We start from the raw sequence: 141,526 nt of genomic DNA, 5'->3' as shown, positions 1-141,526 counted from the left end.
CTTCCAAACCTGTATAAATGTATTTGTTTGGTTAAACACAAAGATAGATATTTGGAAGAATATTAGCAACTGAGATTTCTGGGGCACCATTAACTTACACTATTTTAATGGTAGTCAGTGGTGCCCCAGAAATCTCAGTGGCTGACATTCTTTCAAATATCTTCCTTTGTGTTGAACAGAACAAAGGCATTTATACACATACAAGTAATTCATGATAGAATTTTCATTTTTTTAGTTTTAGTGAACTGTCCAGTTTGGATATTAATTGTAAATACTATGCCTGTTGATTATTTTGATTTAATTATTTTGTTTTTGATATCTGACAAATGTAGTTTTTTTAAAGTCTATTTTTATTTTCACATTTGTATTTTCCAAACCATTGTATGATCTTCAAGGTAGAGAGCCAGCCTCAAGTCGACATTATGTAGATTGCAATAGTCATTTTGATGTACAGTACAATGCAGGTACTAAATTTGTTCTACACACGAGTCAACATGAGGTGAAACATATTAGTCATAGTCTGGACTATCTATGCCATCAAAACTTTTTATAGTTTTATATTTTATATTACAAGTCAGATTATTTTAAGCACAATCACAGCTGTATTAACTTAAATAATCAAGAAAACATCACAGTTATGTTAGTAATGAGTTTGTTAATTGAAACACAATGCTGTTAGAGTTTTCCCTATAGTAGACAAAATTGACGAAGGAATGCCGTCTCTGGGCTTAAGGTCTTGTTGAATGCAAATGTAAATCTATATTATTTTAAAGAAATGTTTTCTTTATTAATAAGTGCAAGGAATAACTTCACAAACCCTTTTGAGGTGCTTTCTAATGATCTTTCTCTGCTCCAGGAACTTTGCTTTCTCCTCTGCCGTCCACTGTTGGTCGGTCTCTTCTGCGTATCTCTCACTGGGTATTGTACGCTCTGCTGCGTTGGCTTTAGTTTTTTATTTTCCGTTTGTAGTTTTGTAGGCCCAGCTTGAGATGAATGCGCAAGCAGAGACAGAACATTGGCCTGGAGTGACTCTGAGAACAGTTAGCCCATTACGGATGCTCCGCATTAGAGAGATTACTGTTTATTTCTCTTCTATCCTTGTGACAACTGCCCTCTTGTGAGATTATGAACGCTGCGCGCTTTCCCCCCAGGTTGGTTCTCTGGTTTGTGAGGTGAGAACAGAGCGTGAGTGGAGGATAAAATATGCTCTTCGTTAACCTCATTAGATAAGCCGTGACCTGGGTGGGCAGATCTGACCCTTGGGGCACAAACAATAACACACAATGACTGCTTATCTTATAGGTAGGGTGTAGCATAAAATCGAAAATGATGTATTTAAATGGATATAATATTTATGTCATTTTTGGAGGATTGCATGGATAGGCCACCATTTGCTAAAATCTGACCTTATTTTAAGTTCGCTAATAAAACGGATTAAAAAGCTACAATGATGAATCGCTAAGACATCGCTGTCATCTAGTCAAATCAAGTCAATTATCGTGATGAGACGCAGGTTGTAATGCTGGTTAAAGTTGGTTCGGTTGCACACGCTGACTCCTACTTTAATAAGCACCCTTGAGGAATGCGTAATTGAATTTCCAATTATCGTAACAAAAATATTCTTGCATAAAAACGGACAGCAGCAGAGAATATTCTGTTTTATTCTGCCTGATTTGGTAATTTAAGGAGGTCAGGACGTATATTTGCGTAGCCTTGAGCTATTGTACTAAGTCTGCATGAAAGCAGAAAGGGTTATGAATTCTTTTTTTCTCACACAAGGGATGCACGTATTCTGCTGTGTCCTGGCAATAATCTCCCTTCAGGTAACACAAGCGCATGGCCTTTTGAATACCTCGGGAATTGTCTAATTTTTAGAAGACTGTCTTTATTAGTGCATTTGGTGCCAGAACAAATTTAGGAAATAAGCTGTCATTAAATCATGCATGTTTCAAAGAGCACACAAGGAGGTATGCGAACAATATGTTGAGCAGCCATTTCAGTTTGCACTTTGTTTTGAAAAATCGGCAAGATTAAAATGTGTATACATAGTTGACATTGACTTTCTTAGTGCTGAATGCAAGAAGAGAGCAGGAGAAAAGAGTTTCAGGCATATTGAGTTTGTAATTGAGTTTAATATTTTTTCCTTGCATTTAATTGCGTTTATCTAATTCATCAATGGATTTAAGAGAAAGTCAATTGCAGGAGGAGATGTAGTGGTTTTATCAAAACGTATTATAGTCTGTTATTTTGACATTTTAATGTTTGCGCTTAAAGCGGCAGTCCGTAGGATTGGCCTCTTTGTCGCCATCTCAGTTTGTAATTGCTACTGCAGGTGATGTGCAAAGCACAGATAATACTAATCCCGGGCGAATAGGGCTTAAATTACATTTATCATAATGAACATGAGAGAAAGAACAACCGATGAAACTGTACCCGTCTATATTAACACAACAAGTGCGCTACGGTTTTTGTGTTATCTATTGAAATATTAAAAATTTGTCTTACCTGTTCAGAAGAAATAAAGCGATGTCTGCATCCATTTACAATCCTTTCAGATCGCCACCTTTGAAATGCCTTGCCAATATTAATTTTCGCACGAGTCTGATCACATTCCCTGTTTCTTTGTCAACCGTCTTCAGTTCGTTCTTTCTTGTTTTTCACAAATGATGAATCCCCATATGTCAACACTGTTTGGCGTTTAACAGTAAAAGTACTAAACGCCACCATAAATAATACTAAACGTTGTATGAAATCCTACCCAACAGTTGTGAGTACACGCTACAAACCGCCTGTCACTCTGTCACGACTGTGGCAGAAGAGAAGAACCCAAGCGCAGGCAGGCAGAGAAGGGGTTAAACACAAGACTTTATTATAAAAAAACAGAAACAAATACCCTCGATGGGGGAAAAACGAAACTAAGAAATCTGTATAATCAAAACAAAGACTTCCCACGTGGGGGCAAAATGAAAAGACAGAAACAACAAAAACCTAACTAGAAAACCACGACCAAAAACATATTAGGGGAAAAACACGGGCAAGGCAAAGTACTCACGTAACATGACAAACAAACCGGGTAAACAGCACATCCACATGTAATCCACCAACACAAGACAAAGAAACAAGAGGGTACAAACGAGGGATAATTAAAACAGGGCAGGTGTGGAACATCAAACACTCAGGGAAGGATAACAAGGAAACGAGATGGCGGGAAACAGAGACGAGACACTGGAGAGAACGTATATTATTGTCAAAAGGACAACAATATGTTTCTCTCCACACATAACCAAAGGCTTTGCCATGGCTCTGCTACAGGACCAAGAAAAACATGACTTAAATGAAGCAGAGCCATGACACACTCGCAGCATACACGCGCTGGCTAGCAGCCGGATCCTCTTCGTTCTGTGTACGAATGTGACGAAATGACACACAGACGAAAGACACCAAATAAGGATCTCCGGAAAAGTCGACCCGACAGGGCAAATTACAAACCATCATTACAAGCTTTCCGTGGTGAATCTAGCAAGGGTAGTGACACAGTTTTAAACACCGTGCTTTCATGTACTTGCTCAATAATTGTTTCTAGCTCATTTTTACTCCAAAAAACTTGCGGATTGCCGCTTTAAGTATAAAAAACTATTTTGAAGAACTTTGGCTGTGGACAAATATGAATATGAAATGAATATTACATTTTAACCTATTCATAGGTTGTTTTAACAATGCATCTTTATAGACGGTTTCATACAACAATATAAACAAATGTTGCTACTTATGCGCACCTTTGTGACCCCAACTTCCGGTAAACATTCACAATCAATATAGTGCCTGTAGATCTTTTCTGATAACAATCAAAAGAAACCGAGGAGAACAGTTACTTGGCTAAACTTGTATCTTCAATATTTTGAATTAAGACTCCGGGTCACACTTTATATTAAGGTCCAATTCTCTGTATTAATAAACCATTAACTAGAACATTTGCCTCTGTAAACTCCTAATTTGTTGCTTATTAGTAGTTAGTAAGGTAGTTGTTAGGTTTAGGTATTGGGTAGGATTGAGGAAGTAGAATATGGTCATGTTGAATATGTGCTTTATAAGTACTAATAAACAGCCAATATGCTAATAATATAGGTATGCTAATAAGCAACTAGTTAATAGTGAGAATTGGTCCCGTATACTAAAGTGTTACCAGACTCCGATACCAAGCTAAACCGCTAGAAGTCAATGTACCATACGGTTTGTTTAAATGCATCAAAACTACAGGACCCATTCAACAAATTGTTTATTTAATAAAATGAACATACAACAAAATTCAACAAATCGTTCATTCAATACATTTATTATGCAGTAAAAAATCATATAAATTAATATTAACATAAATTAAATAAAATATAAGTAGTTATATTATTAGACTCTAGCCAAACACAAAACCAGAAGTTAACTGGGGGTCAGGCACTCGTGTCCGATGAAACGGGCTATTATTGCAGCGTATGAAGTGCTTGAAGAGGATTTGTAGTTATCCGTGTAAACAATCAGATTAATTCATTAGAGCCTGGACTTAGTAAACGTAATGCGCACGATGTAAGAACTAGAAAGAACAAGCCAGATTGCCTGCACCCTGTCTTCACAGATCCTGTCACTGCCAATAGATCCAAAGCTTCTCGCCCTAAGAAGCAGCCCAGCCAAGAGGGCGAAAGTGTGCACAAATCCGCCCACCAAACCGCAGGCTTTTCTTTCGGATTCGACGTGTTACCCCGCCCTCTCACCTTAGGCCATGTGTCCAGGCTGTACATGACAGTTTCCAACATCCCCTGCCAAAAACGGTTCCCGAATGCATCCTGATCTTTATGGCTATCAGCCTCCTGACCTCTAAATTCTGTGTCTGCCGCTTTTTTAATCCCAGCATGTCAACAGTTTTTTTTACTGCGCTCAATTTTTGAGGTTCGTTTGTGTATCTGCATGTGTCTGTTCGTTTCCACTCGGTGAACATGCTTGTACAGATGCATTCGGTCCCCTTGATAAAATAAAACGAAGAATAGGGTCTTGTCATTCCACCGTAGCGTAATCAAGAGTTACATAGAGAAGAGTAACACGGCGGCACGGACCTCCCTGATCATTCTAATGAGGACCCCTGGCGATGCAGTCAGCGAAGTATAATTGACTTGTTCGTCTCTTATTTTCATAACTAGACACTCCCTGACCCAGAGCACATTTAGTTTGCTATGAGAGATGTCAGAAAGCATTGGAAGTTTCCTCCGCACGGCCATTAAATCTGAAGGCATGCCACCCTGTCTCCGGCCAGGCTGCGCCGTCATTGGCTGGCCATCTCATAATGCAGATGCAAAATGTAAATAAATGATTTCCAGATTGGCTCCCTTGCTCATACACAGCCTTCCTGTGTTCCAACCAGAGACTGTAAAAAACAAAACAGAACCCAGTCGGCCTATTGCTTTGGGAAAAAATTTGATATATAAATAATAAAATGGCAGCTATGCCCCCCGACGTGAAAACCTGGTGAAGCGCGTGGATGTCATTGTTGTTACAACAAGGCCTGCCGTCTATCTTTCAGGACCAATTGAAATCAAATTACATTAGCCGCAGATTTTCGTGGAGGTAAGGGTTAGCCAGTGAGGGTAAGTCCTGGATCTCTGTCCCTGCTAGCAGATATGAAACAGAACAGCTGTAGATATCAATGCCCCTGCGCAATTCTCCACTGGCCGTGTCTGCTGCGATTTCAGGCGCTGTCGCATTCATTGCTATGAAGGCCGGTAATAGGATGCATCTGGTATTGAGAAGATTGAATCAGATCATTATGGCTTAGATAATCCTACCATTGGCACTTTTTAAAATATCCCAAAGTAATTTACTGCTTTGCAAGTATTCTACATCATGTTCTGTCTCATGGAACACACAGAGTCCCAGAAAATATTACCTGTAATAGGCTTTTGCATCCTATGTGTGAGAAACAGCCTGTTTTCTCGCTTTTCTTATCGCTTTCTTCCACTCTGCTTCTTTTAATGAGATGATTTTGTCCTTCATGTGCTTCCATTGAACTTTTATTTTGTGGTCAGCCTTTTTTTTTTGCTCATGGCACGGCGACTGAGCTGCAGGGACGTCATTAAAGTAACGCCTACAGGCTCTAGTAGTTGCAGGGATATAATATGGTGGGTTTATAGTCTTTATTCCACAAAAGAAAAATAATAATAATTTACAAGTTCTATTATTTGGAACCATCCCTTTAAGAAATTGTTAAAAATGGGTGATGATAATGTGCTGCCATAATCAGTTAAAGGACCAATGTGGAGATTTTAGCTGCATCTAGCTGTGAGGTTCCAACCAACGGCTCACTCCACCACCCGCCCCTCCTTTTCGGTGCACTACGGCGGCTGACACAGGACAAAGATGCTGTCACATTTTCGCTTCTTTTCCGAAGGAGATAACGTATTTATGAAACGCGTTCTGTAGAGCAGTTTGTCCATTTAGGGCTACTGTAGAAACAACATGGCAAATTCCATGCGGTGTATGTAGATATAAATAGCTCGTTCTATGTTAATAAAAACATAATGTTTCATTATGTAAGTCAGTGGTTCTCAACTCTTGCCTGTGAGATCCATTTTCCTGCCGAGTTTAGTCCCAACTATGATATAAAACACCTGAACAAGCTAATCAGCGTCTTTAGGAATAGTTCAACTTAATGCGGTGCTGCGCAAATCTATCAGCGCATGACATTTAAGTACCGCGATATCGATTCAAGTGCAGATTGTTCGATACGCATTTGAATCGCTCTTGCGGTACTTTAATGCGATATGTCAAACAATCTGCGCAGCCCAACATTAAGTTGAACGCGTCTGTTCCTGAAGTCACTGATTAACCTCTTCAGGTGTTTTATCAGAGTTGGGGCTAAACTCGGCAGGAAAATGGATCTCGCAGACCAGAGTTGAGAACCACTGATGTAAGGTCTTTATACACCTCTGAAGACCTAGTTATATATATTATATTGCATTTCTCTCAATAGATCCTTCTAAATGTTATACACTGCACCTTTAATTCTCCCCTAAATATCATTAGCTGGCATGTGTAAGGCATTTTCTCAATTCTCTTCTCTCAAGGTTTTGGCCTTGACACAGACTAGCAGTACAGGTCACTCCCTGCCTTGTTTCACCAGCACTTCTCGGTGGCTCATTTATGATGTCCTTGAAACTGAGTAATACGAGTTGGTATTAACTGGGAATTTAGAGCAGTTCGCTATTGCAAATCAAGAATGCTTCTTTCAGTGTTAAATTTGCATGTGATATGTTCTCGGGAAATAGTTACAATTTTACTTTTCAGTTCTCCTGAAAGAGCGTGACATTTGTAAAGGTATGATTTCGGGAAAGGGGTTTGCATAATTGAAAAATAAATACAATATTAACATGTTGATAAATGACTCAAAATCTATAAGATAACTTAAAGGTCCAGTGTATGAAAGTTAGCGGAATCTAGCGGTGAGGTTGTGAATTGCAACCAACGGCTCACTCCACCCCTTCCTTTCGAAGTACTACGGTGGCTGACACAGAACTAAGTGGGCAATCACACAGAACGCGCTTTTTCTGTTTGAAAACGCTGCACACTGCACTGCCTTTTTTGTTGACTTTTGATAAGAGCAGCATGCAACCACCGAAACAGCTGCCCTGCTAGTCAAGGATTATCTCTAGTTGCTGTTAAAGGCGGGGTGTCCAATTTCTCTTAGCCGTTGTTGATGTTCAAATCACCAAAACAAACACAAATCACCCCTAACCCCCTCCTTTCGCTTTCGTCAGCGCTCTGCTCGGCTAATGTCCGTCCTGTGCACTGTGCGCCTTACTGCTGATTGGCTACAAGGTTGTTTTGGTACTCGGCCCGACTCAGTTGTCTAAAGCATAATTCGGAAATCGGTTACCCCGCCTTAAACTGTTATATTAGCAGAAACTAAAACGGGTACAAGCTAACGGCGCTTGCTCTGACCTTGCTTGGTTAACTTGCGTCAGCCAGCACAAGTTTCTCCCTCTTTATTGCACTCTCTGGACATTTCAAGCCATTGTATAGTGCTGTCACCACAACGAAAGGCACGCCTCTCCTTTCATTAGATTGGACAATGGGAAAAAAGGAGTCAACCACTTTTCTGCTCCGAGTTGACTTTCTTCAACTTCCGGTGCTCAGCGCTCTCCGCCAAAAACACGAGGCGCCCGGCGCGCATAAGCCGCGATCAAAACACTTTCTGCCAACTGAAAACAATTTTAAAAAGGCGCGTCTAACAGCAAAAAAATGCGTTCTGTCTAATCGGCCCCTAAGATGTTATCACGTTTTTGCTTCTTTGAGCTAACATATACTGTATGAAACGTGCTCTGTAGAGCAGTTTGTCCGTTTAGGGCTACTGTAGAAACAACATGGCGAATTCTATGCAAGGGCACCCGCTGTTTATGTAGATAGAAATAGCTCATTCTAAGGTAATAAAAACATAACGTTTCATTGTGTGAACTCTTTATATACCTCTGAAGACATAGTTCTGTATTTTATATTGCATTTCTCTCACTAGATCCTCCAAAAAATTACAAGTAGTTCACCGGACAAATGTGCACAGATTTAGTGTAAATATTTTGCATGAAATATAATTAATTACAATATTATAATTAATTACAAAAATATATCGTATAGGTTACATATCTTGGTTATTTAAAAAAAAAATTTTTAGAAATGTGAAATGGGATGCAAAAACATAACAATAAACATGCATTACACATAGGCCTACATTATTTGACGTCTGAATACCTGTTCTGGTAACTTCAAAAATTTAGTAGCCAAACTGGCAAGACAGTGAAAAACCCTGCTGGCATACAAAGGGACGGATAATCAAGACTCAGTTATTGAGAAAACAGACAAACGTATGAGAACCTTTGAAAGGGCTACACTGGAAAGCAGGGAGGTGTCATTTTCAACAGTATGAATCCCATTGCATGCTCACGAGGGCCCGGCACACAAAGGAGATGGCTGACAAAGGCAGCTCCTCGCTATGTAAGCCCAACCAAAAAGCATGCAGCTAATAGGATAGTCATTCACATGCTGAGAATAATAGGGATTTCTCTTCTCTGGCCAGGTTAAAACACAGGCTCATGCTCTAACAATCATTGTCTACTTGCAGGGATTATAGAGGCCGGCCCACCTATTATTAAGGGGTGTGGTCCAGTTATAATCATCCCTAATTTTCCTCTTGTTCCATTGGTTTGTCCTCGCTCATTTTAGTCGGTCGTCTCTCTCGCTGCTGTGCTAACACGCTCTAAATGGGTGTCGCTAACATGTGCTGTCAATCAATGGCCCTTGAGGGTGAAGCGGTTTGAGTTGTCGAGGGCACTCAGTGGTTCACTTTTGTTCAGGCCTGCCAGTCACTGCTTACATCCCATTGCAGGTGGATGATGCGACGCAGCTCTGGGAAGCTAGCAGACGCATGTGTTTCTCATGCAGATTTAAGCAGGACGGTTCAGATGAGGTTTAAGAAGGAAAAGCTTCTTTTTTTTGACCCTGGTGTTGACCCAAGGTTGTTTTGTTTTGTTTGTGTAATTGTGTGTGGGTGTACAGGCTTGGCTTATAAATAGGGTTAGGCTCATAAATGAAACATGTAAAGAAAGCTTTAGGATATTTAAGTAAAACAATTATCAAATCTATTAAATCAGCTAAAACCTTTATTTTCTTCATAGGAATATAATTCATCTAATATAGAAATATATTAGGGATGCACCAAAATGTACATTTTGGCTGATAACAATAACTGATCATTCTTTAACATTGGAAGCTAACCACCGATATGTTGGCAGATATACAGTATCTCAATATTAATGTATGTTTTTTGGAGCCTGAAACAAAAGGCAAACGTGGACATGCTTTTATTTTAAAACATAGACTACGTAGAACAAGGTAACAATGAGTTCTCTTTTTCCCTGAAAAATCAAACCTACTTTACAAGCCTACTTTACATTAGTTAAAGATTCTTAACCTTTTAAACTTCAGGTATGGTGTTTATTTAATCTACTGTACATCAACAATGTTTTGCTAATAACAGTAAGTGAATGATCACGACAGAAAGACAGTACTGTACTGGAATTTAACTGTGAGCAGTGTTCACCAGAAGTTGTTTAACCAGAGGAAATGATTCCTAATTTATTGGTTTTATTATATCGGCCTGATTTTATTATCGGCCGATACCGATATGGCCGATGATATATCATGCATCTCTAATATTATGACTTCTTGTCCTAAACTGGACACAAAATGAATGGTTTTATATTAAAATACTTAACTTTTAAAGCTTCACAAAGCACATATATCCGTCATTAAAGTAAATATGTGAAAATGCAAATATGTGTTCTTCTTCCTTGTATGTTTCTTGTATGTCTCAAGAATAGTTGTCAAGTCACCGTATTTGAAATTGATATCGTTTTTTTATTTAATAGTATTGCTAAATAAACTCAAAATATGATGAATTTTTAGAATATCATTTTCAGAATATCATTCAAGAAATCTGAGAAATGTGCCCTCCAATATAGTAAAACAAACATGCGTGTTTTGTAGAGCTAGACAGGGAATCAGGTGCGTTTCTGTAGATGCTGTTCTGCCTCCTGAGTGAAAATGCCTTTTTTAAGTCTTCTGTTTGTTTCTTTTATGTTTTGTTAAAAACAACTTTACATACACAGTCATACAAACGCGGCATGTAACACAAGGCCATGATTTTAGCTCTTCCAGATCTTTCTGAAAGATGTGTGTGTGTGTGTGGAAGGTCATCAGTTTGATTTAAGAAACGCATAAAAAACATTTGCTTTTCTACAGACTAGCCTGTTGTCCACGATTGTGCTCAACATTTCAGAATTTTCTACTGCGCATTCTCTCTGAATTCTTAAGACGTTTTCAATTCGCACTAGAAACCACATTACCCGTCACCTCTCATCAAACTATTCACAAGACCAGTCTAAGCATGTGGCCGAATAAGAAAAACCCGTTTCGCCCGTTTGCTCGTAGGTTTTTAAGGGTTATATAAATTCGGCTTATTTTACCATTCATTAAAGCATTCACGTTTGAATACGTCTTAAGATGAAGAGATGACTAGAAGTGAATTGGATGGAAGAGCTGAAAGGCTCTGTGCACTGGTGTCCCCGAGCTGAAGAAACATTTATCTCCTAATAATCGTGTTTGCATACCTCACGCAATCAAATTCACCGTGCATGAGCTCCAGCTTTATCTTCTTTACAATTATTCACCAACAGCAATTACATCGATGGCCGTCTGTTGAATAGATCCATCTGAAGCGGGGTTTTGAACCCGAGCCATGGTGTGTACACTTTCTCATGGTGTGCAATGGTTGGTGCGGAGCTCCTGCGAGGCAGGATCACCTTGTGTTTATATGGAGATGTAGGCGACGCTAGGCCAACACAATAGAGCCTTTTCTGGTGGAGTGTGTGAGCACGATTGAGCGCTCGGTGTGTGAAATTCTCTTTGGTTCGACCGTTTGCGCCGGCGTGTGTGCGGGCGAGAGCGGGCGCGTGTGGAACATGTGGTGGTGTTCTCAGCCGAACAGCGGGGCCTTAATGAGGACTAGCCCTAGATGGCAGCTGGTAAAGTCCAGCCGCAGAATAGGTGGCTCTCCGTGCCCCTTTATGCACGCACAAAGGAATGCTAATGAACCGCCCTGCTGAGTGGGGAATGGGAACCGGCCCACATGTCGCACACACACACACACGCATATACACACTTTTTCTTAGAGGCCTTTTCACCGTAACTTTCCACCATTTACAATACACGAGGGAGACAAGTCTTATTGCAGATTCACTCAAGTGTGTATGTGTTTAAAAGCTACCTGCTTCTGGGATGGGTTGTGCTGTGTGTGGTCATACATGAACTCTCAGGTGTGGTCTGGTCTCTTGAACGTTATAGTGTGGGAGGAGTGGCTTGAGTTTGAGGACCTCTCTCCTGTAGAGACATAAAGCCGTGCTTTCTAGAGCCCACCTGAGACCTGACCAAACAGACCCTATAGTCTCCCTGCAAAGGCAATCATGCTTCAATTACAAAATTATTCATCTTTTCATTACCCACTGTAATGCACTTCAGAACGCTGCATTTTTAGGAAAAATGGAGCAGCTTTTCATCCCTGCAGTTGTTCAAGTGTGCTTTTGTGTTTCACCTCTTCCTCACTCTTAGGTGTACACATGATGCTTAGATTGCATGTGTATCCGCAGAAAATGCTGTGTGTGCTTGTGCACCATTTACTTTTATTTGATTCAAAGAAATATTTAATCCAAATGTGTATTGGTTAGCCCAGTTAAGATGATAAGGTTTTGACAGTTTGTATTCAATGTTTTGGTAAACTTTACACGTTGTTTTAATTTGTTAACATTACTTATTGCAGTAATGAAATAACAACGAGCGATACTTTAACTGCGTTCATTCATCTTGGTTGATGTTTTGACCTGTACTAATACAGTAAGACTTTACAATAAGGTTGTACTTGTTAGTTAACTAACATAAAATAACAATGAGTAATACTTCTACAGCATTTATTCATCTCAGTTCTTGTTCATTTTAACTTTGCTAAAGTTCTAAAATAACTGTTGACAATAATTAATGCACAATGAACTAACGTGAACAATTGTCTTGTCACAGCATAACTCAATTTAGACCTTTTATCTCTGTATTACGTGATTTAAAAAAAAACATTTTGTCATAAATCAGTAGTCAGCCTTTGTTAGTCACTGGATTATGCAAGTATCTAACAAAAAAGTATTAAGAAGTGCTTGTCAACTTTGACAACACAGTATTTAATCGTTTTAAAAAGTACAGAGTTTTTTGGACATCCAAGGTTTCGGAAAAACAGTGACGATATGCTGAAAAATGATTAATTCATGTTAGCTAATGCATTTATTAATGTTTAAAAAACACTTCCCTATTGTTAAAGTTTGCTATTTGATTTACCAAAAATAATCAATACTTACAAATCTGTAAATTAACATTGGCTAATGAATTAACAATGGACACTAGTGAATATACTGTATGTATAAGAAAACGTTGAAGGAGAGCTTTGCTGACTGTCACAAGGCTGCTGTGAAGGACCGGGTCTCTGAACCTGCCAATTACGTCCTTCTAAATACATTTTTAAAGTGTTTTTGCATGTAGTCATCCTTGCATGTGCTTATTTTGTGCTTCATGGAATGCATGAAACTGTGATATTGTGTACAAAGATCACAAATTTGTGACCCAGCCTGTGAAAACCCAGCTAAAGTCATTTTTTTGTGATTTACAGGTTTCTACATAAAATCATGCTAAATAATGTTAAGAACTCTCTGTGAAAATATAATCTTGATATCTTTAATATTGACTGATTAATGGCATGTTTAAGATTGAAATCATAGTACAATTTGTTGTTGAAATCAAACTTTAATGTTTGTTTTCCAAAAATTTGATTTTGAAACTTTAGCCTGGTTTTCACAGACTGGGGCACAATGTTTGTGACCTAAAAAGTGCAGAATCCTAAAAATAGTTTTTGTTTTATATCATTGTATGACCATGAACTTTACCTTTTAGCTTTAGGGGGAGTCATGGCCTAATGGTTCGAGAGTTGGACTCGTGACCAGAAGGTTGCCTGTTTGATTCTCAGGGCAGGCGGGTAACGACTGAGCAAGGCACCTCATGCCCACTTGCTCCCCGGGCGCTGCAGTGATAGCTGCCCACTGGTCCTGGTGTATGTGTTCACTATTCACGGGATGGTTTAAATGCAGAGGTCACATTTGGCGTATGGGTCACCATATCTGACAAATAGGACACCATGAAGAGTTACAGCTTTTCAATGCCGCCTGTGACTTGTGTGCCCCATGCCCCCTCTAGAATTCGCCTGTCCAGAGAGCTCAACTGGCTATGGCAAGTTCTTCTAAAGCAAACGTCAAAGAGGAAATAGTGTCACTCCAATCTTTCATTCTTCTCAGTCTCAGTTCAGGGCAGTTGTCACGGTAACCCATTAAGTGAAACGATGGTTAAAAATATCAAAGTGTTGCAGCTGTTTTCTTGAGCGTGGAGAGTTTCGTGGGCAGCTCAGAGGGGCACTTTGTGGAAGGAGCCGGAGGGGCTTATTCTCCGAGCGGAAAGTGAGACTTCAATAGTAATTACGCCAAGCACAAATCATAATCGAAAAGGGTCCCGGGGGCCCGTATGGTGCCACTTCTTTCAATCAGCCAGGGTGACTTCAAGAATATCTCCATAATACTTCAAAACAAAAGTCTCATTACAGGTAATTATGGTTTGCCAGTCTCAGAGCAGTGCCTATTGACCCCCCTCCCCACTACTACCCTACCTCTTCCTCCCTTTCTTAGTACTTTCATCCCCTCCATTCTGTACAAGAGGCCAACAGGGTCTGGAGAAGTGAGGCTATTACCTGAGTGTGGTGCATCCAACATCACGGACACCGATGTTCCTCTTCCATTCATCTGGAGTGGCTCACTTTCCTGCAGCAATTACCGGCCATGAGATCAAAACTGGACCATCATGGGGAATTGCGAGCCCTCCGCCAGATAGTTGCGAGCATGTGAATGGACACGCCGGCCGTACTTGGTCATTGAGTGCATTGCCGAAGTGACTCTTGGAGGAAATTGGTAAACTGACTGGCTACACGTGATGAAGCGTCTGTTGGCGATAACTTTCTGGCTATATCTTTATAAGAATGTTTTAAAAACATGTAAAATATACAAAATAGAAATATATTATACAAAATACAATCCCTGTAGACAGTAGGCTAGTATGCATGTTGTGTTTGGTACACACTCTGAGGCTGGTGCAACAGGCAGCCCTGTCATCCGCAGACCATGTCACAATGGAGGCCAGCGGGGCTCGCTGTCATATTACTTAAGACATGTTTAATCATTAGCCTCTTGTCACTATCAGCTGTTTCCTCCGCAACAATTGAGACAAACAACATCGAATGGGACGGGAAAATAAAAGAGGAATGTGAGGGAGAAATAAGAGCGGAGCTTGTGTGCATTGAGGACTTCTTTAGGAGGTAGTAGAAGCTCATTGGCTGGACAGGTGTCTTCTGTTTGGAGACATATGTGGCCTTTTTTGTAGATGTTGCTTATCAGTTTTTAAAAGGATTGTCCTTTGTGTGTTATCCAGGTGACTTCAGGCTCCAGAATTTCTTGATTCTGGATAAATCTTGTTTTTTTTGCATCACATATGTGACCCTAGACCACAAAGCAGTCTTAAGTAGAACGGGAACATTTTTAGTAATAGCCAAAAATACATTGTATGGTCAAAATTATAGATTTTTCTTTTATGCCAAAAATCATTAGCATATTAAGTAAAGATCATGTTCCATAAAGATACTTTGTAAATTTCCTACCGTAAATATACAAAAACTTTGTGAGTGGATGCAGCAAAATCGCGAACAAAAATGGCCGGAGACAAACTTCACACGCTGCTGCCCGCTCTTTGAGAATTATCCACTCAAGTTTGGTTTCTATGTAAAGCTTAAAATTTCTGATTTCGGGTTCATCGCTCCACAACATCGTTACAGCGGTAAGCCAATAGAGAGGGTTAAAATAAAATAAAAAACCTGTTTCTTAGCAACGGCCTGCTAGCGTCTCTGATGGACAACTTTAAAGGCGATTTTCCTAAGATCTTGATTTTTTGCACCCTCAGGTTCCTCAGTTTTAAATAGTTGTATCTCGGCCAGATATTGTCCTATCCTAACAAACCATACATCAATGGAAAGCGTATTTACTGTCAAATGATGTAAAATTCTCAATTTCAAAAAATTCACCTTAAAGACTGGTTTTGTTGTCCAGGGTCACATATATGAGTGTAGAGTGAGGTTTGTTCATTGTCTTATCAGATTTATTTTCACTGAGTGGGATCTTTTTTTTTTCATTCATCACTGCCAAATGCGTTACTGCAAAAAAACTCCTACTCATTTTAATCCAAACTATGTTCATATTTTAGTGGAAAAAAAACCCACGATGTCACACACAGCCTTGAACAGGTCTGTTGTCGTGCGATAAGTGTCATCACATAATGTCATAACGCCTACTCTCAAGTTTTTAAAGTGGTCAAGTATGCCAGAATAGTGAAGCACGTCTATTTTTAGCAAGAACAAATAAGAAAAACATCCCAATAGATGTCTGTTTGCTGTTGTTTATCGTTGAAAAAGAATGTTTGGTTTCACTTATTGGAATAATTGTAGTCTCGATCAACAGATGTCCTTGGGGCACAAAGACGGGTCTCAGAACCATCTGAGAGAGGGTTGTTGTTTTTCTGAAACCTTTGGGTTTGGTAATTAGTTATTATATCGATCAGGTAGTTTTTGTATAATGACAGTGAAGTTTGTTCAGGGTAGAAATTGTACAGTCCATTAGCTGAGAACTAGATATATAAATGATAGACATGCTTTTTGCGTCTCAATTGTTAACTTACACCTGTACTGCAATGCTACAGCCGTACGTTTTGTACCCGGCTCGTCTTGCGCGTCGCAATATATTTCCAGAAAATTACACTGATATACTTTCCTATTCATCATATCAGTTTTATGTGGCATTCTGGTTATCCTATTATAATGGGGGTTTCTTCCACTATTGTAAAATAGGCGGGTGTATCATTCATAGAGCAGCTCTTTTCTTCTTTTTGTGAAAGGAGAGCTGCCTTTAAATTACTTCCTCTGAAGTTAAAAGGCTTGGCGGCTAATCAGCCTATTATTCTCCACTAATAGATGACCAGTAATTGCAACTAATAAGTTATTACTCGCCTATACACATATTCTAATGGCATGTATTTAGGGAACAATTTCTTCAATAGAATGAAACAGAATAATAAAGGAGAGGAAAAGAGTCTATTCACTGGTCAGAAAAGAGGTGCAAATAAGGCCTCTTACAAAAGGTGCTTAAAAGGCTACCTGTAGCATGTTCCTTTTCCATCGCTAGGATTAATATGTAATCTCATTCATCATCTCGCTGAAACCGTCGTCTTCATTTTAAGAACGGACTCCAGCGCTTTGTTTGCTTCTCTCACTTGAGGAGTCTGAGCAATTAAATGTGTGCCATTGTAATGCTGGACATTGAGCTGTGGCCGTGAGACGCCCACTTCTACCATTTGGCAGGTCGACACCGAGTGTGTATGTGTGGTTAGGTGAGCTTGGATGAATGGTAATATGTTCCTTCAGGTCTTTGTATTTACCTTGTGACAAAACAACTTCTGGATAGGCTGCTTTATAGAAAGCCTTCATTGCCGCAGGAGGAGTGGAGATGTGGATGAATCTGCTTCTTGGCCTTGTGCGTGCAAGTTACGTCAAGTTTGATTCGTTTTATTGTAACATGATTGAAAAGTCCTGTTCCTTGATCCGGTCGGAAATAAAAATCAAAGGTTTCTTGATAACCTACAAACAGTTACGAATGATGAACCTACGAAGCGATTCCGTTATAAATTTAGGAAAGTCTAAAAAAGTCAGCCCCGCAAATTTAGCCTGTTGAAATGAGCGCGAGGATTTCAAAGGCGGTTGGTCCAAAGGATCGTTTGGCCTTTTCAAACCAGCAATAACAAACCCAGCACCAGACATGCAATAAAAAGACTTCCACTTCATTTAAAGGTAATTAATATTCTCGGTCACCCTGCCCGGTTTCTTTGGAGTGGCAGGTTTGGGCACGCCCCCAGCACTGTAATGGAGTTGACTGGTTAACTTTGTGTTTGTGGTGTATGCAGCGCTGCCCGGGTGAGTGCGCTCAAGCACAGCCTGACACTCGGCTTAGATGTGTGTGAATAGACCTGTCTCATAGCTCACTGCACTCCAATAGATCTCTCTGTCTGTCACTCTCTTTCTTCACTGCCTCATGTTTCTAGATTTGGTCTTTTCGTATGTTTTCTTGTGTAGGAACCTACAAAACACAAGACACTCTTAAAATCTGTTAGTAACCTGTAACTTTGTATTCCCAAATTAATTAGCGGTCGACATAGCCGGTAGTGAATTTAAAGGGGCAGTCCACCCCAAAATGAAAATTTTGTCATGACTTACTCAACCTCAAGTTGTTCCAAACCTGTATAAATGTCTTTGTTGTGTTGAACACAAAGAAAGAAATTTGTAAGAATGTTAGCAACTGAGATTTCCGGGGCATCATTGAATACCATATAGAAAAAAATTAAATGGTAGTCAATTGTGCCCCAGAAATGTCAGTTGCTAACATTCTTACAAATAACTTTTTTTTTATCTTCAACCCAAAAGATAAATTTGTTGAAACTACTTTTTATTTTTGAGTGGACTATCCCTTTAAAATCATATTGCAACATGAAAAAAGTAAAAGCAGATTTTTTTACTTATAAGTAGTCTTTGTGACAAGACTGTCTTTTTAATATTTCTGAGGATAAAAGAATTCTGAGGTGAATCATTTCAAACATATTGCATTTGTACGTCATTTTGCTGAGAATGTTTTTTTTTTTCAATTTAAAAATTTACATTTTTATACTCTTTCTTTCTTATTTTTATACACTTTTTTTTTAGGTATTTCCCTTTTCCAGTCTAATCTTTGGATAAAAGCTTTGCCAATGCATAAATGTAATCTAACTTAATTGTAGTCATCAAAACTTAAAAGAACCTTTTACTGAATGGTTCTTTGTGGAACCAAAAGTGGTTCTTCTATGACATCGCTGTGAAGAACCTTTTAAACGCCTTTATTTTTAAGGGTGAATGAAGCGTGACTTAAGTTTTCACTCAGGTGTATCACACTGCACTATTTCAAATCTAAAATTATAAGCACCATTATGTGTGGAGCGTGTCACTTTCCCGAGCTAACTTCAGACGTAGTTAAATAGTATTGGGGATTGTTGTAATTGCTGGTACATTAGCAGCCTAGTTTGCTCGTCTGTTTAGTAGGCTGAAGATAATGAGAAAATCAATGGGTCACATTTAACCCAGCTTTCGTAGTACTTGGACAGAAAGCATGGCCACAAGTAAACAAATTTCCATTAATCACTCCCGCGTTCATGGCTCGCTGCCTGGATGTGATTTACATCAGCAGAGCAGAGACGGGTCCCTAGAAGCTGGAAATCAGAACTGGGTTTTAGGTGAAATATCAGTGTGCATTGAAAATTCCATCAGAACGCTTTTAATGGACAGCTTGTGTATCATAGTTAGCATCGCAGGTTTTTATGTACTTTGTATTGAGATCGTATTGCGTGCAGCTTTAATCACTTAGTATTGTGTTGACTATGCTCTAGTATATTACGTGTACATCCCTCATAGCATATTCTCTCCGTCACAGAGATTATCTATATGCAGTATCATTTGGCCACACAATACCTGCTAGGGTTTCATGTTTGTGGCCCAGAGGACCCTCTCATTGTGGCCCACATCAAACAGGGGGTGTAGGGGAATAGGCCTCCGTCTGACCTCATTTGCAGCTGAATGTGAGAGCTGGGTCTTTGAGAGGGAGCTGTCATTAGCATGTTTTTATTTGTGTAGGCCAGAGAATGTAGGAGAGGATACCAGCAGAACACAGCTGCAGGTACTGTGGACTCATGACCACGATAAGGTTGGCATGGAGGGACCGTATATAAACTCCGTTAATTTCAGAATATTGTGCCACTTGAGATATACAGTAGTGTCTGATTAGAGCCGTCGCGACATGGGATTTTCACCACACGACTATCGTGGCCAAAAGACACTGACGCATTATCACGGTATATATTGAAAAGGTTTTATTAATGATACGATCAATCAAATTTATCTTTAGTTTATTTTCGTGTTATTTTGTAACCATTGTGGCTCTTAAGGCAAAATTTGAAAGGGGTGCTGAATTATTTATGATATTACGATATGTGTCGAATTAACGCAATCGTGGGTTTTTTGTATCACGGTTATTGTCAATACCGGTACAGTATATTGTGACACCCCTATTTCAGATCAGTGATGTGATAGCAAGATGACACAGCTGTGCCGTTCTGCGTGTGACGATGTATTGTATTGTTCTCCACCATAACAGATTTACAGTAATTAAAGCGCAATGTCTATATTGTAAGGCTATATAAATAAGTGTTTCTTTCATTAGGCAAGTCTTTCTAGCAGTTTCTTGAAAGTCATCTACACCTACTGTATGAATTTATTGTTCATCTCAAACATTGCCTCAGATGCTAATCTCCCAGATTTCCATCAAATTGTGACATGCAACATTTGTAAATGTACGGGGCCTTCCTTTCTCCTGGCCCAAGGCAACATTCCCAAGTGCGCTGCTTTCCCCGGTTATAACACCTATTGGGTGTTTTTATTGTAAAAGATGAGATATGGGTGTTTCAGTGCTGTGACGGTGACATCACAGACTGGACCTCAGTAACTGGCAGTGCATCAGAGCAAAGGCTAAATTGGGTCTCTATTGATGTGAATGGGAGGAATAAGGTCAGTGACCTCTAAGGACAAGAACTGTGGGTTACTGACCACTACCACTGAAACACAATGAGCCGTGGTTAATGATGTGGTACAAGACAACCCAAAGGGGAGCTTCATTGTGCGTGTGTGTGAGCCTATCGTTAAACCCCTCATGTCCTTGTACTTCACTTGGATGTTGTGACCAGCTGTGTGTGTGTTCAACCTGTGTTCCTCCTCTGGTTTACCTGCTCCAGGAGTACAGGCTATCAACTTAAACCTCTGAAAGCTGTCACATCCACTCACGGCAACATACACACACACACACATGCACCGCAAACAATACCCTCAATTCAAGAGAGATGTCAGGAGAGGAAAAAGATTTGGCCTGCTATACTGACGTGGTTCATTTTTCTCGCAGCCATTGAGGTTGTTATGTAGTACTTAAAAAATACACAATACACAAATAAAATTGTACTGTTTTTTCATGTATAATTTAACTGTTTTTTATTTTTCATGTATTTTTTAAAATACAGTTAAAAAAATGTAAAATTACAGGAAAAGACCACATATTAAGCAGAAATACGGCGAAAACATGTAATTTTACAGGGAAAAATATTATGTTACAGTTTATTTCTGGCGCCTCTGTTTTTTTACAGTGATATATTTGTTAATATGTAATATTTGCTTAATTTTCTTCTATTAGGAATTGAGCAAATTAGTTTGAGGCATGGAGCATTATGCTGATACAATATTGTGAGAGCTATTATGAGAGTCATTGAAATAAATAGTGCAATACGGTTGTCTATACACAATATGCCATGATATGAAAAAGTAGTTTATCTTCAAAAAATTACATTAACTTAAAGCGATATGGATAAAGGCTTAAAGGTATAATAAGGGTCAGAATAGGTGAGGTTGCATAAAATGTATTGTGAAAATTCATAGCAACATTCATAGTGGGATGTGGAGATGCTTTGCAGAAGACACTCGTCCTTGCAGGTGACAGGGCGCCAAGGTGATGTTGGTGGTTTTATGCAGTACCTAGCTCGGATGTGTATCTGTTGTAAGAATGTCCTTGCATCTGTATGCTGTGATTTTAATAAGCTGCTGGAAATACAGTACAACCCTGATGGCTATACCAAGATACAGACAAGAGAACATAATTGTTAGGAGACAGGATGACAGCGATAGAAAGGTGGAAAACAGAGCATGGTAGAAAAAAAGGGTTGTAAATAATGTAAGTGGCTGTGTCTGAAACCTGTCAGATACAGTACTGCTTTTAAAGGGAGTATAAAAGTCATCATGTCCAGGTTTAAAGGGATAGTTCACTCAAAAACGAAAATTCTGTCATCATTTACTCACCTTCTTATCATTTCAAACCCGTTTAAAGGTCCAGTCAGTGAAATCTAGCGGCAAGGTTGCGAATTGCAACCAACCGCTTACTCCACCCCTCCCGTTCGAAACACCATGGCTGACAGAACATGGCGAATTAAATGCAAGGGGACCCGCGGTGTATTTAGATAGGTAATAAAAACATAACGTTTCATTGTGTAAACTCTTTATACACCTCTGAAGACAGTTATGTATATTATAATATTAATAATATTATCATTTTTTACATTTACGCTTTTATCCAAAGCGACTTGCATTGCATTGTACTACTCATTTGTTTCTGACTATGTGCCATCCCCTGAGATCAAACCCATGACCTTGGCGTTGTAGGCCATGCTCTAACCACTGAGCTACAGGAAAGCATTATGTAAATAGATCCTCCAAAAATGACACACTGCACCTTTAACTTTATTTCTTCTGTAGAACTCAACAGAAGATTTTCTGAAGAATGTGGTAATCAAAAAACGGCGGTACCCATTCACTTGCATTGGTTTTGTGTCCATACAATAAAAGTTAGGAACCCCCGTTGTTGGGTTACCAACATTCTTCAAAATATCTGCTTTTGTGTTCTGCAGAAGAAAGAAGGTCATACAGGTTTAAAATGACAAGAAGGTGACTAAATGATGACAGAATTTTAATTTTTGGGTGAATTATCCCTTTAAAATGAGTATGACATGCCGTGTACTAGGGGTGGGACAATATAGGCTACCGGTGTTGACAATAACCGTGATATTAAAAACAGACAATATTGATATTGTGTTAATATCCTATTTAGAATTTTGCTTTGAGTCACAAACTCTCTCCCTTCATCTATATACACTCATATTTTGAATGTGATTCATTGTCCAAAAAAGAGAAAACACAAAATAAGCTAAATTAAAGCTAAATTTGACTGAAAGCATTATTCATTAAATAAATCCGTAGATGAATTGTTTTGGACACAAGAACAGTAAAATGGAAATGGTAATGCTTGTCATATCCCAGAATTCTGTTCTTGGTTTGACAGTTGGCGGAAAGGTAGAATTGTTGAACAATGTAAATTAATACATCTATATTTTTTCTTTTTCCATCATTTTTACTAAATACTTCAGTAGATTTATAAGATTAGATAAGAAATTCAAGGGTGTCTGTCAATTCATTGCTTTACTTTCAGGCTAGTTGCACAGTCTATTTGTGCTTGTAAAGACGTATATAGACCCAGGAAGTGAGCCGAAAAGGGCATAAGGTAAAGATTGTCGGCTCTCATTTCACTCAAGCATACCATCAGTTTAGCCAGAGCAAAACAGCTCCACACCCATCACTTTCACCCACTGGCACAGAATGGCTTTACTCATTACTCCCTTTAGGGAGCCTATTCTAATCCTGATAGGCACTGACATCCGGGTTGCCTTAGAAACGAGTGGATGGTCTGATCCCAAACTAGATCTGTCTCCAGCATCCCAGCACATCACGCACAGAAAGCGTGGCATGTGCCTGGAACCCACAGATGTTTCACCAGCACACAGACTCTTTTGTGGACAAAGCCACACTATCAAACAAAAGCTTTAGAAACATGACCAAGGCTCTGCGCTCTTAAGCTTCAAAACGTGTCCAACTGCGTTTTCGTCAATTGCCTTTAAACATTCAGTCCGACTCAGAAAAGGCAAACTGTTTTCTCTGTTTTATCTAGACTCAAGGTTGTCTCTTAAGTGCAATCCTTCGTTTTCACATCAGGTCTGTTGGGTACTTTTGTTTTCTTAGTAATAGTGAAATTTAATCAAAACTTCAAACATCATCTTTAATAGGCATAACATAATACTTAGTACTCATACTTAAACTCTGAGAGCTTTTCTTCGCTATGTTATGGACGTTCATTCAATAAAGCCATTCAGAAAGCCGTGCTTGTCGAAACAAATACACGCATGCTAAACGCACTAAACCATCTAACCTGCTTACGTTCCTCCTCTGCCTCTTACTTGTCTTTAAGCACATGTAGCGCATTGACTTGTCCGTGTTTCAAGGATATACAGGAGTTTAAGGGAACTCTATTATGCACAAACGGTGTTTATTTGGTGCTGTCGATTTGCTCAAGAATTCTTTCTTTTTTACACCGCACTCTGGTATTATGATAAAGCAACCACGTGGAATGAGAACGCGTTGAAAAGTGGTTGAAGAATGTTTCAAAGATGAATCCAAAGTGGTTACAGATGAGATGTTGTTAACTAGAATCGCAGCTAATCGCCACTGTCAACCCAGAACGTTTCAAGTGTTGGCACTTGGCACCTTGCAATAGAAACATATGAAGTGTCTCTGCTGTAGGGGTAAGTCATGGGCAGTGTTGGGTAAGTTACTCTGAAAAAGTAATTAATTACTAGTTACTAATTATATATTCAATAGTGTAATTAGATTACTGTACAAATTACTCTCTCCAAAAAGTATTTAGTTACTTATTACTAATTACTTTCTATATCCTACATCTACCTTGATTAGTTAAGTGATTCAAGGATAGACATGAAACGGCTTATTTAATTCATTCAATCAAATAATATTAAACTACATAAAGTAGTATTATTAACTGACCAAAGTATTACAAATGTGAGGATGATACATTAAAGCAAGGATTTTAAAGTTAGACTTTGAATTTTGATGTCAATTCCACTATTGCACACACATATATTACACAAAGTATTTAGTTTAATTACATCAGAAGTAACTGTAATTAAATTACAGAAAAAATAATAGTAATCCCATACTTTACTTTTTCAAGGGAAAAGTAATTAAACTACAGTAACTAATTACTTAGTAACTATACACCCAACACTGGTCATGGGGATGCAATGAAATGTTTCTCTGGCTGGCTCTGTGTTTTCTTTGTTTTCTGTGTTTTATGCACAGCTCTTCCGTGAACTACGGCTCTTTGATCAGTAGGAAGTATTGCTCGATCTAAAATCACTACGAGATTAAGTTGTTTATAACGTGCATTTGAAAAAGCAACACTCGTCAAACATCATCGCAATAAATATACTTTATTATCATGAAAATACCTGAAAAGGTTTGAAGAACAGCGATAGAATATGACTAATACCCTGCGGTCCAATTCGCCCTACTTATACTATCCCTAATAGTAGGTACTGTTTTTGTGTTGGAATAGTAGGTACTTTTGAGTGCATGGCAAAATAGATTGCACAAACTGGGACATACTAACAGGAAGCGGAAGTGCCCGTTGTTGCCTAGACAACATTGTGGCCGGTAACTGTCACACACATCAAAATACAGCTCTTCTTCCCATTAAGGTATTAATTCATTCATTATTTCATATGTAATATTTACTGTAACAATAGGAATAGGAAGAAGGAGGCGGGAACCGGCGAACGTTCAAAAAACGTTTAATAAAATAAACAAACAACCAAAACGAAAGTAAAGTGCCGACAGCAACCTCACGGTCGACTGCCAGCCACACAAACATAATAAAACATAACATAAAATCCAGGCCTGGTTCTCTCTCGTCCTTCACTGTTGTCGCTCCTCCTCTTATGCTTGTGAGAGATGCGAGACCAGTGCAACCGTTGTCACTCGCGTCACCGGCCTCGCGCCGTTTTCTCACGGCCCTCGTCCCGCTCTGCTTGTCACATTTACTGTATACTTACATTTGTTAATTTAGGGACGCATCAGTTATATAATTTATTAATGCAGTGGAGGATCACTAAACTCCGCCTACTAGTGGTGAGTGGTGGGTAATATCAGCCGTCAGAGTGTGCATCATTCTGCACTTCGAATTTCTACCGGAAGTAGTAGACCATCCGGGAATCTTTGGAACACTATTTTCAACATACTACGATTTGGGACATACTAATTCTACTTTCGAATACTATTAGGATGGATAGAATGCGGATTGGACGCAGTGTTGGCATATCCTGAAACTAATCGTTCTTCTTCTGTTTCCCATATTCGGAGTTTCTGCGCAAGAGCGCCTTCTGGCTTTCGGATATGGCGGTATTTAACCGTAATTCATTACGAAACTGAGAGCATAAGAATCGCAGGATATATCGCCTTACATGACATTATAATAAGCAAATAATGAATTCCAAGACTGTACTTTTTCAATGATTACTACTTTGTTGTCAAGTTGACAAGCACTTTTTAATACATTTTTTATTGGCAAAATGTTTGCAAAACCTAGTTACAAACATAAATGGTGATTAATATTAATGATTAATGGCAAAACAAAAAAATCACAAAATATGGAGATACAAGGTTTCAGAAGAACAGCAGCCATACACGCACACACACACACATAATATATATATATATATGAAGAGTTTGGTTCCAAAATGAGAACTTTTTTTATTGTGCATTCCTATTAATATCAATCAAACTGCAGTTGGTTTGTTTTGATTTAAGCCATCATAACTAACACAATAAAACACTATAAAAACATGATAACATAATAAAAACTCTTCATATGTATGCGTGTGTGTGTGTGTGTGTGTATATATATATATATATATATATATATATATATATATATATATGGGTCAAGCACATTAAATGTAAGTAGAATGTCTACTTTATGGTTGATTTTAATTACAAAAGTTAATTTGTACATAAATAATAATTACACATGAGTGAAAACCCTTTCAGATAAAAACGCAAAAGATAAAAACATCAGTTGGTCATATAGACTGCTGCCATAACTTTTCCTGTTTTGTGTTGTCGGTACCTTGAAAACACAGCAGCAGCAACTGGTAACGGCCTAGAACTGAAAGAGAAAGTCACATTTGTTTGGGCCACAGTGTGAAGAGAGCCAAGCCGTTTCCACAGAGAACATGATGAATGCACCATATCAAGGACACGCCAACGTGCAAAGACCCAAAGAACGAAACAGAAAATATTGTGTGGCTATAGAGACTGCTGTTTTTTGTGTCATCCACCAAATCCTGATATCTCAACTGTAAAGCTGTATTTCTAGAATTAGAATTGGTTTAAATCTACTGCTTTGTGTTATACAGACTGTACACTCTTAAAAATATAGGTGCTTCACGATGCCATAGAATAACTATTTTTGTCTAAATGGTTCCATAAAGAACCTTTATCATCTGAAGAACCTTTCTGTCTCACAAAAGGTTCTTTGTGGCAAAAAAAGGTTCTTCAGATTATAAAAAGGTAAGAAAGAGAACCTTTGACTGGTTCTTTGTGGAACCAAAAATTGTTCTTCTAGCATCGCTGTGAAGAACCTTTTAAGCACCTTTATTTTTAAGAGTGTATTATAACTTTTAAAAATCACAATTTGTTGATCTGTTGGACCAAATATAGTTCTTTACATAGACAAGCTGTCATAATGAAGTTATTTGAACTTGAAGTAAGAGGTTTGGTAGCAACATCTGTATTTTGGGTTTTATTCCCATGGACATACAGCTCAAGTCTTCACATTTTACTTAAGCTGATTTGGAAAACGTGTCTGTCAAATGTATAAATGTAGGTTTAGAATCGTCAAACATGAACATCTATATAATTTTATATCTTTCAGGTTGTTGAGAACTGCCCTAACTGCCAGTAAAATGTAGATTTCTGTGTTGTTTCTTTCCTTTCTGTCTTTTTAATTAGTAAATATGTTCAACCATCAGTTCATTCCATGTTTTATTAACTTCTCAAATTGTAAATGCCAATTTTTAAATGTTATTCAAATGTGTGCGTATTCACCAGTTATTCCCATATACCCACGTTGTATCTTATTTTTTACAACCACCTTTTAACAGCGTTCTTGAGTTAAATTAAAAATGTCGATGCTTTGTATCAAATGCCAGGTTTTCTAGCTATTTAGTCTTCTCGGGTGGCACCGCCGAGACTAAAGCGCGTGCAGGTGAGGCATTCAGCTGTGCCAGGATAACATCAACCCAGAATCCTCTGATAACATCCTTCAAATGTAACTTAAATTTCACTCGGATTAACATATCAATCACCAAACCCTCGATTCTTTTATTTCCATTTTATTTCAAAAGGACAATGAAAGGAATTTGGGTTTGTTAAGGAAAATAAAAATCATATACAATATTTATTCATTAATTAACAATACAATCCACAGCTTTCACTTAACAGTTAAACATGTAGTAATTACATTTGTACAAGAGTTTTTCTACTAAATGGAGACACCAAGATTTCTTTAAAACACCAGTTTTTTATTGATGACAGGTGCCCGCTGTTCTGCAAATACCATTTTTACAGAATGACTTAAATGCTTTTGGCAATAAAAAGTGCGAATTTGACAGGTAATTCCAAAGTTGTATTTTAGGGGAATGGTCACACAACATTAAAATAAAAAATAAAAACAGTGAAGCGAAGTTGGCATGCGTGTTATTAACCCGTCTTTATAAAGTGCAGCTCCACATTGGGGATGCTGAGATGTACTCGATATCGAAACGTAAATAAAATTAATTTGGGGTTTCATTTACCAGTTCTTGGTCTTTCTGCAATTGTTTCTTTTAATCATTTTATAAAATAAACACAATTTTAACAAAAGGGAGAAATTCATAAAATTAATATGTACATGCATAATTTATTTACTTGAGAACAATATCTAATATAATTAGTCCATTAATCATTATTTTTACTCGATTCCTGGTCGCTCTGATCATCTGTGAAACAAACGTCAACGTCGCTGTCGTTGTCGCTTTTTTGTTCAGCATCTTCGAAGATATCTTCCATTTTGTCATCTGTTTTTTTGATAGATTGACCTGGATGCCTGGATTTGACGTGCCTCTCCAAATCTCGCCTGCGCACTAGCACTTTACCACAGAACTCGCACCTGTACGGAGTGTTTCCCTCCGCGTGCAGTCGGATGTGTTTGTTGAGATTGCTGGGATCACCAAAAGGCCTAAAACAGACTTTACATTTGAGTGGTTTGTAACCCGTATGCGTCCTCATGTGAATCTTCAGGCCGTATTTTCGAGAGTACAATTTGCCACAGTAAAGACACAGGTGTCCCTTTTTCGGTTTCCCCGAGTTTGGGTTGGATGTGGGAATAGACTCGAGCCTAGAACGGTTTTTCTCTACGGAAATGTCTGACAGCTGTTGCGTGTGCATCGCTATCTCCCTGTCGATGTTCGTAATTGAATTTAGGTCTGGATTAAGAGCAGGTGCACCGAAGTAGGAGACGGTGTCGGGATATTTAAGCAGGTTGCCGAAGTGAAATTTTAGTGGGTAGTATGGCGAACTGTACAGGAGCTCTCCGTTGTAAACAGTGAATGGCATGAGGGGTATGTTGCAGTCTCCGTTGTATGATTTTCCCCCATCAAACTGCGATAGAGGGAACCTCTCGAAATGAAACGCGCTGGGTATTTGTGAGTATCGCGAAGGGGATAGCGCAGAGTGCATGCGGCTGTCCACGTGTTTGAACGCAGAGGTCTCCTCAAAGTGTGGCAGTAAAGGAAACCCACGGATAGTGTTTGCGCAGGGAATCACAGGTGGCGTGGTATCCATAGGGTGCGCGCATTTGGACGGATGGACGTTAGGCAAAGGTGACTTGATGCTTCCTAACAGTTTACTAAAACCGATGCTATTTGATTTTGCGTTGGACTCAACTCTTGTCACTTCAGCCGGGGAGATCTTTGAAAGTCCCATTGGTTTAAAGGCAGAACGTACGCCAGGGTGAAAGCCCATACTATTAATTACAGATGGCGTTCCACCAAGGCCCATGATGTGTCCGGGGTTCCGGCCAGATGTTACGCTCATGTCAAGGGCTCTGTCCTGCTCCTCCGAGCTTGTTTTTTTCAATAGTCCCGCTTTGGTGGCGGGCGAGGTGGACACTGTCCTTTTCGCAGAATCTGACAGCAAGGTGTTGTGGCCGTTCCTTGGAGAAGACGAAGTGTTCGGGATATCCCCAGATTTTGGAGACCTGCTGAAGTTGTCCGTGCCTCTCGCTTGCTCGTTGCTCAAGAAGCTTTTGCCATTGCTTAAAGCGCAGTGGAAATGCACGTGGGCTTTGAGCGTGTTCGGGTATTTAAATATTCTCCAGCAATACCAGCAAATGTAGCGCTCCTCACCTGAAAGATTGAAAAGAAAAATGCATTAAACGCCGTTACACTTTATAGCTTTTTCACCATGTTATAAATGTCTTCTTCACGTTGGCATGACACCACTTGGGCAGTCTGGGGTCAATTATATAGATGTAATGATTTTGTAATCCGCAAAACCCCGTTGTTTATTGTCACCATCAAAAGAGCAAGCGCCGGGACAATCTGGCGCTTACAAACCAATACATTGAATAGACTTTCCCTGTTCGCTTTCCCGTGGAATTGACGGCAGCTGTTGCTTGAAATCGCAAGTCGCGTAAAACAATGAGGCTGGCCCATCTGTTGACGCTAGAGAATTGGAAGCGTATGTCAAGGACAGCACCGTGTATTGGCCAGGGAGCAGCTCTCACAGTTCACCGTCGCAAATCAGGGCAATATACATCCCACATAAAAGTTAGCATTCACTAGCCAACAATACCTTACGCACCCAGCTAATTTACCGTAAACCACCTTTTTGAATTGATTTGCTTTTGAATACATTAATATTAATGACTAGGCTATGACATTTGTTAACCTCTTCCCCTGGCTGAGCTGTATAGCACGCATCGCCCCTATAGAGATGGTTCTCGAGTTGTAATTTATTGATGAATGAATGAAATAAAAAGAGAGATTATACAGAGAGGACGGCATCAATCATTCGTTAATGTAACAAATACATGTGTGTGTACAAATATACGTGTGTACTCTTAAACGCAGCTCAATAATTCTGGACCAATCGATGTGTGTTGCTACTATACAGACCTTTCGATTTACTAAGTAAAAGAGGATAACCTGAATCATTCTCAGATACTAAATCTTTTAAATCGGATTTAAATAGGTTTAGCCTCGATTCAGCTGGTGGCAGAGTAGCTTCAAAATCCGCGTCTAATATTTCCTCTGCTCTGTCATTATTCGTTTACCGTTTGATAATATTATTGTTTTACTGGAAATAACAGCTTTAAAATTTAATTTCAATTAATCTATTCAGCTATTTTTTATTCTTTTGTACATATGTACAAAAGTGAATTCTGTAATGAGAAATATTAAGCCGAATTATTAATAAGCATTATATTTTCACGTTGCTTAAGTGAACGAAATTGCGCGTCTCACCTTTTTCGTCATGTGTTGGAGTGGCAGTCGTGGAAATGTCAAACCATTGGGCGAGTGCGCTGGAGTACCAAACACTCAGTTCTTCCCCAGCTTGGATTTCTCTCAACACACGATAGAATATCTTTAAAAAAAACATTAGGAAAATGTTAAAACTTAATAAATATATCGAAACTGACTATAAAAACAGGATTAGATTCATTCAATATTTTTGTCGTGGCTCACCTGTCCTCCAGGTAAATCCGACACCGCTTCGAGGTTTTGTTCTTGACTGTTTCTGGCCGCACGTATTAACCCAATCCACTCATGAACTGCACTGCCAGACTCGTCCACGAACTCCCCTCTTACCAGACGAATCTGCAAATACACACATAACCATTAAAACATGCTTAACGCTGTTTACCTCGTAACGGAAAGTAAATTGTTGCGATTTAAAAATGCAAAAAAAGTTGCGATTTAAAAATGATATCTTGCTTTTCCTTTTTTATGGTTTAGGCCTCATTCAAAGCTATTAAAATTATATTTTAATAACATATTTATTCTAAACAAAATGTTTAAAATGTAGTTGTGTAAAATAAAAATTTATTCATCATTATTAAATTCGTCACCCCACGATATTTAACCGTTAATGTGGTTTTATTCGGTCTATTAGACAATGGCGATATTTTCTAAAGAAAAGGACTCATAATTGAGTAGATATGAGAAACGAATTTGAAGAGTGTCAAAGCATTTCTATTCTGTTCAAACAAATTAAAGATTAAAGCGTGACATTTGACACGGAGATTGCACCTGATGATCGCCCGTGGCCCGGGGCGTTGCATTTAGGCGCATCAATCACAGAAGCAGACAGCGTAAAGAGCTTCGGTCTGTTTACAATTTATTTATGAAAGTTAATACCATTATTTACATGACGTCTATTACATATCTGAGATTTATAGATGTTCTAAATTTAAAAAGCTTTTTTATATGTTTTATTCAGTTTTCAATATTAAAATATTTGGCATAAAATTACCTAAAAACAGTTAAAAATCAATTGACTTGAATACGAAACAAATTGAATTCGCAATAAATATATTTTTTTATAGCGTTGTCTTTTTATTTATTTTAGCAACATTTTATTGTCATTAATGACAGTTATTGTATAATAAATATTTTTATTAAAATTAAGTGGTACATCGGAATTACCAGACTGCAAGCCTATGAAATTTGATGGGTAGAGGGCATGAAATCTCGCGCAAAAACTCAGGTCACCCTATTAAGGCGGTTAAGTTAAGACATAGGATGACAAGTTGTCCTGCTAACATAACTCAATTATTTCCAACCTGACAGCCCAAACTAATTAATAGGAGGACGCTTTATGAAGAGTGACATGTCAACATGAAGACTTGCTTTGAAAATTTTTTGAACCTGCTTCAAAAATTGTGTTATAAAAAATAAATGGTGATGTTTGTAGTTTAAAATATTACATTGTGCGTGGTTATATAAATATTAAAAAATAGGCCTAAATAATGGAATAAAAAAATAAAAGGCATATTTTCAGATTATAAATATTATTATTTATAATTACACGTCATGGTTGTGTGTTTATTATTTGATTAATTAATTTAAAAACGAAAACAGGCATATCTGTATTATTAATGTAAATTGAATAACATTTCCTTAATGTTTAAAAAATAAATAAAACGTGTTGCATATTGCAAAACTTAGTGTACATAATTAAACTGTTATCAAACAATGAAACTTTATTCACGGGCAAAGTAAATCAAAGTAACTTGCCATCTTTTTGACTCCAGCGTCCTTTCGGTCCGAAACGTACTTTCCAAGTTTAAAGATGCCCGGCACTGGTCCTATACGCAGCCCTGCTGGGATGCTGCAGTCGGCAAACACGCTGGGTGTCCGAGTCGCTTGCATGGCTGGTTCTGCGTGTGCAGCGGTATCAGAACCAGGAAGACCAAGCAGACACTGATTGAGATGAGCAGAGAGTCTGAGATGAGGACGGACTAATATCCGCCCGCAAAGTGATGTCGTGGCGTGTGTGATCCGGCTTTTCTTATGTCGCGGTAAACTACCCCTCTGCACATTAATGCGCAAGGGCGAGCAGAGCGCGATGAGAGAGTTGCGCTCTTTTAGCAGCTGTAGAACCCTCCGAAATGGTCACATGGAGACTTTCCCTCACCCTCACACATAATGAACCGCTCCAAACGGTCAAGAGACAATAGGCCCAGCGACCTTCCCATCCCCAAAATCCAATTTGTCAAGGGCAGAGAAAAGAGAGTGCAGAATCAAAGGTCTGGCGCAACCATTAATCCTCAGCATGTGGCTTTGTCCGCCAGACAGTTCCGATATTTTAAGTGACAAATCCACTGTATAATTTCTCCATAAATTCTCTCCCCCTTCATTGTTCCTATACAAACCAGTTTTTGGAAATCAGTGACTACTTTAAATCTACTTGGCTGCATCCTTTTAGGTTTTATGTACTTCAAAGCTCTTTATCCTCTCCCTGGCTGTATTGTCTGTTGCAGTTTCAACAAAAGGAGCAGGAATGTTTGGGAGACTTGTTAACTTCTATTGACTCCCGGCGTGTGCCGTGCTGGGACCGGGCAGGTACTCAACGGGAGAACCAGCAAAAACGTAACAGCTTTTAAAACGCACGCCATCTTATCATTTCACACTTTTTGACAACAGGTGATGAATCAGGCTGGCCATTAGTCTTGATAAAGCACCCTGGATAGCAATATAATTTTTTCCTCACAACACAAGAAAGTCTTGCGCATGGCTAAATGTGCTTCTTGTATTTTTTCTCACCCTATATGTATACAGTATTTTCATTTAAAATTTTAGCCTGCTACTTAAACGAATATTTGATGTAATTCCAACCAAATTGTACGATCAAAAAATATTTTGACATAAATCTTCATGCTTTGCTGTACACACCTCCGACAGGAGGTTGGAGAGCCTACTGCTTTCACCTATACAGGACCCTTGGGTATCATTTGAAGCGAGTCCAGTGGCATTGTTTTCGCTGGTTTTAAAACTTCTTTTGACCCCTTTGATCGTGCTCCTCAATGAGTGAACAGAGGGCGAGGGAAAGAAACAAGAATTTGTGGGCGATAAATTTAAGCCATGAACATGTCCTGCTAACCTCTGCCCTGGCTACTCTGCGATGACACTCCGCTGTAATTGGAGAAGCAGAGGTGGGATTTCTTTCTTCGGGAAAAGGTGCCCCACTGGTCCTTTTTGGGAGCCCTCTCTTTGGGCCGCTTAATGAGTCAAAGAGCGTGAACGACACGCGAACAATTTTTGAATAGGCACATGGAAAGGCCGGCTGTGTGGTGGGTTATTTATTAATGTTGCCATTTGTGACTGGTTCCCATCCGCTCTGCAACAGCGGGTTCAGTCTTTACAGCGCTCACACCAGCCGGGCCGATTCTCATTCTTGTCTTGTGTCTTAAAGTCAAAGTTGTTCGGCTAATAAATTGTTCACCGTGGCGGAAACGGGGACGTTTTCTATTCTGTTCTGTAAGCGGAGAAAAGCAGGAGTGAACGTCATCCCAAAGCGCTCATTGGTGCACGGTGAGCGGTCAAAAAGCTCGATTTTGCGAGCAAAAGCAGTGTTCAGAGCAAATGGGATGGAAAATTAAATGAAATCAAATAGCTTGAACGGTCGCATTGTTCGGTGTCTTTTAAATAGCACATTAATTACATGGTAGCGGCTTTATTTCTCAGCAATATTGTGGACCCAAGCGGAGCATTCCAGAACTTTTTACGCGCCTCGTCAAAGGAAAAAAAGTCGGATTGTGAATTTCGGAGAAAGTGTTGGTCAGGTGTTGGTCAGGTGGGGAAAACATTTTCTCAGGGTCTCAGCATTACAATTCGAGCTAAATGTGGGATCTGATTTAACAGGTTGCCAAATAATGAACCATGAATGTAGAGTAACACTAACTTTGTATAGAACTGTGGTTTAAAGGGACAGTGTCCCACCAGGGGATTCCATTCATGCGTCCAAACTGCGCTTGAATGCCAAGGGTTCACCACTCTATCTGAACGGTTCACAATGCCCAAGCTCCCTAAAACATTTTTTACGCCAACCGTAAAGTCTTTGCCATGCAAAGTGCCTTAACAGGCAAAACTAACATTCTTTTTTTCGTTGATTTCACTCTTGGATATATCAGTGCAAAGAAAAAAATGTAGCCTATATATGCACCACTTGTTTGTTTTTAATCATTTGCCGTATATATTTTTACATTAAATTCAACAGCTTGCACGGCAAATACAATTTATTTAACATTTCCTAGATTCGAAAATAAAGGGTATATTTTTGCATAACCAAGTAAAAAAATGATGTTGCCTGACTATTTGAATGCGCTTAACCTATTCGCTGTTTCTGCGGGAAAGTGCAAGCCTTACAAAGGACGGACCAGCTGCGTCGCAGATAGGGGATGCGGGTGGGACATTAGTGATGCGATTGAATAGTAATTATGCTTGTATGGGAGTCCCACCAGATGACATGATTGGGATTTTAACCCAGACTAATATTCAAAGTCGCATTAGAAAGTGGGGAGATAAGTGGCCACTGATTCGACTCTGTTCATGCGTGCTCCCATTTCTAAATGCTTTCAAAAGGAAGGGGTTGCTTCGTTTCAGTATTCAAAGCCTGACCAAAGTTAGCTCTGGCTTTTGAACCGAGTTTCCCCGACTTTAACTCTCTTGTCCGAGTTAAAAGGGCTCGCATAATGGGGTGTAAACTTGTCTGAATTGAAATGTTTCGGTGTACCTTATAAATTCATTCCCTTTTTCACTCGAACGCGCAGGAATGAACCTTCAGTCTATCCGATTCTCTCTGGTGTCGAACGCCTTTGCGGCGAGCTCTATTTGTGAAGTTCATTTTTAGGCAAATGTATTCAGGGAAGGGTTGCAGTGAATAGATGTGCGTGTCAGCCGGGCCTAATTGGGATTAAGGCACTAAAAACATATGCAGAAAGTGACAGAATTTCTCAGGTTTTAGAGAGGACCAACTTTTGCCCCCTTTTGATCCTTAAGGAGTAGACGCTGGGAAAATGCTTTGCGTACCGACAGATCATTAGTTATTCCATTGATGAAGAATTCCATTCTTAATTCAGTCTCATAAATATTTTGAATACATTGAGTGCAATGTTGAGGCCATAAAGATGAAGGAAATTTGTGATACAAAATTCATGGGTATGTGGCAATATGATCTGTATTATGTGTGTTTTGTAGAAGAAATGTGACTTCAGACAAAGATTAAACAGCTTTAGTCCTGCAGTAGTTTTATAAGCACTTTTTAGATTAGTCCTCATGTTGGATCAGACATCCCACTTGCTGTACATTATTTTCAATGCCATTTTTTTTTTAATAACAAACAAAATTGCATACATCAAATAAATACAGGAAATGGAAGAATAAAAGAACAAAAGAGAGAATAAATTGCATGTGCACCATACATCTAATTAGTTAATTTGATTTGCAGAGCACACTATGCGGAACAATATGCAAGTGTGGACCTAGCAGGACCCTGGATAGCTCCTGTCTTTAAAATTGTTAAGGTCAGATGCCAGAATCTAATTATATTGATAAGTCACACATAATTCAGACATGCCTTCCCTGCTTATAAGGCAATTTATTTTTATCATCCTATATGCGAGCTAAGCATATAGCTCGGCATGCACATTACATGACTGGAAAAAGGAATACTAATGATCACTACAGACTGTCTGTACCCACCTCATTAGGCGGGATTGACATTTCTGGGTTTTCCATAATCCCAGTTCATTTCTGTGGAAAAAAATAATGCAGGGCTAGTAATGGGCATTAATTGTGGCTCCCTTTTCAGGTGGGATGAGCTTGTGGAAATGATGACAAGCGCTAGAACAGTAATGAAGAGACTGCTGGTTAATCTGATATGTTCAAAAGCCTGAATCGATTTTGTGCTGTCAAATTCCAAAAGGTTCAGCAAACTGGGGTGAGATTGCATTACTCTTTTTGTTTTAAACAATAAGAGTGAATTTCAATATGTTGTTTGCATTTACAATTTAAGAATCATAGAAATCTTTATTTGTTTCAATGTTGAAAATTACCTGCGCTGTCACAATACAATGCGGATAAATAAGATGAATATTAACTATTTTTAAATCTGGCAAAATTCCTTTTCTGGCAAAATCCCTTATTCGGATTAAATTGTTCTAATTTGGAATATTTTATTTTTTGGAATAATTCTAATTTGGAATTATTATCACAGAGGGCCCACAATTCTGAATTCTCCCAGGAACCACAATACTGAAAATAGCCACTAACAGCATTAATATGTATATGTACTAAATATTGCAGCATTCATTTGCAATCTGTGTAAAAGATAATATAAAAAAAAATGAAGAACATTAAACAAAATTGATTTCTTTGAATATTTTTAGGGTTTTTTAGGGTTAATATTTTTCGATGTCCTGTCAAAAACTGTAGGTTTACTTCAGAATTTAGTCTTCCTTGCTATGATTACTTCTGGCAATTCATTTGTCATTTCATTGCCCACATGTCTGCCCACATGTATGACAGTGTAAAGTTGTTTTGTCAGTGCATGCTTTGGGTGAGATTTATCTGAAAGTTGTTTTGACCTGTATAATGAACTCGATGATAGATGCATATTAGCACATTATTTTCATATTATTATTATCTGGGAAATTATTTTTCTTTTAGAAATTATTTTAAAATAAAGCCTTTGAAATTATGTTTAAAATGCCACATTGCATGCTTTGCAAGTCTGTGATCATTTATGTCAACAATATGCCCCTTTTCCCCATAATGTACAGCTTCTGTAGTTTATAGTTTTCAAATGCACATCTCACCTCATGGTTCAAGACAGGCCAAGTATTTGACATGTTCCAGTTGGAGCTGATCAGAATAGATCAGATGCAGATAAAAAGGGAAGATTTGGATAGAATGGGGCCATACCATGAGTGTGACTTCATGTTGTAGCAATACTGTGTGTGATGCCTTAGAGTTCCCGTTGGCTAAGGAATCAAGGTGATAGGCTGAGCCTAGAGTGACACATTTATTCTCCTTGTTTTTATTGTATTTTGTTTTCCTGTCTGTTTCTTACCGTTTTCTGCACATCCACAGAGTGCCTGCATCTCACACCTGTTGCTTATATTAGAGAAAAATAAGCATGTGCTACTGTGTTTTGTGAAAGATGATGTGCTCGATTGAACACTGGGGTGGTGACGCATTTGTTTATCTTTGTAGATTATGGTTGAACTTTGCACAACCCCTTAAACTAAAGACACAGTGATGGGTGCACACAATTAAAACAAAACCTACAAAAAAGTGTGTTGCTCAAAGCTTTATTTCTAGTGGACCAAGTTGTAAGTTTAGGCACACAAGCATTAGGGCACAAGATGCAAGAGAAGATTTTTCTTGATTAGATGGACAAGCGGAAGGCACAGCTACTCTTCATCATCTGCTGCTCCAGAGATGGAATAAGATTTCTCCTGTGTGTTGCTTTCAAATGTGTCATCCTCCGTTTTAACGGTCCTGAGAAAAAAAGAGAAGAAATATGCAAAGGTTTTAGCAGTTTTGTCTTTACTAAGTGAAACCCCCAAATATTAAAAGTAACTCTTTTTTTTAGACTGTACAGTTACAATGCCTAATTTAACTAATTTAGGAAATAATGTCTAATTCTTGGATAAAATGTCTATTTCTTTATTTTGGGGAAGAGCATGTCTTTATATATCAGAACACTTGTGCCAAGCACTAGGTCATGGCTCTGACAGAATGCTTCATTTATGCTACCTGATAAGAAGAGTCTTCCTCTCAGTCATCTCCACTGCCTGCTCTTGAGTGTAGTCAATAGAAGTGCCCGGGTCGCCAATCCCACCAGTGATCCCATTAACAAGACCTCTGCTGACTCCATCACCAAGACCTCTGCCCACTCCATCAACAAGACCTCTGCCCACTCCTGTGCCCACACATCCAGCTCCAGCACCATGGACGCTCATAGTGCCACTCATAATGGACAGGGTTTGCATGGTCTGCACCATGCCAGTCAGACGAGAGTCCTCACCCTCAATAAGCTTCCTGTGTACATCCAAAGAGGAGGGAGGGTTGAAGAAAAGAAGCTAGTGTTTTTGGAGTCTGGCTTCTTTTCTGGCTTATTTAAAAAAATGTTAAATGCATTGGGCTATGTAATGTTACCTGTAGGTGGTAATTTCAATCTCAAGCCCCATTTTAACATTGAGCAGTTCTTGGTATTCACGCAGGAGCAATGCCATCCTTTCTTTGGTGGATTTCAGCTCAAGCTGCAAGGCTTCAATTCTTGCCTGGCAAAAAATGTTCAATAGGTCAATTTTTTGTTTGATTTTATTTTACAGGATATAGCATGATTTTGTTAGACTTTTCACCTGGAGTTCCTCTAGATCTTTTCTGTACTTCTCTTGAGTCTCATGGATTCTTGCTTCCAAAGCCTCGTTTTTGATCTTTAATGACTCTAAGTCCTGCACCTTATTTTGGATCTAGAAAAGTACCACATTCATTAATTCAGATGAATAAATTAAAATAATTTATTTCAAATAACATACAGTAATATTGTTGTTAATTTTAGTACAATTATATAATCACCACCAAGTTAATGAGCCCATCTGGTAAAGAAATATAACTGAAACATACGTCTTTCTTTGCAGTAACAATTTCCTCTCTTATGCTTCGAGCTTTGTCCATTTGCTTTGTCGATTTGTTGTTGAGGTCATCGAATTTAGTTTTGTACCATGAATCCATTTCCTAGACAAAAATAAAATTATTTTGATAAATTATTTCTAATAGAGACTATATGTCCTATAGGATCTCCCACTCCAAATTTTAACGAGGGCTATAGTATTTAATAATGTTAGTAGGCTAATAGTTTGTTATTTTTCTTTAAATGATATACATTATTATTATTTGCCCATTTGCCCACCTGTAAATTCTTGGCGGCCATGTTATCATACTGAAGTTGGATTTGCTTGAGCGCGTTTGACAGGTCGGGAAGAGAGAATGCGTCTTGGGCTGTGGCGTGGGCTGCGTATATCTGTCTCATAAGGTCGTCGATTTCCTAAAAATGCGATATAAATATTACAGTAAACACGACATTTCAAAAGCTTGTATTTTTTATTTATTAGGCTATAAATGTAATCACCTCCTTGTGTAGTCTTTGAAGGAATTCTAGTTCCACCTCCAAGTTTTCCAGCTGCTTTTCTAAAGCAATGCGCGTGGAGGTTGCGGCGTCCACGTCCTGTTAAAATGATAAAACATAAGACATTTTTTGCTGCATAAAGTAATATAAGAAAACGTCATAAGAAAAGAAACAGACCGGACGGAAAGCCTCGATGTCAATCTCGGCTTTCTTCCTCATCTCCACGGCCTCCTCATATTTAACCCTCATCATCTCCAGCTGACCCGCCATAGCATCCTTTGCAGCCACAGCGTTGTCCTTGAAAACAAGACGGAGTAATATCATGTGCAGTTTTCTGACAAAAAACCCCGTCTTTTTTAAGGTTCTATTGCCATTCTTTTTAATATGGTCTTAAATCTATTAGAATATTGGTCCACAATTTTAAATATTTACCCGCTGCGCTCTCATTTGGTCAGCAAGCCTCTTCAGTTCCTTGAGTTGCTCCTCGTACAACAAGCGCAGGCCGGTGGGCTTCAAGTATCGATTCTGGAGGGCCTCGATTTCAGTCTCCAACAATTTGTTCTGCTGCTCCAGCGATCTGACCTTTTTACAGAGAAAAAGGCGACACAGGATATATGTACATTTTCTCTGCAGTATACGGCTTCTGTCCATAGAGGTGCGAATAATTCGCTTTATCTTCTGAGCCAGCAGTGGCATCTCCACACTGCCAGTCTGTGCCATCCACTCAAGCGTGACCACATCAGACAAATTCTGTCAAAATGCCTCTGAAAGTAAGCCCCGCTTGCAAGGGCATTAAATATCCTTCCTTAGAGTAGGCCTGCTATGTATTTTGTGTAAAAACATAAACAAGCATAAAACGCACGGTGTGCAATTAAGTTTCGCTATTGTAATATATATATATATATTTGTCATTTAGTTCATTGTTAAAAAATGCAATACATTGTGAATGAGTGATGTGCTTAATTGCCTTCTCGATGTATGCTGCCAGTCGGTCGTTGAGCAGGACCATCTCTTGTTTCTCACTGGTTCGTGTACTGAGGAATTCACGGTTTTCCGCAGCAACTTGATCGAGATCGACGGCTGCGCCCCCTCCACTAACACAGATCGCCCCCATTTCGCCACTGCAATTCAGATTTATAAAAAAAATATATATATAAAAAACTGTACATAGGAAGTGAACGTTAGGTTGCGTGTGGCTATATGCCAAGGAAGGAAGATATATTTCATTGTCATGTTGGATTTTATTAGCCGACAATTATTGAGAGTACTCGCGTCTTTTAGAGACCGAGTGTGATTTCTAACGAAATAATAACTCTTGAAAGCAAAATATAAACATGATGTGGGAACCTTTGAAGCATATTCAGAATAAACAAAATAAGCCAATTATTATGAAGTAATAGAAAAAGCAAAATAAATAGGTAGAATTATGGAAATAAAACTGTTTTAATGTGGTTTCTCTTTTAACATTTGAAATATTCTTGTTTAACAGTGCAGTTGTTTTTAACATTTGTTTTTTTTCTTCTTAAATATTATAGTGTAACATTTATTCAACATAGAAATATGGTACTTTTAAAATGATTTCAATGATTCAGCAGATAAAAAAACATTGTTCTTTTCATAATACTGCAGATGGTGACATGCATTTTATGGTATTCTGCCCTGTCCCAACACTCAAAAAATAAATAAATTCAATTCAATAAATAAATAAATTGCTTTCAACCCATGTTTGGGTTGGCTATAATCCCAAAGGTTGGGTTTGTCTCTTTTTGACCCAACCATGCATGTGTTGAAAACAACCCAGCATATTTCTAAAAGTTTTTAAACAGTTTTTGCTTACCCAGTCATGAGGGGACGGCTGCGTGAGGATGAGATGGTTCTACGGCCCACTGCCATGTTGCTGCTGACTGCTATGGCATTGCGGGAGTAGCTGGTCGAACGGCACCTTCCGGTATCCCGTCTGACAGGGGAAGGGCTGCTTACCCTCACCTGATAAGAGGAGGTGCTGGTATCCTCGAAATGGCGCCGATAAGACGAGATCCTTTCAGGGCTGCGACTCATCATGGGACAGTGGCTTGTTTCAGTTGCTGGACTTGAAGGCCTAACTGTGTTGATCTTCCGTGAAGCTCCACTCACAAATACACACTCTTTGACAGGGGGTCCATGCTTCTTATACTTGGTCTCCATTATGAGTCAATGCTTCTGGAATTTTGAGCCTCTGCATCATAGCGAAATGGGCCTGTCGCTCAAACATTTATCAGGTTATTGAGAGGTGTTGAATGGAGTGAAATGATGAGGTAGCATGGGTCCATTAGTCTGTAGGTGCAGCCGGGATGTGATGTGGTTTGATTTGAAGGGATTTAATTACACATGCTTCAAGACGGGGCATGGAATAATGTCATGAGGTCAATGTGGAGAGAGATACTTGGTGAGAGATGTGATATTAATAGACGTTAATCTGAACCCTATTTACACGAAAGTGTGTAACAATGAGAAATCTAAGGGGAATTAACAACATTTTTTATGGCCTGTCAGAAATTCATGCTTGAGATGACTGGAGGATGTAAGTGGGAATAACAGTCTTGGGGTTGGGCCCTTTAATTAGGGTCCAAGGTTTTGAAAGCTGTGCTAATAGTATAATGGTTTATTTATGCAAGCTTTATCAGCTTACATGCTGCCATTTTTGTCATTATATACTATTGCTGTTTTTTTATTTTAATTGTTGACCAGATCTGGTTCATTAGTTTCTTCCCAGCTATCTAAGTTTTCCCAGGCATGTGGGAGGAAGGCTGGGTCTGCATTTCTCTGGGATGTGAACAGTGCTAAATGAGCTTAAACACCGAGGCGTTATTTTACTCCCGCTATCTCATTGATTTACAGTACATTAGTCAGCCCAATAGTGCATGCATGGTGCGCTCAAATGGAAAAACAATGACAGCACAGGTAGAGAAACTTGAGGTTATAGTAAGATGCTGTTATTTTATTCATTTTTACGTTTGATGTTGAGATTGTTTGCTCATTTCTAATTAAAACATTTTTACATTTGAAATACTTTCAAATAAGGATTGTCTTCAGTGAGTGACAGCTTTATCACATCCACATCAGTGATTATTACGGTACACATTTCTTGGTTTAAAGATTAACCTGCTGGTGCAGAAACCCATGTATGATTAATGGGAGTAACACATCACAAAAGAACATGAAATGCCAGCCGGATGATGTATAGTGTAAAAAGGGCTATAGGTATAGGATCTAAACAGGATGGAATAGGAATAGCTTGACCAAATTTAACACACTGTCATTATTTATTGACTGTTATTATTATTATTACTAACTCACACTGATAATCTTTGTCTCTAAAAATATTGATACTAATAAATAAAAATATAAATGTTTACATTTCTGTCCTAAATGGTAGATGTTTCAGTTTTATAATTAAACAGAAGAAAATTTAAGTAATGCCTGTCTTAGTACATCGCCCAAAGTCAATAAGAGTTCAACCAAAGATAAGATGAAGGCCCTATTAGATTTAGAATCTAAACATTCACTTACTGTAAGTCTATGAGAATCTTTGCAACATTGAAAGACAGGGAAAAGCAGATATACTGTTTTTTTTGTTAAGTACAATATACACAATGGAGCATCAATGTTTTATTTTCAAGAATATAAAAACAATTCTCTGACATAATATTTGGATTTTCTGCTCAAATATATTATTAGTTATAAGCCAATAGCCAATGCATATCAGTCATAATTAGACACATCGTGAACCTCTGAATTTCCATTTCATGTGAATGCACACTACTCATATCATATAACAGTGCATCTTTTCGGGCTTAAAATTTAACCACACAATTACATTCGGTCAAAACCATTAAATTCCTCTGTCTTGGTGGCACATTCTGATTCAGTGTCAATGGCTTAAATCAGATTGTAATACAACTGCATTGCTTTCACAGTGTTACCATGGCAATGGTCACTCTTTGGTTTGTATTAGTTCACGTTCTGCCCAGTCTTTCCATCCGCCGGGGTAATGCTGGACACTACAGGAAAAGAGAGAGCCAGAAAGTCATTGGGCACAAAACTTTAAAACAAAAATTTGTTTTTGATTTCAGGGTAGTTAAGATATAAAAATATTATATATAATTCATAATATAATTATGAAGTTATAAAAATGATCGATTCATATTTTTATTAACTTATTACAGCAAGGTGCGTAAAGAGGCAAAGAATATGTGTCACAGTTTTTGGTTTTATATTAAATGCTTACTTGGTGTAACCTAAAGACACTGCAGCATCCAGTGCTGTTTTGCTTCTTACACCAGCTAGGCAGGTAAAAACAATATTCTGGGAGGGTGATGGCATGTCTCCACCATACTTCTCCTTGAACTCCTCTGGACTAAGCTGGAGAGATCCATTCACCTGTGCCACTGCATGTGAAAGAAACAAGAGAAAAGTCACACAGTGTATTAAAAAACGAAAAAAAGGTAATTTGGAACGGTTTTGTGTACAGTTTAAAAAAAAGACAAGACCTAAAATGTGTACATGCAAACAGGAAGCACCTACAGGGCACGTTAATGGATCCCGGTATATTCCCGTACTCCCTGAGTTCCCACGGCTCACGGACGTCTATAACCACACCGGACCGGGCCACCAGCAGCTTCTTCAGCTGCTCGTAGGACACGTCTATTGAAGGCTTGCTCAATGAGCTGAAATGTCGCAATAAGCCACCCTCGTAACGTATAACACGGGTATCTGAAAGACGACAACAACATGGTCACTTGACCAACAGAGGACGTTCTTCCGCAGCATTATGCGTTATAGTACAATATTTACAATTACAACCTCAAACTATACAACGTAGACTTTTCAAAACTCTTTTACATGTTAAATACGATATGCATGGTAAATGCATGTTTGAAATGTATGTTCATAATCTGTCAATGTCAAACAAGCTATATTACATGTTGCTGTTGAATTTAGACTCCAAGTTACAAACACTCACGCTGTAAGCATCGTAAATGTGTCCAGCGTGAACCCGCTGCCAGCGGTCTTGTGACAGAAATAACATTTCTGCTCGCTAAAACGCGGGGAATGCTCCTCGACAGCCTAGCGCAGACATTTAACACCATGCTCGGATTAGGGTAAAAGTTGCAAGGTTACGATGTTCCCTTTGTCTTGTTTGTATGTAAATATAAACGAAATTACAAATGCGATTGAGATCAAGTTACGTAGCTTGGTTGCGCCGATCCACCGCTGTACGCATGCGCACTACTACGGATCACGTTAAAGGGACACTTCACCCAAAAAGGAAAATTCTGTCATCATTTACTCACCTTCGAGTTGTTCCAAAGCTGTATACATTTCATTGTTCTGATGAACACAGAGAAATATATTTGTAAAAATGCTTGTAACCATTGATTATCATAGTAGGAAAACATACAATGGTAGTCAAAAGTGCCCCAGAACCAACATTCTTCAAAATGTCTTCTTTTGTGTTCAACAGAACAAAAAAATGATAAAGTAGGAGTCAATGGGGGGCAAAATCTGTCTGGTTATAAGCGTTCTTCCAAATATCTTTCTCTGTGTTCATCAGAACAAAGAAATGTACACAGATTTGGAACAACTCGAAGAAATGATGACAGAATTTTTGGGTGAAGTATGATATCCATTTAAAGGACCAGAGTGGTACACTTGTTGTACGTGAAACGGTTATTCACGTTAAAAGTATTCGACCATGTTTGAGTTAAAACCCAACGCTTGTGGTGATGTTATTATAATACTAAATTAGTATGTTATTTATCAATTTAGTCATATTACGTTCTAAATATGATCATATATTTTGAATATTATACATTTGGTATTTTCTTTTCAATAACACTAGGATACTGAAAGTTCCCCTGATTAAAATTGTACCCAATATAAGTGAATATGCAATTGTGGCGAAAATGCTGGAAACATGACATTTATTTCCACCACATTTTGTAGATTCACAAACGCGTTTGGCTCTACGAGCATCCGTAGTGCGTCGATGAGGATACGACCACGTGATCAATGTAATACTTGTGCTTTCTGTTCTTCAAATGCCACCAACTATGCTCACAAACTCCGTTAATAAGTGTTGTTTTTCGGCATTGCGCAGTTACTAATTGTTTAAGTGCTACTTTTAAACACTTAAACAAAACTATCACCAGGCATTTCTGCCGTTTCTAGAAACTTGTAAGGATTTATAAGTTATTATCAGCCTCGCTGTTCCACCTGGACACTTGTCAACTGACGTTTGCTTGGTTGTTGTGAGCCTGGAGAGGAGGGGAAAATAAACGGGGTGAGATGTGCTTATAACTGTCATTCAAAGACTGTTTGACATTTGTAGCAACTGCTGTTTTATATAACCCTATGCTGTAAACAGATCTGACTTAATGCCGAAAAAGGAAAGGCCTCTGATATATGCTGTCAGTTAGCACAGTCTGATCATTTGTTTCGGTTCAAGTGTTATTGTGTGTTCTGTTACTGTGGTTACCTATTATTAGTTATTATTTTGTATACCTTCTCAATCCTCGTATTCCTAATGACGTCCTTAAAAGTCATGCTTGTCATTCTGATGCTAGTGACACTGTAGTTTTTGACATATAATATTCTAATTAGAGGATCAACATTGTTGTGTATGATCTTGTGATTCTTGACCGCTGGTGTTTGTGCAATGTTTCAGCAATAAATGCATATCTCTAAATGTAGTCAGCCATCATGTGGATCTTGGATCTTTTAAAAACTGGTTGCCTACCGTTTGACACACCCCTTTCAGGTCTTGAAATACTCTAGGACTACGTGGAAGCTGATGAGTTAAAGGGATAGTTCACCCAAAAATGAAAATTCTGTTATTTATTTACTCAACCTCAAGTTGTTCCAAACCTGAATACATTTCTTGTTGAACACAAAAGACATTTCTGGGGAACCTTTCTCTACCTTAGTCAGTATATTTTCATAGGTTTCAATGGTGCCCCAAAACTGTTTGGTTTCCCTTATTCTTCAAAATATCTTCTCTTGTGTTCAAAAGAACAAAGTAATTTATACAAGTATGGAACAACTTGACAGTGAGTAAATAATGACACTCTTTTCGTTTTTGTTTGTACTACCCTTTAAATCATTTATAGGTCTTAAAGTCCCACTGCATTTGATATTTTTATTACTTAAAGGAGTCATATGACACGGCTAAAATGAATATAATCGATTGTTTTAGGTGTGTTGCAATGCAATGTGTTTACACGATTTAAGGTAAAAAAAAGTGTATTTCCACATACCTTGCATGTTTGTATCTCCTCTTTGCCCCGCCTCTCTGAAACGCATGGATTTTTGACAAAGGTCATCGCTCTGAAAAGCGAGGTGTGCTATGATTGGCCAGTTAACCAGTGCGTAGTGATTGGTCAAATACTGCAAGCGTGTGACGGAAATGTAACGCCTCTTACCATATTTGGAACATCAGGTTCCAAAGCAATTGTGCTGACAGGTACGCCCACCTTACTTACGTGTACATTTGGGCGGTCTTAGTCAAATCATACCACGAACTGACGTGGATTTGTGGGGGTGTGGTTACACGAGGTGTTTCAGGCAGGTTTGGGTGAACGTTCGCTTTTAGATGGAATGCATCTTTTGTTCTGACACTTTCATTTTTGCAATTTTACGTGTCTAATACATGCATGAGCAACTTATAACGCACCAAAGACACAGAAAAGCACATGTTCGCGCCATATGACCCCTTTAAAACTCATATTTAAGCATTAAAAAAGCATATGTTAAAGTTTTGTCCTGTGATAATTCCTTCATGTCTTAAAATGACTTAAATTGAAACTCTACACCCTTGCTTCAATTAGTACACGCGGATTAATGAATATGCAAATTAGCCCCCACCTCCATCCAATCACATGACCTTGGACCATTGATTATAGGTACATAGATGCCTCTTATGACGTGTGAGCAGCGCGTGATCGTGTTGCAGAAGCAGAGCTGAAACAGCGATTGTTTCAGTGCCGAGTCTTTGCGCCATCTTTACATATCTATGGCTCGAATCTGTTAACGTGAATGGTTACAGGGTTATGATGTCAAACAGAGGCAGTTTCAAACTGCATTTTTCAAACTGTCTTTGGTAAACTGCAGTTTTATGGAGAAAATACTCTTCATTTTTGCACATGGTTTATCTTGAAGCATATTAAAAACTCCACATAGACATATAAACAACATTAAAAACTTGATTTTCACCACCGGGGGACTTTAAAAATTGTGTCTGGCCTCACCAACAACACAATAATCTCTTAGCTGTTACTATGTATTACATTTCAGTGTTGCCTGGGAACAACTAGGAAAGAAAGTGTAATAATGTTTTAATCAACATGTATTTCTTTAAATTAAAAAACACCTTGACCTTTTGAGATTATTAATTTAAGAGTCTTCAAAAACCCAATTTAAACTGTGCGGTGGGCTCTCATTTTCAATATGTGACTTTTTTCCTAGATACAAATGCGGCTGAAAGACCCCTTCTCTTTAAGAACCGCAGACATGACCAAGCGGTCCAACAAGCCAAAAAAGCCTCGGGATGAAGACTCTTCCGATGAGGTCGGCGGTAAGGATGCCATTTCTCACATTGTTCAGGGGACATCTGTTCCCGGATTTATGAAACATGAACATGTTCTTAAGACATAATATCCGATTGTTCTTAAGATAAATTATAGGAAGCTCAAAAGAATGTTTCTTAAAGAAGTAGTTCTCTTCAAACCTTTCCCCCATTGACTCTACGTAGTAGGAATAAAAATATGGCAGTTAAGAAGTTTTGTGAATCCGCCCCTGATGCTTGAAATCATCTATCACATTTTTTTAGACATTTCAAGATCTAACATGCACGTAGTTCCTCGGTCATAACATCAGGCATTGGGTTCCAGATTATGTATGTAATAGTGCTCGCACAGAGTTGTAAGATCTGCAGTCAAGATGTTTTTATGCCATTTAGGGCTGACATGTCAGCATGTGAGCAGAGCTGTGGACCTCAGTTCAGTGAAGAAGGCAGTGACGGGCAGCCTGTGGTCTGTCTGCTCGGAATGCCTTAAAGAGAGAAAGATGTTTGAGGGAGATGCAGCAGGAGTTCATGACATCATTGTGTGCCTCAAGTGTGGGTTCCAGGTAAAAATTAAAAAATAAATAAATTGTGTTTTTATAGCATTTCACCAAAACACCTGACACACTTAGATAAATAATGTAATAATTCATGTGTAATCTACCCAATCTATTTGACTGATCTAACACCATAGAATCATTTGTATATAAATAATGTAGTATTTTGCAATTGTACCAGAATTCACCCACATCCTAATTCAAATGACGTATTTGTCCCGATGAAAGAATATAAGTTTGCTGATTCACTATTGCAGGGATGTAACCAGGCAGAATCTCAGCATTCTACAAAACACCAGCAAGCCCATCACTCTGATTCTCACTGTATTACCATCAGCCTCAGTACGTGGAAGGCCTGGTAAGAAAACACAACTCATGAAGCAGCATTTTATATTAATTTATCCTTGTTTAAGTCATGATTCATGTGAGTTTGGGGTTTACGTGATAGATTATCAAATGTGCTTTGACAGGTGCTTTGAATGTAATGAAGAGCTCTCCACTCACTGCAATAAGAAGGCACTCGCTCAGACTCTAGACTTCCTCCAGAAGCACTCGGCAAAAACCACCTCAGGTAGTTTCCATCTAATAATGTTATTAACAGTCATTACACTGGTGCAGGGGCTGATTCTCCTCTGAAAATAGAAACCTGAAATTGCTTCATTTTTCACAGAATTTGGATTCCCTAGTAGAAGCTTAAAATGTTTTGTTTATGCTTAATATGGTTTCTTTGTATTCTTTGTTTTTCTTTAACGTATTGTCAACTGAAAGCACTGCAGTGATGTCTTCTATATACATTTCTGCTGTATTTCCTCTCTTGTATTCAGTTCAGTGCAGTTTTATTTGTATGGCGCTTTTCACAATACATACTGTTCCAAAGCAGCTTTACAAAGAAAAGTGCTGCACCACCCCAGTGAGCAAACCAAAACCAAAGTTAACAACGGTGAGGAAAAACTATGCTGTAGGTTGGTTAAACCTTGGAAACCAAATAGACCTAACAGTTCTTTTCTACCTGGCGCCTTACAAACACTTGTTTACTTGTTGTTTAGTTAATTTGTTATTTTGTTAAATCTAATGTTCACGGTTTATTTAAGAAAAGAGTCATTTTTGGGGATAAAACCTTTTAACTCGACAAAGACACATTACAGTTTTGCATATTTAGAGATGACATATTAACCTCTGTGATATTACAAGGCTCTCAGTGTTTAAATAGCTCAACTGGGAGAGCATGCAGATGATGCTACCAGGTCATGGGTTCAATCACAAGGAATGCATTGATTTGTGAACATATAATATGAATAAATACTTTGGATAAAAGTAGCTGCCAAACACATAAAACGGGTGTTTTTTAAATTTCCATTTAGTTTGTTTCTTGTCAGAACTGTCGTACTGTAGCTCCCTGGTTCCACCTAGAGTTCCAGCTGCTTTACTGCCTCGAACAAATGATGAAACAACCTGCAAAAGCACACTGTAATATTTTAACATAAAACATTATCCTCTGTTATGACTTTTTAACTTTTTGAGCTCAGTGTGAGAAGCGGTTTAGTATGAGTTTTCAGCCCCGGTTTAGAAATACCATGAATGTGCTGTTTACAGGGTTATGTACTTAAGTTGGATCAATGGCGCGCAGACAGAGAGGAATCAAATTTAGCATAAGCTACCTCATTTGAGCTCTTATTAAGTTATTTCAATTGGTTAAAACTCATCTGTCCGAAAACGTATTAGTGAAGTTTCAATAATAATTATTGGGATGGTGTTTGCCGCTATGAAAGATTAGAAATCTCATCCTCTAATATTACAGAAATATCATTTTCTTGTTAGTGGACCACTAATGAAATACAAAATAATTCTACCATCCCTGTCTTCCTGCTTTGGTGGAGTGGAGTTAAGCTCAGTCTGACTGGTCTCCTGTCACTCTCGGGTCTGTGCGACGCTTCTACACGTGCAGGGTCTTGCTGCAGAAGCTGTGCTCCAATTCCTTTACTGCCGCATGGCTGCGCTCATTAATGCCATTAGGCGCTTGAGTGCTGCTCCCCGCTCGGATTCCCTAAAGAACGGCTGCAGCTGTGAGGAGACAGGATCCTGTGCTCTGCTCCTCCCCCTGCCCTGCCGCATCTCCCATGATTCCTCCTCTCACTCGGAGCCTTTGGGTAGAGGGTCTTAGGAAAGGGCAAATGTTGCGAAAGTGGCTCAAGATATATATAAATGCTGATGTAAGAGTTTTACTTGCAGCTTAGCAGGCTGTCAACATGATATTTTAGCTTCAACTTTCAGCACTGTAGATACATTTAGCAGGACGTTTTTCCAGGTATGCAGACTTGCCAACTTAAGTTAATGTCTTTTGGTACTAACTTCGATCTGTTTGACTTGACGAACGCAGAGAAAACCCCTAACCAGTCGCACTGGGTGGTATTCCTCTGGTGAGGACCAGAAGTTAGCTGGTGGTGGTCGTCTGTGGTGCTGGGCCAGAGTCGTGCCACCTCCGGCCCACATCCTTCATACTCAGCTCTTTAAATTACCTGTTGCCATTCTTCTGTGTTCATTGTTCCCGGCAGGCTGGCTAAATAAGGGAGAAACGGTCGGCCATTGTTACTGCGAAATGGACTGGCGCTGGCATAGAGGAGCTGGTGAAATTGCATTTCTGCAATATTTGAAGGCCAGGTTTTTTTTTAGATGGAGGCTATTGTCGCATTCGCTTTTTCTCATAGACCCACAACACAAAAGAGCCCCAGCAAGAATTTTCCACAATCCATAATAGTTTTCCACAACAACAGCGGGGAGAAGAAAGAAAATCTATTAACTGCGCTCTCTCACCAAAAAGGCCTTCAGCTCAAGTACCAGAGTCTGGGTAGAAAGAGACTTGACCTCAGAGAGCCAGGCTTGTGCTTGAAACACAGCTGGGATGGCTTTATTTTGAGGAAATTAAAATGTTTTTCACTCAATAGGCCTCTGAGGCTGGAACATACAGCCGTTGATTCTTTATTTTCTCGTATTGGTTTTATTTATTACCGTTTTACACATCATTTCATATCTTATTAAGTGGGCATACTATATAAGTTTTGTGCTGTGAATGTCTTATATTAAAGTAATATTACATAATAGTTCTTATAATAACAGTGGTGGAACTTTGTTTGGAAAAGTGGTGGGGACAGAGATGACAAAAACAATACTTAAATAAATTGTTTCTGTAATAACTGGTTGGGAATATTTATCATATGTAGTACTCCGATTTTCGACTCCAGCTCTCACAGGTATGTGGTTCCCAAACTGTCATTTGGGGAGGGTCACTTGGCAGTTGCGGTGCGGTGCATGCGGTGCATTTTTATAAGGTTTTACTGTATATCTAATGTCTTGTTGATTAGGGGATGTTGGCCTCGGGTGCGAGAATGCTCTTCTATGTAGGTCAATCCATAGCCAGCATGTAAGGCACAGTTTTTATGTGTGTGTTCACTAACAAACAAGACGTTGGTTGGCTTTGGCCTCAGATGGCAAAGCAGTGCAGTTTTCATGCCCGGTGGTCACAACAAATTAACGAATTAATAAGACATTTGGTGTTGCTTGGTCTTCCTCATGACTGCTCGTGGTTTTCAGCCTGAGGATAACTGTCCTTCACTTTGTGGATAAAACCGTGTGCGTGTTCACTGCATTCAGTGCCGTCAATATATGCTCGACACAGAACACTTCCCTGAAACCAAGCTTAATGTCAGCTTGATAAACAGCCTTGTTTTCGCTTACCATAATTTACCCAGAAAGCTCCACCACTGAAGTTTCTCCATTAGGTTGCATTATATTTGTTCTGCCTCAAAGCATCTATAGGAGTTCTTGCCTCCCTGGACAGTTTGTCAGGAGTCCATGTCCAGTATTGTTATATTTTTGCGTTTATCTAATTATCTCTTTAAATCAATGAATTTCATTTGATTTGTATTTCAATTTGTGTTGGATTAACATCATTTATACCACACAATTCTTTCCCTTTTCGTATAATTTTCATTAAGGATACTATCCGTGTCTGCCGCTCTTTCTTTTTGCCACTTGTGTGTTTGGAGAAGGTCTGAATGGGCATGAGTGGATCGTTTAGGCTGCCCGGGGGACACGCTCCACAGTGTCACTGCTGCCCATATTCGGTGGCTCAGCAAGGAGAGCCAGGTGGTGGTGCCGAGTATGGGACAGTCAAGCGTGGCCGTGGAGCATGCCGACATTTGCCTTGACTAACTGCTGCAGGGAGAGGAAAAGTCTGTTTTTCCATATGCTTGATCAGGGCACTGTTCCCCCTCACCCACCTCCCCCAGTCCCCACTACACATCTCCTTCCCGGCTGACTGGCAGATGGCACTGTGAACATTGTTTACCTTGATCGACGGTCCCAGATGCAACGTGGCTCCATAGGCATTCCCACTCTGGACATTTGATTCTCATGTTCCGGGACTAGCAAAACATCCACATACACTAAAAGTGACATTATTTTCCCTTATTTGTTCCCTCGCCTTTGTTTGTTTTCTCCCGTTGTGCTGTGTGTCGCCGTTGTCCGCGGTGTTTTTCGACATATGGGCTCTCTCCCAAATGGCTGTGTGGACACAGACAAGCTTCCAGATGTTTCCATGTAGAGCTCCAGATGCTTTTTGGCTCCACTTAGGAACAGCGGCACTCGGGTCTATTGTTTTGACGCCCGATTACACCCCGTGAGAAAATCACGGAGAGCACAGAAGCTGCCCACTTTCGAATTTAATAGATTTTTACAGACTAAGCCAATGTCGTGTTACTGCTTAATACCGGGGTAGTTTGTACAGCGGGTGCCTTGGGATCTGCATCCAACATTTGGGCTCTGGAGACCATTGTTTCTTAAGGGAAAACCAATTTATTTTTCCTGAATTAGAGAACGTGTGTTGACCTTGAGCTTCCATGAAATGTGGCAATGCAACAGTGTGGATTGGTGGGGAGAGGGATCAAAATGAAGCGCTGGAATGTTGGTTTAACCTGAAAGAGGCAGTAAGACTTAGCGTTGTGTTTTATTGACCCATCACATTCTGGTTCTAAGAAATAACATTTTCCACCTTTCAGTGTCACTTGCTTGTGATTGGCTGATATCGTTACAAGTGTCTGAAGAGTGTGTTGTATAACTATTGCAGTCTGACTGTATGTAAACATCATGTATGTGTGAGCTGGGTGTTTTGTCAAGCAGAGATTTGTCTGAGGAAGGTCTCGAGTTGACCCCAGTCTGACATGTCTAATTGTTCGTTTTTGTCCTTTTTATTAACAAAGTCGATTCTATTGGGCATTTGGGAATGCAGTGGAAGCGTTATATATGTGGTTTGGTTTTGTGTAGGTTGTCAAAAAGATGACCTTCAACCTTCCGTCTGTACAGTTTGTGGATCAATGCCGAAATCGATACGCACCAAGGCAAATATACCTTACACTACATATACTGTGCTGCAACTCTCTACTTTCTTGAACTGGTAGGAGAAAGCCACTTTTAACTCTTTAAGAGTTCATTTTTGGAAAAGGCTTAACTGCAACAGCCATAGAAAAATGGTCATCAAAACCATTGATATTGGAAGATATTTGATTATGGACGGGCCGGACTAGAGAATTGTTTTTCATAAAATAAAAATAAAGAATCACATGAACATGTAAAACAGGGAAACTGAGGGATTGGACTGGTTACAGAGCAAGTATGTTTATTTTCCTGCGATGGTGCTGCTGATGCAGAAATGGCAGTAAGTAACCGTGTCAGTGGTGAGTTTTAATAGAGACAAACAGCATGCTGACATGTCATTGTAAGTGCCCGGGGTGCCAGCAGTTCTTCGTTCATTAATGCTTCATTTGACAGAACACCACTTGTGTTTTCTTTCACAAATGGTGCCATAAATAAATGTGGATAGAGTTTAAAAAGATTAATTTAGTGTTTTTATAAAAATATGTCTAAGGAGTCATTAAAAATGAAAAGGCACTAAATCATTTTGCACTAAAAATGCATTTATAATCATATATTTTTAAAATGTTTTTAAATGATTAAATACTGTGTTGACAAGTTGACAAGCACTTTTTAATACGTTTTATTGGTTAGATATTTGCAAAACCCAGTGAAACACATAAAGGGTCATGAAATATGGAGATACGATGTTTGAAAGGACAGCAGCGACATGAGACATTAATATTCTGCATTCATTAATGATCTGTGTACCAAACAATGAAAATATTATATCTAAAATAATCAATAAAATTTTGATTGAGCCTTTTGCTTTACATTTCAGTTTATTTTACTGGTCTTGAACAAATGATTGTTCCTGTAGCCCTGTTGGTAAGTCATGGGTTTGATCCCAACGTTTACATTTACATTTATGCATTTGGCAGACGCTTTTATCCAAAGTGACTTACATTGCATTATCCTATACATTTGTTTCTAAGTATGTGCAATCCCCTGGGGTCGAACCCACGACCTTGGCGTGTTAGCGCCATGCTCTTACCACTGAGCTGCAGGAATATAAAATGTATACCTTGAAGTGCACTGTAAGCCACATTGATGAAAGCGTCTGCCACACACAGAAATGTAAATGAAATCAGGTTTTCCTCTGTGGGACTCGGAGTGCTATTTAAGGGACTGACTGCTCGCTTAGAATTATCATGCAGGTTGCTTTCTTGTCTCCTGGGTGTTTAGAACAGTGCACCCGTCATTTCTCCTGAGTTTTGCTACGTTTGTGCAAAAAATCTCCCGTTCTCTCTCTGCGGGCCGTGTGTTTGGCCGTCTGGGCCAAGAAGCTCCTGCAGAGTCCTGGCTTTAGCGGGGAGCAGCTGGGCTTGCTCCACGCTCCCTAACCAGTGAACTCTAATCCAGCTGTCATCTGCAGTCTCTCCCAGCTGCTACCCAGCATGTTAACCCATTTCTCCTGCAGAAAAATCAAGCAGGGCACACTGGGCCAGGTCCAGTCCGGAACGCATATTTGTTGTTGTTTTTTACTCAAACTTGTCCTTTGACATCAGAGAAGAAGAAAGTTGTTTTTTCCTCGCTCTTCTTTACATCGGGGTTTTCTGCCTTTTGTAATGACAACTTTTTTAAATGCGGAATAGAAACTTTGTCTGTTAATATGAATTCCATCCTGTCTTATAGGAACAACCTCCAAAATCATCAAGCTCAGAGAAGAACCCACAGAGTGTGTGAACAGCACACTGACCCCTGTGAAGGGCATCAACAACCTGGGCAACACCTGCTTCTTTAATGCTGTCATGCAGGTAGCTCATATACAGTATCTTGATGTACTTGGATTATAATGTGTCATTTCTGAGAATGAAGCCAAACTTAATAACCTTTGCAGGAACTTTAGAATAAGACAAAAGTACTAAAGTACTAAAATACTAGGAAAAGGTTTACTTGTGATGAAGTGAATGAGATTTGAGAACTAGGACAGTGTCCTGCACTGTACGTTTTAAGAACCTCTGCTGTAACAGATATAAAATAAGATGATATTTAAATGATTTAATATCTATTTGCTGTTTAGCATATTTTTTAGATACTAAAAATATTGAGAAATTTAAGCTAAATCTCTCTTTTTAAATGTCGGTGTAGAATCTCTCCCAGACTCACATGCTGAACGACCTGATTCAGGAAGTCAAGGAGAAAGGACATAAAATAAAGATCTGCCCTACTGCTGAAAATACCTTGGTATGTTATACGACCCCACCTGTCACGGACCGCATTAGACTCTGGCCTCTCAGGTTTACAGATACACAGCAAAACATCTCATGTGCTTTGCTTCCTTCCAGGGGCCACTAACTGTGACATTGCCCAGCCCAGACCCCCTCACCTCAGCTATGTTCCTGTTCCTTCAAAGCATGAAGGAGCCTGGCAAAGGGCCCGTCTCCCCCAAGATCCTTTTCAACCAGCTCTGTCAGAAGTATGTCTACATTGCCACCTTTTGTAATACGCTCAAAAAAATGCCACCTCACTTGACTGACTTAAAGTTACAGCATCTGTCGCTTCCTGATGATAGCTTCATGATAAACATGTTTCTTCTGAGCTGCCCATGTATATAGTTTTCAGTTCAGCCACCTGATTTATCTTTATTAACAGGCAAGCATGCAGAATATTTGCAATAGGTCACAGTATTTATTAGAAGAAAATGACGTATTTATATAGCACTTTGTACCATGTTGCATTGTTTCAAAGCAGCTTTACATTAAAAAATGACTAAAGATGTTTTTTCTTTGCTCCATTTAAAGGGAAAATAAAACTTTAAACCTGCTTGTCATTTCAAACCTGTTTGACTTGTTTGAAGATATTTTGAAGAATGTCGTTAACTGGCACCCATTCACTTTCGTTTGGTTTTGTGTCCATACAATAGAAGTGAATGGTTGCCATTTAACAACATTCTTCAAAATATCTTCTTTTGTGTTCTGCGGAAGAAAGAAAGTCATACAGGTTTGAAATGTCAAGAGGATGAGTAAATAATGCCAGAATTTTCATTTTTGGGTGAACTATGACTTTAAATTTAGTGTACAAAAAAAAGTAAATGTTTTATGCTGATCAAAAGGTATCATTTTTTTGGACAAAGTACTTACTGCCACAATGCAAGGCCATTGTGGGTGGTTGCCAGAGTGTTGCTTTGTGGTTTTCAAGGTGTCATTTTTTTTCTTGAGTGCATTGCCATGAAGTTCTAGATGGTTGCTTGGATGTTTCCATCCAAAGTGTTCTGAGAGGTTGCTTTTTGGGCAAGAAGCCCACCGCCAAGTTTCTATTATATTACCCCCATCAGAATATTTTTCTTTCATTTTTGGCTGTTGATTTAATCATTGTACTTGTAAAAAAGTATAACATTTTGTAATACCACGGTATAGGTATTTTATTGAAGTACTGTATAACAGCATTTAGCTGTTTTTTTTTTTGAGTATGTAAAAGTAAGAACGGTCAGTACGGATAGTTTGGCAGCTTTGGTTGTTGCTTCACGGTTAACAGTTTCCAGGTTATGCTGCTTTAAATTTACTGAACGGCTGGTTGGATGACTGCTTTTGTGAGTTGTACAACGGTTCACCGGGTATTGTGTGAACATGCTGAATGGTTGGGTGGCTCAGGCAGGAGCCTGCCAGGCAGTTGGGTGTCTCTCTGGTGCTGCTGTGATTTGCACTCAGGTACTGTGCCTTTATCAGACCTCTGGGTTTGCATATGTGTACATGTACGTTCAACTCACCTGGCACCAACTCGGCCTGAAACGCAGCTATTCATTCGAGTGTGCAATGTGTGTGTGTTTTAATAAAATAAGTTGGCTGTTATTGATGTTTCAAAATTGTCGAGCGTTAGCCACTTACCTGTAATTGGCCTTTTGCTATTCAAGTCTTATTCAAGGCTGGTGGTAATAACTTTGCTCTTATACACAAACACTTGCATATAAGGTTAATGACACACAAAACTAGTGTTTAAACGCGTGAAAGCATTGACTCGCACTAAACCGGTCTGCCTGTGGACTAGCATTCACGTGACCGCACTCCAGAGAAGTAACTCACGGTTTATACAGTGAGACGGGGTCAAGTGAGGGCCTTGTGTGCAGCACAGCGTATCTGAGTGCCTGTGTGATCTAGCATGTCCTTGACAGAAAAGATCCTGTTTGGTTAATTCGTTTGCGGACAGCGGGTCACAGCTGCTGGTCTGATGGGGTACTTGAACTACGGCGGCATCTTAAACATCATCTTGTACGTTTGCCGTGTCGGACAATGTGACGGAATGGCGGCTTTTGGAGGGATGGAGGACACCTTTTTTGAAGGTGAGACAAACACCAACCATACAATGGGTGAAGACCAAGTGGTGTGTGTGTTACACAGCTGAGTGCTGTTGGCACGGCTGATTGAGGGCCTGGTCACTCGGCCAGCTGGACAGATCTAAGCGGTACCAGCGCCAGCAGTGATCCAAAGGGTAGCCGACTGCACTGCCTGCTCGACCACACACTGTTTCTGGTGCCAGTGAGGGTCCCAGCCTGTAAACACACGTACATACATACATGTATATATTTATCCTGACCCCTGATTTTGAACTAAATTTGATTCATGAACTGCAATTTAAAATCCTTTGGATATCACTGTGTGCATCTGTCTTGTAAATGGGTGACTTGGAACGGTAACTATTTCAAGAATGCACAAACAAGTTCTCCTTACCAGTTCAGTGTTTTAAATATACTTGCACAGAAGGTTGAACCTCTGCAAATTTAAAATATATTAGCCAAAGGAATGCTGAGAAGAGCAGCGACTCCAAGCACCTTGTTCTACACGTTTGTAGCTTTTATATGATTTCCCTGTGCTCTATTTATAAGTTAAATTCCTCTCAAGGATTCTTTATACAGTCATAATTTTAAAAAAATCGGTTGTACCTTTAAAACGTGCGATGGTAAATGACCTCTATTAAGATTGGCCAACCTCAAAATACCAATATAGTGTGCAGATCTTGGAGAGTGCAGGCAAAATCTGTATTAAACGGAATGATGTTTTGGTACACTCTTCACGTATTTTCTAGCATATGCTTATTCAAGCCTTGAAGATTTAAACGTTTTAAAAATATTTGTAATATTAATTTATAGGGCTGACAAATGATTAATCGCGGTATGTTATTTAATATAATATAAAAATATTACAATTAAAACACAAACAATTTGGACAAAGTTTAATTCAATTTCTATCAGTAAATAATTATTATATATTACAGTTCTCAAATGCTTTATATTAAATGAATGGGGCTGTCAAACGATTAATTGCGTCCAGAATTAAAGTTTGTTTTACATAATATATGTGTGTGTACTGTGCATATTATTTTTTATTTATAGACACGTATATGTACATTATACATATTTAGAAAACATGTTACAAGTATATTTGCCAGTAATTTAAATTTTACATATATTTTTATTCATTTTTATATTTTTCTTAAATATATATACATGTACTGTATGTATATGTGTTTATAAATACAAAATAATATGCACAGTACAGAGACATATATTATGTAAACACAAACTTTTATTCTGGATGCGATTAATTGTAAACCCAGCCAGTCATTTTTTGTGTGATTTAGGGGTGGTGTCCCGCACAGGCCTTAAGACTAGTCCTAGACTGAAAAAAAATGTTCGAACTATCTAAACTGAAAACAGCTTGCACTGACATATCTTAAAATACATCAGTGCCATTGTTTGGTCTCAAAATGCACACAAGTAATGTTTGGCATGTTTGTAAAAAGTACTTAAATGTCCTTATTTAAGCCCCTTACTGTTTTACATAAGGTAAACAACATTCTGTGAAAATAAGCTTGACATCTTTAATGTTGTCTGAGTAAGGCCATGTCAGAAATTGAAATCATGAAATGAATGGTTGAAATCAAAATTTGATGCTATTAGATTTTGTGAATTTAGCCTGGGTTTCACAAACTGGGTCACATATTTGGTCGGTGTGTCAGAAAGTCTACCGATCTTTGAGGAATGATTTGATAGACAAAAACTGTGGGACAGGGAAGCTAATGAATTTGTATATGCCTCATCAAGTCTGCGCGTGTGTGCGTGCGTGCGTGTGGTTTTCCGCGTAAGATGCATGTAGTGGCGTGTTGTACGTTGAACTGATGCAGTTAAGCTTGTGTGTTTGACATTGTGATGGCGCTTGTCGGCGTCTGGTACTAACTCATCCGCTGTTAATTGTGTTAGTGGTTGCAGCTGTCCGTCTGTGGCAGGGCCATATTGGGTGCACCGCTACAGGCTCCTTCAGCCTTCCCTTCCACTGGAATGAGCTTTTAGAACATTCTCCGTCTCTCTTCCACCTTTAGCCCAACCGAGCTCCTCTCACCGGTCAGCCTTCCTTCAGAACACACCCAACCACTGTTCTATATAAACATAACTCTTTAACAAGTGTATTAATTGTTAGTATTAAGTATGCTCCAAATTCCGATTCGGATTGAATTCAAACTTGTTTTATCATGTGACTTGATGACATATTAGAATCTATTACTGCGTGTTGTGGTTATGATGGTGTGGAGGGATGAGAAAAGATGCAGTGAAATAGAAAGGTGGGAGTCAGACCCTCTGTTCGTGACTTGTGTTTGGAGCAGGTGGAACTTATCAGTCCACGCACGGTAAAGATGTTCCAGACACTGCACGGCGCAGGATGATGCTTTACCCAGCCTGGCCTCACACGACACATGCACATTCCTACACATACACATTAGCTGGTAATGACAAAACCATAGATAAGCAGCTGGATAGCCAAGTGTCCTAACTAGGGATGCATCGATATGTAAATTTTGGCCGATAATCGATAATCTTTTAACATCGGAAGCCGATAACCGATATATTGGCCGATATACAGTATCTAAATATTAATATACAATTCCCTATAGAAAAGGCAAAAAGTGGACAACTGCTTTTATTTGAAAACATTCACTGCAGAAAACAAGGTAACCGTTAGTTCTCTTTTTTCCCCTGAAAACCATGTAGCCTACTTTACACTAGTTAATGATTCTTTAACTTTTCTGGTATAATTTTGATTTAATAAACAAATTATAGATGTTCTTCCAGAGCAACCCAGAAAAATGTTCTTAATAGCCACGTCTAACAGGTCTCAAGACAGAAAGATTTCAGATATCAGTCTGATTCAAGCAATGTGCTTTTGTTCCTATAATTTACATATTCAAATACCATATCTACATCAACAATGTTTTGCCAATAGCAGTAAGTGAATGATCACGACAGAAAGACAGTACTGTACTTTAACTGTGAGCAGCATGCAGCTGAAGAAGTTTAACCAGAAGAAATGATTTATCGGCTATAATATATCGGCCTAGATTTGATAATCGACCAATACCGATAACACTAAAAACGACCATTTATCGGCCGATACCGATATGGCCGATATTTATCGTGCATCCCTAGTCCTAACCCAACACCTTGACCTGCCCCTTTAACCTTGGGTTCATCACCGGGCCGAATGCCCTTCGCCACACCCTGACCAGCTATCCAACCCTAGTGCTAACGCTGCACAACAGGTTGATGCAGGGTCGACTCCAGCTGCCCATATGGCCCCCCACAGCTGGCCCACATCTGGTCTGGGCTGCCCAGCAGAGAAGTAGACGTCTTCTAAACGGCCAACACAGTTTTCCGCTAGATTTAGCACAGAGTTTGCTGGGAGGAAGGACGAACAGATCTCTACACGTCCTCGGTTCAGCAGTCTGGCATATTTGGGATGGCCTTGTCTGGTTCTGTTCTGCACGTCTGTAGTTTAAGTATATTTGGGCCTGAGGCATTAAACTCGCTTGAAGGACACCAAACTATGACAAGTGTTTTAGGCAATTTAAGCAGTAATATTATTAAGAGTTTGCACTTTTTAAAATCCTTTAGCTATTCAATTTTAGTAAAAGTATTTTGCAGGCATTTACATTACATAAGTAAACCGTATTAACAAAATGAGTTAAAGCAGTCATTGCTTTGAAAAGTGTTACGTCAAATATTAATGTGTGAAAATTAAAGCCTCATTCAGGCTGCACTTTTAAAATTTAGGGCTTTACCGAAAAATAAATACAGTGAGGGAAATAATGATTTGATCCCCTGCTGATTTTGTAAGTCTGGACCATGGTGTTGGAGAGGTTGAAATGGAAGATACAGATTCTGTTGGCAGGCATCTTTTATATACATAACAAGCTGATTTAGGAGTACTTTCTTAAAGTGACCGGACTAATCTGCGGTCCATATAGGCACATAACCAATCTGTGGAGCCAGAATTCTTGCTAGTTGGTAGGGGATGAAATACTTATTTCACTGACTGAAATGCAAATCAATTTATAACCTTTATATAACATTTTTTCCCCTGATTTATTTTTGATATTCTGTCTCTATCAGTTAAAATAAACCCACCATAATTATAGACCCTTCATTTCTTTGTAAGCAGGCAAACTTACAAAATCAGCAGGGAATCAAATAATTATTTCCCTCACTGTATATATTAGCTGTAGCTCACATTCCAGTCATGTAATTCATTAAAAAGAGAAAATTAGTTAAAGCTTGAAATACTTTGTAGATTTTTGTTTTTGTATGGATGTGTATGTGTGGCTGTGCGCGACTGACCTCACAGCTGGTTGAATGAAAATTGTTATGAGGAAAATATAATAACCACCTCTAGGATCCTGAAACCAGCCGAGAGACAGCAAGAGTCATCAAAGAAAAGGCCTTGAGAGAAGATTATGTTCTTTCTCCTCCCGTCTTTAGACTTCTATATGCTGCGGATTGCTTTTTGTGCGTGGCTAATTGGTGTTTGCGTAGCTTTGGTTGCTTTTGTCAATGTGGATGTATTTACACTTGTGCCAGTCTGTTTCTTGTGACAGGAAATCTGATTCTGTGCCTTATGTGTGTGTGTGTTTGCAGGGCGCCTCGATTTAAAGGTTACCAGCAACAGGACAGTCAGGAATTGTTACACTACCTTCTGGACTCTGTGAGAGTGGAAGAGACGAAGGTGAGTGTGTGTTTAGAATCCCTTTTCCTAAAATGCAGTAACACAAACTGAAAGAATAAAGAGACACTTTTGAGGGGCTGACCTCTGTCGTGTAGACGCACAAGTAGTTTGATAGAGCGGTTCTTTTCTGTGACTTCGGCTTGTGGGGCTCTTATTCTGGATGTGTCCAGCGCCATGGGGCCAACACCCATGCAACCCCACCAGTGGCCCTTACTACCCTAAGAAAGCGGGTGCAGAATCGGGCGGCGAGCCCCGGGGCCAGCCAGACCCATTCAGACCCGTGAATAAGGACAGTTGTGCCACTTAGAAACCTTGCAAGTGGCGCGACTGGCCTCATTGTGCACCCTGGGAAACAAGTCAGCTGCTTGCTGAGGCTTTGTGATGGAGCTCCATAACCACCCACCTCCCTCCTTCCCTCCCTCCACACTTATGGGAGGCTGAGAGGAAGAACATAGGGAACAATCTGCCTTAAGTGCTTCTGGTTATCTCAGCATGTGTGATTAAAAGACAGCGTAAACTGTATTTCTGTGCTAAGGCATTAAAACAATATAGGAAAATATACTGCAAAAAAGAATTTGTTACTCAGTATTTTTGTCTCATTTTGCAGTACAAATGTCTAAAAAGAATTCGATCAAGAGGCATTTTCTTTAGAAGTCTTGTTTTCTGCGGAAAATACTTAAGTGAGTTTAGACTTAATATAAAGTAAATGTAAAAGTTTATTTTCTCATCCCGGCATTATATTTTCACTTGTTTTAAGTACTCTGGATGATATTTTTCGTTGTTTAAAGCGTAAGCATACATCATTTTTATATATTTTTTTCAGAAAACAAGAGTGAATATATGTGACTAAGTCTGTGAAAACCAGGCTAATGTATCAGAATCTGTTTATGAGATAACAAGCATTAAAGTTTGATTCTAACTATGATTTAAATCTATAACATGGTCTTACTCGGAGATATCAAGGTTATATTTTCACAGAACGGTCTTTACAATATGTAGGATTAATTTCTATAGAAAACTAAATCACAAAAAATGACTGTAGCTGGGTTTTTTCACAGACCGGGTCGCATATTAGGTTATTTTTATTGTCAAGTAAATGTAACTTGATTTAAGAATGTTTTGATATTTATACTGGAAAACAAGACAAAAATGCTAAGTAAGAAATAATTTTTTGAAATATCTAAACATGGACAAATTACACAAAAATGGGGGGGTCACAAAATCTGACGCTGTTAGTAAAGATTTTTCAATTTTGCATTTCTTAAATTGAAATAAATTATAATTTTACAATATCAGTTATATAAATTAAAAATTCAATTGAATAATTTGTGTTAGATTATAGCCCATTCATTGGACATGCGTGCCTGACCCCCAGTTAACTTCCGGTTTATGTTTGGCTAGTGTAATAATAACTATATATTTTTTATTTAATTTATGTTCATTTTAATTTATATTATTATTTTACTGTATAATAATTGTATTAAATAAACGATTTGTTGAATTTTGTTGTATGTTCATTTTATTAAAAAACAATTTGTTGAATGGGTCCTGTAGTTTGGTCGCATTTAAACAAACCGTATGGTAAACTGACATCTAGCGGTTGAGCTTGGTATCGCAGTCTAAATTCAAAATATTGGAGAGACAAGTTTAGCAAAGTAAAGGTTTTTCTCGGTTTCTTTTGATTGTTATCATAAATAATCTACAGGCACTCTATTGTTTGTGAATGTGTACAGGAAGACCAGTTGGGGTCACAAAAGTGCGCATGCGCAGTAACGTTTGTTTATGTTTATGTACATTTCTTAGTTTTTGCCATGTCCACCTTTCACTTTAACATCATGCAGTCGAGCTGGCATGACATTCACAAGGTTGTGCACAACCTGATGATCCATTTTAGTCCAACATGATTTAAAAATGTTTCAGAGATCATTTTGTGGGTTTCTATGGAAGCAAGGAAATGAACATAACACAAATGGCACAAAAAGCTTATAATTAATTAATTAGAAATTTGCTCGCATTGGATTAATGACCTTGAATCGTACACAGAATTAAATATTAAAAACAATTATTTAAGGGTATTTAATTCTATTTTCTGTTTAATTTATTTCATGTTTTACTCTTTCTTTGATTTTAGGTTTTTCAAATCGTAATATTTCTTTATATCCATGTTAAAATAAGTTTTCTCTTTCAGAACCCACTGTATAGACGGTTTAGCGGCAACAACATAAACAAACGTTATGCGGCTCACATTTAACTTCCAGTAGACCTCCGGAAAGAATCTATAACTGTTGAGTAGTTTTAATTCAATTTAATACAGTTATTATACAATAAAATATCAATATAAATTAAATACAAAATACATAAAAACACAGACCGGATGTTAACTTAGGACCAGGCACGTGTGTCTGATGAAACCGTCTATATGCAAAGTAAACAACATCATCAAATTCAGTCTTAAAAAAAGTTAGGTGTTGATTAAGGTCTTTAAATGAATGATTAATTGCTTAAAAAACACTCTATATTGTGATAGAGCTGTGAGCTCTTAAACCAGTCACCAAACATGGACACCACAATATTTATGTTGATCGGCCAATAGGATCAGTGCTCACAATATGCTAATAAAACCTCAATGAATTATAACCAATTAGCTGTTGAATAAAAATGCTAAGAATGAGCTGCTCAAGTGAGCTCAACTTCTGAAGAGTGTGGTGGCCTAGTTATTTTAGGATGCGTGTGTTTGTGTGATTAATTAGTGTGTGTTGCGGCGGGGTCCGACATTGACGGGGGTTTTGGGGGGCTGAAGGAGAGGGATTAGCTAGTCTTTTGACCTAAATAGCTCATCCTTAGCGTGGGGACGGGACAATGGAGGAGACCCGTCGAGCCCTATAGCCACCGCCACCACGGCCAATTATCTATTGATTGGTGCTTTACTGTGACGGTGTCGACAAACAGCTCTCTATCCAACAGAGTCACTGACCATGTCACCTCTCATTGAGACCACAAGAACACTCCTCTTTAGAAGTCGTCATTGCTGTTGTATACACAAAATATACAGTGCATACAGTGTGTTTTTATAAAATGCTCGAAGGCCACACGTTTGAATTTTCACCTGAACATGCCTGTGGCCTTGCCTTGTAGTGTCATTTATTTGTTTACTTGTTTGTGTTGCCATACAAACCTACAATAAATGTTTTTCTGGGAGTAAATCGTGAAGTGTAAGTGTAAAGAGGAGAGAGTTTTTTATTTTGTTATCGATTTCAAATCTGGTTTGTATTTCTCAGTTTTTCTTATAAATAACACGTGAAGTCTCTATTATTATAAGATGTGAACTTTAACTGTGTTGCCAGTATTTTGAGCATATAAAGAAGCAACTGTGACAGCAGCTGAGCTTCGTCGTCTGATAAAATGGCATCACTTTGTGTTTACATTGACAGCGGATTAAAGCAGGCATCCTCAAAGCCTTTAACAACCCCACCGAGAAAACGGCTGATGAAGAGACCAAACGACAAGTGAAGGGTGCTTGGTCATTGCATTTCACATCACTCAGAGCTGTATTGCCATCTAGTGACAGCTTGTGTTCACTACTAAATAATATTTCAATAAAATTATTATTCAAAAAGATACTTCAGAGTAACATCAGATCATTTGTTTTCTGCTTAAAAAAACGTGATTAATTTGAGTGCATTAAATAAATCGCTTGTGTCTTACATGCTTCTTATCTACAGCTTATGGGAAGGAAGGTGTAAAAATGAATTTTGTTGATCGTATTTTCGTCGGAGAACTAACCAGCACCATAATGTGTGAGGAGTGCGAACACGTAAGCATTTCTTCTTTCTAATGTGCAATATCTTGATAAATATGTTCAAACCATGTGACCGCAAGCATTCTTTTTAGGGCTGTCAACGGATTAATCGCATCTATAATAAAAGTTTGTGTTAACATAATATATGTCTGTGTACTGTGCATATTAATTTTGTATTTATAAACACACATGCATACACATGTATATATATTTATTTACATGTATTTATTTATATTTAGCAATAATTTAAATTATATATAAATGTTTATTATATTTTTCTTAAATACTATATGTACGTGTATGTTTTTATGAATACAAAATGAATATTTATTATGTAAACACAAACTTTTATTCTGGATGCGATTAATCCTTTGACAGCCCTAATTCTTTTATTTCGTTTTATAGACCACTGTGAATGATGTAAACAACGCTGGTTCAGCACCGGTCCAGAAGAACTTCCTGTTTCAGTTTCTTAACACTACACAAACAAAATACAACCAACCGAACAGAGTAAAATGTTAAACGAATATATAAGATTTCATAATGTATGTAAGATTTAAAAAATATATCAATAAAAATGAAACCGGAAGTTCCTCTGGACCAGTGTTTACATCTTGAGAAATGGTCTATATAATACTGATATTAATATAAGAATATTTTGTAGAATATGTGTTAAAGCTACTTTCAGTTCTACAATTGAGCGTTCAACATCGGTGTGCTTCACTTCTAGATTTCTACCGTGAAAGAAGCCTTCATTGATATCTCACTCCCCATCATAGAGGAAAGGGTAAGACCTTATATGTAAGACCTGTATATCCTGTCACATATTAGAACATGTTCCGTAGTAAAAACTTCTTAATGGTTTTGAATTCTCTGGATGGTTGACTGAAGGAAAACTTGTCCATTTTGCTTGCTCAGATCTCTAAGCCCACAAACCTGGGTAGACTGGGGAAAAGTGGGCGGGACCAGGATGTTCTGGGCTCCCATGTCGACGACTTATCAACTGCCCATTCACAGGCCAATAGAAACACTAGGAGGATGAGTGGACAGGTAGGCGGAGCTATTAAAATACAATGCAATGCAAACATTCAGTATATCCAGTATTGTCTTACATAGTGATGACATCATGCTATTTGTGTAATCTAGGTGAAAGTTAAAGACTTAATAGTTGAAAGGCAAAGATTATTTGCATTAAATAGTATGTGCTTGTGCTTTTGTATGTGCCATCAGAAACCACAGAGTCGACATTCGTCCACTTCTCACGATGAGAGGGTAGCAGACTCTTTATCTAGCCGACAAGAGGAAGAGCTCTGTGTGGCTGGGCGTGGCCTAGCCAGTTACCCGGCTGATACGACGGGCAGCCAATCAGACTGCAGCGACAAGGATTCCAACTTGGACAGCAGTAATGATGCGGACAGCGAGGCATCTGAAAGTGAATGGTCTCCCCGAAACCCATGCACACCGAGTCACTGTAGCACCTCAGATAAAGCGTTCACCACGACTACACCAACAGCAATGCACAACGTAAAGCCGAACCTGAGCCCAAGCTCAACCAGCATACCCTCTCTTAGACCTCAACAGGGTGGTGCCGTAGAGCAGCTTGTCAGCGCCGTGTCCAAGTTGGGCCTGGTGCACACTTCCACCGACACCCTGCCTGTCAGCCACTGCCCAGATGAGCAGGCGGAGAACCGGGACAGGGAGAGAGATCGTCAGCATCATCAAGGGGCTTTTCAAGCCCTTTGTCACAGCTACACACCCAGTTCCAAAGAGTGCTCTGTGCAATCCTGCCTGCATCAGTTTACCTCTGTTGAGCTGCTCATGGGCAACAACAAACTGCTTTGTGAGAACTGCACTGAGCGGAGGCAGAGACAGCCGAAGAGAAGTAGCGGTGCAGGTTAGAACTTTGTTTATATAATGCTGTATATACAGTGTGGTACAAAACTCTGGGACCTGGGAAGTATCTCGGAAGTTAAAAGCTTTTGGGCTATTTTTCAGGTTGCTCCAGCTCTTCGTAGCATGACTAGGGTGATATCATTTTCCAATAGGCAGATTAAAGGCTCTTTAAAGGGACACTTCACCCAATAATGAAAATTCTGTCATCATTTACTCACCTTCGAGTTGTTCTAAATCTGTATGCATTTCTTTGTTCTGATGAACACAGAGAAAGATATTTGGAAGAATGCTTGTAACCAGACAGATTTTGCCCCCCATTTACTACCATAGTAGAAATACAATGGGAGTCAAAAGTGCCCCAGAACTGTTTGCGGTCCCACATTCTTCAAAATGTCTTCTTTTGTGTTCAACAGAAGAAAAAAAAATATAAAATATTTTTTTCTACTATGGGGGCGAGATCTGTTTGGTTAAGTATTCTTCCAAATATCTTTCTCTGTGTTCATCAGAACAAAGAAATGTATACAGATTTGGAACAATTCAAAGGCGAGTAAATAATTTTTTGTATATTTAATGATTTTTTAAATTCATTTTTGGGTGAAGTATCCCTTTAAAGACGGGACTTTCGTACAGTTTTTCTTCAGTGAATGTATTTGGGTCAGTGACGTATAAGGATGCCAATTTTAAATTACAAATGAATAATAATATCTATTGCAGTTATTCAAACATTAAAGTCGACATTAAATTAAAAAAGATAATTCAAATTGGTTTACAAAGTGGTGAAGTATTTATTATAAAATATTTATCCGTGCACATCATTATTTTGAAAAAATGTTAACCTCCTCCCCCTTTTTTTGTGCGAAGGCGGGGCTGCAATGACTGACAGATTGCAAACTGGCGTTCAAGTCTTTCACATTTTAACGATGCAATCAGTTGTGGGTGGATGAAATCAAGTCCCGTCCTGGTCCTTTTTTCTAATTTCAGAAGTTTTTTCACTCCGATATGGAAGAAAAGACAATCGCTACTTCCTTTTAATGCCGACTTTAAGAAAGTGGTGTACACATGAATGCAGATTAAAATTTTAAATGAAGTGATTTTAGTGTTTTTCATCTATGAATTGGCCATAGCCTTAAAAAAAAGTCATGTGGTGTGACTGTGGTTTAGTATTTAGAGTGTTTAGAGACAGAGTATTTGCATTTCTTTGAGTTTTGGTAAGCAATCGTCTGTTATATTTTTGTTCCATAATTTTGTTTTCTTAAATGAACAAAATAAACAAACATATTTTTCCTGAAAACCGCATACAACTGATATACATATTTTAAAAATGGCATTCACTTAAGCATAATGTATCATAGATTCATATTTCAACCACAGAAATTGGATATAGTTTATTTCTAATTATTACACGGCTCGTTGAAATGCTTGATTCTGATTGGCTAGTCGCGACATTTGCAGATTCATTTTCCCAGATAACAACCTCTCAAAACTAATAACACACCGTAACCTGGATGCAGCCAACCATTTTGACGTTTTTTTTGACAAATTAAATATAAATATGTCCTTTAATAACATATATGACATTATATTTACAAATGATTAAACCAAATTGCTTGTTCGTGGCATTTGAATGTAGTTTCTTACCTAAAAACGAAACTACATGGCTTTCCTCGCGAAAGGTCTGCATTCTGTAAAAATGAGCTAATAAGATATTTCATACTTGAACACAATTATTGACATTATTGGTCACACCACACGATAAGCGGTCGTATACGTCATTAACCCGTTTACAAGCTGCTTTAAATGTACTTCTTACACTTAAGGTTTATTATATTATATGTGTATTTCAGATAAGAAAGCCGAGAAGGTCTACACCAGTGCCCGTAAACAGATGCTTATCTCTGCCCTTCCTCCAGTGGTCACCCTTCACCTGAAACGCTTTCACCAGGTGTGAATCTCAGTATCCAAGCAACTGCGGTTACCTGCACTGTATTTCTCTTAAACACTACTAGGTTAACTACGAAGTCTTTTACTGCTCGATATACAAAGTAAAGTGTCATTTGATGAAATGATCATTGTTGTCTTTGAAATCATTGGCTGGTTACTGAGCTTTTAAAAATGTATAATAATGGCGAGCAAGGTTACATGTTTTGTGCTTGACGTATCGATCGGTCCGTGTTTTCGCAGGCTGGGATGAATCTGAGGAAAGTTAATAGACATGTGGACTTTCCTCTTATTTTGGACCTGGCACCATTCTGCTCTGCCACTTGCAAGGTACAGATCACTGTTATCAACATCAGCGATTTAAGATTTCACACAATTCTTCCATGTTATTGATTTTGCTTTCATGTGCTTGGCAGAACCTTGGATCGGGAGAGCGCGTGCTGTACAGCTTGTATGGCATTGTGGAACACAGCGGATCGATGCGAGGGGGGCACTACGCTGCTTATGTGAAGGTCTGCGCCCCTGCACGTAGAACTGAGCAGCGGAGAAACCAGTCAGGTACAAGGCTTCTGCCTACCAGAGTTTCCATTATAAATCCCCAATATAATTTCTTGACAGCTTCCATTGAAAAGCCTGAAAAACATGTAGGTACACAAAGTGTTCCTTGCATCCCACCATTGGACCCCCAGTCTCTACAGCCTAGAAGATGTGGCTTTTTCGGTGAAGGCCAGGCAGTATTGTTTGGTGTTGATGTATAGATGCATTCCTCTCCCCTCAAAGCTCAAGGAGAAACCTCGCTTTCAGCTGCAGAAGGTGGAGTGAAAAGCTCAGAGACCGAGCTGAGAGAATCGATTTTGTTCGTTGGTAGTTAACCACAATCGGATATATTGTTGCAAGGCTATCGGGAGGTTACGTGCTAAATACAAGCCGTGAAAGACTACCTGAACAGCAGCAGGGGCAGAAAATCCATTTTGCACCCCCTTGTTTCTCTTCTCATGTCTATGCAGGTTTTGTGTCCCGAGTTGTTGTGTTTCTCTGAATACTGATGTGTTTGTGTGTTTTAGGTCCAAGAGAGGCAAGTTCTGCACCACAAGGTCAGTGGGTTTATGTTAGCGACACCAACGTACAGACTGTACCGGAGTCCAGAGTGCTTAACTCTCAAGCTTATTTACTCTTCTATGAAGAGCTGCCGTAGAGCTGCGTGACCGTAAAATGTTCCAGATGAACTCTGGCAACAGACAATATCAGCTTGGACAACACCTGTCACCTACTGCATGCCTCTGAATTTTAATGTCAGAAGGATTCTACATACTGTACTAAATACAAGCTTGGCCATAAAGCCCCAGGGTCTTATTCATTACTCAAAGATGATCTGAATAGGGATTGGACAATGGGATTAATTATTATAGATGTAAAATGATGTTCTAAATGTAAGTTATTTATGACATATTTTTATTTGTCAAAAGGAGACATTTATTTTGCAGGCGTATTTGCCAAAGAGTAATTTACAAAAACATGCATAATATATGAAATACAAGTGGGAAATAGGAAGAATGACCTTGGTCATAAGAATATCTACTCCCTGTAATGAAAGGAAAACTCGGCATCATTTTATTTTGCCCTGGATTATACAATATCACACAAACGGATATGAAGAGTTGTTTTGCAAAAACATGTTTTTGTTGTGCAATCCAAGTAATGTCAATCGAACTTCAGTCGGGTTGTTTTGATTGGGTAATATTAACTTAAATAAATACAGCTAACGAACATAATAAAAAGTTATATGTTTTTGTAAACAAACTCTTCATATACTCGCAGACACAACATGTAATGAAGTGTTTAGAGACAGTACTCCATATTCAAAACATTGCTCGGTTACTCTGTAATAAATAAAAAATGGTTAATTTTCGTTTTTGCTTTGGTTTACAATACAGCTGTAGCTTTCACCTAATTTTTCAGTGTTTCATGACATAGATTTGAATTGCCCCTTTACGGTTTCATGAAGTCATTTGATTTTGAGGTATAACATATTTCATCATATATAGTTCTAATGTTAGGGAGTTGGACTTTATAAAACAAAGCCTAATTTTTATGTTGCAGAATTGAAATATTAAATACTGAAATATTCCCCCGCCTCGTGACTTTTGAACCCACATCAGTGCCTGCAGTTTATGAGGGCTAAGATTTTGCATGTTTTGAGCAAAGTATTAAGATCATCAGCATAAAGAGAATGGTATATACAGTATATACCGAATTAGCAATACACATACTGTTTATCACTGTAGCCTATATAGAATCTGTACCATTTTCTATACCGTTCATTTGGTTTAATGGCCAGATATTGTAACACCTCATTTGTGGTATCTGAGTCTGCAGGGGTCTTCAAGCTTTTCTTTTGCTTGAATTTTGTGAGCATAATCAAATATTATCTATTTGAGTGATTTAGGATCATTTATTTGATGAAAACCTTTGACTGCTGCCTGTGAGTGGATTATTTTAATTGTTTTTGGGCTTTTGCATTCTTCTGGGTCTGGTTGGTCTTTCTGGAGACATTGTTGGCCATTAGCCTGCGCTGTCGCCACAAATCCCAGGATGCCATTTTCACTCTTTACACAGTGGCGATTCGGCGTGACGGGTGCAAAGGCGTGCTGTTTTAGAACATGTCCCTGACTGGTGAAGAAGAGGTGGGTGTGGAATCGAGAAAAGGGCAACGTCCGAATTCATCCCGTTCTCCTCTCCTCATTATGTGACACAAGCTGTTAGACTGTTATCAGTTACAACCATGTGTACAGACACCAACAAGAATGTGTAATCTATGTGAAGTGTGTGTCTATTTTTAAAGCAGGATTCTGGGTTAGGGACATTGCAGGTTTTTGCAGATCATATGTGATTTAATCCGAGTTAATGATAAGATGTGTTCCCTCAGTCCAAACTGACAGAGGAACCTGATATGGGGGACGGGTGGAGCTGCTTTTCCTTTCAGAAGAACCTGCTGAATTGGTAGAAAGATCACTCGCCTGCCAGTAAGAGATATAGTACATGCCTTAAAATAAATGCCAAGACATGTTGTTGGGGTGGCATGTCACATACCTCCAGGGCAGACATAACGAATGCTTACAAAGGATGATGCTTGTTATCGTTTTGATCCAGCTGTGATTTCTGGAGAACACAACAACATATCCAATTCTGTCACTCTTTGGAATGTCATTCTGTCTGTTTGGGATGGCAATGCAGTATTTTTGTCTGCAAACAGTTCAATTATATTCCCTGGATTTCAATTGAATAGGTGGGTAATCTACTCTTTATTTGGGGGGGTTTCAGACAGTCTTCTTTATTTTTACTTATTGTGTAAATATATCAGAGAGATTTGGTTTATTCAACTCTTAGGTGTTTTATGCATTCAAATAGTTCATTGCAGTTTTAATCTTCACACATCTCTCCTTTCTTTGAGACTGAAGATATATAAATAAAATAAATACTGAAAATTGTTTGTTTTTATTTTGGTAATGTAGGCCATGTAGTCACTATTGTTTTACCCTTTTTTATTTTTCCCTTCACTGGGTGGGATTAATTTAATATTTCACAATCCTTACATTATTGCTGTCATGAAATCTGCATGCTATTAACCATGAAAAAAGAAACTAGTGTATGGCATTGCAGTTTAACTTCCAATCTTCTCCCTGCTGATTTCCAGATTAGCAACAGTTTTATAAACCCACAACATTGTCAGTTTAACATATTTTCATTAATCTATCTATATGCATATTTCACAATTTATGTTGCATACAGTGACACTGTAGTTATTTAAAACTACGCTGATCAGACGCGGAGCTCAAAAATCAAATTAGCTTATTCTTTTATAATGTATGTATATATAGAGAGAGCGATATATATATAAATAGATATTATAATTTAAATTTGTCAAGTGTTTACTTATTTTTGAGGAAATAGTTTACTACGTTTATCATGTTTGGTAAACTGGTAACGTGATAATATTGTAAGCGCTAGGGGGCGCTTGCTGCGAGGTCACTCTGGTCGCTATTGTTTCCGGGTTATCATTTCATCGCCATTTTACTGCTGACTGAGTGAGAAACTGAAGAGGTAAGAGAGCGATTGTATTTGTAAAACTTCACTAAACATTCCTCTATTTCTCCTCGACATCAGATGTAACGATCGGCGAACTACATGATTTTGTGCGTTTTAACAGCGCAAAAAAATCAATTAAATGTAATAACCGCAGTTGTAATGTTGTAGACGTGCGGCCTATCGTCTGCACATCTGCTCTTACGTCGACGATAATGTCTGTTAATTTGTGAGGATTATATCAGGTGCAAGACATTTAAGTGAAAACGCGTTGTAACTGTTAGATATGGCGGTTTGCATTTAAAAGAAAAAGGATCAAGTTTGTAATAGTCGGAGTATTAGTGTTTCTTGGCTGCTTGTGTGGGGGGGTGGGTGGTGGTGGTGTGTGCGCGCGCGTGCGTGTGTGCGTGTGCGTGTGTGTGTGTGTGTTTGTTTGTTTGTAGGGGCTGCTGGGCTTTTTACATTACAGATCCGAATTGATCCTCAATAGAGAACCAATTCATATTAATCTGTACGTCTTTTTAAGTTAGTTGAGTCAAAATTGCGCCATATATATACACTTTGTAACACATATTATATCTTGTTTAGTATGTGAGGGTAACCTGTATGATAATTGGTGCACTTTATCTTTTCAATGATTTTATTTTTATAATTTGTATCAGTCTCCCGACACAGAAAAAGTGAGTGATGTGGGACCAGGGAGGACAGCCCTGGCCTCAGTGGCCCCTGGGTTCACAGCAGCAATGGATGCAGTCTTTTCAACATCAACAAGATCCAGGTGAGAACCTTGTTCCTATTGAGCTGACCTTGTGTAAAGCTGTTTCATGCCCATTCAGTAGTACAGAATGTTTATATGATTTATTCTGAACGGTGTTGTTAAGTTTTAGGCATGCCTGATGTTGCAGGTCAAGTAGACTGGGCTGCTTTAGCACAAGCATGGATTGCACAGAAAGAATCCAGCGTTCCCGAACCACCGAGTATTCAGCCCAACGGCCAGGATCTGCAGAACATAGAGCCTCCAGCCCGTAATAACCATGGGGCCTTCCCGGGTGATTCGAATTTTGGTAGAGGTTGGCAACCAGGTAAGGCTTACTAACTGTATTCTAATCATTGGCTCGACCTCTTAACCAGTGATGGTCATAGTATCACAGATATGTTTTGAGCATTATTGTTGATTGTTTACAGAGTGGGGGATGCATGGCCAGCCCCCACCTCCCCCTCCGGAACAAGCTTGGATTCCTCCTGGGCAAGCGGCGATGGATGTCATCAACCCATCGGAAGACAGTAACAGTCAAGATAGTTTAGAGTTTCCTGGAGAGCCACACCATAGGAGTTTTCCTCCAAACAACCATGGATTTGGGGGCCAGCCTGAGCCGTACCCCATAACCCCCATGGCCGTCAATCAGTTTGATTATCAGGTATGCTATTCAATATCTATTACTTCTGTGTTTCTGACACTTATATTAACTAGTCAATCATATTGTTTCATCCTAGCATGGTGCTGCACCGACCGGGACAGCATATGGACTGCCCTCCACCGGGTTTCACGCACCATTCTGGCCCGACAGAACTCAGAACAGAACAGACCGTCTTCCTGCCTTCAGAACAGAACACCCCAGATCCCCCAACCAGTTGGCAATAAAGCCAGAGGCGCCTACACTTGGTGAGTACAAAAGTTGATCGGAATGACTAAAATGCAGTCGTGGTGTACAATAGTAAATAAAGGCTTACATTGTCTTGTTTTCTGTTCTAGATGCTGTTAAAAGGAGAACACTACCTGCGTGGATTCGGGAAGGCCTTGAAAAGATGGACCGTGAGAAGCAGAAGAAATTGGAGAAGGAGAGGGTGGAAAAAGAGCGTGCTGAAATGGCAAATAATGATAGCGATATGGTAGAGGAGGGAGGTGATGGGCATCGGTTGCCACGCAGAAGCAAATTTGTAAGCATCTTTTTCATTACCTGTTTACGGGGGAGGAACCTGCTGAGGTTACTTTGGCAACTGTTGTCCCAGAGTTCACTGACACGCGTAAACGTTCATTGACATAATTGTGGTTACCTTCAGTAATTTAAAGGTTTCGTTCACCCAAAAATGAAACGCAAACAATATCATGGGACTTTTGAACAACGTGAGGGTGAACAAATGGTGACAGAATGTCTTTTTGGGTGAACTATTCCATTTTATTGCTCGTTGCGAATGCAGGCCACCAACACTAGCAGTATCGCAATATAGCAAATTCGGCGCTTGGCTCATGCACAAGCTTACGATCTCTAGTCCAACCATCTACTCCGTTTATTTAGGACAGCGATGATGAGGACGGTGAAGAAGATGATGCTGGAGACGATGGAGTATTAGGGAGGAAACAGGAGTTTGGTGGTAGAGTTTCTCCCCCAGTTCAGGAAGATCAAAGTGAACCCGAGATGACAGAGGAGGAGAAAGAGTTTCAGCTGGTCTGTAACTTCTGCTTTTTATCCACTCCTCCCTGCCCGTGCTTGGGACGTATTACTTACTACGTTCTCCCTTTCCTTTCCACAGATGTTGATGACTAAAACGCTTCTCACCGAAGTTCTCCTTGAGGTCACAAATGAGGAGATCCAGCAGGTGGCCAAAGAGACCCATCGCAAAGCCTCTAAAGGTCTGCTCCTGTTCTCTTCTGTCCATGCAACAGTGCCTTCAAGTTTAATTCTGGGAAAGAGCCACTGTTCCGCAGAAATTACGCTTGCTTATGTTTTGACCCGATATATGAAGCATATTTGACTGATGCACCATGGTAATGCAAGCAAAAGTGAAATTCATCAGCAGCCATTCTCTGCTAATGCAGCAGAAGATGAAAACGAACCACAGAGGGAGGGTGTAAACGGTCACATAGACAGTTTTATGTATGCCACGAGAACTTTCAAAGGGTTCCCTGCATCTGAATCGGTTTCCTCATTTACTTCCTGTTAAACAAACATACTCTCATGTCTATGACAGCTTCTCATTTTGGCCGTGATACTGCATTAGTACAGACTGGTTCTCTCCTCCACTGTTTGCCTTCTGTGTGTGACCGACTATGTGTGATAACCTTCTTCTTCTCTCCATCTTTTTATTTTTGTTATTTTTTTATTTGTTTTGCCAAAGGCGGCACTTGTGAATAGTGCATATGTGTACCATCATCTCTAGAGACTCTTGCCTATGCGAAAGTGGTGGCTGTATATGTTTTAACATGTTGTTCCTGTTGTTGATGTGAATCAAAGCTCCTGCAAAACAGCTGGCACAGTCAAATGCACTGGCTTCTCTCACCGGCCTCGGTAAGTGTCTATACATTTTGGAACATCGGGGTTGGGTGGGCTTTGGGGTGTAGGGGGGACATTTCAGAGCTTGGCTCCTTTCTCAATTCTCTAATGAACTTGAAGAGTTCAAGAAGCAAGTTTGCTCAAAATGGTTAGCTTGCAACAACAGTGAAATGGAATTAGGCTATTTTAAAGCATGCTTCATTACGCGAGGTGGGCCGCTTTAGCGTAATATAGTCGAGTGGATAAACAAGTGCTGCTGTCAGTGATGTCCGTTAAAAGATGGGGGCTTTGTTGCCGCAGGTGGGCTGGGTGAGTACGGCTCGGACGAGAGTGAGGATGAGGAGCGCAGCGCCAAGGGTTCCGACTCGTCGGACACGGACGATGAGGAGCTGCTGCACCGCATTCGCCAGAAACAGGACGCTTTCCGTCGCAAGGAGAAAGAGCAGCAGGAGAGGTTGGCACTGGATGCACAGTTGGCTAAAGGTATGTACATCTACAAGATAATAGTTGGTTTTAAAGAAATGTTATAGGTTATTTTGCTGGGGTGTAACATTATTGTGATCAAATTTGGTTTTTCAGAAGAGTCTGCAGCAAACAGAGAAACAGTTTATGAGGAGGAACAGTCAGATTTCAAACACAAACAGGAAGTTAGGGAAAAAGAGGCGGAGCCTATAGTAGAGCGGCGCAGGTCGCGCAGTGAACCAGAGGTCAGTGAGGTGAAGTGGGCAGCTTCAAGCAAAGAGCACAGCGGGCGTAACGGAGGAAGTGCCAGCCCCTCACCCAGCGCGAGACGCAGTCGCACCTCAAGTTCTAACTCTTCCAGCAGCAGATCCTCTTCATCTTCCTCATCCCCAGCCTCCTCTCGCAGTTCCTCACATTCTTCCTCTCCCCGGAGGAAGAGGCGACGCAGCCGTTCCACCTCCCGTGGGACTCGCAGGCGCAGCCGAAGTCACAGCTCTCGCAGACACCAGTCGCGTGACAAGGGCAGAGACAGGAGACGGAGCAGCCGTGCCCGCAGCTCAGAGCGCTCCTCTCGTCACAGGAAGCGCAGCCGCTCGCGACAGCGCAGATCCAGTAGGGGCCGTAGGAGCAGGTCCAAGACCAGTCGCAGCCGCAGCAGAGACAGGCGGCGCAGCAGAGATCACAGGCACAGCCGAAGTCGAAGTACCAGCCGCAGCAGGCGGAAACAAAAAGCTTCCAGCAGGGACGGCGAGAGGAGGAAAGAGAGGAGCCGGAGCCACGAGAAGGATAAGAAGAGGAAAGACAAAGATTTAGATAAAAAGAAAGACAAACAGAAGGGCAAGGAAAAAGAGATGGATAGCAGCTCAGTAAGGGAGGAAGAGGACGGTGGCAAATCGAGGAAGAAAAAGGAAAGCGAGCACGCAGATTCCCGCGGTGAGAAGTTTTCCCGGCAAGACAGTAAAAGTAGCAAGAAAGGCTCCGCCAAACCTAGCAGGAAGTACTCCGATTCAGAATCCAGTAGGAGCAGGTCCCCTTCCCTTGAGGTTAGCAAAGAAAAGAAGTCTAAAAAATCTAAACGTAGTCGATCAAGGTCAACGGAAAGATCTCACAAGTCTGGTAAGAAGGCAAGCCGCAAACACAAGTCTAAGTCGCGATCAAGGTAGTATCCCTTTCTAATTTTTTCTTGTTGAACTGTTTTAACTGTCTTGTGTGTTAATGATCAGGTGTATTTTGCTTATTTGTTACCATGATTGTGTACAAATCAAGTTACATTTAAACATGTTGCATTTAAATTCTTACTCCTGTGGTTTCATGGGCAGTCTCTTGTAATGTTAAATGTGAAGTTAATTGAATTGTCCACAAAAGGTGGGTTTTGCCTCCTAGGTGCTGTTTGAGATGTGACTGATGTTATTTTCCCCATTTCTGGATGTGACCTGCTAGTGTTTTCACTAATGGTCTGTCCCCCGTTTCTGTTCCAGGTCCACATCTCCCAGTCGCCGCAAGCACTGAGGGTTCTGCCTCTGATCTGTGCACTACTTTTAAAATTCCATGAGTTAACATGCTTGTCTCATTATCGAGGCAACGTTGTAGGTGAACTCTCCACTCCAAACCCCCCCCCTTCCCTCCATTTTGTAAATACATGCTATTTTTAAGTGTCGTCTTCAAAACAGGAGATTTTGAATGATAGATTTTTGCCTTGTATTATGCAAGACTGAGCATTCAAGTAGTCAATAGGATCTTGAAACTGTAACGTTTTAAAAAACATAAGGGAAACACAACAGGAAAAATTCTCGTTTAATGTAAATTGTCCAATAAAACAATGATTCTTTCTGTCTGAAATGGCCTGTGTGTTGTCTTTTTAAATCATGTTATTTTCCAATCCAAAGGAAGTTACTAATTTACTGTTTTGATCTCAACTGTTTGACGCTGGGTAAAGATGTTAAGAAACGTAATTGATAGCATGCATTTTTACAGTAAAACCTCTTCCTAGGAAAATTACCCAGGTTTTTTTATGGTAGAGACTTTTATGGTAGAGGTGGGTTACCGAACTGGTTATTGTGGTGATACCATAATAAATTTGTTGTTACTGTAGTTTTACTACAAGTGGGGTCATCTGTATTCCCTTTAAATATTGATTAAAAACATTGATTTCATAAATAACAATACTTAATGAAAATGGTGAATTTAATTTGTCCAATGAAAAACATGGTCTAAGTTCATGTTTATATACGATTACAAGTTTTCACAATAGGAATGATACAGGACAATTGTGTATTTAATCTTTTTGAGAGAGTTTTTACACCAGCCTGTCAAGACGGAAACCAACAACTTAATAAAAATTACTTTCCCTCAAGCTATATTAAACCCCTTTTTGCTAAGAAAGTAAAGTGCCCGGCATACTACATTCGAAATAAAATTTAATTTAGTCATTTCCTTCGAGCTGTTTAAACCCTTTTTGTTAAGAAAGCAGTGTTCTTACAGTCAGCTAGACTAGGAACGAATATTTCGGTTTAAGTTTCTACTCCGTCAAACGTTGCGAGAACACGCGACGGTCACATTGGAACGAGTCCGACTCAAGTCGGTGATAATTTTAGGCTGAATGCGACACTAGTATGCAGTTATGTTCTGTAAGAAATTTGGACGACTGGCTTTTGGGCTATTAGCGGAGTCGACGTATAGATGCCAGTCAATCCTGAAAGTGTCTTCCGATGGAAGATCAGTCAGGTCGCTGTGCAGCTGGACGGTGTGTTTGCGTCACCGTCACAGAAATCAGCTGTCAAACGGGTGAGTCATTTAATCCATTAAATGTGCAAATGTATTTAATCGTGTTGTGCTTTTCTTAAAAGCCCAGTGTGCAATTTAGTTACGCAGTTTTTTGTTTACATGCGCGTCTTTACGAGTAAAATAAACTAAAAACAGTATTTCCTGCAGATTACACCACACAAATGTCCGCACAGTGTCTCAGACCACACTGGACCCCGCCGAGGTGCGCAAGTTTCAGGCCATGGCGAGCAAGTGGTGGGACTTGCATGGAGAGTTCGCTGCTCTGCACTCCATGAATGATCTGAGAGTGCCTTTCATACGGTGTGTACCGTTATATTCTTACACTGCTATTAAACTATATAGGCTAAATAATCACTAACACGATAAAGGATTTAATGCAAATTGTAGTGGTTTTAACGGTCCAGTTTATGAAAATTAGTGGCATCTAATCGTTAGGTTGCGAATTGCAACCAACTGCACACTCCACCCCTCCCTTCAAAGCAATATGAGGTTGTCCACACGAACACGGTTATTTTCAAAACCGCTGTTTTTTTATTCCGTTCGTCCACACGCAAACGCAGTGCTCGGTCACTGAAACCGAACTTTTTTGAAAACTCCTGCCAGGGTGAAAATTTTTACAAACTCCGGTTCAAGTCCCCCCTAGAGTTTTCTTTATATGTTAATGGTTTAAAAGAGGTGTATAATACAAAAGCTAAATATCTATATTCTTTATTGATGGATTTTGGTTTCACAATGTGTTTTTTACATAGTTTCTCTCCTTTTTTTATTTATTTTTTGTTTGTTTGTTTGTTTATGTAATATATGTGGTAATTTATGGTGTACAATTCAAAGGCTGAATATTGTTATTGTATTTTATTTATATTTCATAAACCATAATCCAGTACTTCAGAGATAACCTGGAAGTAAGCCTCGCGATGTTCCCTCGACCGAAAGCCTACGCATTTTTCCCATAGACTTTTGGAAGATCGCAAAAAATAAGCTCTGTGATTAACAAAGGTTTATGATTTGTTCATGTTTTGTCTATTAAGATAGTCTTTACAAATTAGGACCACATATATTATTTTTGAAGCCGACATACAATCGGCAGAAGTAAAAAGCTAACACGATGCTATAAACAGATCACACTAAAGCCCGATTCACATTTCGCGTCTAAAACCGCGCGGAAAACGCGAGCTGCACTGTGTTCTCCTTTTTTTCCAGGGTGTTTGTTTAATGAGGAACCTCTCTGCTGTTGCTGGTCATCATGTTTTATTTGAAGAATGTGTGTTTTCTAGAGATCAGGCAAGAAGAGAATAAAGAGGTAGGAGATTCTGTCACAGACGGTGCGGTTTGTTGATAAAGATGGACTAAAAGGAGTTAACAGGATTGGCAGTGAGCACCTCAGGCTGTCTTGGTGTGCAAGAACTGAGTGCCCGTCTGAGCATTTGAAGTGGAATGTCAAGATGTACCCTTTGGGTCCAAAAAGACCAACTATGAATCTGTAATTGCTTTAGGATGGTCAGAAGCATTTGTGTGGCCAGGACTAACAGTAAGACGTTTTAGTGACTCAGGAAGCACATGCTGTGATGAGCTTTAGATTTTCTGTTTTATGTGTATTTGCATTTTTTTTATTCATTTAACATCAATTTGTAACCTTTGACCTCATTTACAGGGATAATTTATTGAACATCCATGGCGTGCGGCACTCAGGCAAACTGCTGACTGGTCTCAGGATACTGGATGTAGGTTGCGGTGGAGGTGTGCTGAGCGAGGTAACTATGGTGTCACCATAAAGAAAGTAAAATGAAAATTACTGCGGTAGTTGCATTGGTTACTGCAACAACAGTTTTTCTGTTTACTAAACAACATTTGGATGCATGCACTCTTTTATGGTGGTGTTGTTATGTGATATGAGGTTTTCGAGGTCTTTATTTTTTTAGCTGGCACAAATTAAAGCTGAAAAGCTTCCAACAGAACTACTTGATTAAAACAGACAGCTTCACGCCCATGCTTCTCTTCACAGAGATAAACACAGTCTATTCATGCTATCACCCTGACTGATATGTCATTGTTGTGTTTTTGTGTGCGATGACTCTTAAAGGTGCAGTTTGTAACAATTTTGCAGTAAAATATCCAAAAACCATTAAGCTAGTGTTATATATTTTGTTCAGCGGAGTACTTGCAATATCTCAAATGTTTCCAACTACTTGTAAATCGTGAGAAAATCGCCATTCTAAACAGTGACACGGGGCTGTGCAGTCGTCTGTCAATTGTGTCATATCCGCGTTCCCCTTTGTTACCGCCTTTACTGATGTAGAAACTGCATGACAACCGTGTCATGGACAAATGCGGAAGCAGTGTCTAGCGTCCAGCAAGCCACTAACTTGTTTCGAGCAGTCACTTATTTATGGACCACAATTATTCGCAACAATTATAAAACTTTACCTCATCCGCTAACATGATTTCTCGTTCCCGTCTGATTGATGGCCATCAGCGGTGGAGTTGAAGACAACAGATCCCATCATTCCACGCTCCTTCACAGCGTCATCAAGCTACGCCACTGTTGTTGTTTTGATCGTGCGCCCATCAAGCGGCGTTTTTTACAAACTGCACCTTTAAGTGTAGCGTCTTGTAAACACAAAATGAAAATTCTGTCATCATTTACTCACCTTCGACTTGCTCCAAATGTGTATAAATCTCTTTGTTCAGATGAGCACAGAGACAGATATTTGAAATAATGCTTATAACCAAACAGATCTCGACACCCATTGACTCCCATAGTAGGAAAAATTACGTAATCATTTTTTTTGTTCTGTTGAACACAAAAGAAGACATTTTGAAGAATGTGGGACAGCAAACAGTTCTGGGGCACTTTTGACTCCCATTGTTTTTTCCTACTATGTTAGTCAATGGGTGTCGAGATGTGTTTGGTTTCTAAGCATTATTCCAAATATCTTTCTCTCTGTTCATCAGAACAAAGAAATTTATACACATTTGGAGCAACTCGAAGGGGAGTAAATGATGACAGAATTTTCATTTTTGGGTGAAGTATCCCTTTAAGGCAAATATTTCAGAAACATTACCCTATCTGACCAGCAGAGGGCAATTTGTATGTTTTTGTGATTTTTTTTAAGGTGCCTTAAAGCCATAAATTAAAATTCTGTCATCGTGTATTCACTCTTATGTGGCACAAAACCTGTGTATGACTTTCTTCAGTGGATCGCAAAAGAAGATATTTTGAAAAATGTTTTAGTGGTTTTGTGAATAATTGAAGTCAATGGGGTCCACCGTTGTTTGGTTACCAACGTTCTTAAAAATATATTTCTTTGTGTTTGGCAGAAGATAGAAAGTCATACAGGTTTGGAATGAAATAAGGTTCAGTAAAGGATGAAGGAACGGTCCCTTTAAGTAATTTCAGTCACCTAGAAATCACATGAAACAGAAAAATACACTAGATAATTTACCATTGTAAAATGTTTAGCTGCACACGACTAAAGGACATTGATATCAGAATAGCACCAGCATTTTTACCTTTCTCAGCCACTAGGGAGGATGGGTGCAGATGTGTTCGGGATCGACCCAGTAGAGGACAGCGTGCGGACTGCAGAGCTGCACTCCTCCTACGATCCTGACCTACGGGAGAGGGTTCGATATCAGGCCTGCACCCTGGAAGAGCTTGCTGAGGATGAAGCAGAGGGATTTGATGCTGTTGTGGCGTCTGAGGTGGTGGAACATCTGGCTGACCTGGATGCTTTTGCCAGCTGCTGCCAGCAGGTCCTGAAGGTGTGTCACTTTGATCTAAAACAATGCCAATCAGGGTAACTACGTATGTGTGAGATTCCCAGTCCAGAGAAGTAAACAGGCTGTTTTAATCTGTGTGTCAGAAGACACATTCTCAAAAGATTTAGTCCAAATCCCTATAATCTTCCCTAATGCTGTGACATACAGTTCAAATAAGAGGCACTTTCCTCTCTCCGCCAAAAAATCCTCAGCGTGCTCCATTTTTTCAGTAATTGATTAGAATGAAAAACAATCATTGAACTGTAAAAACAAACAAAAATCGTATAATTCATGAAAATAGAAACATGTGAAAAGGCTGGAGTTTTTCCGTCTGTTTTTCAGCCTGGTGGCTCGCTGTTCATTACCACTATTAACAAAACCAGTCTATCCTACGTTCTTGGGATTGTAGCAGCTGAACAGCTATTGAGGATTGTACCGAGTGGAACTCACGACTGGGAGAAATTCATCAGCCCGGAGGATCTGGAACGACTACTGGAGTCTTGTGAGTCTCCATGTTTCACTTTAACTTTTAAATATGTTAATGTCTCCTAACAATTCATTAAACCACTTGACTTCCGTCTTCTTTCGCTGTTGTATCACTTTGTGTAATTTTAATGGTTGGCAGATACATTTTATAGGTGATAATTGTTTGTACGACATATACTCTTTTTAGGAAAGGCCTGCTTAACTATACATCATTATTCAATATGACCACTCTGTTGCTGTTTCACAGCAGCATTTGTTACTTTTTTTACTAATCGTCTTTTTCTCTTTATCCCAGTTGGTTTCTATGTGGAGGCTATCAGAGGCATGATGTACAATCCTCTCACAGGAGCGTGGGGCTGGCAGCAGAGCACAGCCATCAACTATGCATTGCATGCCATCAAACGCAAAGAGGAACCCCAGCCTGATCGGGTCTGGGCCGAGAGCGAAAGCGAGAACCTGGATGAGCCACACCAAGCCAGAAGTTATAGCTGAGCTTATGTAAAAGTTGGAAGTGCCACCAGACTTCACCTGAAGTCAGAACAGGATGTCAATTATTGACTCAAGGTTGCAGTTTATGTCGCATTAGTGCAGCATCACTGAGCAAAAAATGTAAATGTTGCTTCATAAAACTACAGTCATGAAGCTGTGTAGCTCTAATTGAGTTGAGGTCTTGACTGAAGCACTTTTGATTCACACCACTTACAACAGTATGTGGTGTTTTGTTGTGTTGACCATTGATCGGATCATGTTCAATCAAAATGAATCTAAAAGGAAAAAAGACAATTGTATAATAATATGATCACACAAAGTGTTGGTACTTCGTAAACTAAGAATGGATCTTGTCAGTTGCATGGTTCGAGAAGGTTTTTTATTCAGTGCGAACATTTCTCTAGTTTGGGTTCTACTGTTAAACTTAGGAAAAAATTGCTTTCCAAACAAGCTTTCTTTTATAGACGGTTTCAGCAGCAACAGCATAAACATTTGTGGCCCAAACTTAACTTCTGGTAGACCTCCCCGAAGAATTGATTTTATAACTTATTTTCTATTTTGTTATTTTATAACTAAACACGCTCAACCTGATTTTGCCAAGTGGTTGATGTCCTCAGGGCAACATATTTTGTTGACCTAAGGACAACATTTTTATAAATAAAACCTAAACCCACACCAAACCCTAACCATAACTTACCCCTAAAATCAGAGGGAGAGTGAAAAACAATGGTCTAGAAGCACCTAATCCTGTTTGGAAGATTAAACTTAAAATAAACTGTAAACTTATATCTGATTGGTTGATTTAAATGTTGTACCTGGGTCAACATGATGTTGCCCTAAGGACATCAACAACTTGGCAAAAACGGGAGAGCCAACTAAACACAGACTTCGGGCCAGGTGTGTCCGTCTGATGAAACCGTCTGTATGAATCAGTAATGTTGGCTGTTATATGCAATACTTTTTAAAGTTGTGTTAAAGTATTTACAATAATCATTCATTTGTATTTTTTAAATAGCTCGCTTCAGTAGAAAGCCTAGTGACCTTATTGCTTTATTTCTGATCGGCTTAATATACACCCAAAAGCTGCGTGGTGTAAAATAAGTGTAACCTATTCTCAATATATTTTATTATGTGTATATTTTATAGTCCAATATAATCTGCTATGATCTATATCTGACAATACACGTTATGTATTACATAGGCCTACAGTATAATTTTCTAGGCTAAAAAAAATTATATTAAAGAAAAGAAAAAGAGCGATTTTATAACACAAACCAGAGTGTTCTGAATAGGTTCAGGCTTAGGATTACAGTTTCGTTTGGTTTAATTGGTTATTAAAAGCCGACATGTGTTTCATTTGCTTAGTGTCCACGTGATGCGCCGTGACATCACGCAGCTCTAGAAGCAAACAAAGGAGGATGCCGATCTGCGCGCGGGAGCCACCTCCCCTTAAAATGCCGCTCTTCTGTTTAATGATGCTGAAATAACATACAACCATGTAACACATGTCTATTATTACACGGATAAATGAAGTGGCGTAGGATCTGATGGAGCAAGCGGGAGGAGAGAGAGAGTATGTACTGGGTCGCTGGATTCGCCTCCTCCCGGTCGCTCGTGATTGATCTCGGCCGGAATCAGAGCCCGTCCTTCGGGTTGTGCGGCTCTGATGAACGTCACTCATTTTATGGGTACATAGTAGCCGTTCCGCTGCAGGATTTTGGTGGTATCATGTCGGGATTGGTGTCGGATTCCTGGTGGAGGAAGACTCTTTACATCACCGGAGGTGCGCTGCTGGCCGCGGCGGCTTATTTGCTGCACGAGCTACTCTCCATCAGGTCAGTGTTGAGGCCTCGATCGTTCATTATACTCGCAGACGTTTTAATCGAACCACTTAGATGGACAGAAGTGCTGAAAAAAGCAATACAGAAATTCTAACTGATTTTATAATTGGATTTGTATAGGTCTGTGTCACGTTTTTTAAATCAAATGCACATGCAGTGTTTGTCCACACGTCACTACGTGAAAACGCCCTGTCATCAATACTTGCACCGGAATTGCCCTCGTTTACATTCTTAAAAAACACAGTCATCGAGCTATTTATTCTTGATCTATGCATCAATGTCATGTATTGTAAATAAGCGTCATATTGAATGGCACGTGATCGTGACTGTTTGGTTGACGCTGGAACGTGATGTCCTTGAGTTGTATCGTACGAACGACCTTCCTTGCTTCTTACGGGTTTGCAGGCATTTATCTTGTTAAAGAGTGGCTCGTGTTATAATGGGCTACATAGATTTGTGTCTTGTGTTGTTTGTTGGTGTGTCAACACAACAGACGTCGCCGTCCTCATAAAATACTTGATGGGGAATTTTCAGCACCACAGAGTAGTGGACAGCACCATACTCGACTTCCGGTCTCTGCAGCATTCAATTCATACTGCTGTAATCCGTAATATTAGCCTACAATGAGCAGCATCCTGCTGTTACAGAAAGTCAGATTTAGTCATCCATTTTCTATGCACAAGCCTTTTGCTTTTACTGGGTTTGTTTATTTAATCATCTATAAGAAATCTTTGATTTATGTGCAATTGAGCGAGTGCTTTTTTATTGATAATGGCTAAATGTGGGCAGATTTGTCTCACTCATTTTAGAATGTAATCCTTTGGTCTGTGTGAAGGGATTTTAGCAAAGCCAAAACAATAACAGTTTTCTTCTCCCTCAAAAGATGGTGATTTGCAGGCACATGGGTTGGTTATCTATGAATCGTTAAGTTATGCAAAAGACATTCTTTAGAATGTGGCTTTCAAAGAGAATATTGTTGCAGTTTGTAGAGTTCAGACGAGGCTGTGTTGTTTTGTGAGAACGCAATAAAGCTATCTTTAGATTCTAGTTGCTTCTTGCCTCAAGCTGTTTTAAACATCCCCAACCTGCCCGTTCTTCATAATTATAGTATAAGGTCTTGACTCTTTTCCACTGCACTCCAAGAAAAGCTATTCCAAATAGCACCAAATTAGGGGGTTTGGCACAATATTTTAGGGTGAATTGTGTTTCTGTAGCTCACAAATGAGTTCTTGTACCCCAAGAACTCGGACATGCCAGTAAAATGCATACCTACCTTATGCAAGTCATTTTGGGCAAAAGCATCTATCAAATGAATAAATATACTCGTAATGGTTAAGGTTTCATAAAGAGCCCTGTTTAAAGTGCAGGTGTAAAGACTTTAAACCCTGACACACACACACACAAAACGTTTTACATTTGTATTATTCCATTAGTTTGAATGAGTTCATTATTATTCCAAAATGTGGAAAAATGTATCCGTGAGGAATGACTAAATGAACCTAAACGTTTTGGAAGTAGTACAGGAGTGACGGTGTTTATTTGATCTTGCAGGAAAGAGCTAGAGTTGGACTCTAAGGACGCCATCATCCTCCATCAGTTCTCGAGGCCAAAGAACGGGGTGCCAAGCCTGTCACCTTTCTGCCTGAAAATGGAAACCTATCTGCGCATGGTTGATCTGCCCTATCAAGTAAAGCAATTTTGGAATCTTTGATCAGAGGTCGCATGCAGTTATCGGAAGTTGTACTATCTGCTGTTTAATTGTCAATGAATTTCATGAATATCTAGTAATCTGATACAGAAATGTATCTGATATGAGTAACTCGTGTGTAAAAACATAGTATATAAATATTTTATATAATAGTATTTGTATATAAGTATTTTAATTATATAAAATATAAATAAAACAGTATTCTCAGTCTTCTCTCCCACATTTTTTTCTCCACTGCAGAACTACTTTGATGGAAGCCTCTCTGCTCAGGGCAAGATGCCTTGGATTGAGTATAACTATGAACAGGTGTGCGGAACTGAATTTATTTTTGGCTTCCTGGAGGAAAAACTGGGTGTGAGTTTGAACAAGAGTCTGAGCGCTCAGGAGCAGGCAGTAGCGCGGGTTATCACCACAATGGTGGAGGAACATTTGTACTGGTGAGTCATGCGTTAGCATTCAGAATGAGTCAGACTTCTGCTGCTGGGCCAACACTCAAATCTGATGGTCAAATGTACGCCTACTGATTATTGACTAGAGTACTGAACAGCTTTTTATGAGTTTTAATACAAACAAGGGCTTAAAGTTACCAAAAGGATCAAACAAACAAATAACATTATATTACGTTAATGAGTAATATTTATAATGCTTTTTGCCAAATGATTCAATAAAAAATAGGCTGGACCATTGCTAGCCATTTTCGTAATAATAAAATGCTATAATTCAAACACAGAGACAATTGAAATGTAAATGCACAAGATGATTTCTGACATGAGTTGTGTGCTGAAACAGGATTTTAGCTGCACTGTGTATCTTTAGCACAACTCTTACATTAAAATGAAAATACAGGAAGGAAGGGAGGAGAATTGGTATAACCCTCCTTACTTAAAACCCAATTTATCTCCCCCATCTTCACTTCTTTCACTGTATTATTTTTGTCTTTCTTGTTCTGCACATAATGTTTTTACATTGACACACTTCTCAATGTGGATGTGGGCTATGTCCCATATAGCTATTGATTTAATCATTTATGGGTTTACGGAGCTGTTGAGAGAGGCTCTAGATCTGTGTCTACCCTGTTGTAGTATATGACAGCTGAAAAGCTTGCTGAGCAGGGACATTTATTGACCTGTAAATAACTGAATTGAATCTGGATTATAGTACCAAAGTGATTTGATCAGGAAATGGATCATATTATGCACTTGACCCATTTTAACAGAAAGACAGAGTAATATTAGATTCAACACTCAGAAATGCTGAGAGGCGTATAAATGTGGTGCAAAGCATACAGGACTGATTCACGGAAGTAACATATTTTGTTATGTTTAATAAAATGGCTGGATATTTGTGAGTAACAGTTGTTTACAATGGGACAAAAAGGTATAAACCCAATGTCAATGCTTCTGCTATTGCTTTCAATATGACTCAACATTACTGATTTAACCATGGCATGAGTTCGGGGCGGAACTACATGTTTCTCCAACTATAATGATGTCACTAAGGCTGCAAAGTGACATCCTGTAACTTTAAACCTGTTGAAGTTAAACCTGATCTCAGAGTACGTTTTGAGCGATAAGTTCACCAGCATGAAGTGTTGGAATTGGAGTGAACCCAGAAAGCAGCCCTTGAAGCCATTTTGGATGAATGATTTTTATTAATGCTTTGCCTAGCGAGCGAAGACGTTAATTAAAAGACTGCTTTAATTAATTTGATTCAGAGAATCACAGAGCAGAGAATTCATTCAGAGTTTAATCTCAAAGGGCAAACTGAGTTTGCGTTGTGTTAGATACTAAAGCTTCAACAGTTACCAGCTCATTTTTAAATGAGTATGAATTATAAATGAGCATATTATATGAGTCACTTATGCGTATTATTAATTACTCCTTCTAGTTTTCCTCATTTATAAGTAGTTTAGAATTCGGAGACTATTTGCCATATAAAAGTAACATCTTATAAACTATGCATTATTGTATACTGTACCTTTAACAAGTAAAAGTGTATATCCCTAATTCTCGTCTTTCTCCTCATGTCTCACAGGACCATCGCATATTGTCAGTGGGTGGATAATGTGCATGAGACGCAGAGTATGCTGGACCTTCCTGGACCCCTCAGTGACCTGCTCAAATGGATTATGTGCCATCTGACAGGTGGAATTGTAAAGAGGGAGATGTATTGTCACGGGATTGGCTGCTTTACTAAAGAGGAGGTCTACACGCTCATGGAGAAGGACATGCGCACACTGGCCACACTGCTAGGTGAGGAATTGCAATGCACAGTGTTGCTTTGATCTGATATCATTATAGTATTATTAATGTAATTATTTTTTTTTTTTATTCATTCACTGGACGAGCCAGTGCAACAGATGCTCTGATCCACACCGAGAACTTCCATTTCTCATTTAATCCATCTGATAATTGAACACACTACAGGCTTTTTAATGGCAGTTTTAAACAAATGCCTCTAAAACATATTTGTAATGTCTGTTTTTTGTCCTTGTTTGTTTTATTTTCTGGATTGTCAGGGGACAAGAAGTACATCATGGGTTCCGAGCTGTCCAGTGTGGATGCTACAGTGTTTGGTCACCTTGCACAAGCCATGTGGACGCTGCCTGGCACACGGCCCGAGCAGCTTATTAAAGGTGAGCAGGACCTGACAACTGTAATGTAGTGTGACGCTCTCATCAGTCACGAAAATTATTGTTTGGGAGATTCAACAATAATAATTGGAGATTCATGCACATCAGGGATTTTGATGATTTAATATTTAGACGAATAGTTCACCCAATTCACCCATGCCATCTTATGTGGAAACAAATACTGTTTAGCCTTGGGTTTGAAACTACATAATGGCAAGCAAAAGATGTCAGATTTTTTTTGACACTTTTTCCATGCCAGAATGTTTGTTAAATGTTATTTAGTTTGTCCACTAGATGGCGATACAAGCATTCATTTATGCTTATGTGATTCAGTCACTCACCAATACAGAAACCTGTTGTTATTCTAGGGTGAATAGAGATAAAGTGGTGTAGCTATATGGATAATTGTAAAAAAAATAGAAAATTATATATTAACAATCATATTTCCGTATAATTTATATGGAAAATTCAAAAAAAAAAGTGCTCCACTTTATTGTCTATAAACACATAACTATACTTGGGGCTGAGACGCATTGTAAAAATAGTGATTGGTTAACAAGGTTTGAGAACCTTCCCAAAAATGAACATTTTGTTTTTATTTACTCACCTCACGTTGTTCCAAACCTGTTTGACTTTCTTCTGTGCGAAACCAAACCATAATATAAAGTTAATATGAAGTTAAGCGTAACATTAAAGTGTCTGGCATCCTCCAGTGACCATTCATTTCTGATGTACAAAAAATAAAGATGCAATGACCGCGAACAACATGAACGTCCTCCTCATACCTGTGACATGTGTTCACAGGAGAACTGATTAATTTGGCCATGTACTGTGAGCGCATACGGAGGAAGTTCTGGCCCGAGTGGTTTGTGGACTTAGAAGACTTCTGTTATGACAGCGACAATGACACCACCAGTGGGACGCCCACCTGCCTGCTGGACCTTGCACTCTTTTCCAGGACAGACACTTTAGAGGAAAGTGAATTAAGCTCCCCGTCACACGCTGACACACACTCGCAAGACACACAGCATTCCGGACACTCGCTCTCTGACTCTGACATTGAAGTAGATGTTGAAATGCTGAATTCAGATGTTGAGCAGCAGGTCAAGGGTTAAATCATGTCACCTCTGCCCTTTGTCAGATGCTACTGGTTATATTACAGCGAGTTCAGCTGTTGTCACGGGTCACATTTTCCTGTCTGGATGAACCCCACTTCGATGGACCTGAAGAAGAGAGTGTGTGTATATGCGTGAGACATAAGGAGTTTTAACATGATATCAATCATGGATGGATGCAGGTGAGACGTAAAAACTGTTATTTTACATCTTGGAATAGTTGCGGTATATGAGTTGCTGCACAGTTTCAGTCTAGGTAGTTGGCTTTCATTTTTAAAGAATTTTTTTTTTCTTTAACATTTGGGATGGGAACCATCTAGGCAGAGTCACCCGAGGTTTCAATTGTTGTAAAACTTTCAGTGTCTTACTGCTGTAATGCCTGAACTGATACTGCAGCGACATCATTGTTAACATTACTGTACAAACAGCAGCTCAAACTTTTAATGTTGTTCCAATGTCAGTCATTGCTTATTTCTTTACAAAACTGATCATACAAATATTTGATCTCAACAGAATCATGGAGCAAAATATTGTAACTTGCAGGATGTTTGTGAGGCTGACAGTTAGACTTCAGAGGATTGACTGATTTCCTTTGTGCCAACATGAACTTAAAAGTTTTCATTGATTTTTAACACTGATATTTCCTGCTTACAGATCAGTTAAAGAATATGAGATTCGTATGGAAAAAAAGATTTATGAAGCGTTTAATTCTGTTTTGGTCTCGCATCTTAAAGCAGTTCACTCATAATAAAAACCGATGTCATAAATTACTCATACAAAGTTAAATGACTCATGTAAAACGCAAAAGAAGAAACTTTCAATAATGTATTTGTCACTTTTTAACGTGAATTTCCATGAAAGGAACTTTTTAAAGCCTTTTGGAGCTCACAAATATTCCAGTCCGTTCTCATTGTAATTGCATAGAAAACAGCAATGAACATGATTTAAATCTCCTTTTGTGTTCCATCAAAAAAAGAACGTTGGTAGCACTTTACACTAAGCTAAATATTACTTCTACAGCATTTATTCATTTTACTTCATGTTAATTTAAGTATTTACTAAATCAAAAGTTAGTAAGTGCGCAGTGAACTAACATGAACAATTGTATTGGCATTCACTAACATGAACAAAAATTAATAAATGGTGAAAAAACATATCGCTCATTGTTAGTTCATGTTAGCTAATGCATTTTCTAATTTGAACAAATAGAACCTTATTGTAGTGTTACCAGAATTTGGACTGGAATAAGCGAGAATGATGACAGAATTGTCCATTTTGGGTGAACAGAAATTACAAAACGAGTCCAATCATAAATATTTAGGCTGATCATGCAATAAAATAGAATCCCTTTATATAATTATCATTTATTTGGGCTCCAGTCTATATCATCAGTTTCAGCTGACCTTTGATCGGACTGAATGGTGCTTAATGCCTGTGTGCCTGACTGCAGCCGTTCGTATAAGCCCAAGAGACCTTTCTCTCTATCCCCTGTCTCTCTTCCTGCTAGCGATATTGGTTCTACATTCTAGGCCTGTGTTCTTTATATGCTACCACTAGAGGGCACTGTGACCATTCACACTATACGTGGGTCCCATGCAGACGCTTTTATCGCCCTCACATTCATCCCTGCGAGCGTCTGCCTTAAAAGACCATTTTAAAATATCAATAACAACAATAGTGAACACTGAACAGTCATCAGCTTTGTTGATGTAGGAGTCAGACTGATTATGCATTAGGGTTGTGAAAATGTTTTTCTTCCTCCATGTGTGTGATTGGGGCACCAAAGTGTAGCGCGTGTATACTTATGCAGATTTGCCTTAGTTGAGGGAAATGTTAATGTGATCAGCAGTCGCATGATGAGTTTACCCTCTTTCTGTTGAATTTACTTGAAACCCAAGCCGATACTCAAAATGACTTGATTTATATCCCTAGGGTACTTCTAACTTTCATGCAGAGTTATGTTGTTTACTTTTATTATCGTTGTTTTGCACTTTTTTCAATTGTTGAAAGATCTTGGACAATGTTAAGATATAGATGGGAAATTTACGGAAAATAATAGCAGTGAAACAGGGTCCATTCAATCAGATATGTTAAACGTGTGTGTATGATATGGTTACCTGTTAACATCATTTGCCTGCATGTGTGGTTGTGTGTGCGTCTACCAATGTGCTCTGGTGTAAACCGCACCAAAATCCTCGATCAAATTTTTATTCTCTGTATAGAATTCCTCTCTATATCTGTATCCCTCGAGTCTGGTTGAAGGTGGAGATAAACAACCTCATTCTCACATGTAAATATGAAATAACTTGCAGCTTACTATTGGATACAAAGTATCACGGTATGAAAAATATCTAGGTCCTTCAGTGACCCGAAAGTCATGCCTGAGAATTGAAGAAATACTTCAAATTTGCCTTTTTGACTCCTGATAACAGTTTCACGTTTGAAACCACGCGTCAATATTCAACTATCTGATCTGTTTACTTACAATATATTCGTATATACATTGTAGATGTTTATTTATTTTAAGAACATAGCTGGATTATGTTCTTATTAAAGAGATGTCAAAGTTAGTTTTGGTAGAGGTCTGTTACTAGCTTGAAGCCATATTTTACGAAGTTGATTTCTTGTCTGTGGAGGCAAAATGATGGTTATAAATATATGTCTAATTCTACCAAATCTGAATCGGCTACAGAATACTGTGCATAACTGAGACCCTCATGAGTGTTTATTAGTTATCCTGAATTGGCTGGTTGTTTAACAATTAAAAACATTAATTAAAATAGCTGTGACAATTTCAATGTATGTGCGTGTAAGTTTATTTTTTTTCAATGAATGCAAGAACACAGCTCACAGTATTCGAAGCACACTTCTGTGATCTTTAGTTTTTAACCCAGCTGTTATTGTCGTTTGATGGTTTTAATTTATTCAGCAAGTCCATAGAGCAAGACGCGCACGTTAAAGGGATACTCCAACCAAAAATGAAAAATTTGTCTTCATTTACTCACCCTCACGTTGTGCCAAACCTGTATAAATTTCTGATGAACACAAAGGAAGATATTTAGAAGAATGTTAGCTACTGACATTTCTGGGACATCTGTGACTACCATAGTAGGAATAAATTGTTATATATATATATTTTATATTGTTTTTAATTTTGTTCTGTTAAGCACAAAATTAGATATTTTGTTGAAGAATTTAGGAAAGTTAAAAGTTGTAGGGCACCTTTGACTGCCATTTAATTTTGTCCTACTATGGCAGTCAATGATGTCCCAGAAATGTCAGTTGCTAACATTTAAAAAAGTGTCTTTGTGTTCAACGGAACAAATAAAATATACAGGTTTGCAACAACTTTGGGGGTAATTCATGACAGAATTTTCATTTTTGGGTGGACCGTTCACCTAATATCCTTTTTACCTTTGTGTCCATACAGTTGCATTCAATGTGTCCAATTTTGTTTGGTTACCAGTGTTTTTCAAAATGTCTTCCTTTGTGTTCCTTCAGAAAAAAGAAACCGGTGCAGGTCTGAAAAGACATGAGGGCGAATAAATAATGACAGGATTTTCATTTTTGGGTGAACTATTCCTTAAATGCTGAACCAAATCCACATAGCTAGACCTGGGTGTTTAAATGATACATTTTATGTACATGTTTTTACAATGTAATGTCTAAACAGTAGGTGTGAATGTTAATGTTTAACAACCTGTGTGTGCATATGTGTACGCTTGTGTGTGTGTGTGTGTGTGTGTGTGTGTGTGTGTGTGTGTGTGTGTGTGTGTGTTTACCATGAGCCACCATCTTTTCAATCAGGCTAATGAGTGGTAGCCATCCATGCGCAGAGGAGGGCTGATTAAGGCGTTTCCAGGCACTGGAGGTGTACAGAGGAAACAGCAGGGGAGAGAGAAAAGGAGAGAGAGAGGCCACGGATCAGGAACCAGGATCCCGCGGGATGGAGCAGGTGCAGCCTGCGAGCGAGGCCTTGGGCCTGACGGGGCAGCTAGAGCTTAAAACAATCTGCATAGTACCTTCTTTTAATTTAGCATTTTCAACGCCCCGTCTCTCTCTCGCTCTCTCTTTCCTGTTCTTCCTGCTGCTTAACAGATCAGTGCTCCACAAAGAGGGGTAAACAGAGAGAGGCAAATTAAAAAGGGAACTCCCCCGATACCCCAAAACAAATTAGTGCAAACAAATTACACGGAGTCAACACACAAACACTGCAGCATCTGTGGCTTTGGACCGAGGACGGAGGAGGCAGGCAGAGCCAGCACACGCGTTCAGAATCAGCACCAAGACGAACATCCAGCGACAGAAAGACTTAAGGTCATTTTACTTTCAGACCTTGGAGCGGATCTTTTCTAAGACCCATGTTTGTTCATGCTAACAGTGTGTCTTAAAGGAGCAGGTTCACCAAAAAATGGAGTCGATATTTGCCCAACAGCAACCCAATGCGCTGTTATGTTTACTGTGAAACGCAAAAGTAATCTTTAATATTATTTTTATTTATAAGCAGCAAAAAGTCAATAATCGGAGTCCGTATGACTGAGCCACAGTGTTAAAGGTATTGATAAATGACTGAATATCAAAATATCTGATAACCTTGCAATAAATCGGAACTGTGTTTCTATTTATGAAAGATTTTTACTTTTGTGATCCACAATTAAAGGAATAGTTCACCCAAAAATGAAATGAATTACTGTCCCTCCTGTGATTTCAGCCCTGTATGACTTTCTTCAATGCAAAAGAAGATATTTTGAAGAATGCTGGTATCCGAACAATTGACTTGCACTGGTTTTGTGTCCTTACAACAGAAGTGAATGGGCACTGTCGCTGTTGGTTACATTCTTCGTAATATCTTATTTTGGGTTCTGCAGAAGAAAGAAAGTCAAACAGGTTTAAAATGACAACAGGGTCAGTAAATGATGACAGAATTTTCCTTTTTTGGGGTGAACTAACCCTTTAACCTTCAACCTGAGGGAACGTAAATAATGCTAGAATTACTCAACTATTCCTTTAATAATGGTTTACTCCCATACGCATAAATGGAAACATCTAAATGAGTTTATGCCCTAAGATCACAATTTCTGTAATGTAACATCTCAGAGTTTAGATGCAAAAGGGCGTGTGTGTGTGTGTGTGTGTGTGTGTGTGTGTGTGTGTGTGTGTGTGTGTGTGTGTGTGTGTGTGTGTGTGTGTGTGTGTGTGTGTGTGTNGTGTGTGTGTGTGTGTGTGTGTGTGTGTGTGTGTGTGTGTGTGTGTGTGTGTGTGTGTGTGTGTGTGTGTGTGTGTGCGTGTGCGTGTGCGTGCGTGCGTGCGTGTGAATGGTTTACATTAAAAGCCTGTCTTATGGGTAATCAGCCTGCAGGAAAATGGACATTTCTGAGATGAATGTCGACTCCATATCTGCCACACACTTTCATTTATGCATGTAGTCATCTGCTCGCTTGCACACTAGCTCTAAGAAAAGTCTCAAACACAGCTGAAAGTCAACACATTATATTTCACATGCCATATGGAATATACTTCCGTCAAACCATAAGGAACAAAGAATGATTTGTGGGACCGTTTACTGCAAGGCTATAAATCATCCTTAGGATATCATAGAAGTCATAATGTAAGGAGAACTAGAATCAGTCAGGACAATTAGTTCACCCAAAAATAAAAATTCTGTCATTATACAGTATATGCACACTCATGTCGTTTGAAACCTGTATATAAGTCTTTCTTCTGTGGACCACAAAAGAAGATGTTTTGAGAAATGTCTCGGTGGTTTGTGTGTCCATACAATGGAAGTCAATAGGGGCCGGTGTTGTTTAGTCTCCAACATTTTTCAAAATATCTTCTTTGGTGTTCTGTCAAAGAAAGAAAGCCATACAGTTTAGGAATGACGTGAGGGTGAGTTAACGATGATAAGAATTAGCATTTTTGGGGAGGAAACTATCCCTTTAAGTCCTGATGGAGACACACGTTTGAACCCAGTATATTGTAACTCAATACTACATCAAGTGTAATCATTTTTATAAAATAATACTTTTTATGAGTTTATTAGCATTATGGTAAACGAATAGGGGTGCTTAATGCGAAAAGTCATAAATAGCTCTAAATATACTTTTTTATTTGGTTCTTTTGATTCAAAATAAGAGCTAGACATATTCTTAACAGGTTGTTGGAAAGTCAACAACACCATAACAAGGTATTTAAGGTATATGTAAAATCAAGTGCAATTTATTTAAATCATTTGTATCTATTTCTGTCCCGTGTGTGTGTGTTTGAGAGATACAGAGAGATTCTATCTGGCTTCATTCTCTGGCCCCCTGGCCACCTGGCAGAGACAGTGACCCTTCCATCTGCCCCCCACTGTCTTCCTGTTTGTGTGTTTTTGTGAATCCAGAAAGATGGAAATAAAGGGGGGCCCGGAGTGCACCGCGGCGTGTGCCAGGTGACTCCCCAGGCCCTCTATAAGACCTCACTCACTTCAGCCTTGGCAACCAGACTCAGGTGCGCCTTATAAAGACTGGGCTGTGACACCAACAGGTGGCGCTATTTTCTTCACCAATTAAGGCATTGTTTGCTCGTTGGCATGTGCCACCAGCCAGATTGTTTTGGACGAGAGCCCCTCGCCCGCTGGACAACAGCCAGGGAGAGTTTGTATGTGTGTGGGCCGGTCTTTTCACCAACATCGCTTCAAAGCCTCCACCGAAAGCGCCAGGAATGATAGGCTCATGTTTTTGAATGTGCGCGTACGCGCGCCATGTACTTTATCATATTCTTTATAAAGACCAACATATGTCTGTCCGTTTGTCTCCGAAATAGATTACGACAGATTAATGAGAAGCCATTCTTACTTTTGTTGCCTGTGATTTACAGAAGGAAAGTAAGTTTTTTTTACACCCGCAGCTTTTCAAGGTCTGCTCCGCGAGGACATTTGAACCCCGCTTCGTTTTTTCATTCAGCGCTTTGTGGATTAGAGAAGGTAGTTCTTCAAAAGGAGAACGAGAGAGGGCGAGCAACTTTGATACCCTCTGCCTGAGAGGGGCATGGATGCAACGGAGCGGGCCCCATCCCAGAATCCCCTACTTTTCCCTCATTATCTCCTTCCCCAAGCCGCTGTTCCTCTTCCCCTGGATGTTATCTTCAGCTGCTTATGCCCTAATACCACAATTGTTGTTCTCTAAAAACAATCATTAGCAATCCCATCGAGGCCGAGGGTTTTTTAGCGGCTTTCTCTCTCTTTCTCCTGATGGTTTTTCGAAGCTCTTTATCTCTAGCTCCTCTTTTTTCCCTTCTGAAAACAGAAGGATATTGGCAAAGCCTCTTTAAACTCTCCAGCATTACGGTGGATTATTTTGCGCTGAGACCCTTGGACATATTTTCCCCCTTCTCTGTCTTTTATTATTTTCCTCACTTCACGGCTGAGGCAGACACGCTAGGTAAACATTTTGGCGTCACACTCGATTGCGTTCCAGAAATTAAAAAACGCGGAGACAATGGGCCCGGGACACTGACACGCTAAGACCTTGGCTCTAGGGGGAAGGCTCGCACGCCGCATGACAGCGTGGCCCTGGCGGGCGGAACAATGCCGGCCCGCGTTCTTTGGTGTGTGCGCTCAGAGCTCGGCGCTTAGACTATCTGCTCGAGGCCATCTGTCTATCCTCCTCCTCCTCTCTCACCCCAGTGCCACGGCGGATTTGAACTTGGCTCAATTATTCATCTGTTTACAAACACGAATGCAAACAGAACAGTTGGGTCGCTTGGGCGTGGGCCTTTTTGGGAGCTCTTATACGGAAAGTTTTCCCCAAAGGCGACGCAGTGTTCGAGATTTATTTCTAAGTTGCAGGTACTTAAGCAGCGACCTCCTGAAACGGTGGCAGACGTGCCACAATATGTGTTGCGCTTATGCGCTTAAGTGGACAGCTGTTTATCGGTACAAGTCAATAGTCTCACTTAAACAGAGAAGAAAAATGCTTACTCCTCAATTTATGTCTAAAAGTTTTGGTTTCTGCTATGAAATTTGCTCTCAAAGAAAAACTGTGTGACGTGGTGGTACGGAATGGTATTTTCTTTCTGATGCTATGGATCGCTCCAGTGAAAGGTTCATGGAATCATTTCCCCCCAGAGCCTATAGAGGGCAGTAATAATGTGAGCTTTGCGCTCTAGGTTTGAAAAAAAAATATGAACTGTGTCAAATGGACACCCATGTTAGATAACTTTGTCTCACTGTATGCATTTTTTTATCTTACGTCACATTATAAAAAATTAGCGCCAGAAATCAAGATATGATTAAAATGCTGACAATTATGTTGAACAATGCAAAAATTTAGTTTAGTAGGGCTGTCACGATCAGTGTTGGGTGTAACTAGTCACTAAGTAATTAGTTACTGTAATTTAATTACAATCCCCTTGAAAAAGTAAAGTAAGGGATTACTAAATACTTTGTGTAATATGTGTGTGCAATAGTGGAATTGACATCAAAATTCAAAGTCTAACTTTAAAATCCTTGCTTTAATGTATAATTCTCACATTTGTAATATTTTGGTCAGTTAATAAGAGTACTTATGTTTAATATTATTTGATTGAATGCATTAAAAGAGCCGTTTCATGTCTATCCTTCAATCGCTTAACTAATCATGGTTGATGTAGGATATAGAAAGTAATTAGTAATAAGTAACTAAATACTTTTTGGAGAGAGTAATTCGTCCAGTAATCTAATTACACTATTGAATATGTAATTAGTAACTCGTAATTAATTACTTTTTCAGAGTAATTTACCCAACACTGGTCGCGATAAACCGACGATAAATATCACGTGATTTATGCACAGCTTTTGAGTGAAGTACGGGAAAATGCTGCTGCATCCGAAAGCAAGAGGGCGCTCTCGTGTGGAAAATCCAAATACGCACTGCAGTACCATAACACCTTCTAGAATCTAGGAAATGCCTATGGACATCTTTTTATCACTGTTACTCAAGCCTCATCAGGTATTTTTATGATAATAAAGTATATTTATAATGATCATGTTTGACGGGTGTTGCTTTTTCAAACGCACATTATAAGTGACTCAAACTCGCACTGCTTTTAGATCGAGCAGCATTTCCTACTGATCCCAGAGCCGTGCTTCACGGACAAGCTACGCATTTAAAAAAATATCGACACATTGCATATCGCAGCCAGCTCGATTACAATAGGATTTAGTGGTATCACAATAAATTATCGTGCAGCCCTAGGAACAGTTCACCCAAAAATGAAAATTCCATCTACATTTACTCACCATCAAGTTGTTCCAAATCTGTATAAATTTCTATTTTCTGATAAACACAGAGAAAGATATTTGGAAGAATGCTTGTCACCAAACAGATCTCATCCCCCATTTACTCCCATAGTATTTATTCTCTCTACTATGGCAGTAAATGGTGGATGATATCTGTTGGGTTACTGACATTCTTCCAAATATCTTCCTTTGTGTTCAACAGAACGAAGAAATACATGTTTGGAACAACCTGAGGGCGAAGGTATTTTTGGGTGAACTGTCCCTTTAAAAGGTCTTAGGCCTTTCATGATTTGGCCTACAGACACAACCTGTGCCCTCATTTCACACTGAGCCTGAACTATTTCTCATGCATTTCATAAGCCAATTTCTTCTAGAGCATTCATAACGATTTATAATCTCTTTGACAAACTTGGTAAACACCAGACTTGAACTTTCCAGAAAATCCCAGAAAATTGTCATATCCCTCGCATCTCTCGAAGTCCACCGAAATCGGTCCTGTATCGCCTCTCGACGATTCAGTCGCTCTCCTCTAATTCCCACACACAAATTTGCAATAAACGATTTGTACATCGCCCTTTATTCCTGGCGTAATGCGGAGACAGATTGCACGGTAGCTGTCAATTTTCTCACTTCCATCCTGAGAGACCCAAAAGGTCTGCCCTGAAGCTCCAAGTGTTCCTCCCCACATATAAGCCGCCGCATTGTCACTGTGTACTAAGCCATTCCACCGAGAGCTTATAACGTTCATTAATCTAATTAAATATGTCTTATTGCCCAAATGAAAGGCTGGAAGCTTTGCTGTAGGATAAGTGTAGAGTAAAACTGGGTCCCAGCAGAGAGGCACACAGTCAAGTCGCGCTAACAGTGCTGTGCTTCATTAGGCTCCTAATTACCTATTGTTTCTCAGTAGTTTGTGCTGTTTTAATGAGAATCTACAGGCACTTAGATCTAATCTGAATTTTCTAATCTACTGGTCCATTCCCGGAGAGTCAAATGTTATTGGTTTATTTGTAATCATACTTTTAAATGGTGGAGATATGACTCCCCCTGGGGCTATCGCTGGGTTTTGAGTGACTAATTGAATTCTTGGCTCATAGACGCTACTTTGGGCGGGAGTCAGAGATGAGAACCCGGTGAATCTGTCAGTTAAGTGAGAAAAAGTGTACCCGGTTGTAGTTTCGTCCTTGCGCCCTAGATAAACCCTCAAAACTCACCTTTGGGGTCTCTATGGCAACAGTTATCATGACGAGCGGCATCCGATGCTTTTAGAGAAGTCACATTGAAGTGTGATGATACAAGCCAAAAACGAGACTTGTTTGTCAGTAATATTCACTTTTGTAGCCGGTTGAACATGGTTTCTGGTTTTTCAATCCAGTTTGGCCAAACTGGTGCTCCACTGGTTTAAAGACCACTGCTGTATATTTATTCACATATGGTGGGGTGTGTATGTGTTTATCTATTAGCCAGAGTTTGCAGTGCCAAAGAACTCATTTGATATGTGACCTGCCACTAAAAAGTCAGGATATTTATCATCCTCTGAATTGCCTTTGTGCGGTGCTGCAAAATGGCAGCAATACATTCTCAAATGGAAGCGCTTGAAGGTTAATGAGTGGCAATTGCCCAGTGAGGACTAAATCTATTAAGGTTTCATAGAGGAAATCAATCAGCATGACCAGCACGCGCTGATTTGTCATTCTGAAACATTGCCCGTTTGAATTAAACAGCGCATTCTGTTACATGGGATCATCCATGATGGTTTGATTTGCTCTTCATTAGGGTGATTAATGCTTTTTCTTCTGATTCTGGATCAGTAAACAAGCGTCTCTTAATCCTGAGAGGCCATGCTGCACTATGTCACCGCAGAAAGTGCTAATGACGACATATGATCACTGCATGCCCAGATAAACCTCAACAGCTCACTTGATAGCTGTCAAACAAATTAAAAAAGTAGATGAAGTCTACAACCGAATTATTATTAGTTCTACATCCTTGTCTTGGCAAATTCTTTTCCTTAAGGTCTCAGTCACAGAATGGGCCAAGAGTGCATATTTTATTACAATTATAGAATATTTCAATAACAGTGATTCTGTGTGGATTTTTGTTATTTTGGGAGTATGATGATGATTTTGTAGTGGTTTCAAATCTCTATGATGAACTTTTTTAAGGTTTTAGTAATAAATTTAGGTTCAATGTAAAATTGTCCATATGCTCAGTAGGTCTTTTACGCTGTCTTGTTTGCCACTACCTCTCTACAGTGGAACTGAGGTACTGTATTTTTAACTTGTTGTATCCTAATTCCTTAATGCTTTTTATAGTGCTATTAAAATCCTTTAAAAGGTTTTAGTAGTTGGGGATGCTACATTGACAATTTTGAGATATATTGACATTCTGCTTTTAAGTAGGTTTTATATAAATTCATGCGGTTTAGGTTGATGCATACATTGTAAAAATATTGTGATCTGTAATTTCAAATTTTTTAGGCCTACCGTATTTCAAAAATACATAAAAATTCTGAAAATGAATACAATCTATATCCAATAATAGTTTCTTTTTACAGTGTAGTTCAGTCTTTAAACATGTGCTGGGGTTTTAACATTATTTTGTTACTGGGGACAGTTTTTGATTCTTTATATTTTGTCTGTTTATCACATTTAAGGTGCTAATGGACATATGCCCAGTTTCACAGACAAGGTTTAGGACTAGTCCCAGACTAAAATGAAAGTTTGTGCTGTCTTAACTGAAAATAATTGCTCTGACATATCTTTAAATATGAAATTGCCTTTGTTTTGTCTCAAGATACACACCAGTAATGTTTTTATCAAAGTCATTTTAATAAAAGTGACTTAAATATCCTAATTTATCTAAGGCATATTCCTGGCTTAAGCTAAGCCTTGTATATGAAACTGGGCCTTAATGTTTAATGTGCAGCAGTTTTTATTCTCACAAAACAACATGTGAGCGTGGTTGTTAATGGATCTTTAACGTTAGATGCAATAATTGAGAGTTATGGTCAGAAAGATTTTCATCTTCCGCTGTTGTTTTTATAAAGTTTCACACTGTCCCCTAACGTTTCCACCAAAACAACCTTCTCACCAAGATGGCACACCAGCAGAAAAGATCCCAGCCCTCATTAACACAAAACGTGCCAGAGGAACTTTGCGAACACATTCAGTATCCGCTTCACTTCCGTCCGCTAGGCCCTCATGTGCAAACACAGAACATGCAGTGGGAGAGTTGAAGGATGGCGGAGCAGAAGGGGAGGAGGGAGATTCTGCAGATTGTGCCATGATGAAAAGCTCTGTGCCGAATTCTCATTTGCTGGAAATATCCTGTTATCATATGTGCTCAGGCTGCGCCTCCCTCTCCGTCTTAGACGCCGAGTGTATTATTGATTGATGTGGTGCGTAGCGGGGCTTCGGTTGCTCCGCGGGCTCTTGAGAGTGTATGTACGTCCAGACGAACACTCAATCAACAGCTCAAAGCACAGATGGATGCTGTGTTACACCATTCCTGCTCTCACTGCTTTATCTTTTCTTTTTGAGAAGGAAATTGCTTCATAAATTATTATATATGCGATTCTGGTTTTCCAACTTTGACTGATTGAATTTTACAGTATATAAGAAGTATCTGTTTTAAAACTACAAAACCTGGTGAGCTGCTTACGTCGCTTAGGTGGTCTTCTAACCAAGTGACTACATATACACATGCAACTCAGCACAGTGCTTTGCACGAGAGACTTGGACTTGTAATTGATTCCAAAGCTGTGTCCGAAATCACAAACTGTGACAGCGCGTATTGAATTTGAATAAGTACCTACCTATCTACCATTAAAACAGTACGTTCTATATAGGTGTTGTATACATACTACTGTACATCCACCATGATTTATTGTCATGTGACCCGTATGGTATTTGGCCTATGATATATTAACAACACCCCATGTAGGCATTGGTAAAAACATAATTTAGTCACAAGAAATTAATTTATCAGTAATACCCTGTCTACACTAGATGCGGCGTAACACGGCATGACGAAAGATAGAACTCATTATAATTTAAAATTTTGTCCACACTGGATGCGGCACGACAAACACATTAAGAACAAGGCATTTGTCCTGCCGCGTCTCACTGCTTGCATCTGGTGTAGACAGGGTGTTACATTTGAAAAACGTACATCCATTCTACAGTTTTCTGCAATTTTTATTTGCTCAGCTCTTGAATTTGACCGTTTCTCAGCTCCCGTGGCATCATGGGATAGACTAGTGTCCATCCAATGCACACTCACAAATCTTGGCGGAAGCAGACCATCCGGGTATTTCTTGCAAACTGTTTTTTTCATACATAGGCCTACTACATACATACTATTCATGACTCATCATGATTTTCACCTGCTATATAGTATGGAAGTAGGCGATTTTGGACGCAGGGCAAGAGTTTTGTTCATGGTAAAGCTACCATGTCGTTAAGCTAGCATTGATGTTTCTAAAGAAAAACATTAAATTTATCATTATTTATTTTTATTATAATTTGGTGTTGATCCTATTTATTTAAAGGAGCCATTCTTTTGCTGTTTTTGAGGCTTTGATTGTGTTTTGGGGTGTTTAACAATGGATGTTTCTAGTTTCAAAAAACGCTTTATATTTCACATATTTCAAGTCTATTGTTCACCGCTGTCCCTCTTCTAACAAAACGACTGGATTACTTCGGGTCTATATAAAATCCCTCCTTCCGAAACGCTCTGATTGGTAAAGCTGACCAGGTCTGTCGTGATTGGTTCCCCGCTTAGAGCGTGTGTGTGAAGATGTCCCACCCATACCATTTCAGCGAGCTTCCGCTTCTCAGGCTGTTGTGATTGGTCGGTCCCCCTCTCAGTGCACGTGTATTCATACAATTTGGCTTTTAGCAATAAACAGTAACAATGGCGTCAACTTTACTTCATCATTTACACACATGTTTATCGATCGAAGTGTAACGGAGGTCTGCTTAGTGCATGTGCAAACGTCAATCTTTGTTAGAGAACGCGATTTTTTTCCTACTATGGCGAGGGAAATGACACCGGACCAAATGGCGTCAGACCGGTTATATTAATTAACACTAATAACAAGCGTTAGTTTAGCCTTTTTATATTGGACCCGAGTTGGATAATAAAAGAAGCAGATTGACCAGGAGACATTTGCAAGCAGGACTTCAAAGGACGTTTCATAGAAGTGTTTTAGAGGTATGCGCACACACACACAATATCAATGTATTACAGAGAACAGCTTTCACAGCCGATTTTAAAGTCATGGAAGCTGTTATTTGACCGTTGGTTATCTTAGAATGTGTGTAGCTGAATTCTTATTACCAGCTGTAGGACTGTGATGAAAGTGAAAGTAGTTTAGCGCGTAGCTCATTCAAATGTTTACAATCTCTGATAACTCTGATAATTTTTGAAGTATTCCTTGGGCGGAGGTTATTAAAAGCACTCGGAATAGTGACATCATGTACCCGGGAAGTAGAGAGCTGTAGTCCGATTCCAGCCGTTCGCTGTAGTCCTTGAAAAGCGAATTCTGTTAAAGACAATATCTCGCTTGGCACCGAACTTTGAGCTTTATCATTTTGCAGGTATTATTTATGCTCTAACAGCAACATTACACACTAAAGGTTGAAAAAGGGGATCGTGGGGAATGGGACCTTTAAGTTAATAATATTTAAAAATTAATTTTATTAATTAATCTTATTTATTTAACATGTCATAAATTATAATCATTTAATAAAATAATTCGCTTCTTGTCCACCACTTTTATTTTTTTCACCAATTTTGTCTCGGTGCATTCTGGGATTGCCGTTTCTGTAGCATATTTAAAGTTTTCTTTTGGAGCAGACTTTGTAAAATAAAATGCAGCCTTCATATGCAGCTCACTATAGGTTTCAGAAAAGATAAGATGTGATATTTGCACATAACAAAATGACACAGAGATTCATGCTTTTCTTAGCTGTAAACTGCATCCTCTTGTGATTGATGACAACCATCAGATGCGATGGGCTTGTTTTTTTTATCACGCTGGCTCAAAATGACCGGGGACAGACACAGGCAGTAGAAGCGCTTCAGTGGCTAATGAGAGGCATTATTCAAACTCCTGCTCTGGTGTCAACATCATATGTCCAGCGTCTCGCTGCCTCTGCTCTAGTACAGACAAGCAGCCCAATGACTGTGACAATTAAAGGTATTGCTTGGGTAATTTTACTATATAAAAAAAGAATAATCCACAAAGTCATGTAGAGGTGCACTAGCACCTTTTTACTAGTCTTGTGAAAAAAATGTTGCAATTTCATCAGTTTTGTATAATTTTGTTTATTTTGATTTCTTTACTGATAGTAATGCGACACTAAGTAAGACAGGTAAGTCTGTGGAAACCACTGTCAGACTTTACCTATTTTGCCTGTTCGTTGAGACGGCCTCCGTCACAAGCCATTGGCACTGGCTGTGTAAGTGTTCTTGGACCATCAGACCAGAACGGCTTGAGGTAATAGCAACATGTTTTTGTCTCAACTTTTTGACGTAGTCTCCCGTCTGTATGTTTATCACTGAGGGACGATGAACCTGGGGCAGCTCTGGAAAGAGACCATCAGACATGACAGAAGAGGGAGAGAGAGAGATCGGGGGAGATCAGACTGAGGCAGTGAGAGGTGCCTGTGGTGTTGGAAGGAGCTCATCATACAAGCCCTTCTCCATCTGTCACAAATCATTTCTGCTCTGGAAGTAAGAAAAGGCAAAATGTCAAAATATTCGAATGCATTCCACGGGAGCGTGTCACGTTCATAGAGACAGCAGCTTGGCAGCAGTGAGGTGGAAAAGGAAGGGCTTGGGCTTTCCAATGGGCATTTAGGATGAAAAGAACCAGTAAACATATGTGAAATGAAAAGCTGAATTCACATTCATTAATGCTGGGGGTTCGTGTAACAGTAGTTGTACAGTAAAGTTATTATTTCTTACATGTGTTCTTCTTTTAGAAATCTAGGAAATGTTTTAAACTTGGTCCTGCGCTTGTCACTGTTGTCATTTTTAATATTTAACAAATTCAGAAGAGCAGCGATGTTTATATGTGAACCCCACCACAATGTACTGTACAGTAAAGATTTAATGCCAAAATACTTTCTCATGTATGATATCTTTATACATCACATTGCAGAATAACATATTCAATGCTGTTGATCCTAACGCATGGTGTCTCTGAATGATTATCATCAACAAAACCCTTTTTCAGAAATCCTCAGCTCACCCCATTACTGCGAAATTGCTTGCTTTTTAGACTTCACTGTTGTGACAAAATGCCATTACTATTGTTATTTGTTGTCCTATAGTTTCTTATTTTGATTTTTGTTTTTGTTAAAAATTGCCGCTCTCTGAAAAAGTGGAAGAGGAGAAAAGGTTGCGTTTCCTGTGTGTTCATTTTTGCAGCTCTCTTGTTATCTTGAAGAGATTGTTGAACACTTTTATCTTTATTTTTCTACTCAGGTAAATTCTAGATGTGCCAATATTGCTTATAGAAGAAGATGGAGGCAGTGTGAGGTGTGAAGGACATGATGTGCTCTCCATACCTTTGAGGAATAGTGAGATAAGTGCTCTCTGAAAAAGCCCTGCGTGCAAAGACTGCACGATCAAACAGGTGTTCAGAATCTAGAAAACCTTTTTACTGTCCTGTCCAATGTGTATTCACATTTTCTTTGCATTTTATTGACATCCTTAAAGGTCCAGTGTATGAAATTTAGTGCTATCTAATGGTGAGGTTACGAATTGCAACCAACAGATCACTCCACAGCTCACCCTTTCCTTCCGGAGCACTTTGGTGGATCACACGGGACTAAGATGTCGTCACGTTTACGCTTCTTTGACGAAGGAGATAAAGTATTTACGAAACGCGCTCTGTAGAGCAGTTTGTCTGTTTAGGTCTACTGAAACAACATGGCGAATTCTATGTAAGGGGACCCGTGGTATATTATATTGCATTTCTGTCAATAGGTCTTCCAAAAATGACACAAATTTTAATGCACATGTGTCAATCAGTGGCCATTTCTGACAATGTGTAGCTGAAATGTTTTATTAGATCAGCTAGCTTGTGCCAGTTTGTGCCACTACAAGATCAGATTTCTTCATGTCTCTGGGCCACTAAACGCTGATTAATTATTTCTCTCTAATCAGAATCACAATGGAATAAAACAATGTTTGTCTGTTTGTAATTCTCCTAGGCCGAGCCTGAAATTTGCATGTATTTGATGGCAAAAAAGAAATCTCTTATCCAGGGGAAAGATCAAGGTTATGACTTCCTCAAAGCAGAGTTCCTGAATCCAATTAAGCTCCGTGCACTGAAGTTCAGCTGGAGGACACAAGGATGCAACAATAGAAGAACGTGATGGCTGCCATCGCCACTATCTCCCTGTATTTCCACCCATGCTAATTATATTTGCAGATTCTGTCATTTAGACAAAAGGTGAATAACTTTGGTAATCATCATGAAACATTCGAATCACTCCTTGGCCGATGCACATATTTGACCTTTGTAAATGGAAGTCAATTGCGAGACATGTGGGGTAATCAAATATAATTTCGATAGACTGATATGAAATTAGAATAATTATGAAGTGTTTATATAGGTACAATTAGAAGTAAGTATGATCTTGAATATGAATATTCAGAATATTTCTATAGACCTATAAGTCTGTTCGAAAAGTTTGACATTACATTGAAAATTCGAAATCAAAGGAGTCTGCATTTGAATCAAGTTTTACAAAATTCTGAAATGTGTGTAAATTGTTCAGTTCAATTTTCGGTAACGCTTTAGATTACGGCCCGCAATGTACCGCATAATTAAACAGGATTTACATCGTAAATACTTGTAACAATTAATGTACCTCTACAGTACATTTATGTACTAGATAAAGGGGACAAAATATGTAAAGATTGGGGAACTGAATGAAATATAAAAATCCAAATCAATCCGCTCTTGAACTACTTATAGTCTCAAAAGATCAACATTGATTTTACACATTAAAACTCATCAAAATAACGCATAGTGACCAACAATCATAAAATCAATAAAATAAAAATGAATCCTAAAGTTAAAACTCTGTCAAATGTACAGTTGACAGACAGTCTGTCGTGCTGTTTTGCTTGCGCAAAAACTGAACGCATCAATTCCCCTTATTTCATGTTTACTATGATAATAAAATAAGAACCCCGTACTTAATGGATATCCACAATAGCTTATTTATGGGTATATTGTGATTACAAAAATGTAGTGTATGTTCATGCTAAGATTGTTGTATAGCAAACTGCAGGACATGCATACCACATTATATTAAAATAGTTACCCCTTAGTTTTAAAATAGGCTACTTACAGTATAAATACAGTATTTTCTTTATTTCCCAAACTTTGTATATTGTTCCCCTTTACCTACAAATATGTACTGTAGAGGTACATTATTGTTACAAGTAGTTACGCTGTAAATTCTGTTTAATTACGCGGTACATTGCGGGCCGTAATCTAAAGCGTTACCCAATTTTCCTCTCAATGCTGGTGATATAATCTGTATGGAGAAAAAACAGTAATGTACAGTAAAAGCGGCCTCAGACTTTTGAACCTTGCCGTATGCCCTTGAATGCAATATTACTAATGATTCGAGAGGTTTTGTTTGGCACAAAAACAAAACAGGTGCATATCACTTTGGAGAAGAGGGGATCAAAAACAGAAAGTGTTAAAATGAATAATTTATATATGCTCTTATGTTCACAGGTTAAAATGTTCATTTCGCATACGCAAGGAAAGCCTTTGACGGTCTTTGCGCTGCGTTGAGTCATACCCAGTTTTGTTTTAAGGCACTGGATTTACAAAAGCTCTTTATGTTGAGTGTTTCTCTGTCCATTGTTAGCGATCAAAGCCATTCTAATTCAGATAATGTTGTTATAGCCACAGGTTCCTCCCACTACGCTGGCTCCTGTTCAAAAGACTATCATGCCACAGAGAGAGGGAGTAACTGCTTTTGATTTGAATGTGAAGTGTCATTCAATTGCGCCACTGCCGAGCGATTTGCCATGGTGATAGGCCTGCATTTGAGAACACCTGGCGAGGTGGCAAATGTATTCTAATCTATGTGAATTGTAATGCTCTCACCTGGGGCCATCAGGCTGGGATGTGTGTCTGTCTATGTGTGTATGTGTGCAAACACCAAGTGTGTATAGAAAATAATCAGACTTCACTACTAAACGCAAAGCTGAAGGGATGAATTATAGTGGAGAAGGTGTAATAGCGTGGTCATTGAACGTATCAAAACGATTGTGCTTTTTGTAAGTACTGTATAAAATTTTTTATGAAACTAATGGATTGACATCCTGACTAAAAAATGTAGTAATCCAAACCAAATATACAGTTACAGTATGCAGTGCTTAAAATGTTTGAATCTGAAATGAGGGCTTGAGGGTCGGGATGAATATTTTTAGCATGTTGTAATTTTGATGGTTTCAAAAATGTATTGCTGTAGTTAAGTGAACGGATTACAGGGAATAAAAGGATCAGAGGGCAAAATGTTTAGTTTAACCTGGAAATGGCTGTTTTAAAAGGTTTGTCCTCCTAAATTTACTGTAAAATGTTAAGAACAAATGACTTTATGTTGCTTGACCATGAACAAAAGAAATTGAGGAATTGGAGGGGTCTACAGGAAACAGCATACAATTTGAGTAGACTTTAAGAAATAATTCATTTATTTGGCATTTAAATGCATGACAGTTCCATTAGTGTACCTTGTGTTATCCATCGGTATTAGCGTACATTTAGGTCTTTAGTGAGCCTATACACTTTTTACAATAAATGAATTAGTAAGCAGATATTATTTTACATGTTTGAGTTCTTTTCGTGTTAAATAGTAGATAATAAAAAGATAATGAAAATAAGTGGGGAGGAGGGTAATGAATGTTATTAGAGGTAGAGGTATAAAGAGGTAAGCATTTAAGGGTTTATAAATGAAGAACAATTGTTTAGAAATTAATTATTTATTCAAAAATGGTCCAACGAAAAGTAGGTGAACAATTAAAGCGTTTGTTGAATCAACATTTCTAATAAATTAAGTGAATTAACATGGAAATGGGGTGCCTGGACTCGGTTCTGAGCTCGCTATATGTGAAGAGAGAAAATTTGTTTTCTTTTTCTCTGGTAAGCATCGGCCAAGTGGCCTTTGATCGACAAAGAGCGGATAATGTCAAAGCAAGTTTTATTTATGACAACTGATGGAGGGATAGCAGTATTTTTGTTGATGCTGTTGTCTTGTTCCACTGTGGCTGTGAAGAGATGGATTACAGTAAATGGACTGAGGTTTGTTTTTGGTTTTCCCTCGAGTATCCTCAAACTCTCCCATCATCCCCCTCCCCGCCACCTTTCCTTCAAGGAATATGGCCAGATTCATTATTTAGCTGTGCTCTTTTTGACAGCTGGGTCGGAGGGAGAATAGGACCCGGTGTGTGTGTGTTCCTGCACGTGTGCGTGGAACAGCAGGCTGGAACAGAGTCCTGACAGAAGACAGGATGCCTGTCTGTGATGCCTGCAGGAGCTGACAGCTGATCACACTGTCAGTCAAGGGAGCTGTCCACGCTGGAGGCTAACAGACTCAACACCATCAACCTTCTCTTTTCCTTGTGTCTATCCTTCAACAAGCCTTTTTTTCTATAAATGATCCACTGCTTTTCGCTATCCCTTAAACCATTACCTTTCACACACCCTTTTCCTTATCAAGCGTAAATGCATCCACGTTCTTTTCCCTTCAGACTCTCTGCTGTAACTTAATTGCTTTCTGTACAACGACACCAGATAGAATTAGGTTTCTCTGCTTTTTTCAGTTCCAAAGTTTCATTTGTCTCTATAAAAATGTCAGGCAACCTCAAAAAAATGATTTGTATAGTGCACAAAAAGGAATCGTTTTCAGAAAGCTGCATTCGAAGAGAACGCTGTTATTCAAATTCAATTGTCGTCTTTATCCGGCGTTCAGCTCCACTCCTAATGAGAGTTTGGCCTGTGATTGCTCAGTGAAGCTTCCATAGAGACTCAATGCTCTTTGTGGTGACAATGGGGCTTCAATTCACCCATGAGACAACCCGACTGGACAAGTCATTCATCGATGCAAATGCCAGCCAATATGCGGTCATATGCATCTGTTTCCCTCTGCCCGCTCGTGATGGACAGCCAGCGGCTCATATTCTTTGGAGCTGAGCCTGCACCGCGCCTTCTATCCACCAGAGAGGCCAGCAGGACAGGCCGTGAGGGAATCTGACCATTAACGATGAAATAAATGTCACAATCGCCACATTCTCAGTCAATTCAAACAGACAAATGTATTATTCAGAACATCAAAACAACGTCTTTCTTCCGGACTACAAAGGGTTTGTGCTTTTCAGTGAGTTGATACATGAGAGAAAGAGCGAGCAACAGAGACAAGGTGAAAAATGTATTGCTGTTGCAAAAAACGCGCGACTTAGGACGAGTAAGGACATATAAAAGTAGCTTAATTTAGTATTAAAAAACATTCATATAATTGTTACAAACATTAGTTTACCTCTAAAGAGTATTCCATTTATTTTTCATACTTTAATGACTGTGTGATGACAGAAAAATCTAAAATTTATTTCCTGGATGTGCTTCATTTCGAGTCGTAATTAAGCAATCCTTTAATTGGTTTGTTCCTTTGCTTGATTTTTATGCATAGCAATACAGAACATCGCCATCACAGCCTTTTGCAATAGTTTACGTTAATTCTGACAAGACAAAATAATTAAAACAAAATTATTTAGACTAATGGCAGCAACGAATGCCTCATTAGGATTTCCATAATTTTCCTTTACATTCATCATTATTTCGAATGTCACAGAAAATTATTTTGTGTCACACGATAATAATGAGCTAGAATAAGAACCAAATGAGGGAAATCATTAAATCCAAATGTTAAGTCGAAGAAATCATGTTAAAATGATCAAATGGACGAATTTGAACAAGATTGCATGCCTAAAGCAGAATAGCCTATAATAATCCTTTATTTACAAAAAGTCAAATAAAAGTAGTTTTGTAAAGTCGATTTCTCAGGCTTGCGTTCATTCTCCGTACTTCCTGATTTTCTCCTGACATCTGTCTATTGAAACAAAGATTGGATTGGGAATTATTCATGTTTATTATATAATATTTTTTATGTTCATCCAACTTTCAACGTGCTACGGTCATGGAAATGCATACAATACGATTCTTTTTTATTATCTCGCAATTCTAGATCGAAACAGACATTCTTGTGTGTTTAGCGTAAGCCAGTGTCGTGGAACTTCACTTCCCACAATTCATTGCGCAGAGGCGAAGCGGATGTTTATATTTATTTCGCGTGAATAGTGAAGAATGTGCGAGCAATGACAGCAGAAGTGAGACATGGACCGACAACAGCAGCACTCCGACACACGATCAAATTATGTGTAAGTTTTGGTTGTTTTTAAAGAAGTCTGTCGTTGTGGTGTAGCATGACAGCCTGCGTTATGATTTAACGTTAGCCGATTCACAGACCTAATGAACTCTCACGTTAGCTCAGCCCGCTAACAATTTGCCCTCATTCTTATGACATTACATTTAAGACATGTTTTAAACACGTTACGTTAAAGCCACTCAGGGTCAACATCAAACAATACGATGACGATAGTATTTTGAGGTGTTAAGATAATACTTCGGCAAACGCTTTCAGACTAACATTAAATGATCTGTTTGGTAGTTTGTGATGTTGAATGGCACTGCAATTAAAAACACGCAGTGTTTAGTTAACGTAAACCTGAAAACTAATTCCAGTTCATGGCATTAAACCAGTGTTTTAGCCTAAACCATAACATGTTAAAGAAACTAAGTATTATACACCAGTGACGGGCCTTAAATACAAAATAGTTGATTAGGAAGAGCTTTGCTTCCCTTTGTTCAAGTTTATGCTTTGAAGTGATTCACCCAAAAATACAAATTCTGTCAACATTTACTCGTCCTCTTGTCATTTCAAACCTGTATGACTTTCTTTCTTCCGCAGAACACAAAAGAAGATATTTTGAAGAATGTTGTTGACTGGCCCCCATTCACTTGCAATGGTTAATCTTTGTGTCCATGCAATAGAAAGTGAATGAATCAAAATATCTACTTTTGTGTTCTGCGGAAGAAAGAAAGTCATAAAGGCTTGAAATTACAAGAGGATAAGTAAATGATGACATCATTTTCATTTTGGGGTGAACTATCACTTTAAGGCTGCAGTTTCATTGTTCATGGAAGTCCTGCAATAGTGTTTATTCTTAATGTGTTATGTATTAAGCTGTTTCTCGACTCTTGGTTAAAAATACATTGCACAGTTTGACTTCAAGAATTAAAGAACTCAGAATGCAAGTCTATTGAGGAACCATTGTACACTTACTCCATAGACCACAGCACATTGTTTTGTTCGAACCCGCAGCATGCGAAACACAATAGCTACAGTAGTCTAGCTGTACACTTAGTTTCGCTTCATTTTAATTTTACTCATACTCAGACTGATAACCCTTGGCATTTCAGGGTTTTTTTTCACAATCTTGTGTTGTTGGTTGTGTGTCTCTCTAACCCACAGGTCATGCATGCAGCTCGGCCTATAGCCTGTGCTGAGTAGAACCCGACCCCACTCGCGCTACAGTGCAGGGGGTGTGCTTCCTGACTCAAACCCGACCCTGCTGCTCCATGTTTCCTATGCTAACCCTTCTAAGCATGTTTTACTATATCTGTCTACGGCGGCGCTCCAGGAGCGGGACGCGGAGTCAGGCATTGGGCAGCCGGCGGGCGGTGGAGCTGGGCCAGCGTTCTGTGCTGCCCATCACTGTCGAGGTGGAGCAGTACGGCAAGGAGGTCCTGGACTTTAGCTCTCACTACGGCAGCGAGAACAGTATGTCCTACACTATGTGGAACCTGGCGGGAGTGCCTAACGTCTATCCCAGCTCAGGAGACTTTACTCAGACGGCTGTGTTTCGGACTTATGGAAGTTGGTGGAGGCAGTGTGCCAGCGCCTCGCCCCCATTCCGCCGCACACCACCCAATTTTCACAGCCAGGACTTCCTGGAGCTGGCCTTCGAGGAGCGTGTGTATCCCACAGCTGTGGAGGTGCTGGAGACGTACCACCCTGGAGCCATTGTCAAGATCCTAGCATGCTCTCTTAACCCATTCTCCCAGAATCCACCAACTGATGTTAGGTAAAATGTTGAGTGTGTCGTTGTAGTTTTGGTCTGGTAATCGAGCAAGGTGTGTGGTCCATGATGAGTAATATGCCGTTGAACATAGTTCTATGATGCATTGCACCATTAGTAAGGATGCCAAATATATCATGTGGATCTTTGTGCAGGTGGGAGGTCTTGTGGGCCGGCAAGCCCACCAAAGCTCCGAGCCCTCAAGCTCGCCAGTTCTCCCCCAGCATCAGACAGATCAGCTTTCCCACCAACCTGTTGCGTCTGGAGGTGAACAGCTCTCTGCTGGAATACTACACTGAGCTGGATGCCGTGATCCTGCGGGGTGTTCGGGAGAGGCCCATTCTAGCCCTTTATAAGATCCCTGTCATTGACATCAGTGATCTGAGTGACAGCGAAGAGGAGATCAATGACGTTGGAGGTCTCTGCTGCATGTCGGGGGGAGAAAATCGGCACAACTTGGGAAACGGCTACTTTGATAGGCTTCCTTATGAGGTTAGCACAGGAGACACTGAGTATAATTACCCACAATGCACGCATGACGTAGAACGTTTGTTTTTAAGAACATCGTTTTAAAGAATTGTTGATAGCAGAGTAGAGAAATGCTAGTTTGCAGGTGTAGCTCCTCAAGCCCTGACTTGGTATGGTTGCAACGGGACTCTTTAGATAATTAAAGACCATTTCAAAATGGCTTTGCAATTCGTAAGCCCACATTACCCTCACACAGCTCTGATCTCCTGTCCAAACCACTGTCAGTCTCAGTGTTGTTACAGCAAATGCATATTTGTTTTGGAAAGATAATACAGGTATTATCTTCTAACCGATATGAGCTCAACACGCAAACTATTGTTCATCCCGGCCAACAGTGTTCACACCAAAACAAAACCAGCACAGCCACAAAAGTCTTGAAAGTGATCTTACCCAATACCTCACTCTTATAAAATGCCTTTATTTTTATGACCAACGTGGTGATGTTCAAAATGTAATGTAGCCTTATCTAAAAGCACACTCGAATATTTCTACTCTCCAAAAATCCAAATATCTGACCAACCTAGTAAAGTTGCACAAAGCATCGAAGTCCAAGAGAAATTTAGTTTTGTCATTTGTGTCAATAGTGTATTCGAGGTGTTTATCATTCACAGTGAATATGTTTGTCTTCCTGTAGCTGATCCAGCTGATCGTGAGTCACCTGGCGGTTCCGGACTTGTGCCGGTTGGCTCAGAGCTGCAAGCTCTTTCACAAGCACTGCTGTGACCCGCTGCAGTACATCCAGCTCAGCCTGCAGCCGTACTGGGCCCGACTCACTGATGCCTCCCTGTGCCACCTGCAGAGCCGCTGCACCCTCCTGCAGAGGCTAAACATGTCCTGGACGGGCAACCGGGGAGCTGTGACGGCCGCTGGCTTCTGCAGGTAATGATGTGAATCAGTAAATCAGATCTGGTGACATCGGGTGGACATTTTTGGAGCTAGAACATGTGTGCACTGACGTGTACTGTTCTTAGAACAAATAAAGAAATTCTTCAAAAATCGATCAATAACATTTCACTTGATTTGGTTGAATTACTATACATCATATGCAAATAATTGATCACAAAGATCAATAATTGTTGGGAAAGACCCTAAAAACAGACAGTTTGAGATATGATATTATTGTGGTAGATAAAGTCAATCATTATAGTAGATATTACAGGAACCCAATAACTTTTTGTAAAAAATGTGATTCCTCCATTTTATTAAACTGTAGTCTATATATGTTTTTGAACATATTGATGTATTGTCTTCATCTGATCTTCCCAACATCTACTCCATCTCTGTCTTATTTTTCTCTTCAAGTTTTATGAAGGCCTGTGGGCTCAGTCTGGTGTGTTTGGAGTTGTCATGCTGTCATTTCCTGACTGAAGCGTGTTTAGAGGTGATCGCCCAGATGTGTCCGAACCTGCAGGAGCTGAATTTGGCTTCCTGTGACCGTCTGCATCCTCAGGCCTTCAATCACATTGCCAAACTCACTAATCTACGCCGGCTCGTACTTCATCGCACCAAAGTTGAGGTGAGCAGATATTGATTCAAGGGTTCTTGTCTTTGTTTTATTTGACCCCATGTGTAATTATTTTGATCTGCTTCAGCTAGATTCAAAATGACTCGATTACATTTATGCATTTGGCGGATATCCAAAGCGATTTACAATGTGTTCAAGGTATATTTGATCAATATGTGTGTTCCCTGGGAATTGACCCCATGACCGTTTTTTCGCTGTTAATGAAAATGCTGTACTATTTGAGCTACAGAAGCGTTTACTTAAATTGATTTACTTAAAATCAAATTACTCCAACTCAACAGACATTCAAAGTTATTTGATAGTGTTTGTTAGCATCGAAAATCAATCGAAAATGTACTCGTGAAACATATAGTTTGAAATGCATTCCAAGTCGCTTTGGATAAAAGCGTCTCCCAAATTCATAAATGTAAACGTAAGATCATTTAAAACTGCTCACCAGACCAGCTGATTTCTGTGGAGTCAGTTATAGTGGGAGGGGCTATACTGAGGTGCAGCCAATCATAGCAGTTTGTTTTCCTGTAGCAGTTCAGCGCACATAAACTAAGAACCGCCAGAAAAGGGAAGCTGTTTCCCTCCTCAGTTCCTTATCAAACATAAACAGTGTTAATTCTGCGTTTGTAACTTTGCAACCAGCGAGACACATTAGATCTTCACAAAAAAAGTCTTCATTAAAAAAATCATAAAAAAGTCTCTAACTGTTGACTTTATGAAAGCTTTTGTTTGACTTGTTTTATCTGATAATTAAAAAAAGTTTTTTAACATCAAAGCCAAAATCGCTCATTATAGATTCGCGGCTGAAATGTTTGTTCATCCAAAGATCTGTGTCATGCACATCTAAATTCGTTTATTATTTATACGCTTTCATCCAAATAAAATCTTGAGAATTTAGAAGTAAACATGTTTACACTTGTCTATTTTAAGATGTTATAGTTACTTTTCTTATTACATTGTATCAAGCCACAGAGCTAGATTTACTGGATATATGATCTTTTAATCAGTATGCTGCATGTCATCGCAGGCCCAAGCGTGCCACTCATCTCAGGTCGAGAGAAAAATAAGAAACGGCATCCTCCGTGTGTGGTTAGCAGTGACTCAGCATCTGTGAGCGTCTCCAAAAGCGTATAGTGTTTCTGTAGCTATTTCTGTAGTGATGGTAACTGTATGTAAACATACACACACAAAAATGGCCAGTCTGTAACACTTATGCCAACCCGCTGTCATCATTTTTGTCATTGTTTAAATAAAATGCGTCTTCTGCATGGAACCTAGTTTAAATAACAGTGAAAACATACACACAAGCGCAGTGTTTATGCATTATACCACACAAAATGGTCAATCCTGCACTATTTTGTAGTTAAATACAACAATAAAATGGCTGTATTTTTTCTTACCCACTTTTTGAAATATTATATCATTTTATCTTCGCTGTGACCATCAACCATGAAGTCATATAATCGTTTTATTTTGACATATCCATTTGAACGAGCACAGTTGAATGTTGGCATGTTAGGCTGTGATGTCAAGTAGCAGGACACACTTTAATATTCTCATTTTTGTGTTGTGTTAGTCATAACTGTTGTCTGTTCTCTCCTTCTCCACATCGGCAGCAATCTGCCATGTTGAGCATCCTCACATTCTGCACAGAGCTCAGGCACCTTAACCTCGGAAGTTGTGTCATGGTAAGTCTGTTTGATAGAAGAATAGAAACTACCATTCGTTCCTGTGCATGTTTGGACACATCAGCTCATTATTGATCGTATTGTTCATTTCCACCACGTGAACTGTTAATTAAACTAGAGGTACTGTTTTTACACAAATAGTCCCTGCATAGCCTTTTGATTGAATTCATTTTATATCAAACTTATAAATTGTAATTTTATTCTCATGACTCATAGTGATGGTGCAGTCTTAAACCAACGGCAGTTAGTTAGCAACGTACATGCTTCACTGTGTCCCTCTGTGCACAGATCGAGGACTATGACGTTGTGGCGAGCATGATCAGTTCACGCTGCCGTTCCCTGCAATCCCTTGACCTGTGGCGCAGCAAGAACCTGAGCGAGCGCGGGCTGGCCGAGCTGGTTACGGGCTGCAGGCTGCTGGAGGAGCTGGACCTGGGATGGTGCTCCACGCTTCAGAGCAGCTCCGGCTGCTTCCAGCATTTGGCTCGCAGCTTGCCACGCCTACGCAAACTCTTCCTCACCGCCAACCGCACCGTGTGCGACTCTGATCTGGAAGAGCTGGCTGCTAACTGCAATGCGCTGGAGCATCTCGATATACTCGGTGAGATGAAGTATTCGCAAAGAATTTCTGATGAATGTGGTAGTAGTCGGGCAAACCAAAAAGTTGAAAGCTTTTGCATGTATTAAGTATAATGTTAATTTGTTGCATACTTAGGCACACGGATGGTGAACTCTGCATCTCTGCGCAAATTGTTGCAGTCGTGTCCTCAGCTGAAGCTGCTGGACGTGTCCTTCTGCTCTCAGATCGACTCTCGCCTCGTCCAGGAGCTCAGTGGCCTTTTCCCCATTGTGTCCATTAAGAAGAGTTTCACACAGTAAGCAGGAGCAGTTTCTAAAGGTTCATCTGGTTTTCTTTGACCCTGGTGAGCGGATGGCCGGGGGAGATTCTGGTGCTGTGAACTTGCACAATACTGTCTTGAACTACACTGATCTGTGAACTGCCACATGGAGGAATTTTTTCGAAGATGTTATGTTTCACTTTGAATGGACTCACTATGTATTGAATCACACATTTCATCAGACCTCAGTTTTTGATCTTGATCTCAGGGTTTTATTTTTGAGAGACATTTGTAACACGCTGTACAACTGCCGAGTGGTTTTGTTTTAAACGTACTTATTGAAATGTTAAAAAAGAACACTGAGCACAGATTGTTTTTATTTCTATTGTTAAGTGGTGTCTAATTGATGTTGAATATCGTGAAATTATGTAACAGTAATGGGGTTTAATTTAATTATTTATTATTATAAATTCAGGGCCACAATGACTTGAATCACATAAATATTTTGTGGCAATACTTTGTGCAAAGCCCATATCATGAGTCAGACCTGTTATGCACACGTATGTTGACAACAGAGCGAGAAGCTTTTCTCTAAATTTCAGAACTTGACATTTCATTTAACGCAGGCGCATGCTAGATAACATATTATTGTGCCTTAGGAGAAAAGTGCTTTGTATGTTTGCTGGTTGTCTGTATTGTACTATGCTAAATTGTGATTTGCCAAAATCACCCTAAACCAAAGGGTTTTTATTTTAAAGCAAAAAAATTTTCTGTAGGTGTAAAATTATTTAAAGTCAAAACCAGGGAAAAATATTTGTTAAGTACTTTTGGTATAATTAATTTTTTTTAATATGACTTTTTTAATTTGCTTTGTGTTATTATTTACCATAATTATATTAAAACACACCCTGTAAACAAACTCAGTAAAGCAGAAACAACCTCAAAGAGTAGGCTATATTTATGTTTATTTGTTGCTATACTGAGTTACTACCTTAATGATAATTTCTATATGGTATTAAATTTGTGCCATTTAAATCCAGACGGCTTTTAGCATTGTTTCAGATCTGAGAATGACTGGTGAGGGGTCTTGGTTCAATAAAGTGAGGCTAAATACAATTCTGCGGTTATTGTTACTGTTTTCTCTTAAGTTAGCAAGAAAAAAATAGTACTTGGTTAGTAAACCTCTTCATCCCACAAGGGTAGTCTCCACCCGAGTAAAATAGTTTTTTTCTGGCATTAATCCCTCAGAGTTTAACAGCATATTAATATTGCATCTGGTAGTGACAGTCTCATTGGACTAACCGTGATGTAATGAATTGTTTATGTCTATTTTAATGATGGCCGGAGGAGCTCTAATGTGCCCTGAGGACCTGGAGGATGCAGTTAATTAGATGAAACGATTTCTTGATTTCTGTACTACTATTGATAGCCGCTTCACACAGACAACTGTCATTACATCCTGTAAATACATTGAATGTACAACCCATAATAGCACTGCTTTTGAAACCTGTAATTTAGACCTGGCAGCGATCTCCTGCTACAGTGGTACAACCATCTCACACATGCATAACCACCTCAAAAAGCATTATTTTAATATGAATGTATGAGGCCAAAATGAAGTGTTTTTCATTTTTGGTGGTATTGAAAGCTTGAGCTCCTGAGCCTGAACAGGTTATTTAGGATACGTTTTTAAGCTGCTTTGGCTTTTAGTTTTACTTCCCAGATTTTCTCAGTTCAGGACCACAATTTTAAACCATTATTACCATGAACACCTTTGCACATTTTTAAGTGTTTTGTTGATTGGATGATTTATGTTAACAATGTTTGGATGTCCTACCTAAAGCTTTATTCCTCAAGAATACTTTTGTATTTTTTACCTTTAACATGGGATGGTGATAGACATCAAGGAAATTTCATTGGGGGGAGGTTAGGTTTGTGGTGATATTTATCTTTTTGAAACCTTGTTCAAATTTTCAGAACACTGAGGATTTAAATATTTATAATTAATATTGCAATGTCAAAATGTTCTCTTTTATAGAATTACCTCAACAGGAATTGGTTTAAACGTAGTTTTTGATGCATACATTATGATATTATAAGAGAATGTATTATACAGTAGATACTGCAAGTTCTGATCTAATATATATATATTTTTATTGCTCTACTCAAATTAATTTGTTCATGCTTCAATTGTGATTTCATCATTTAATCACATAATTTGATTAAAAGAATTGTTTTTTATTTGCTATTATTTGGGATCTGAAGTAAAAAACACGAGCAGCCATGCATAAGTGGCTTGCTATTTTATATACATTAAATTTGGTAGGCTTATTTTTAAATTGTTTTTAGTGCATGGAGAGAAACTGGACCAATTGGCCAACACATTCTAAAATAATTTAAGTAAGTGCGGAAATTCCTTAGCATGTATTTTCAAAGAAAATGAAAAATAGGAACAGCTGTAATTTAGTATAATCCATCTTTTTTAGAGACTGAGCTGCAAATATAGCAAACCGCTATGATGTTCTGGGGTCCTGGAACAAACCTCACTAGGTGGCACTAGAGGATAAGAATGACACCACTTTTACTACAACAAATTCTAGACCTTTTAAATATGGAGGAAATCGATCACTTCGAAACCTATAACGTTGTTAACGTTATATAACGTTGTTTACCGCAAATTTCTTGCTTTTAAACGGTGAATGGTAAGGAGTCGTGATTTTCAATATCACCAAAAAAATGAATTTACATTTTCAGCCAAGCGCTATGAACGATGATAACAAACTTATAAGCACCCACCAATAATCAATACAAATTCATTAGGATTAGTCATTACGTAATTATAAAATATAAATCAGAGGTTTGACATTATAAGGCCTACTAAAAATATACACAGTATTATTTTTAAAATAATTAATAATAAACAATTTAAAATTAAACTGGAATTTATAGAATCCTTGGCAAACTATTTTAAACATCTTTCAAAAAATACGTAAAACATACACACACACAAAATAATTAACACGAATTAGGGCGCATAAATATCGAGACCAACGTTTTGACACAAAAATGTATAAATTGCACAAAATGTAATTCAAACAGGAATTATACTTATTGGCCCAGAGTCCAATTATTATAAACATCGGTGAACAGTTTATCTATAGATAATATTAACTTTATCACGAAATACAGCGTTGTTTTGTTGAACGGCGCTAAGACGAACCCGACAAAATACCTCAAATCTTCTGTGTATGTCATCAGTTCTCAAGCTATTATTAATAACAAATGGGATTTTAATCTTTTCGGTTTGGATTTGTTACATCCTGTTATGCAAATTCGGCGTTGACGATCAAATCATTAATTGTATTTTTAGTGTGTTTATTTATATTTGTATTTTATTATTATTCTGGATTCTTTTGCCCATTGCTTAAAAACCTTGACCAAAACATTAATATGCGCATAAATTATTCACTCCACAAAATGAAATGTTAGCTTAGATTCACAGATTTAGGATAATATAAACATGATGTACTACAAAAATCAATTCTCTATCACAACCTCTGCGCATTTTATTATACCCACAAATTTATCCAGTTCAACGTTTGAATGAGTCTTTCTGACAGAGTAAACAAAACGACAAATAAATACATCCCATGATCTTGTAGAATTACATGGTAGTTTGATTAATTCATCTATGTAAATGTTTCTTTTGTTTTCTTTTGAAGAAAAATGAGAACCGTAACAAAAGATGTCCCTGGGAATAGATTTACACCCAAATAATATTAAAAGTATAAGCAAAAAAAAATAAAAAAGTATCATTTCTGATTGTAGAATTGTATTTACATATAGTGACGTATAGTAAGCCCCGGGACAAATCTTTCCAGTTCCAGACTTCCAGTGTTTACATTTTCTGTAAATAATCAATGCATCGTGACCCTACAGTATATGCGAACCCGGACCAACACAATGAAGAACTTTAAATGCCCCCAAAAATCAATTGACTCTGTATAGCTCTGCTGTTGGGTAAAACGTGGGGAAATTTTAACCATAATAATAATGATAATAAAAATAATAATAACGTAGTGCTCGTGTTTCAAATGGATATGCTTTGATAAATGGCGGCAATGAAATTTAAAGACGTTTTGTCGTATGAAACACTGAAAACCTTTTGCCTTTAAACGAAAATATTGTAGGTCACATCACTTGCTTTTCCCATTCTCCATTATACAATGTAAATAATTTCTATTTCAAAATAATTAAAAAAGACATTCAAATGTTTGAGATATATAATATTGAATTTGTTGGGTAGAAAATAGTGCTAACATTGTTGAAGACTGAACATTGTTTACTATACATAAACATATAGTAAAGTCAGCTCATAATTTATAAAAAAGCAGCTGAATGTGGGTTAAAAAGCAACTGACTCACGCGAGAGATAGCAAGCAATATCCGGCTAAATGACTATAAATATAAAGGCAAATATACCAACTCTAATGCAAAATCATCTGAAACAAACGAGGAATAAACAAACCGCTAAAATCTTTTCCAAATTCCAAACGATAAGAAAAAGTGCTCAAGTGAGAGGATAACGAAGCTATGTCCTTTCAAAATTATACAATATTTACAGCACTGTTTGGAGTCCTGCGAAACAATTGTATTCATGGTAATATGACTAGATAGACGGAAAGGTTTCTATCTCTAGCCCTTCGGTGATCTGTCTGCAGCTGGGTCCTGGCAGTTTCTCTTTTCAATTTAGAGCCATCCGTATCGATAAGACTAAGGGAAAGGCTATAGAATCAATTGTGTATGTGTTTGGCGTGACCTTGCACCTCGTAGTATGTCTGGTACACAGCCATGCTGTATCTATAATAACAACGATAATCATATAAAAATAATGGTATGTTTAAAGGCCTTTCACTGATGCCAATATAATCGTGGGCGGATGCATGTCACATTGATGTTTTTTTTTTCTGACTCGATGTTCACCCTCAGTCGCCGACAATACAAGTAAAAATGGCGTGTATTTGTTGCTGCAGCTCTAGTCACTTTTCGGGCTTTCGACTGAACCTGCTAAAGAAAACGCAGTGGATGTGTTTCTGTATCCTATTGGGTCTAGATGTAAACAACTGGCTATGGGACACCCATGCTCACGTTTGAGGGACATTTCGCTCGTCTCAAAGTGTACGTTAAATAGTAGGGTTACACCTTAAAACTGCGTCTTTTCACAGTGCTGGGTATTCACAGAACAACCGTTCTCTTTGCTCCTGGGGGGAACGCGCGTCCCCTCTGTTGCAGCAGTACGAATTTTGAGTAACATTGAAGACGCATTTATATCCTCTCATATCTGCTCCCGCGCCTCAGTGTTGAACCGCAGCTGCTATCGCTTTGGATAGTTCCAGTGTTTAGATCGCAGTGTGAACGTATAAATTAAGTCTGAGGCAGTCAATAGGCAATACGACATGTCCTTATTTTTCACTGAACTGGCGTCTGAACCCCGTGATGCGGCGGCGTGTCTCCGTATACGTCCTCGGTACCCGGTAGAGGTCCGCCGGGAGGAGTCATCCGTTTCTCTTTCTGTCTTCTGTTACAAAACCAAACCCTCACTACCTCTTTTTCCAACTGCAGACTGTCCGCCAGCGAAGTAATTTCCGACGCGGCTGGCTTTGGGCACTTCAGGAAATGGCTCTCCAAAGCCCCTTTGACGCTTACCTCAATGGAAGTCCTCTTTTTCCTTTTCCTCCCTTGCGCGGCTATCTTGTCCAAGCTCGTGGGGCTACCAGATGTGGAATCTGCCTCCTCCAACCACTTGTTTAACAAAGGTTTGAGCTTGCACATGTTCTTGAAGCTAAGTTGCAGGGCCTCGAACCTGCATATTGTGGTCTGCGAAAACACATTTCCATACAGGGTCCCCAAAGCTAGTCCAACGTCCGCCTGCGTGAAACCCAGCTTGATCCTCCTCTGTTTAAACTGTTTTGCAAACTGTTCCAAGTCGTCGGAGGTCGGCGTATCCTCGTCCGAGTGGTCGTGGTGACCCTGGTGCGCCTGGTGCTGGTGTTGGGACGGCGGATGGCCGTGGTCGCTGAGATGTGGGCTGTGGTGGTCCTCGTGCGCGTCTCGCATGCTGTGGTGGTGTATGCCCTGCCCGGTGCCCGGGATGAGACCGTTCACGCTGAACCCGGGCTGAGAGTAAATAAGGCTCTGTCCGTTTGATGTTGCCATGCTGGGAATGTGAGCTGCCGTCGTTGTTCTCCATGCCCTTGAGTCGTGATGGTTCCCGTGCGTCTGATGTACCAGGTGGGGTGGTCGCGACTGATGCTGTAAATTGCTGGAATTGTGCATCTCGTCCCGGCTGCTCTGTACCGCTGGCTTGATGTCCTGTTCGCCGAGCGGACTGGACGACCACGGAGCTCCTTCTCCGTGTGACAAGGCTGTTATCCACTGGTGCGCGTGGCTGAGCGGGTGACTGTTGCTCTGCAGCGAGTAGTCACTCTGCAACAGGGTTTGCGCGTCCCTGTAAGCCGTAGCTTGCTGCATGCTTCCAGGCTCCGAGTGTACAATAGATGGGCTGGAAGTGAGGATATTGTAATGATTGGATGCTGTAGTCGCCATGACTCTCGGAGCCGGACTGATCGCTCCTATTAAAGGAACCTTGCATTTGACAGTTACTCTTTTGCCACAGGCGTCTCCCAGGCTCTTTGCCAAGTGGACGCAGCGGCGCGCACCTGAGCTCCGCCCTTCGAAGACGTTCATTGGGCAGAAATAGATGATGGACGTGCATTTTTAGAGGGAGCTCTTAGTTCATTGGTTAGATAAGAGTCTTAACAAACACTGCCTCTTTCCCTCAAAAGAACTCGGTGTCCTGCAGCACCTCTGAAATGTGAGGGACCGACGGGACACCAAGACCGGAGCGAAGACCATCAAAGGTTATAACTTTTATAACTTAGAAATGACTTGTATTTGTATCCGTAATCAAATTTGTCATTGATTATCTATGTGACTCATTTAACAGAATCCTTCATTTTACCAAAACTTCAAGTAAAACATTTTATGTGATGACGTTTTATATATTTATTACAGGCGCTGAGGATTTGTTTGACAACTAATTTCTTTTTGAACCATATATGTAATTAGGTCATGCGTAATTTAGGTCAAATTCTGACAAAGTTATTTGGAGAATGGAAACTTTAAAAGCACGTTCAGAGTTTTCTTGAAAAATATGTTCACATTATGTGTCTCCTGCATGACATTCTGTCAGTTTCAGTACGTGTTTATATCCATTATATTATTTTTAACTATGTCAGTGTTTCATTCATGTGTCTGATTTTGGAGGGATATAGGACAAAAACAAACCAAGAACTGAACGAAAAGACATTAACTTTTAGAAACTGTGGAATTACGAGTTTATGTTTGTGGTTGTATCTGGAGCATATTAATCAATATAGCTACTTAGAAAGCTTATTTTTTAAAGAATTAATTGTATTATGAAATGTTATATTTAATTGTTTTATTTATTTGTGAAGCTATTATACAGAAGAAATGTGTTATATATTTTATTTACGATTAACATTTTCAACCGTGGTATTATATTGTAATTGTCATAATATATGACATGTTATTGCTGTGTTTCTCATTACGCTAATAAAATAAATCTCATGATGATTGTGTAGTATGCTTGTTTGCCATGTCTTTTTCATAACACGTGGGAGTATAACAGTCGATACAAGTGTCTTGCATTTTAGTAAAACACAAACTAAAGTAGACTAAATAACACTCACTCAACATTTAAGTAAAGCATTTGGAGGACATTTATCTTTTAATTAGATAAAAAAAACTGTAATTACAATTTATGTATTTAAATAATTCAATAATTTGTTTTTGGTATAATTTACATTTAATAACAGAAGTCATAATTAACAGACAGGAGCTCCTGTGTAGCCTATAGTGGCATGCTGAAGCAGGTCATATATTCGAGGTATAGAAAGTAAGCAGTAGGCCCATATTTGCGTTACATTTTCTTATTTAATGCTCTAAATACAAATTTCATGTTGTAAATTGCAATCAGCTTTTAGCAACCAACTGAACTGTGTCTAAAAATCTTTAACATTAAAATCTTTATCGTTTGCATGGCGTACGCAATTCAAACGAGGGGATATTTCAGAGAGAACAAGCACTGAGAAAAAAAACAGTGGGCCGTTTGGGACCGCAGGTGTTTAAAGCTCACCAGCTGGCTTCTCTATGAGCCTCTGTAAAGAAAAGCATACGACAATGTCCGAGGAGGGGGACATTTTTTCAGCAGCGCTGCTGGTTGCTATAGAGAGCGGTAAATTAAACAACGCCTCATACGTCACCAGTCTCGCATTCTCTCCTATAGCAGACCCAACGTAAATCATCTTGTGTAATGGACAAAAGACAAAAAGAACGAGAGAAAGATCAGATTATTTAAAGAACTATTTAAAAGCAGTAAATAAAGAGCACTTTGAAGTAGGACGTGCCACTGCACCGTCCAATTACGCGTTACTGAACAATAGACTTCACAATAAACAAGATAGAAAACATGAGGTCAAATGTCATGGCAGGCCTTTAAAAACTTGGCGCATTTATGTTAAAAAACAGTTTACTCAAATATAACTAGCAAAAAGGTATCAAACTTGACCAATGAGATTTTAAAATGCAAAATGAATAAAGTGAGAAAAACAGTTCTTAAAACAGCTAAATACTAAACTAACTGAACGAAATGTAAAAAAGGACCCTAAAAAACACCCTTTTGTTTAAATTGGCTCAATTAATGCAATTTCAGATATGACATACTAAACCATCATCTTACTTCGTATCTGTCTACTCATTTGCTATTCCTGTATAAAAAAGGTTTATAAAATTGTATGAATTAATACAAAAGTCCCGAGGCAAATCCAATCATCAACCAAGCAGGAACAACAGGTAAAATGCACAAAAACGCTCTGCAGATAATTGTGTCAAAGTGGGGTTAAAGGACGTTTAAAAAGGTGGAAAGTAAAACTTTAAAGACACGGTGTGAAAATTCATCCGCGTAATAATGAACATCATTGTGGCGTAACAGTGAAATCACCCAAATCAAAAGAACATTTATGGCAATTAAGGTTGTAATTCAGAGAATTACCACATCGCCACAGAAGCTTAAATAGTCGTGTTGGGAGAAAACCAAAGCACATTACTTTAATGGTATAATATGCAAACTATGGATCGTTCAATTACATGGCTTAACAACGCATAAATGATGCGAGTCTTGTTATTTGGACGGTGGGGTCTATGGTAATTCATTTGGAAGGACCAGCGAGCTCTCAGATACAGTGAAATCTATTTCCGAGCTCCGGGAGCCGCTGCCAAACTACATTTAAGGGAATAAAAATTAATGACAGAGAATCTGAGCGTTAAATTAACAGTAATTATATGACCCGCATGCTGTAAAGATCCCATTTTTTATGGTCTAATTAGGTAACTGTCTCCCCATACATCAACATATTTCCCTCTGTGGATTTTCACACCAGATCCCGGTCATGTTCAAATACTGATGAAAAATAATTAATTACATTTTACAAAGACACGCTTTAAATAGCGCAATAATCAAACTCCTCTCACGGTTACGCAAATCAATGACGCCTGATCACCAAAGGCGTAACGAAAACAAAGATTAACAAAGTGTCTTGTGTAGTTTGAGGGATTGCATTTTCCAGGATTTCACGTGAATTTATTATTACTTACAAAGAAGGAAATTACACAGTGTGCGCGTATTCAGAGTGGTGGATGAGGAGAGCAACCCATGTCAGTAGGAGAGTATCCTTACACAGCTCTTGTTGAACAGGTCTTGCACCGAGAATCTAGTAATCCCATGCAATTAATCCGCACAAAAACATCGTTAAATCTGCCCCTCGCTACAATTGGCTACCAATTGTCTGCATTCATTGTGGGGGGCGCAAGAGACCACCCCTGCGAGGCAAAGTGGAGACCTGTTATGTGATCCACAATACGGTGACTCCAAAACTGTGAATTATTCCATCTGAAGTGGATCAGTAGTAGTAGGCGAATTGTGGGATTTTTTTCTACAGGACAGGCAGGGTGAAATGGTACAATTTAAAAGTAGAGGAAAATATTATAGTGTTTTATTTACTCTTCTAGAATGAATAGTGTGATATATTGTTGCCTGCAGACTGCATGCGTTACTTTGAAGAATGTCTCTAAGCCTTTAATCACATAACGTGCAAACAGCACGTTTCTGACCAAATGTAAGATATTGTGTTTCTCGCGTTTGTTATATTGTTACATTACTGTCATTACATCTTTAAGCCATCTCGGTTAACATTCGCACACTGGGAATTTCATAAAACGTTTCTCACGTGCCAACGCGCATCACACGTCATCACTAGATGCTAGGTGCATTTGCGTTTCCTGTCCTATCCAACGCAAGGCCGGTATGCGCCTAAACAACGGTATGCGCATTAAGGCATTATGTACCGGTTGTACCTGGGATACCGGGCCTACGGACTCCTCTCGATCAGTATAGAGATGTGAGTGAGCTCCTGGTCCCATCGCTCATGTGCAGCTCGATTAGCCCCACGTGTCTCATTCTTAATATGTGGAGGTGTAGCAGATGGTCGGAGACGCACCGTGTTACGAGGCTGTGGCGGTATGTAACGCTTTTCTAATTGAAACATCAATACTGCTGCAGAAAGCCGCAGTGGAACAACGATGCAAGTTCGGACAAAAACGTTTGCCTATAAAAGTTCTTCTGGAATTAACATCCGGGCACTGTTTGCGTGACTTAAATGTAGCATGTTTCATGCCGTAAAAGCATGCGTAAATCGGTTTACAGATTGTTAAATAGCAAAATATGCAATACAATGAATCAGTAGCCTATGCATTGTGTTTAAGGGTACCAGTTGCTATTCTTAATAATCATTATAGAAAAAGACAAATAAATGAATACTCATTTCTGTGGCCTATGAGGTGCAGCATCTTAGTAGCCAATGTAACCGTGTAAAGAAGTGTTTTTATTTGCCTTCATCCATTCCAGCCAGGCAATGACCTCACAAAAGCTTACCTAGATGAGTTGGAGAGTTAAAGGCTTATTTGAAACTGAATTGATATAGATGGTCACAATTAGATATAGGCTAAGAATGTTGCATGTACAGACAAAAAGAGACCGTTCCTAATTTTCATTTCAAAAGCATTTCTAGATGTATTGTGGTCATTAAAGTCCAGTCTTGGTTAAATTTCAACAAAATCAAACCTTGGGAATGAAGTCATCAAATGTGAAAGACTGACAGCATGAGAAGACACATGAAGACTGAAAATGATTTCCGAACGATCCTAAATATTTGTACAACTATTACTACTGCATTGCTTAAAAGTGAATATGAACTTGTTTTCTTTGCAGAATTTGAGGTCTGAAAAATATCTTTTCTGTTATTTTGACATGTTTTTCCAGTGTTCATTTTCTGCAAATACTGTAAAGATACAACATTTTCATTTGAAATTTGGGAGAAATGTTGCTAGTAGTTCACAGAATAAAACAAAAATGACATTTTTCACAAAAAGCATTTTACCTTAACACATAGGGTATAAATAGCTCATTTTAAAGTAAGAAAAATGGTCTCTTAATTTTGTCAGCGGCTGTATATTTCTGTTGAGTTCTAATAGAAATGTGTACATTTTGTTTATATTTTTGAAACCAGGTATATGGCATTTGAAAAAAAAATCACATTTCTCCTGGGCACACACAAACACTCCTCACTAGAATTTGACCTTTTGGACAAGTTTGCTCTGTAGCTGAGACCTGAGACTTGTGCTTCATCCAGCTGACCTCCACTCTATTGCTTGATGTTTACCTTAGTGATTTGAGGCTGAACCTGAAAATATTTGCACTTCGTGTCAACCCCACCCTGAGATTTCAAGTTATGAACTGAATGTATTATTTTGGATCCCTGAGGAGAGAAAATAGGACATTAGTTGCATATTGATATAAAAGCATTGGGAGCAACATAATTCATTAGTTTGTAACAAGCAAAATGGTCTACTGTAAAATTCTCATCTATAAGACTGAATGAAACACCAGACTTCCCCCCCCCTCAAGCACTGCTTATGGACCAGTGTCCACCCCAACATGGTAAAGGTTATTCATACGTTAATGGATAAAACAAAGGACATCATTTGTAGGCCAAGTCTTGTCTGAGCCTCCGTCAACCAATCCAATACAGCCCTAAGGAAAATATCCAAAGCTCTGCGTTTGGGCTGAGGTTGGAAGGTCTATTTGCCTCTCCGTCAAGCATCGATTTATCCTACCCTCCAATTTATTTCTCCTCCTCGTTTCTGCGATCCATACGGTTCCTGCCTCAGGGGAAGAACCAGGGGAGAGACAGTGGACAGCCTCCCAACACATTGAAAAGCTGATCTACAGCCCTCCACAACATAAACCAATATGTACCTTCACTCCAGGTGAAAGAGCCTCTGAAAGTGCTTAAGAGTGGAGTATGTCTTGTGTTATGCATACACTCTTAAAAATAAAGGTGCTTAGAAGCTTCTTCAAAGCGATGCCATAGAAGAACCATTTTTGGTTCCACAAAGAACCATTCAGTCAAAGGTTCTTTAAAGGACCATCTCTTTCCTACATTTTTATAATCTTAAGAACCTTTTTTCACCACAAAGAACCTTTTATGAGACAGAAAGGTTCATCGGATGTTAACGGTTCATTATGGAACCATTTAGACAAAAAAGGTTCTTCTATGGCATCGTGAAGCACCTTTATTTTTAAGAGTGTTCTGCCAAGAAGATGCAGCAGGGTTTTATCTTCTTTTCGCATATTTATAAACACAGATATTGGTGAAGATTTTTTGCCAATATTTCCGAACTGTAAATTATCAAGAGAATTTCGAGAGCCCCATAAAGCAATGCCAATCATGAAAGAAATCAATAAAAATGTCCGTGGCAGTTGTAGACATGGCTTGGCTGGTATGTGAACAAGACAGAAAATATGGGATAAGATAAATAAGAGATAAGATCAATTAAATAATAGAAACCGATAAATTAACAAGAAAAATTAAATAAATATTGGTATGACTAACTAATAAATACTAAGCTAAAAAGAAAAATAGATCATTAACCATAAAAAATGAAATAAATATTGCTATGACTAATACTAATCAAACTCTAAGCCATTAGGGAAATAGTGAAATAGCATTAACATTATTTTAGTTATTTATTACTATCATTATGAGAAACATCATTTAAACCATTGCTACATTGCTATGAATAAAAGACCCATGTATGTGTTGTATTCCCTACCCGAAAAGGAAGAAATCAGATATGTTCTTGCCATTTATTTCTACAAAGATCGGAATTCCTCGATCATCCCATGTGTCCAGTGCAAAAATGAAGCAATTCTCATTTCACAACAAAACAGTCCAGATAGACACCTGACACGTCCAACACCTGGAAATGGTCAATGGCGATCTGTTCAGGCCTTCAGGGGACATTGAAATCCATAGAAAGATAGTTTCAAAGATTTATTGGAATAGTAAATCACACACAGTGTGATCTGGGGTCTCATTTATAAACGTGTATTACAAAACGGTGCTGTAAACATGCTTACGCCACTTTTCACGCAAAGGTTGTGATCTATTAAAAACAAACTTGACGGGAGAATGTGCGCACCTGTAAGCAAACTCTGATGCGTACGCACATTCTGGAGACAAGGGGAAGTGGCGACACAGATGGCGAGTTGGTGAACTCAAATGTGAGAAGAACGATAAGTATTAATGCCTCACACATATTTAATTTCACTTTATATCATACGTTAGATCCACATTATCACGAAGATTAAATCTAGCAGTGTTATTTGCGCTTGTACTGAGGGATTTTTTCATAAACACCTTGTAAAATCCAACTCAAATCTTAAATCAAATTTAATTCTAAATATGTAATCGGCGCGCTGTCTCACCATCACATTGTTGACTACGGGACCATGCGTACGCATTCTTTTACTGGTTTGAATGAAGCCTAATAATACAGGCAGAATATTTTTAAACTCCGTTTTCTCTTTTATACACACATTTGATTCAATATTTCACTCTTATTAATGGAGTAAAAGACTCAAGTGACGTCTAAAAGTTAAACAAAAAGTATAGATATATTTTTAGAGCATGTGCTGCTTTTAATCACTTTCCAGTGGCATGTTGTGCGTTAATGTTTAAATGACAGCGAGTAGTGCGAGGTCCTCTTCAACTAAACTTGTGTTCTAAAACATATGTAATGTATATAAAACATTTCCAGCGAGAAAAATGATCCGTGGTGCGCACTTTGATATTGTCCATTGGCTCATATGTCTCGTATCGTCACGTGAATGGAAATATGCATGTGTAAATGATATGAAGATTAAGTTATGCATAGTTAAAATAGGCATTGTAAGCTGGTTACATGGTTGTATCGGGGAGGAGATTTGACTGGGATTTATAAAGGGAATTACGCGCAGGTTCTGGCATAGGCATGGTTTTATAAATCTGAAAACTTTTGTGCGCACGCAAAACCTAGCTTTTGTGCGTGCGCACACTTTAAGGGTGAAATCTATGCAAAGTTTTATAAATGAGACCCCTCATTCTGTACTTTCAACAGGTTTGATGCTGCTACAGCATAACCCTTCTTACATCATAGGCCAGTCAGATCGCATTGTATGGTGGGCACAGGGTTCTCAATACACATGACCCTAAAACAGAGGCTCTCTAAAAGAGCAGAAAGGCAGACTGATGTCTCGAATCAAGAGAAAGAAAATTTGCTAAACCATAAAAGACGACAAATAAAATCAACACGAGGAGAGAGCGAAATAAAGCCAAAAACTTTATTCTAGGGGTCGGGTGTTCAATTCCATACATATTTGCATTGTCCACATTTAATTGCTTTTTCTTTTTTTTTGTGAGCAGACATAAAGGAAAGAAACAAGACAACCCCCCCAAACATAGCAGCGACAGCAGCTAATGGAGGGGGTGTAATTGTGAATGGAGGTATTCATCTGAAGATGCGGCTGGTAAATTGCTGCAGACAATGCATAGCGCAAGGATGCTCAGACCGCCGGCGTTTAGAGACGCTAGGGTAATTGCCCCTCCACAGAGATGGAGGGAAATGAGTGGGAGAGGAAGAAAGAATTGGTGAGAGAGCAAAGTAAGAGACGTTAGGTAAAGAAAAGTGGATATCAGACACGGGGATGGGAAAGATGAGTCTAGAGACTGAATGGATGAGAGTCTAGAAGGAGAGGAAGAGGAGGTGAGTGTGTGTTTACATGGAGGGAAGATGATGTGGGGGAGGGCGGCGTGGCGAAATAGGTTCTCAGCACTGCACTTTGCAGAAAAAATAGCCATCAACTAAAAGAAAATGGTATGAAGACAAACACTGTGTACTCAAGTGCAAAATATCCTCTGATATGCACGCTCCTCTGACTATAGAGAAATGTATCACAAGTCTAGACGTTAACATTTAAAGAAAACATCCAAGGTCACAAACGCAGAAAGAAAGAACGTGGTCACAAACAAACAGACACACACAGCAAGGGATGAAAGAAAGAAAACAACAACAACCATTCACAGACAAAACACATCTGTCAACAGAACAGCATCCTCACTAGAGAGAAACATCAGGGAGCAACAATTCAATTAAACATATCATCCTGTTTAAATTACGGCTACATAATCACTGCAATTCACCATTGCCTAGAATTACAAATTGACAACACAATGGGCAGAAAACCCAGCAAGATCGACAGGACCATTGATAGCTTTGGCAGGAAGGAAATTGTGCGTTTTAATTCACGTAAGAACTTGCAGACATTAAGTCTGAGGCGACGTGAGGAATTTTGAAGTTCTACAAGTATACATTGTATATTTAGAATCGACCAATTAGAGACGGCGTAACCCATTTCATAAAGTTTGACAACTTTCATTAAAGAAAATTTAGCTGCCCAGAGGAAATTGTTATTTCTCAGAGAGTTGTGCTTCATTTTAAGAATCAACTATATTTTGTATCAACAAAATACGTATGTTGCGGTTGTTAAAATACTCACCCAAAAATGAATATTCTTTCATCATTTACTTGAGTGTCTTTCTTCTGAAGAACAAAAATGAAGATATTTTGAAAAATGTTGGTGACCACACAACATCGGACCCCATTGACTTCCATTGTATGGACACAAAACCACCAAGATATTTCTCAAAATATCTTCTTTTGAGACTCCGCAGAAGAAAGAGTCATATGCATGTTTTGAAAGACAGAGTGAATAAATGATGACAGATTTTTGTGAACTATCCCTTTAAGAGTATGTAGCTGTTGAATGTAGATTCTATATGTAAAATAATCTAGATTTGTATCAATTTGATTATCTTTATTGAAATCTTTAATAATATTAACTTTCAGTTGCAGACTGAAAGTTCAGTTTGTGACATTGTTGAGATCTCTTCTGAAACTCTTATGGAGACTTTGTGAAATTTCTGGAAGAGAAATATCTCAACTCAAGCAAAAGTTTCATTTGGCGTCCATTTAATCTCATTGATATTTATGAGACATTATTGAGATATTAAAAAGAGGATCACTCTTCTTACATGGAAGTGAAAGCAGAAAGGAAGTTCCTTAATAAACAAAGTTATTTGTTTTGGCAGATGGACAATCGGCATGAACTGTGCAAATGGTTCTCTTGAGTGTTTGTGTCGCACCTCTAAACGCCTTCCCCTCCTCGGCATAGTGGTTAACAAGACGGTAGCAGACACGTTGCGGCCGACACACAGCGCTGACACGAGACGGCCAGGGTCAGCAGGGGTCACGCGGTAATTACACATATAACTCCCTCTGTGAGCAGCAGGCCGGCTGAGCTTACAGCCACTGGCTACTGTGTCACACACACTCTCACGCAGAGCATCTTATAGTGCTGACGCACGCTGAGAGTGGCCGGGGCTTGTGAGATGCACGCACAGTGAGAAAGTGATTACAAGGCGGGAGGAGACAACCAAGCAGGCGGGGATGCTGAGGTGCTGAAAACATGATTATTAGTTTGTACTGGCAGGGTGAAAGTTCTTGTGACTCTGTCTGTCCCAAACAAGGTCTTGGCATGGCCTTAAAAAACAAACAAACAAATCTGACGTCTTTAGCTTTTCTTTTAAAATACAAGATTATTGTTGACGTCTAGAGTAAAGCCTCAGGCATGCGTGTGCATGTCGTACGTGCCGTTTGCATCACAACACGTTGATCCAGGAAAACGTCAAACTTGGCAAACTCGTGGTCACCAGATGGGTAAAGCTATGGTGGTTGGGTGGTTTATCACGAGTGCTGATAACCAAAAGATAACCACTGTGCCCTTGAGCAAGACACTTAAAGGGGATGTGCAACGGTGTTTCATGCATTCGGACTTCTTACAATGTTAAACGTGCTGTCTTCTCATGCTCGACATGGTCAACTTGTCAAAAAACGAGTTTGAGGTATGACGTAGCATTTCTGTGCTCGATACCCTCCCCAAGCGTTCTTATAGGTTTCGGAAAGTTTTTTTTTAACATGAAAATCAACTTTTTTTAGTCCCTTAGTGGGCAATTCTCCTGGAAAAGCACACTCACGGCAAGGCAAAAGAAATAGCCCGCCCACGCGGGACCAACGAGCAATAGGAAGACCCGATTACCATCAAGATTGGCTGCGCTGCGTCAAGATTGGCTGCGCTGTGGGCCTGCAGCTGCAGCTCGTTACTCTTGCGATAGTGAGAGAAGTTGAGGTGTGTTTGTTTGTTCACAGCATTTTAGTGATGGATGTTATATAAACGGTGGATATAACGCTGGATTTGGAGATCGTTTGAAACTGATAGATGGCGCGGTCCCAGCGCTAAAAGATGCCGGACATGAACCACACGCTGTAAGTGAAACAGAGTCACATGTCTGTGTTTTGTTGGAAATGGGTGCGCACGTGCTTTAGTTCTGCCCCCCCATCGACCCTGCACGCGTCGTATGTTTTAGGAAATAATCATACAGCTGTATCTGTCTTTTATAAATGTGATCAAACTAAAGACTCAATCTAAGACTACATTTGAAGGGTGCGATACTGTTCTGTAAATACTCAAGATTAACATGAGATATGCAGAAACTGTCTTGAGTTATGGCCACTTTAACCCCAGGTTGCTAAAGAGGGAATATACTTTCGATAATTGTAGTTATTGTACGTTTTTAGATAAAAGCTAAATGGTAACTAACCGAACAGAGCTTTATCTAGAGTTATTTTGATATAACATGGCACTGCAGACTAATGCGGCATACATCTGCAGAGCAGCACATTAAAGGTTAGCTTACAATATGAGTGTCACACCACATGATGTTCCAAGAAAGATCAGGTCTAAGAAATAAGAGCATCCCACAGCTGAGCACAGCATTGATTTGTTGTGGGTAAATAAATCACTACACACCACCGGTGAATCGATAGCCTTTCCAACCCAACCAAGAGAGAAGCCTCTCATACAGCC

General features: G+C 39.1%; 9 protein-coding genes across 11 annotated transcripts; 5 read left to right on the top strand and 4 right to left on the bottom strand.

Moving 5' to 3' along the window:
* Positions 1-27,734: 27,734 nt before the first annotated feature.
* On the bottom strand, positions 27,735-32,966 carry prdm13 (PR domain containing 13). The gene is made up of 4 exons (XM_057340490.1): positions 32,683-32,966; positions 31,132-31,263; positions 30,910-31,030; positions 27,735-29,790 (listed from the first exon to the last, which is right to left on the bottom strand). The coding sequence occupies exons 1-4, from the start codon at positions 32,815-32,817 to the stop codon at positions 28,343-28,345; spliced, it is 1,836 nt and encodes a 611-aa protein (XP_057196473.1). The 5' UTR covers positions 32,818-32,966; the 3' UTR covers positions 27,735-28,342.
* A 5,378-nt stretch (positions 32,967-38,344) lies between these two features.
* zgc:172323 (uncharacterized protein LOC564165 homolog) lies at positions 38,345-42,139 on the bottom strand. Its single transcript, XM_057340959.1, has 11 exons — positions 41,919-42,139; positions 41,049-41,202; positions 40,514-40,663; positions 40,259-40,378; positions 40,085-40,180; positions 39,866-40,000; positions 39,580-39,690; positions 39,315-39,425; positions 39,109-39,233; positions 38,707-38,991; positions 38,345-38,448 (listed from the first exon to the last, which is right to left on the bottom strand). The coding sequence occupies exons 1-11, from the start codon at positions 42,137-42,139 to the stop codon at positions 38,361-38,363; spliced, it is 1,596 nt and encodes a 531-aa protein (XP_057196942.1). The 3' UTR covers positions 38,345-38,360.
* A 1,577-nt stretch (positions 42,140-43,716) lies between these two features.
* tstd3 (thiosulfate sulfurtransferase like domain containing 3) lies at positions 43,717-45,344 on the bottom strand. Its single transcript, XM_057340367.1, has 4 exons — positions 45,084-45,344; positions 44,645-44,833; positions 44,349-44,508; positions 43,717-44,121 (listed from the first exon to the last, which is right to left on the bottom strand). The coding sequence occupies exons 1-4, from the start codon at positions 45,208-45,210 to the stop codon at positions 44,055-44,057; spliced, it is 543 nt and encodes a 180-aa protein (XP_057196350.1). The 5' UTR covers positions 45,211-45,344; the 3' UTR covers positions 43,717-44,054.
* Positions 45,345-46,121: 777 nt separating this feature from the next.
* On the top strand, positions 46,122-75,230 carry usp45 (ubiquitin specific peptidase 45). Of its 2 annotated transcripts, XM_057341247.1 has the most exons (19): positions 46,122-46,403; positions 48,584-48,692; positions 49,077-49,246; positions 49,495-49,595; positions 49,708-49,808; positions 56,339-56,460; positions 56,795-56,890; positions 56,992-57,122; positions 63,606-63,693; positions 67,125-67,206; positions 67,416-67,507; positions 68,223-68,279; positions 68,411-68,542; positions 68,723-69,386; positions 71,230-71,327; positions 71,567-71,653; positions 71,740-71,881; positions 72,388-72,417; positions 73,940-75,230. In XM_057341247.1, the coding sequence occupies exons 2-19, from the start codon at positions 48,590-48,592 to the stop codon at positions 73,978-73,980; spliced, it is 2,337 nt and encodes a 778-aa protein (XP_057197230.1). In that variant the 5' UTR covers positions 46,122-46,403; positions 48,584-48,589; the 3' UTR covers positions 73,981-75,230. The 2 variants fall into 2 exon arrangements, with proteins under 2 accessions (XP_057197230.1, XP_057197229.1); XM_057341246.1 differs by having other exon boundaries at positions 72,388-75,230.
* Positions 75,231-75,344: 114 nt separating this feature from the next.
* Positions 75,345-80,979, top strand: pnisr (PNN-interacting serine/arginine-rich protein). Of its 2 annotated transcripts, none has more exons than XM_057341245.1 (12): positions 75,345-75,424; positions 76,069-76,184; positions 76,312-76,488; positions 76,592-76,824; positions 76,901-77,069; positions 77,160-77,344; positions 77,704-77,853; positions 77,939-78,038; positions 78,640-78,693; positions 78,979-79,161; positions 79,258-80,299; positions 80,619-80,979. In XM_057341245.1, exons 2-12 carry the CDS (start codon positions 76,094-76,096, stop codon positions 80,647-80,649), a joined length of 2,415 nt encoding a protein of 804 aa, XP_057197228.1. In that variant the 5' UTR covers positions 75,345-75,424; positions 76,069-76,093; the 3' UTR covers positions 80,650-80,979. The 2 variants fall into 2 exon arrangements, with proteins under 2 accessions (XP_057197228.1, XP_057197227.1); XM_057341244.1 differs by having other exon boundaries at positions 76,288-76,488.
* A 354-nt stretch (positions 80,980-81,333) lies between these two features.
* coq3 (coenzyme Q3 methyltransferase) lies at positions 81,334-87,736 on the top strand. The gene is made up of 6 exons (XM_057341249.1): positions 81,334-81,924; positions 82,072-82,224; positions 83,576-83,675; positions 85,444-85,686; positions 86,026-86,185; positions 86,465-87,736. The coding sequence occupies exons 1-6, from the start codon at positions 81,761-81,763 to the stop codon at positions 86,659-86,661; spliced, it is 1,017 nt and encodes a 338-aa protein (XP_057197232.1). The 5' UTR covers positions 81,334-81,760; the 3' UTR covers positions 86,662-87,736.
* A 321-nt stretch (positions 87,737-88,057) lies between these two features.
* Positions 88,058-97,192, top strand: faxcb (failed axon connections homolog, metaxin like GST domain containing b). The gene is made up of 6 exons (XM_057341248.1): positions 88,058-88,493; positions 90,051-90,186; positions 90,448-90,644; positions 92,242-92,459; positions 92,726-92,842; positions 93,644-97,192. Exons 1-6 carry the CDS (start codon positions 88,234-88,236, stop codon positions 93,952-93,954), a joined length of 1,239 nt encoding a protein of 412 aa, XP_057197231.1. The 5' UTR covers positions 88,058-88,233; the 3' UTR covers positions 93,955-97,192.
* Positions 97,193-116,580: 19,388 nt separating this feature from the next.
* On the top strand, positions 116,581-124,877 carry fbxl4 (F-box and leucine-rich repeat protein 4). Its single transcript, XM_057340460.1, has 8 exons — positions 116,581-116,692; positions 117,847-118,459; positions 118,609-118,945; positions 119,616-119,860; positions 120,284-120,497; positions 122,114-122,185; positions 122,474-122,786; positions 122,901-124,877. The coding sequence occupies exons 2-8, from the start codon at positions 117,954-117,956 to the stop codon at positions 123,062-123,064; spliced, it is 1,851 nt and encodes a 616-aa protein (XP_057196443.1). The 5' UTR covers positions 116,581-116,692; positions 117,847-117,953; the 3' UTR covers positions 123,065-124,877.
* A 1,322-nt stretch (positions 124,878-126,199) lies between these two features.
* pou3f2b (POU class 3 homeobox 2b) lies at positions 126,200-130,615 on the bottom strand. Its single transcript, XM_057340461.1, has one exon. It carries the CDS (start codon positions 129,769-129,771, stop codon positions 128,494-128,496), a length of 1,278 nt encoding a protein of 425 aa, XP_057196444.1. The 5' UTR covers positions 129,772-130,615; the 3' UTR covers positions 126,200-128,493.
* Between the last annotated feature and the right edge of the window lie 10,911 nt (positions 130,616-141,526).

Source organism: Triplophysa rosa, linkage group LG8 (assembly GCF_024868665.1).
Source record: "Triplophysa rosa linkage group LG8, Trosa_1v2, whole genome shotgun sequence".
Classification (NCBI taxonomy): domain Eukaryota; kingdom Metazoa; phylum Chordata; class Actinopteri; order Cypriniformes; family Nemacheilidae; genus Triplophysa; species Triplophysa rosa.
This window is presented reverse-complemented; position numbering and strand designations above follow the sequence as displayed.

Excerpts from the sequence above, each read along its gene's own strand:
- prdm13 (XM_057340490.1), bottom strand. The coding sequence starts at position 32,817 with ATGCAAGCGACTCGGACACCCAGCGTGTTTGCCGACTGCAGCATCCCA. Across the intron at positions 31,264-32,682 it reads ACGCTGGAGTCAAAAAGATG|ATTCGTCTGGTAAGAGGGGA; the intron begins GCAAGTTACTTT and ends GTGTATTTGCAG. Across the intron at positions 31,031-31,131 it reads CGGATTTACCTGGAGGACAG|ATATTCTATCGTGTGTTGAG; the intron begins GTGAGCCACGAC and ends TTTTTTTTAAAG.
- zgc:172323 (XM_057340959.1), bottom strand. The coding sequence starts at position 42,139 with ATGAGTCGCAGCCCTGAAAGGATCTCGTCTTATCGGCGCCATTTCGAG. Across the intron at positions 41,203-41,918 it reads AGCCGTCCCCTCATGACTGG|TGGCGAAATGGGGGCGATCT; the intron begins GTAAGCAAAAAC and ends TCTGAATTGCAG. Across the intron at positions 39,426-39,579 it reads TTGTTACTGCAAAGAAAGAC|ATCCAAAATAAGGTGCAGGA; the intron begins GTATGTTTCAGT and ends GTACTTTTCTAG.
- tstd3 (XM_057340367.1), bottom strand. The coding sequence starts at position 45,210 with ATGGTGTTAAATGTCTGCGCTAGGCTGTCGAGGAGCATTCCCCGCGTT. Across the intron at positions 44,834-45,083 it reads ACATTTACGATGCTTACAGC|ATACCCGTGTTATACGTTAC; the intron begins GTGAGTGTTTGT and ends GTCGTCTTTCAG. Across the intron at positions 44,509-44,644 it reads GGGATCCATTAACGTGCCCT|TGGCACAGGTGAATGGATCT; the intron begins GTAGGTGCTTCC and ends TTTCACATGCAG.
- usp45 (XM_057341246.1), top strand. The coding sequence starts at position 48,590 with ATGCGGCTGAAAGACCCCTTCTCTTTAAGAACCGCAGACATGACCAAG. Across the intron at positions 48,693-49,076 it reads CTCTTCCGATGAGGTCGGCG|GGCTGACATGTCAGCATGTG; the intron begins GTAAGGATGCCA and ends TATGCCATTTAG. Across the intron at positions 71,882-72,387 it reads GCAGCGGAGAAACCAGTCAG|GTCCAAGAGAGGCAAGTTCT; the intron begins GTACAAGGCTTC and ends TGTGTGTTTTAG.
- pnisr (XM_057341244.1), top strand. The coding sequence starts at position 76,094 with ATGTGGGACCAGGGAGGACAGCCCTGGCCTCAGTGGCCCCTGGGTTCA. Across the intron at positions 77,345-77,703 it reads TGCCACGCAGAAGCAAATTT|GACAGCGATGATGAGGACGG; the intron begins GTAAGCATCTTT and ends CCGTTTATTTAG. Across the intron at positions 78,039-78,639 it reads CCATCGCAAAGCCTCTAAAG|CTCCTGCAAAACAGCTGGCA; the intron begins GTCTGCTCCTGT and ends TGTGAATCAAAG.
- coq3 (XM_057341249.1), top strand. The coding sequence starts at position 81,761 with ATGTTCTGTAAGAAATTTGGACGACTGGCTTTTGGGCTATTAGCGGAG. Across the intron at positions 81,925-82,071 it reads AGAAATCAGCTGTCAAACGG|ATTACACCACACAAATGTCC; the intron begins GTGAGTCATTTA and ends TATTTCCTGCAG. Across the intron at positions 86,186-86,464 it reads GGAACGACTACTGGAGTCTT|TTGGTTTCTATGTGGAGGCT; the intron begins GTGAGTCTCCAT and ends TCTTTATCCCAG.
- faxcb (XM_057341248.1), top strand. The coding sequence starts at position 88,234 with ATGTACTGGGTCGCTGGATTCGCCTCCTCCCGGTCGCTCGTGATTGAT. Across the intron at positions 88,494-90,050 it reads CACGAGCTACTCTCCATCAG|GAAAGAGCTAGAGTTGGACT; the intron begins GTCAGTGTTGAG and ends TTGATCTTGCAG. Across the intron at positions 92,843-93,643 it reads GCCCGAGCAGCTTATTAAAG|GAGAACTGATTAATTTGGCC; the intron begins GTGAGCAGGACC and ends ATGTGTTCACAG.
- fbxl4 (XM_057340460.1), top strand. The coding sequence starts at position 117,954 with ATGTTTCCTATGCTAACCCTTCTAAGCATGTTTTACTATATCTGTCTA. Across the intron at positions 118,946-119,615 it reads TTGATAGGCTTCCTTATGAG|CTGATCCAGCTGATCGTGAG; the intron begins GTTAGCACAGGA and ends GTCTTCCTGTAG. Across the intron at positions 122,186-122,473 it reads ACCTCGGAAGTTGTGTCATG|ATCGAGGACTATGACGTTGT; the intron begins GTAAGTCTGTTT and ends CTCTGTGCACAG.
- pou3f2b (XM_057340461.1), bottom strand. The coding sequence starts at position 129,771 with ATGAACGTCTTCGAAGGGCGGAGCTCAGGTGCGCGCCGCTGCGTCCAC.